The 108,351-nt window shown below is 40.9% G+C and overlaps 2 protein-coding genes and 4 long non-coding RNA genes across 15 annotated transcripts; 4 read left to right on the forward strand and 2 right to left on the reverse strand.

Annotated features, from left to right (window-relative positions):
- The first annotated feature begins 4,328 nt into the window (after positions 1–4,328).
- Positions 4,329–7,843, forward strand: LOC139081990 (uncharacterized). The gene is made up of 2 exons (XR_011537579.1): positions 4,329–4,453; positions 5,089–7,843. It is a non-coding gene; the product is annotated as an uncharacterized lncRNA (long non-coding RNA).
- Positions 7,844–32,555: 24,712 nt separating this feature from the next.
- ACTA2 (actin alpha 2, smooth muscle) lies at positions 32,556–49,258 on the forward strand. Its single transcript, XM_008530928.2, has 9 exons — positions 32,556–32,819; positions 36,547–36,701; positions 38,080–38,208; positions 40,927–41,037; positions 42,990–43,074; positions 43,453–43,614; positions 45,089–45,280; positions 46,492–46,673; positions 48,969–49,258. The coding sequence occupies exons 2-9, from the start codon at positions 36,573–36,575 to the stop codon at positions 49,110–49,112; spliced, it is 1,134 nt and encodes a 377-aa protein (XP_008529150.1). The 5' UTR covers positions 32,556–32,819; positions 36,547–36,572; the 3' UTR covers positions 49,113–49,258.
- On the reverse strand, positions 33,137–34,959 carry LOC139081985 (uncharacterized). Its single transcript, XR_011537574.1, has 2 exons — positions 34,764–34,959; positions 33,137–34,399 (listed from the first exon to the last, which is right to left on the reverse strand). It is a non-coding gene; the product is annotated as an uncharacterized lncRNA (long non-coding RNA).
- On the reverse strand, positions 41,729–108,095 carry STAMBPL1 (STAM binding protein like 1). 10 transcript variants are annotated; one of them, XM_070610693.1, is made up of 12 exons: positions 107,407–107,824; positions 106,926–107,066; positions 81,934–82,016; positions 77,578–77,795; positions 74,769–74,844; positions 72,688–72,783; positions 70,255–70,609; positions 69,045–69,169; positions 66,909–67,046; positions 62,884–62,996; positions 61,854–61,953; positions 41,914–42,075 (listed from the first exon to the last, which is right to left on the reverse strand). In XM_070610693.1, exons 3-12 carry the CDS (start codon positions 81,961–81,963, stop codon positions 42,058–42,060), a joined length of 1,269 nt encoding a protein of 422 aa, XP_070466794.1. In that variant the 5' UTR covers positions 81,964–82,016; positions 106,926–107,066; positions 107,407–107,824; the 3' UTR covers positions 41,914–42,057. The 10 variants fall into 10 exon arrangements, with proteins under 10 accessions (XP_070466787.1, XP_070466794.1, XP_070466803.1 ...); XM_008530930.2 differs by lacking the exon at positions 41,914–42,075 and adding an exon at positions 60,810–61,129; XM_070610686.1 differs by lacking the exon at positions 106,926–107,066 and having other exon boundaries at positions 41,729–42,075; positions 107,407–107,962.
- On the forward strand, positions 65,188–77,834 carry LOC139081984 (uncharacterized). The gene is made up of 4 exons (XR_011537569.1): positions 65,188–65,423; positions 74,577–74,704; positions 75,111–75,453; positions 77,556–77,834. It is a non-coding gene; the product is annotated as an uncharacterized lncRNA (long non-coding RNA).
- Positions 81,446–81,864, forward strand: LOC139081989 (uncharacterized). Its single transcript, XR_011537578.1, has 2 exons — positions 81,446–81,583; positions 81,687–81,864. It is a non-coding gene; the product is annotated as an uncharacterized lncRNA (long non-coding RNA).
- Positions 108,096–108,351: the final 256 nt, after the last annotated feature.

The following is a 108,351-nucleotide window of genomic DNA, read 5'->3' on the forward strand; positions in this document are numbered from 1 at the left end:
TTCTCAAGAAGAGAACAAAGCTAACCTCTCATGACAGATCACAGCTCCAGCTGTAGTATATGCTCACAATTACTTCCCCTCCTGTGACTCATTATTTCCTGGCCAATTGTCTTAAAAAAAAAAAAAAGACAATTCTTTACTGCTCTTTTTCACACTGCTTATGCTTAAAGTCACTATTGTTTTGGAAAAGTAGATATTTATTTAGATTTGCAACAATGTTACAAGAGCGAAGTTTGTATAATGACATCATTAATGATCCTGAAAGCAGTTCCTAGGGTGGGCGCCAGTGAAGTCGTTGATATTTCTTCGGAGGAGGTGGATGCTTCCTCCGCTAAGCTCTGCACCTCACTCTGTTGCCCCTCTTCCTTCCTCGCTCGCTTCATCCCATTAGGAAGGCTCACTGCTCCTCCCTTCACCCGGCACACTGCTCATCCATCAGGCTCCCTCTTTGTTGACATTTTCTTCTGGAAGCCCCTAAGTCAGGGTTAGGTCACCCTCCTAAGTGCGTGCTTTCACTCACCTTGTGTTTTGTACTGCACCATCGTCCTGTCTTGTGGGTGCTGATTTGCTTGTCTCTGCTTCACCTTCCAGCAGATTGTTAGAGAGCGTTGTGGAGAAGCCCCTAGCTGTGCCAGTCCTGTTCCCACCGTTCCTGGCACACAATAGAAAAAAAAGAAGTGAATAGGGGCAGGGGGGATGGTATATGGGGGTTCTGTGTATTATCTTTGCAACTTTTCTGTAAATCTAAAATAAAAAGTTCATTGAAATAAAAAAATAGCATAAAAAAGGGAAGGAATGCAGGAAGGGAAGAAGGGGAGGGGAGAGAGAGGATAATTGATAAAATCAGCATCTCTTGAGTGTGAATTATGAGCTAGCAACTTTCACAAATGGTTCTTCCTTACTTAATATTTATCATTTTAGCCCAGTGAGGTGGGAGATTATTGAATTTACTTTACAAATAAAGAATTGTAGCCAAAAAAGTTTAAGCAGTATTGACAAAGTTGGGTAGTTATTAAGTAGCAGATGCAGGAATTAAATCTAGATATTCTTGCTCCTGAGCCCTTGTTCTTTCCAACCTCCCCTCGCCCCCCAAACACCTAATTACCCTCAAGTTCAATGACATAGTAATAGGTGCTTTGTGGGGAGAAGTGTTTCATGGTCAAACGACTTTAGAAAATTCTGAGTTAATTTAATCAGATCTCTTAATCTGGGACTTCTTAGAGGCTTTAATATGCTAATATGCATTGTGAATATCTAAGAGGGGGCTGTGATATATACTGTTCCCCAAATTTCTTTGTCTTCTTTATGGAGTCCTTTGAACAACAACTATTTAATGAACACCTTATGAATGCTAGTGTTCTGGGGAAAACAGTTCAAACATCTCTAACGGTTATTTTTATTTTAACAACACATTCTTAAGAGTCTCTAACCTTCAAGGGCAAAGAAATACAATTTTTTTTTTTTTTGAGGAAGATTAGCCCTGAGCTAACATCTGCTGCCAATCCTCCTCTTTTTGCTGAGGAAGACTGGCCTTGGGTTAATATCTGTGCCCATCTTCCTCTACTTTATATGTGGGATGCCTACCACAGCATGGCTTGCCAAGAAGTGCCATGTCTGCACCTGGGATCCGAACGGGCGAACCCCGGGCCACTGAAATGGAACATGCACACTTAACCGGTGCGCCACCAGGCCAGCCCCAAAATACAATTTTAATAACAGAATTTCAGGCAGTCTACCAGATGGGGGAGGTATTTTGGACAACCACGCTGATTTTACTCAAACCATACCATATAAGTTAAAGCTTGTTACTTCTGCTTTAAAGATGTCCTTGCCTCTGAACATCTCATTCTGTATAACATTTAACCCTCCATCTGACTATGTAAAAAGCTGAGAGGAAAAAAACCTTCAATACATTTTTACCATCAAGACTACTTTTATTCCGTCTCCCCATGGACCTAATGTTTTAAAAATTCTTGTCAACCAAATTACTCTTGTTAAGTAGCAATAAATTGATTTTAATGTTTCCCAACCATACTGAGCATCCATAATTGTTTATCCTCCATTTTTTCTTCTTCTTGCGTGTAATAGCACTTCCAAGTTGCTTTTGGAAAAATTGCTCCTTTTCCCTCTTCTTAACTATTTGATGTGGGTGGCTATTAATACAGGTTCTCTAGAAAAACAGAACCAATAGAATATATGTAGATGTAGCTATATCTATCTATTATCTATCTATCTATCTATCTATCTAATCTATATCTAGAGAGAGAGATTTTAAGGAGTTAGTTTATCTGATTATGGAGGCTGGCAAATCCAAAATCTGCAGTGTAGGCTGGCAGGCTGGAGACCCAAGGAAGAATTGCAATTCAAGTCCAAAGGCAGTCTGCTGGCAGAATTCCTTTTCTCTCAGGAGAGGTCAATCTTATTCTTAAGGCCTTCAACTGATTTGATAAGACCCACCCACATTATAAAGGGCAACTGCTTTACTCACACTCTACTGATTTAAATGTTGATCCCATCCAAAAAATATCTTCACACAAACATCTAGAATAATGCCAAATATTTGGGTACTATGGTTTAGCCAAGTTGACATAAAATTAACCATCACAGTGGCATTGACACCAATCTCAGGGCCTATGTGTGTATGTATGTGGGAGGAGGAGGGAGATGAGGAACTCCACTTATTTAAGCCAATCAGCACATTACATTTAACTGAAGTACCTTGCAACCTTTACTGGAAACAGTGGGACACAAACTCGTTTTCTTCTCCAACTGGATTCGAAGTGGGAATATGTGAGGTATGGACTGATGTGGTCATAAAGAGAGCTTGTGGGCCTGCAAGACCCAAAGGCAGAATCAACCCAAGCTAGAGGAAATCATGCAGAGAGGCAGAGCCTGGTAGTGTCACTTGAGTCCTGGATTGATTTAGTCCTGAAATCTATTCCTGGACTACCCACAGTCGTCCAAATCAATAAATTCTCAATGTTTGCTTAAGGCAGATTCTTACAGTTAAAAGAGTCTTAACTAATATATGATCAGAGCTTATGATCAGCGTGAGAAATCCTCTGTTATCAAAATTAGTTGTTACAAATTAACTATTAAAGTTTCAGCCTCAAGTAAGGATAATCACTTAAACAAGCCTGTAGAGATGGCCCAAGACATAGACACATGACACCAAAGAATTTTTCTATCACTAGAGGGCACCAAATACCACATCAGCTAAGTGACAACACTGAATACGTCAATTAGAACAATATTTTGGGTTCTTGGGAAAGGGAAGAAAGAGGAGGGAGGGCTTTGATTTGGATAGATAATCTGTGAGCCTGACCAGATAGACATTTTTATCTCCCCGAGAACACGTTATTTCTTACAGGGTTAAAGAAATGAGGTATGCAAAGCAACCAGCACACTCAATAAATACTAGTTACTACTTGTGCATCACTGTCCCGGAATAAGGTGCCTTCACAGGACAGGTTGCTAATTTGAGGTCCCAGGTCAGGTGGAAAGAAAGCCAAGTTTAGTACCTTACAAATCCTTTCCTGTACTACTTCCCGTATGAATGTGTTCACGTGCCTGAAGTTCTAGCCTAAGGAAAATTGCTTGGAGCCTGGCTGAAGAAGGCCAGGAAGCTTGGCCGTGGAGATGTGGAACAAGTTATTCAATCTCTCAGTTTCTCCCACTGTGAAAACTGGTATACTAACCTACTCTTGAGCAAGAACTTGGAGAAGACAATGAACTAAAGTGCATGTAGACTGTAGCAGCTAGGAGGCAGAGACATTCTGGGCAGCAAGTGGCTGTAAAAAACAGCTCTTCTGTAGGCCCTGGTTTCATAATCCGACTGGGCACTCCTCCTCTGAGAGCCCTGAAAGCACAGATATTCTGTGAATCCACACATGAGAAGCATGTGCACCGCCGATGTTCAGCACTGACGCATGAAAAGATAGAGACCACTTTTCAAGAAGGGCTGATCTGGGGCAGATGAGATTTAAGCCTTAGTTAACGGCAATGTTTCTTAAGTCTCAGTCCCCCTTTTGCTGTTTCTGTGGTCCACTTGTATTTCATTTTAACTAATATGTATTTTTAAATCAACTTACTTTGTTTCTTAAGTAATTTTATTTTTAAAATAAAACATTACATTATAACCATGAATGGAAAATCAGCATTCCTTACCAAAGATAGAAGGTATTCATAAAAATAAAAATACACAACTATTGAAACAAACTATTTGCCTGCATACCACTAAAAACTGTTTTTCAGACCATCAGTGGTAAGGGTACTGAACTTCTGGAAAGGTTGACTTAAGGCATAGTAGCCCCTTCCCTCTGTGTTAGCCTTTCTCCCTGCCTGCAAATGACTGCCGGAGAAAAGACCAGCAAACCTGGGCCTCAGGCCCTCCGTGGGAGATTGGAAGGGAGTTGATGTGCAAGAGCAAGAGAAGATGTCAGACCAGCACCAGGTGAGGGGCAGTCATTGTCTCTCAAGCCCCATCTAGGGCCGGAGGACCGAGATTGAGGGGGACCCCCTGCCAGGGTTCCAGCCTTCCCCTATTAGGACAGACTGAGGCACAGCTCAAGGGAGAGGATGGACGGACGGGGAAGCAGGGAGGGCTGCAGTGAGTCCTGCAGAGCTGGAGAGAGAATGTGGAGTCGGGTATTGGAGGAGAGAGGGGAGGGGAGCCAGAGGCTAATTGAGAGCACAGAGCTCTTGGATAGAAAGGAGAAGTAGATGGTTTTCTGCAGAAGATGGCCTTAGTCAACTAATACAGAATAGGGAGAAGGATAGACCCTTGGATTTAAATCTTAGTTCAGTTACTTCACTAGCTATGAGAAGCTTTGCACAATGTTTAACCTCTCTCAGCCTCAATTTTCCCACCTGGTAAACGTAAGCCCTTTCAGCAATAATGATTTGCCTGGAAGTTGGTCTTGCAATTTGTAATTTTATTTTATTTAATTTTTGCAATTTGCAAATGGTCCCCTCAAGACCACATGAATCACTCATACCTTTCATAGGTGACAATTTATGTGGGCCCTGCCCATAGTTGCCAACATCAGTGCCCTTTTACTTATCTGTCTTGCTTTCCTCCTTCGCTAGGTTAGAGAGCGTAAGCGTTGCCTGCAGCCCATCGTCTTGGCTTCTCCACAAAGAAAGCAGTATTTTTAAAACTTACTGGAAAAGAATTAAAAGGAATCATTGGATCAGGCTATTCATTTCAGTGATCATCCGTTATTGCCTCTGATCAGGTCTGAAGGTGAAGAGATGTTTCTCTCTCTGTTTGTACATGAACTGGTTATTTAGACAGGCCCAAAGATTTCATGAGTAACTAAATGCAAACTGCCTGGCCAGTTTGTGCTATGTCTGTGGTTCATTTACCGGTTCAATTCCACCAAATGGATATTGACAAAGAAAAGAACAAAGGTCTTAAAAACCTGCTTTGGGATGTGCCTAAATGATTATAAAGTAGTTCAAAACCAAAATGAGAAATGCCAAAAAAAGGGAGGATGGCGTGGATATATGATTTTAAATTGTTTTAAATTTCTAAGCAGGAATCCTCTCTTCCCAGATACACACCGCCTTCTAGGAGACATTCCTAAGAGTCATGAGTGGGTATGAGTCTGCTGGTTTGGAGAGGCTGGGACTGAGCAAAACGGCTTTGCATATACGAAAGGGGTGGGAGATTTAGAGCCGGGGTGAGGATCTTTGGGTGCCATCAGAGCGAGTCAAGGCAGGAGCCGGGGAGGTGATGTCAATGTGGGGTCAGGAGGAACAACTTGAGGAAAGACCCATCTGATGGAATTTTTTTTTCCTGAAGAAATGCTCTGTGTTGTGCCCTGTTTGACGGATCCTCTTTTTGTGGACAATCACAATACGCTTGGTTGGATTGGATTTCTTGTGGAAGGGTGGAGAGGCCAAACAGAAGCTTTGAGTGAGGAGACTGTGGACCCCAAAGATTTATGTATACTTGCAGCAAGACCTGTCAGAGGTCAAGAGAGACTTGGCTCAGAGAACTTGGGCCACATCCACCTTTTGAAGGTTTTTTAGTACATTAAAGCCAAATGGAAATCAACATAAATATCAAATTGGGTTGGCAAAAACTATGAGATGTCCTAAGTGTTTTCATTTAGCAAATTGATACTTTTAACACTTAACACTTCAATGCAGAATCTCATGTGGGGCTGGTGTCAAAAATCGATATTTGAGGTCCTTCATGGATGTGAGGACTGGGCCATTTTGACCCACTACTCGTAGCCCCTGATGTACAGTACTGAATCTTAGGGTAGAAAAGACTTTGGGACCACTGAATTAACATCTCCCACTTTAAACCAGACTCTGCCTGCTCTCCAACAGCCCTAGGAGCCGAGCCCCAGCCTGAGATCGTCTTCCAGTGCGGGCTCCCACTACCTCCCAAAGTGGCTCATTCCATTTTAGAACACTTTCCATTGGTGAGAAGTTTTCCCTGATGTCACAACTTCCTGTAGTTTGACAAGTGTTTACTCAACATCCGCTATGCAAAGAACACTACTTATAAACAGAACTGGAAGAGTCCTGTGAATAATGGCCTATAGTAACGCTCTCCTCAACCCTAGGTTGGAAGACACATTTTTGCCATCGGAAACCCCACAAGCCCTTCACAAACCTGCATCTTAAGAGTTTTTTTTTTTTTAATCCAGGTGACAAGGATAACTAGTCAGCCTGACGCCCTGACCATAGTAAATTGGGGGACATTGAGACTTTCATAGCAGCCTCCACACTGAGGAGAGATACAAAGCAGGCATTTCTCGCCCCCTTGGCCATGAAATCTGCTTGGAATTTCCAAGTTATCCGAAGAGTGTATCAAAATTCTTTAAACATTTTCTTCAAATTTATTTTTATTTAAACCATGAAAATACGTTGTGAGGAATCATTTAAGGAGATAGAAATTGTGAAATCAGACAAAAATAAAGTATCAATAATAATCTCTAATGCTTATACAGTACTGGGGGAATTTGTGTGTTCTTTGCACACCTGTTAACTCAGCCAAGCCTCTTAGCTGCCCCATGAAGTAGGTCCTGTTACCATCCCATTTTAAAGACGAGAAACTTGTAGCCACTTGCCCAAAGTCAGGTGGTTACCAGGTGGCAGAGGTGAATTTCTGAAGTTCATGCTGAATCTGCTTCCTCTTCAAGAAAGTTACATCAATGGCCTTAGGATCAAAACATAAACTCCCTGAGGAAGCACAAAACCTGATTGTTTTGTCGTTCGGTTGAACACATGGTTTCCCATTGATGAATGTCATATTTTTTATCATTTTATTTTCTTAACTTTCCGGCTTTGTTTATTAAGATTTCTTGAGCTAAGGGAACTTTTTATTGCACTGAGTAATTCTATTAAGAAATTTTGCTGTGTTTATATCCATTCTCCCTTCTAGGAATCATGGCTCTTGCCCATGCAAATTGGATTGAAATAAAGACTGTAATAATTAAGATTGTGTGGCCATAACTCCACACTCTAACTCAGTACTTTCCAAACCTTAAAATGGAGATAAATCACCTAGAGGTATTGTTAAAATTCATATTCTGACTCAGTAGGTCTGAAGAGGAGCCTGAGATTCTGTATTTCTCACAATCTCCCAGGTGATGTCTACGGCACTGTCTGGAAAGGATGCTTGAGTTGGTAAGGGTCTAGCCAGCTCAAGGAAACCTCCATCAAACAAGTTTGATCTCGTGCAGATAAATACGAGCTGACTCTACTTTTAACATTTTGACCAGTTGTATTATTATTTGAATATCTCCTCTGTGGGTATTGAGTGGGAAATGTAAAAAAAATCAACAAACTAAAGAATGTCATAATAAATGTATTTCTATCCAGTTTCCATTTAGCTTAATATTATACTACTTAGGGCAAATTTTCACTTTGCAGAAACAAGCCTGCCTTGACTACATAAATAAATTCTTCCCATCAAGAAAAAGAAAAAGCAAACTTAGTTCATTTTCAAACACACTGAGCTTTTATTTCGGTGAACAGAAAGAAAACTGGCTAGAAGCCTGCTGATTCCCTCAGCCAATCAGAATAACGTGACCATAAATGTCCATGAATTCCCCCCTCAGTGAATCTCTGCCTTCTTTATTTCTGTCGTGGGGACACGTATCTTACAGTTCTGTGCTACATACTCTGCCTTTTCGGTCTGACTTTCTTCTTCTCAGGAAAAATTTAAGTTCAGTGGAATCGCTCATCTAAAAATCCATTGTCTTTTAGGTTAAAGACTATATTAACTGAATATACATGCAACTTTTGACTACCTTTTAATAATGATATCCAACACACTTAGAGTACTTAAGATGAGCTAGGTACTATTCTAAGGGCCTTAAAAATGTGATTTCAGGGCCAGCCCCAGTGGCCTAGTGGTTAAGTTCAGCACATTCCACTTCAGCAGCCTGGGTTCAGTTCCTGGGTGTGGACCTACACTGCTCTGTTAGTGGCCATGCTGTGCTGTGCTGGCAGCCCACATACTAAACAATAGAGGAAGATTGGCAAGGATGTTAGCTTGGGCCAAATCTTGCTCAGCAAAAAAAAAAAAAGAAAAGAAAAAACCCCGACAAAAAACATGATTTCATTGAGGCTCTTAAAAATCCTATGAGGTAAGTCTTCTTGTACCCACCATATACATACAAAAACTGAGGCCCCAAGTAGTTAAGGATCTTGGACTAGTCACACAGTGAGTAAGTTGTAGAGCTGATATTTGAACCAAACAATCGCTTCTTGCATTTAACAATGTGCCACCCTCTTCCTGAACCAGCATATACTAGCTAGTTGAGATTCATTATGTGTCAGACCCTTTTACATGTACAACCTCATTTAGTTCTCATACCCACATCTACGAGGAAAGAATAACTTTTCTTATTCACATAAACAGGTAACTGGATTAAGTTCCTGAGGCAAGTAATGGACCCAGCTCTGTCTGACCCTAAAGCCTGTGTTCTTTTCAATACCTTCATATCTCCTACCTTTTTAGCGAATGAGACATTATGCCTAGTGCTTTATTTTTATAGAGGGCCAATCTAAAACCTTTGTATACCCCAGAGCACACCCTACAACACATACCACCTGGGACTGCGACACTTTCTGGAAGGGTCTAAATACCTTGCCTAACTTTTTCCCCCCTTTCTCCCACCTTTCCTTCCCCCTGACTCACAGTTCCCTCTTCCTGTCTCCCACCCCTGCCCATCTACCTCTTTGTTGTGCTGTTAACAAAGTAGACATTACATCGAATTGGAAAATGTCCCTTTCTTGCCTTCCTTTGGTACTTCCTCATGCCCTAGGATCACATCTCTTCATTTAGCTTTCTTTTCCTTAGATGCTAGTCCAGCTCTCACCTCAAATGAAATTTATTATCTTTTCTTGTTATGAATATAGCAAAAGTCCATAAACCACAATGATGAAGGATAAAGTATTGGCCAATTCCTTCCAAAAAAAGCTATTCCTCTCCCAGCCCAATGATTAACACATTGCTAATATTTATCAAGGGTTTAACTGCACTGGAAAAGTGCTTTATGCACACCCAATCTCTTTTGACCCTCGTGTATCTTAATATTTAATGTTATCTTCATTTTACGGATGAAGAATGTTACGTTGGCTGAATTCAAGTAACTTTCCTGTGACCACAAACCCATGTGTGTGTGGTAGAGCTGGGTTTGGAACACAGGTCTCGAGACTCCTAACTTACCCCTCTGTCAAGTGACCCCACTCCCTCTTTGGTGGTGTCTTGTCTTTGGCCTTTGCCTGGGCTGACTTCCTTGCAGTCAGCCTTCCCGACACCCTGTCCCAAATCTCTCAGGGACCTAACTGCCCCTGTGAAAGGACCCTCTTCGTCCACTTTGACAATCCAAATCCCACTTTCCATATAAGGCAAAATCAAAAACTCAGAGCCTTCCCTGACTTGCTTCACCCCATCGCGACCTTTCCAAACTTACAACTGTCTCAGCACTTTTGAGGAGTGAGTGAGACTGATTTTGTTATTTGGAGTTTGTTAAAATTATCTCTCTTTTTAAAAATTTGCACTTCAGACAAATCTTTATTGACTTGGAATTGAACTACCCTACTCTTACTTAGCATTGCCTGCACTTGACTTTGTATGGCATGACACACATTCCTAACTGAAATGCAAGTTGTTTGAGAGAAGGACATTATTTTCCACTTTCATTCTCTTTTTTGAGGAAGATTAGCCCTGAGCTAACTACTACCAATCCTCTTCTTTTTGCTGAGGAAGATTGGCCCTGAGCTGACATCCGTGCCTATTTTCCTCTACTTTATACGTGGGACGCCTACCACAGCATGGCTTGACAAGCGGTGCCATGTCTGCACCCGGGATCCGAACCGGCGAATCCTGGGCCACCGAGAAGTTGAACTTGCGAACTTAACCGCTGCGCCACAAGGCCGGCCACTCCACTTTCTTTGAAAGAGGCCTTTGAACATAAGCCTGGATCCCCACAATCTTCCTTAATTAAGCGAGTATTTATGAGTACCTACTTTGTGCCACTGACTGTGGTAGGCCCTGGGAATACCAGAGAGCAGGATAAGCTCAGTCCCTGCCTTCATGGACTTTACAGACTGGCGGGGACAACACATTAGAGTGATTATAATAGTCAGCTCTGACCTCTCCTTGCCTCTAGAGTGCTTCCCTTCTTTGGTTCACCAGACACCACTATTCTGGTCTTTATACTGGTTATGCTCAGCATCCTGCAGCTTACTTAAGCACACCGCTCATCCTCTGTTTCCCTTACTTCTTCAGAGATGCCCTAAAACCTTGGCCATCACCTCTTCCCCAGTGATTTTTAAATCTCTACCTCATGCTCTGACTTAAGTTTACATTTCCAGTGCATTATTTTTAATTACCACTCATTTTCTACTTATCTCTTCAAACTCTTAATGTATCTGAAACTAAGCCCTTTAATTTCCAGCTAGGCCAGAAGGGGGAGGAAATTGGAAGCAGTGAACAAAATAAAATAAAATTTCAAGTGGAAAGAAGTCCATTTCAGTCTTCGGGCCCACCTGGCTATCTTCCAAACCCACAGGCTTCGCAACTGGGCTTTGCTTCTTCTGTATCTGCCAATCTCCATAATTAGGTTGGAAGCTCCTTAAAAATAGGAAGTGTGTTTTCTGCTATTCCATATTGCCAGGATCTACCTGGCGCTTTCTTACAGGCACTGAAGTCTTACAGACACTTTCTGCTGTATGAGGAGGTGTGTGAGGAGGGTGCAGACACTGGAATGGCCTTTGCTGTTGCTGTATGGACCCACCGGGCATTTGATTGTGGAGTCAGGACTAGATGTCTAGCAAATTATAAGGTCAAGCACCTTTAACCTTTTCTGATTGATTGGGGTTTGAATTTTGTCCTGATTTTTGATAGAAGGATGAGAACAATTATGTCCATGCTGTCCTTTCTCATCTCTCAGAATTTATAGATTCTAAAAAAAACAACAGTGTCATCATGAATGATAGAAAGGCAGAGAGAAATTAGCTTCAGTATGAGACCATCATGATCTCTTTCCTGTTCTTTATTAGAGTTACTACTGCCTACTCTAACCAGTGTTTAATATCATCCCAAATGAGTAGCCTACATTTTAAAGGTTCCTGACAGCTATTTGGCCAGACTTTCATCCTGCCTGAATGCTGGCATCTTCTCTCGGTGAGCATCTCTCTTTGAAGTCTGCAAGAATCTGGTCTGTGATGAATCACAAGGCCTGGCTTCCTTGGGAGCCGGGACTGCCAAGCACCCTGCTGCAGAGCCTGGAAACTCGCTGACCCCATTTTTTTTTCTTCTCTTTATCTCAGCTCTCATTTCCCTCCTTCTGCTCTCCTCCCCCCCGCCACATACACACCAGTGTAGCCCATTAGAACCCACTAAATGGCAGCTAAAGAATCTGCAATTTGAATTGCACTTGTATTTCTCTGTTTTTCAGTGTTTCAAGTAGTGAACCATGTGCCTAAACCTAAAACAACATGGTCTTGTTTTTTCTCACTAGTGCTCATTTTTTGATGCACAATTTATTCTTTACTAATCCTTTCCCTCTGCCTCTGGTCACCTTAATTTCTCCTCCAATAAACTGAGCAGACAGAGAGACAACTCGCTCAGGGTTGATGTAGATCCAGACCAGGAAGTCTTGCGTGTACACGTCTGCTCTGGGAGATTGTCAGCTGCCGGATCCCCCTAGAACTGAGCCTTCTGTCCATAGGAACCACTTTTGCCCTCACTTACTGCTTTCCAGGCTCACTTGTATTAAAGGGTCTTTTTCTGCTGTTGTCTTATGGAAGATGTTAGGATTCTGGGTGTACACAATGGGATGGCCAAGTGAAAACAGATTTGGTTTATTAAACAGGGTGAGGAAGACGAGGAACTTTCTAGGTTACCCTGAAAACCAACCATGGCTTGGCTTTCACTTGATTTATAACACTGAAGGTATATGGTTTACAGAGACAACTTTTTCATCCTCAATTCTGTACCCAAATAGCTCACACTGCTATGTGCTACTTTCCTCTCCCTCAGTGAGGAGGGAACAACAAGCCAGTCTGTCCTGGCCCAGGAGTGAACCTGAAGACAAATTCACTTCTGGGCTTTAATTGCAAAGATACTTATCGACAGAGCTGGCCTGGTGGTATAGTAGTTGAGTTCGTACACTCTGCTTCAGTGGCCTGGGGTTCACAGGTTTGGATCCTAGCACTGCTCCTCAAGCCATGCTGTGGCAGCATCCCACGTGAAGTAGTGGAAGATTGACAACAGACGTTAGCTCAGTGACAATCTTCCTCACAAAAAAATATTTATATATTTATTTAATTTTGGACAACTCACTATCTTTGCAGTGACAGGAGAAAAGGAATACTAATACGATCTGTAATAATAGTTAAATGTACTGAACACTAATTACATGCCAGACATTGCACTAAATGATTTGCATCATTATTCCATTTAATTGTCAAAATAACTGTATTTTATTCTCTCCACTTTAAGGATACAATTTTGAGAGGTGAAGTAATTGCCTGGGGTCATGAAGTCAGCAAGTCACTGATATGGGATTTGAACCCAGCTCACGTTACTCCAGAGACTGAGCTCGAGACCATTATAACCCTCTGCTGTTTGTCCCAGGAGGTTGCCTAGTTCGTGGCAACCTCTGAGAATATTATTTAAAAAAGGAGCCACATTCCACATATTTCTTGACCCTACAACATTAGAGCATTATTTAGGTTCCCCAAAATGCTTCCTAATTAGAAGGAAAGAGATTGATTCTATCGAACAAACTTTTAGGTAAGCTATACCAAGGTCAGAGGTCAGGTGGAATTCATGAAAACATTTTTATTACTTAACAACCATTAACTGATCCATCTGGCTACCAGAGGAATACATTTTGAAAAAAGACCACCAACGTTTAATAAAATACATACTATGGCCATTGCTTTTTCCATATTTTCAAATTAATTGGGTAGGGCTTTAGCTTCAATCTCACTTTTAATACATAAAGCACCTGATTTCAAGTGCAAACTCTTTGGGCATCTCTTTTGGGAAAAATGCCAAGGACGTTTTTCTGTTTGCTGATGGTTTCTTAAACAGAGGTCTTGAGAGCCTGGTTTCTTTACCAAAGACTCAAGCCAAATGAAATATCACTTTAGTCAGGTTACATTTACAGGTCATCTCAATTTCTGGGTTAGTCCCAGTTTTTAAATTTAACAGAAATTTATAGCTCTGAGGTACATGTTTATGTGAAAATGCAAAACACACAGTAAATATGCATGTATGTGTATATATACTTGTTTATATTTGGACTGACAGAAAATAGTTTGCCAGGTGACTTTGGTTCAGATGTAAAAATGAATATAGATTTTATTCAAATGTCTGTAAATTAATGAAGGCCATTTGGGGTTCATTCAGTTTAAGCTCTTTGTACCTGAAGGAGGAATGGCCCATGTTAAAGAGGCTTTGGGAGCATAAGGAATGAGAGATAAGCACAGCATTGCATGCCAAGCAGGGCCTACAGGGCACATGGCCTTCCATCCATGAATACTTGATAAATTGATTAATCAGGATGAAATGATGTATTTTTCTTCAAAAAGGGGGAGGAAGACACAGATTCTAATAAGAAAGTGTTCTCTTTATCGTGAACTCTTTGAGAAGATTTTACTATTTTCCCCCGGCGGTCTCTGGGACTGCCTTGTCACTCTTCCCGCTAGGACATTCCACTTCCTGTCTCTCTTAAAGCTGTTCAGATGGTGATGATGCCTGGAGGTCCTGAGAGTGGGAATCCATCAGGGCCAGGCAGGGAGCTCCAGGGTCAATATTCACGGGCTCTATCTCCAAAGCAGTGCCAGAAATTATCCCAATAAGGAATTTCTGATTCTGTGGGTCACCCAGAGGAAAGCACTGGGGGATGGAAGGGAAGGGACCAGCAAAATGAAAATAGAAAAATGAAGCACAGAAGTTAAACTTATTTTTGGAAAGACTAAGGACTTACAAGGTTAGCTTTTAAAATAAAACAACCACAAACTCCGTATGGGTTTAATCTGCTTTAGTATTCTGCAATAGCTCTTTTCAATAACTGAGCTCTCATAAACACACATACACATATACACACAAACACAATCTTTGTATCTGCCATCTAAAACACCTAGAATGCTACACAATGGCCTGTAGGATTCTCCGTTCAAATAGATATTAAGGAAACAGATCAGAAATAGATCAAAAGATAGATGGGGTGTTTACTTTGACAGCACATATACTAAAATAGAAATAATGCAGAGAATATTAAAGCAAAACTTATACTATTGTATGAGATTTATAAAATACATTGTAACAGGATGAAGGGGTAAATGTACTTATCCTCTTGTAAGGTTTCAACATTTTCCAGGAAGTGGTACAATGTTAACTCTAAGTGGACTGTGAATATTTAAGGATACATATTATAATCCGTAGAACAACTGCTTAAAAGTAATCCCAAAAGATATAGCTAAAAAGAAAACATATAAATTAAAATAACACTTAGAAGATATTCAAATAATACATAAAGGCAGGCAAGGAAAAAGAAAAGAACACAAAAAAACAAAAGAAACAAACAGAAATAAGCCATAAAATAGTAGATCTAAATCCAACCATATCAAATATTACATTAAATGTTAACGGACTAAAAATAAATGGGAACCAATGGTTTTCCTGAACTCTCTGTTCCCAAAATTCCTCTTGTGACATCAATCACTATTAACAATAACAGTAGCCAATTCTTTATTTTCCCACTGCCTGAAGACCAGCTGACAGCTAATTTAGACTCCTCTCCTCTTAATTGTTAGCAATTGAGAACTTTGTTTCATTTCATTAGAAATGGATAATTGATAAGTGGTTCCACTGGGCAGCAGTCTTCTAGTTCTCCAAAAACTGTAAGTCTGGCTTAAATAAACTGTTGCAGAAGGTACAGATTGATATGTCAGCTCACTGTCAGAGTACCACTCTTTAACACCCATTCTTGGCTGTTTTCTGGAGAAAAATTATGCAGCAAAGGCAAGAAGAGGGATATTGCATAAATTGCTGAAGCCACTACGTACTGTGGCTCCCGTCTGTATTATAGACCTGCTCTTACAAATGTCCTATTAGTAAAAACCAAAACCGAAAAAAAACAACAAAAAACTCTTGAAGTGGTTAGCATTTTTGCTTCTACTTCTGGCAAACCCATCAGAAAAAAATCAAACCCATACGGTCTAGAGAGGAAGGAGTTAGTCAAATAATGAGATTTGGACTTAAACTTGTAGCAGATGGCATTTTAGGAAATACATCTCACACTCATTCTTAGCTTATTCTCTTTACCCAAACACTCAGATCCTAACTTGAATTAAAATGGGCTGTGTTGACAAAGACTGAGACAGAATCATATGGCTCCATTCCGTTGATGCCCTTCACAACACATCCCACATGGGGTTTGCTCATTTTTTGTTTGTATTTGTCCTTAGCTTTACTTATTTCATCAAGTTAACAACTTGAGGATGAAAAACAAATACGTCATCTATTATTCTACACACTTGAAAGTGAGATACCCATTTAAGCAGCTGAAGTTTTGAACTTTAGTAAAGGTGGGAGTAAGAAAAATGTCTGCCTTCTCCAGTTTAGGTGTTCTGGAAAACCCTTTCCTGCCCAAATCCATAATCTTCTGAGAAGTGCTCGAAAATCAGACTCCATTATTCAGGAAGATGTCTATTATTTGTGCCTTTTATGGATAAGGGCAAGAGAAGACAAAGTTTGTCTTTGCATTTTGTTATCTTTGGGTGGTGAAATCCCAATGTCAGACACGAACTCAGACATATGTCTTTGTCAGATTTTGGATTCAGAAATATCAAATGGGGAAATTCCAGAGCTATGCAGACTGTCTAATTTCTAGACTATTCAAATGCAATTTTAGTATTCTGGTATGATGTCCTTCCTCCCACCCCCTAGCGCTTACTGCTCCTCTGAGTTGTGCTTAGCTAGAACTAGAACTATTCAGATGATCCCAACATTGCTAACTGAATGCCCTCTCTGTCGAGCACGGGCCTGAGGTCCAAAGAAATCTTGGGATAAAAGTGGTGATGGAAGACAGAGAGGGCTCACGCTGCCTTCAGAGGGAACTCAGTGGAGAGGACAATCAGGTCAACAAGACTTTACTGGGATTTGGGGCTGTTCCTGGAGAGTGGAATGGGAGGCAGAGATTGGAGGGAGGCCTCTTGGAGAAACAGATCTGCTTGAATGGAGTGGTGACTTTGCCTGTGAGTAAAGGAAGAGCTGGTAGGCCTGTTTATCCAGGTACATAAATGTAAACATTTTCCGTATGCATTTTAACATTAAACATAAGGGATTCATGGATTGTTTGAATATTGAGAACACTGTTCTATCCCTAAAAACTCATCTAAATTCATCTTTTTTCCAGTTAGTGTGGTTACATCTGGGGTCTCCTATCAGCATATTTTTCAAAAAGTGCCTATTTCCTGAAGGATTAAAGGCATTCATTCATCATAAAGGCTCAGGTGGAGTTTATAATTTACCAACATCTACATGAGAGACATTTACTGAGCACCTGCTGTGCCCTAGACATTGAAATAGACACTGGAGATCCAATGGTGAACAATCAGAGGTCCTGCCCTAGCCTAGTGAGAAAGGCAGATATTAATGACATAGCCATACATAAATATACCGTTACAAACTACGCTAAGTACTAGGAGGGAGAGGTTGAGTGCTATTAGAGGATATAACAAGCTCTAGTTATCCAGAAGGTGTCTGGTGGTCAGGGAAGGCTTCCTTGAGAAACTGATCATCTCAGAAATCTGAAAAATCGGAGTGGGAGTAAACCAGCCAACAAATAATCATGACAGATACACGTTAAAGCTCTGAAAATCTCTGTACAATGGACAATATGCCAATGGGGCATGTTTTTTCCTTCAAAATAGAGACATCAGAGGCACACTGAGGTGACTGCTCAGCTTACAGGGCGGGTTCAGGCACAGCCAATGCCCCAAGACATACCAGAATGTGAAAATATTCATTCTTCCAAAGCAGTTTTTTTTAAGACGGAATATTGATACTAAAGGCCTTTTTTGGGAGATGAGAGAATTGGCAAGGCAAGCAGGGCATTAGAGAAATCTATTTTAAATCTTATGGAAATAACAATGTGCTCCAAGTTCCCCCCACTCCCACCACTTAGGATTAAACTTCTTAGTTCAACAATCAAGATCCTACTTAAAAAATTGTCTTGAGTACTATTCAATGTGAAAAAAAAAAGTAAAGTCTTAATCCAACACAGATCATAGCTTTCCAAACCCTTAACACTTTATGTATTCTAGGATGTTTCTTTTTATTTAGAAGGATCTTCTACCCGGAGACATTTTCCATCTGTATGTAGTCCGGGAAAAAATTAAATAATGTAATGTTTTACCCAAAATACCAAACCTATACAAAGTTCTGACAAAAACTTTTCCTTCTCAAAGTCTGGGAAATCTTCCTTCCACATCCATTTTCCAAGAAGAAGGCTTTAAAAGGGCGAGTGACCTGCAGAATCTCCATAGCGCATACACATACTGTTACTAGAAAAGAGGACAGAAATTCCTAAATCAACAGTTGCTTGAAACATTTTTAGCAGAGCCTCATTCCAGGCCAGCCAGTGAGAATTTAGCAGGAAAAGACTTTCTGTGACTCAGAAGCTGCCTTCCCTTATAAAGTCAAGGTTCTCTGGAGTGGTATTTTGACTTCTTTTGGAGGAGGGGTTGCCTGCATCTGAAGAAGCCAGAATTTTTTGCTCCTCTCTACCAAAAAAGTACTCCATCGACAAGTACATGCGCAAAATGCAGACCTTGCCTGCATTCTTTCAGGTCGGTGGAGTGCCTATGTTACCAGCACCCACAGCTGATTTTTGGATAAATTCTTGTTGTCATGGTTTCAGGAAAACAAACATGTTTTCAGTTGTTCTATTATGAATGTTAAACCGAAGGTGACCAAAGACTGCAGGTAGATTTGCTGGGCTCCTGACCCCAAAAGAAATCACCTCTATTCCATAACCTTGCTGCAAAATAAGAAAGTTCATTAAATGGGTAGATGTGACCACACAAAACATGATTCAATATTGTGGTTAGTCAGATATTCTGGATAAATGAGTTGCTAAATCTAACATATCTGAGTTATCAGTTTTCAAAGACTTAAATACAAATTTAATAGCCAACATACAAGTTAAATACACATAATTATACATACAAAACTATCAAATTGAATACTTTACTTCTGAAGAAATGTCAGGACCATGACACACCTTAAGGTCCAACTGGAGAGTCTCAATTATTGTCATATGTTACAGCAAAAAAGCAGCTGTTATCTGGACACTACAGTTGTTTTAAATTCTAAATAATATATAAGCCTGTAGTATGATGATCATATCAACAAAATCCTGTGATATCACTCATTTTAAAAGCTCACATTTATATTTATCCCAAGTAGTGTCCCAAGGTTGGGGGGTGGGAGAAGAGAACCTTGTAAACCATTTTCCTACTTTTAATTTAGTGCTAGTTAAAATGGGTTCAGATGTGTGAACTTTCATTGCTTCTGGGCTGGCTGAAGTAAGTCACAGTGACTCAGCCTGTTTTTATTTTATTGGCCTTTACAAGATACAGCTTACAGTATGAAAATTATGAAACAATATGGTCTACATTATAAATTTATCTTTGGAAGTTTAAGAAACGTGTTCTTATGCTTATTTTTGTTTGTGTTTGAAGGGTGCCAGAGTGTGCTACATTTAGCAATTTGGGTTTAGACAACGTGGATTGTGATAAAATGCATGTAAGAATGCAACGATGCTGAGGAATACAGTATTGAAAGTCACCAGAAATCAGGATTACACTGTGTTCTCTCATCCGTCCTCATGACAACGTGATGAAGTAGATGCTGTGTCATTCCTGTTTCACAGGTGAGAAAACTAAGGAGCTGAGATGCTCGATGATTTGCCCCATGACTCAAATAAGTTGTTGGAAAACTGGCATTTGAATCCAACCCAAGTCCAAAGCCAATAGGTTTGCTCCTACTTTATGATGCCTTCCATCATAGAGAATAAGAGTCTTGGCCTGTTCCAACTATCTCAAATTCCAATCAGGTTTTAAAGAAGTGGGAGCTCCTCAGTATGAAATTACCCTATAGGGTCTCAATTTTGTTGGAAAAGGAAGTGAATGCCTTGAATTCCAAGTTGCAGCTTTTAGAATTCTTGAAGCATCCAAAGATAGCTCACAGGGCCCTTCCTGTTCACTTTCTTTTCTGGGGGTGAAAGTATGTCTGATGCTAAAATGAGTGTTGCGTAAACTCCCAGGCCAATCTTGGCACACAGCCTGCCATTTCTCAGCATCATTCAGGCCACATTACTCTTTATGGGATCTTCTCACTCGAGCCTGAGGATCTTCTAATGGAACCCTAAGTTCCTGGCGCTTCCCACATCACTCTGGACAACGAGCATTTAAGCATCTACTGACACCTGATACTCACCTGAATTAATCCGAACTTAGATGACAACTGATGATATGTTCCATTGATTGCCACTTTATAGTTTTCAAAACACTTGAGCAGTATGTGTCTTTCTATAAGTTCTAAAAGCTCAGGAACCCTGCGAAGTGGTTGAACAGGTGTCATTGTCATTTTACAAATGAGGAAACTGCGGATGCAAGTCACACACACAGCCATTCAGTGATAAGGTCTGGCTCCTGGGGCAGAACTTCAGCCACTGTATCTCAGTCACCTTTTCCTTTTATGAAAACTATCAATCTCTTTGGCCTATTACCTCATTGATGCTATCAGGAGACTTTATACTACATATTTATATTTTCAAATTTAATATTTCAATCATAGATTGGTAGCGGTAAAAAGAATATTGAGATATATAGGCCCACACACTTCTGGTTATGGATGACAAAAGCAACATGAGAGGATTTAGTGAACTGTTCAAAGCCATACAATCAGTGGCAGAGCCTAACACAGAACACAGGCCTCCTGTCTTGCCTTCCCTGTCTGTATATCTTGCTATCCACTCTGCTCTCTGAGGGCACGTGCTGGGACCATAATCTAACGAGAGATGATAATGATAATGATGAACTGACTCTCAGTATTTTTCTGCACTTTTGAGACTTCTCTGTAAGAGTATGCCCCCTACTCTCTGTTCCAGTGCTTCTGGGTGGCTCTTGTTTAAATGCACATCTCAGGCCCCACACCAGAGAATCTGGCTCAAGTGAGCCCAAGGAATGTACAGTTTGACAAACTGCCCAAGTGATTCCAATGACTGCGATTCTATGAGTTTAGGTCATGCTTTAAGAACTTTGCTCTAACTCTGTTTTCAAGGACTAGGGTGGGAAAAACATTGGTTAATTACATTTCAGGAGTGCTTTACAGTTTTGTAAGGCTGTCCCAGAGACCTGCCATAGTGGTGATCAGAAATTAGTTAGCAGCAAATCAGCCCAAACCAGTGGTATATCACAAAACAGAGACTCGTGCAATGGTCTGTGGCTCCTTTACTAAGGAGCTCCTTAGCTCAGCAATCCCCGGGAAAATCTGCCCTTTGTGGAAGTGCAAAGAGAAGCATGCTGGCCACACTTGGCTGCTTTGCCCAATGACCTGATCTCCCAAGGTGTGATCCAGCCTGCCTGGCGGAGGGCTCTGTACGTGCACTGGCTTTTGGCAGTTGATATATATTTATATACTTAATGTGCTTGACCTCCTAAGGCTGGGACACTGGTCAGCCACACTCTGTTTAAGGAAAAGAGAACAAAGCTGTCATGTTGTAATAATCCTGAAATGTGCTGAAGAAAGCCTAGAGCCAGAGAACTTCCTTATCGTATGCATCTTATCTGTTCTTTTCTTAAAATAAATTAGAAAAACTTTCTGAAAATAACAATGTCTGAGATGGTCATTGCAGCTCTTTTAAGGTTGGGGGAAATAGGAAGTTGCTTAACTGCATTCCTGAGTTCCTGCTCTGTGTAGAAGGCCAGTGTGCCCTGAGGAAATAACCAATGGCACTGGCTGCTTCCAAGTTTGTGACCTAAGGTTGAGTGTAGGGCAAACGTGGGAAAATATAAGAGCTTACAATGAGGGAATGTGCTGAGTGAATCACTGGAGTGACGAGAGCATTCTCCATGTGGAAAAATTAACCTAAGAACTTTCATTTGAGCAGGTTTTTAAAATGAGGCAGGAACACGATTTAACAGAATAAGAAGTAGGAAGGTATCTCAGGTTCTGGAAATGGACTGCCTGAGGGCTTAGAGGCTGGACTGTATGGATTTGTGTGCTGCAGGGGAAAAGGGAAACTGAGGACATTAAAAATGTTTGTGAAGCTTGGAGTGAAAATTGCGAGGGGGAAGCAAATGGGAGTGGTGAAAGGGAGCCCCCTTTGAATGTCCTTGTTCTCCTAATAGTTGAATTCTTGTAGCTACACAGAGGGAAAGAGGCCAGTCTGTACAAAATACACAGATACTATATGCAAAATACATAGATGCATAGTCTAGACTTAAGTGGGGCCTATTAGGAAAAAGAGAAATCAGAAATGAGATGGCAGAGTAAGAAAGAGGATTTTAATCTATCTAGAAGATCATTAGAGACTGTAGCATTGTAATAAAATATAGACATGCAGAAAAGAGGGATCTTTAAGAAAATCTGCAGGAACGTATGGCTAAATGTGTATTGTACTTCCTGGTTCTTTACAAGCCACAAAAGCATGTCAGTCTGGTTACTCCAGAACCTACTTCTGTTTTGACCAAAAATGGTAATACCCAAGCTTGCCCACTCATCTTCTTTGCCAGCCTTTGATAAGAATGACACTGGGCTGCAGACAAAAATCAAACCCATCCTCAAAGGACAGAGATTTGCCAACACTAGAGTGATCCAAAAGAATTTGCTACTGATTTGGTCCATAAATCCAGATGATCTGAGCAATGGTGGGCGTTGTTGAAGTAGTGTAACTTCCCAAGGTGACTTCCAGGAGAGGGGCAAAAATTACTTGGCTATTTAAACTCAGATGAGTATTAAAAAAATAGAAATTCTCATTCGTTTCCACCATTCCTCTCCTAGTAAATCAGACTTGCTGTTTAATCCCTTACTTCTGAAGGGTAAGAAGCTATTTCAATCATCTTATTATCCATGTAATAAGGACTATACTTGGGGACATTCCAGGCACTAAATTTAAGTTCTGTTCTTCCCCTGTCTATCTTTGGAATTAAATTCAGACTACCTAAGGCATTTTTGATATTTGCTCCAAATCCTGTGCTCCTCAAAATCTGCCCAGAGTATTGACACCTGGAAATTTCCCCAGATTTCCTTATGTAATTCATTCCACATCATGGTAATCACTTGCTGGTTAGATGGTCATTTTTCCTTATTTTAGACACTGAAATAGTGTGTGACACTTTTGTGTTCACACACTTAGTATATACACCTTCTGTGATATCATCAAACACACTGACCTGAGATATTTTGTTACCACTTCCTTCCATCTACAAATGAAAGTTGTAGAACCACATCTAAAAAACTGATAACAAAGCAGGCAGGAGGATGCATACCTGAAATATTGTTAATTGAGACTGCCCTCTTCGCTGAATTTGTTGCCCTTTTACCCCTTAATTCTGTTATATCACGTAACGCATTTTTGAAAACTAAGCCTTGATAGCATTTCATACTTCTGCTCCCTCTCTTTTAAAATTAATGATCCATTGAAATGCTGTAGGGTGGAGCGCCAGGGAGCACTGGAATTGTGATTGAATCAGTCATATCATCATTTGTACATCAGAGTTTACAAACTGAAGGCCCATGGAAAAGACTGATTTAGCCTCTTTCATTGCTTTTTTTTTTTAGCGTGTCTTAATCGCCAACAATGAGAGGATTACACATAAAAATCACAATGGCTGCCTTCTCTTAAAAAGCGGAAAATCTAGCAACACTAAACAAGTGTGTCAACGATGAATAGGCACATTGGCGGCTGACTCCTTTATGGGGTACCGAGGTCCCCTGCTCATTGGAGGTATCACTCTGCCTTTTCAGTCATTTCTGCATTTGGATAAGCGAAACTTGCCCTACATTTTGGGACATAGATGAGCAATGCACAGCAAAAATATCATATATAGGTTGTGCACACTTCAAGAAATTAAGAATTAGAAAGGTCAATCAATGCAATAATAATAATCCTGTTGTTTATATTTTCTGGAGCAACATCAGCAAACCATAGTCTTAAGGCTTCTGATTTTCATTGAATGATAATGCCTAATACTTTCTCATCGTGATTGAGTAAACACTGTTTCAAGATAAACACGAGGGGAAGATCACATAGAATGTCAGAACTGGAAGAAAACTGAGAAGTGCAAGAGCTCAAACTTCCATTTCAGAAATAAGTTGTGGAGATCCAGAGATGTAAAGATCTTGTCCCAAGTCACATTAGCTTCTTGTTGCCAGAGTCAGGACGGTGGGATTCCCATGCCAGGGGTCTTTCTGTTACTCTGCGGCTATTCTCTGCTTGCCTGTACTACATTTTCCTCTGATGTGTGTAAATCAGCCAGGTTGGGAAAAGCATAACACTGTTATAGCTGTATATTGCATATTTGTAACAGTTGATATTGATCTTTCTCATATTTTGGGGACTAGAGATGGGCAGTAACACTCATCAAAGACACTCAGTACAGTGTCATTCATACTCTATTAAAAGATTGGACAGTCAAACAGTTAAAAGGTACTTAAAGATCTCTTCAAACTTTGCACATAGTACAAGAATCCATTCTGTAACAGTCCTGAAACCATCTTGCTTCCAATTAATTAATTCAACAGACAAGGCGTGCTCTACCCTATAAGGTAAGTCGTCCTCTGTGTTATTGGGTTGGTAGAAACTTTCACCTGAGTTTCTAGGTGAAGGTAAGTGAAAACTGTTTCCTTGTAGACGTAACCCATGGGTGCAGGTATACTTTCACAAGGACCATGAAGACGCCAGCTCTCCTCCTCCACGTCACTCCAGTGCGTCAGGCAGCCCTCACGTCTCCCTCAGGTCCTGACTTCTGACTAAGCCTTCTCAGTTACTCAGAGCCATTTCTCTATGTGGCCAGGCTTCTGGGCCTCTCACAATCCTCATCACCTGATCATTTCCTTGATTATTAAAATGGAACACTTTGCTGATCAATGCCTTGCGAAACAAATAGGTTAAGTCTCCAACTGCAGCTTTGCTAAGCCAAACAGAGATCCACATTGCGGAGACTTTCTGTGGCTTATAAACAGCAATAACAAGACACTTCCCCCTTGGTGAGATGACTTTGTTAATAGCTCAAGGCTTCCATTAGTAACAAATGAATTTCTGAATTATCTTTTACCCCATAAAATCTCTCAACAGTTCATGCGCCAGAACCCTCCCTGCTGATTTCATCTTCAACTTGCCTTTCCTATATTGTTTCTCTGAAGTCGGTGACTTTGATAAGCTTCCATCCTTTTTCCACCTTCCTGAGCGGGAACTTGGTTGCTTCTCTCCTGTTGTGTGAGGTACATCCTTCTGATAGCTTTGGGAATGTCCTGTTTCTCTAAGAACACAGCTGGCCTAATCCTTTGCTTTAATCTCAGGTCCAAAGTCATACAGACCTGAGTTTGAATTCCAACCCCATTACTCAGAAATGGTATGACCTTGGGTAAGTTACTTAAACTCAGCTTCCGTTTCCTGGTTTAAAGAATGGATATATTAAGAGTACAGTTGATACCTGATCCATGCTAACTGGGTAATGAATGTTTGTTGTTGCTGTTAATAATGCTATTGTAGCTCTGAACTTCCTATACTGCTCATAAGCAATGTGATCCTCTTCACACAGCCTTGTTTATCCCAGGATAAGTTGCTCCACCACAACACCGTTTCTCTAATTGAAACAGCTGATATTTTGTCTTCTTTAGCTCACTCCTCAATGGTGTCTATGACTCCAGTCCGAAGCACTATATATATCCTCCTTGGTATGGCTTTTTTCTCCTCCAACATGCTGGGTTCCAATTCCAAAACACTGGTGGTAATATTAACAATTCTATATTTATTCACTGTTTTGTGTCTAGAGGATTCACAACTTGGTTTCTAGACTAAATAAGTGACTATCAGTTAGTCTCCACAGAAGTCCAGCAAATCCACCCATTCACCACGTCATCCACACTTAGAGAGTCAGAGAGTCATCGAGTTGATGGATGGAACCCAACTGGGGTTTCAAGTTGGAAAGAACCCCAGGACATCACGTGATTCTACCCTTTCAGCCCAGTGATTCCCAAATTCCAGTATGTATAAGAATCATTGAGGATCCTATCAAAAATAGATTCCATTCCTGATAATTTATGTGGATACATTGCCCTCAAGGAGGTGGAGTGTAACTCCCCATTCTTTAAGTGTAGACCTTGAATGGTGACTTCCAAAGAGTATAGTATGGAAGGGGGTGGGAGAAGAGTAACTTTACCATAGAGAAAGCTGTAAACCTCAGTCAGGTGATTAAGATTAACATCAATTGTGATAAGTCCTCTTGATAACATGTACACTTGATATGCAGTGATGAGAATGGCACTTTACCTCTGAGCTGTTCCTCCTCAAAACATATAACCTCAGTCTAATCATGAGAAAATCATTAGAAAATTCCCAATGATACCTGACCAGTACTCTTCAAAACTGTCAAGGTCATTAAAAATAAGGAAAGTCTAAGAAACCATCACAGCCAAGAGGAACCTAAGGAGACACGACAACTAAACGTAATGTGGTATTCTGGGTAGGATCCTGGAACAAAAAAGGGACATTAGGTAAAACTAAGGAAATCTGAATAAAGTATGCACTTCAGTTAATAAGGAAGTATCACTATTGGTTCAGTAATTGTGACAAATGTACCATGCTAATGTAAGATGTTAATAATAGAGGAAACTGGGTGTGGGGTATCAGGAACTATGTACTATCTTCATAAGTTTTCTGTAAACCTAAATCTATTCTGAAATGAAAAGTTTATTTTAAAAAATTTATTCAAAGATCTTCCCCAGGATTTTTATTTAGGAGGTGTGTTTGGGTGGGAGGGGGTTCAGCTTTGTGTATTATTAACACACAGTCTTGTTGATGCTGATATAATCAACCCAGATCATGCTTTGAGAACCCTGGTCTACTCTGAAGGTTCTCATCCTTGGCTGCACTTTGGATGTCTGTGCCCCATCCCAGATGCTCTGATTTAATTGATCTGGAGTGTGGCCTGGGCATTGGGATTTTTTTAAAGCCCCTTAGCTGATTTTATATGTAGTCAACTTTAAAAATAACCTCTGTTCCTGTGATGTCCAATATAGTGGCTACTAGCCACATATGGCATTTAAATTTAATTAAAATTAAATAAAATGAAAAATTCAATTCCTACCCACATTTCAGTGATCAATAGTCACATGTGGCTAGTGGCTACTGTACTGAATAGTGCAGATATTGAACATTTCCATCATTGTAGAAAGTTCTGTTGGACAGTGCTGATCCATATAATTGGTGTGAAGGGGACATTTGTGGTCTTCTCCAGGGGCCTCTGAGAGGAAGAATGCCTAAAGAGTCCCTGTGAGTAATACGTAGGACAGGCCACTCTTATCATTGGTGAAAATCAGGATAACCAACTTGTCCTGGTTTGCCCAAGACTATCTCAAGCACTAACAGTCCCACATCCTGAGAAATCTCTCAGTTATGGGCAAACCATGATAGTCACCCTAGAGATCCAAGGCTTTAGGGAAGAAGAGCTTTAACTAGTAGGAGGCTGGGAGATTCGAGTCTAGTCAGGGAAGGAGGGAGGAGCTGATGCTAGGGATGTTTTCGCTCACTTGAGCCAGCTGGTGCCTGAATTGTCCTGTGTGCCCAGGATTTCATGAGGCAGGGATGTTGAACAGTGAATTCACCTGCCTTTGCATGATGGTTAAACCCCTTGCTCCCTGCTCCCTTGGTAGATCCTGACACCCAGGCCCCTACCTAACTTCTGTGTATGTGCTTCAACTCAATCCCTGGTCAAACCAAGACGTGTCTGAGTCTGATTCCCTGCTCCACCGCTTACTAGCTATGACGCCTTTTGCAAGATATTTAGCTTATCTGAGCCTCTATTTCCTCACCTATAAAAGGGAATAACAGTATTGCTTATGGCTGCTGTGAAGATTAAATGAGCTCATGTATATAGAGAAAATAGCTCAAAGTACTATCTGATAAATATTAGTTGATGTTGTTATTATTTACCCTCTCCTCAGAATACCTTTGACCTTTATTGTTGAAAAATCACTTGCTAAGCATTTTCTGTGCTTGATTCAGTTCAGTTCAGGAAAAATTTACTGAATGTTCCAGGCTCTATGAATGCAAAGATGAAATCAATTTAGTCTTTGCCCTCAAACATGTTATAGTCTAGCCTGGAAGTTAGGTGTATTATTATGGAGCAATGTTGTGAGTCCTATGAGAGAGCTGAACATAGTGTGGTAGGGGCAAACAGAGAATGGGGTATGGAGGTGGGCAGGGAAGGCTTCCCCGGGGGTGGTGACACCTACCTGAGTTGAGGAGGATGAGTAGAGCATGCCAGAAGAAGAACTGGAGTGAGGGGCGAAGTTGGAAGGATAAATGGGGAAAGACTGTTCCAGGTAGAGGAACAGCATGAGCAAAGGTCCTAAACTGTAAGCTAGTCTGATTTGCTAGTGGAAAAGTCCATCATTCAGACTTTGCTGGATACCTACTACTTGGGGGGTGGGGGGGTGGGGGGTGTAAGGCAGAAGAAGCAGGCAAAAACTAAGTGCCTTGACAAAGGGACGATAGCTGGCGTCTTTCTCCTCCGGGAATTTAACTCAGCTTTTAAAGCTCTCTGTTCTTCACTGTTAAATCTAATTTCCCAAGTTATCTTTTGGTGACAACGAGAATGCTAAAAATTGTTCTGCCTCCCCTATCTAACAGGGTGCTATTCTGCAATCCAACATGCATTGCGTCCTTTTACAAATAAAATAAAATAAAGCACTTGAAAGTCTTCTTTCAATCTAGAAATACTTTACGTATTCTAAACCCTCTGAAAAGTTTAAAGGCGTAAACAAGCTTATTCTGCTTTCCCAGTTGGCCTTTATTGGATTATGGACAGACAGCTTTACAGTTTTTTGATCCCTTTCCTAAGATAGGACGCGGGCACTATCTCTTAAGTGTCTATTAAATGTTAGTAAGTATATCTAACATCAATGCCATTGGTTGAACAGGGCAGATATGATTTTTAAACTGAGAAACTGCTACAAATGCCTTGACGTGCAACAGGAAATACATTTGCGTGTGTGATGGGATGGACATATGTGGCATTCAGAATAATGGCCTCCTCAACATATCCCTATCCTCATCCCCAAAACCTGTGAAAAGGAACTTTGCAGATGTGATTAAGTTAATGTTGTTAAAATGGGGAGATTATCCTGGATTATTCAGCAGGGCCCAGTGTAGTGACAGGGCCATTCTAAGAAGGAGGCAGAATGGTCAAGATCAAAAAGAGAGATTTGAAGATGCTGCACTGCTAGCTTTGAAGATGGGAAAAAGGGGCTGTAAGCCAAGGAATGCAGGTGGCCTCTAGAAAGTACAAAAGGCGAGGAAACAGATTCTCCCCCAGAGCTTGCAAAAGAAAGACAGCCACCTTGATGTCAGCCCAGTGAACCCTGTTTCAAGAACTGTAACATAATAAATTTTTGTTGTTTGAAACCAGTAAGTTTGTTGTAATTTGTTCAAGCAGCAACAGGAAACAGGGTGTCACATTCTGGTTAAGAGTTTACCTCTGAACTTTTATCTGAGAAAGTATCTCTCTCGCCTCTAGATCTAACTTCCTCTTACAGAACACTTGGTGATAATAACAGCTAACAATTACATAGTCGTCTCTCCACAGGGCTAGTCAGTGCTCTAGGCACTTCTCATTTGTTAACTCTTCACATCTCATTACCACCTTGTGATAAGGTATGATTATTAACTCTATTTTTTTTTTTTTTTCTGAGGAAGATTAGCCCTGAGCTAACATCTGTTGCCAGTCTTCCTCCTTTTTTGCTTGAGGAAGATTAGCCCTGAGCTAACATCTGTGCCAATGTTCCTCCACTTTGCATGTGGGGTGTTGCCAAGGCATGGCTGATGAGTGGTGTAGGTCTGTGCCTGGGATCCAAACTTGCAAACCCAGGCCGCCTAAGTGGAGTATGCCAAGCTTAACCACTATGCCACTGAGCTGGGCCCTATTAACTCCATTTTTCACCTAAGAAAGCTAAAGCAGGGAGACGACACAGAACTGGGAAGTGGTAGATCTAGATCTTGAACTCTGACTTAAAATCCCTGCATATTGCTCCAAAATGTTTTGCCTTTATATAAAGTCAAGGTCTGAGGCCGGATTGTCACTGCATCCCTTCCTTATGTCGCATGTTGTTTCTCTCACATTTAGTGTGCCAAGGGTCTTCTCTTATGGGACATTCCTTTGAGCTTCTCAGATTTTGAAATAAATGGGAACACAATGAAAATAAACACCATCTACTGAGTATTAGCATATCTCCCAAATCCCTGCTCTTACACCCCCACGGGAGGCGTCAAATCAAATTTGCCATAAAGAATCCTGATTATGTTCAAGTAGAAAACAGAACAGAGCCTGGCAAATCCCTGCAGACGTGGTCAGAGTGGTCATCGTGCCACCATGGCCTTGATGAGTTTGTCTGCTTAGGCTGTCTTGGGAGAACTCAGCCTTTGGTTCTGAGAATTTCAGAACCTGGAGAATTCCAAGAAAGGGAGGTGGAAAGGATGGCTTGCTCTCACTGTGTCTTCTCAGATGAAATGAATTTTATGAGCTGAACAAAATAGCTAAGGAGTGTGATCAGTCTAGAGAAAACAATTCCTACAGCCCAAATTTTCAAGAGCAGAAGAAAATCATATTTCATACCAGAAATTCATATTATATGAATGTTTGCTTGTATTGACATGGCTTAATTTTTATTCAGCAAGGCACTGGGGATGAAGAATAATCAAGAAATTGTTAGGTAATTATTGAGCACTCACTGCTCACTCAGCTTTGGACTGGGCCCCAAAGAGGATTAAAATTATCCCGGGTCTCAAAGAATTTACAATAAATCATCACTGGATAATGTTACCAAGATGGTGTGTGATGTTTGCAGAACGACAGGTCTGGAGATGATTCTTGAATATGTGCTTAGACTTTGGAATTTATTTTATAGTTTTCCTGAACTGCAACCAAGTCATCAGGCACTATTGTTTTTCTAATTGCTCCATAACTCCTTGGATACGTGGCTGAGAGCCCTGGAAGATTTCCGGCCACTCAACTGGAGATTCTTCATACACACACGTACTCAGCCAGTGCTGCCTTCTCTCCCTGAAGAGACTTGGATGGGGCACAGGAGTATAAATCTCACCCAGACAATGAGGCCTTTTACTCACTAGTTCAGAAATTTGTTTTCAGTTACAGTTTCTCCCTGGTTAGTATCACAGATGAAACCAAGAAAGCAAGGAAGGAAGGAAGAAAGGAAGGAGGGAAGGGAGGAAGGAAGAAAGGAAAGAAGGAAGGAAGGAAAGAGGAAAGAAAGGAGGGAAGGAAGGAAGGAAGGAGGGGAGGAGGGAAGGAAGGAAGAAAGAAAAGAGGGAAGGAAGGAAAGAAAAAAAAAAAACTTGTAAAAAACCCCTAAATCTTGAGTTATCTCCTTGGATGTCTGTCTATGTCATGAAAATTGATTGCTGTCAGAGCTGTGGATGCACACTACTATACTCAAGAAATAAAATGACATGAGTCATAAAGATGAGTATCAAAACTCTTCTTCTGGTGTTTAAAGGAATATTCACTTCATAAAGTCACCAAGGATGAGAAAGACCCTGCTTGAGACAGAGCGGGAGATGGGGGAATCCCACCTCTACTCAAATTGCCCTCCTGATCAGGAAAATAAGGACTTTTTGTTTCACATGATCCCTGCGATAAGCACCATTGAATTAATCCCCAAAGCCCAACTTTATGTTGTACTCTATCGTCTTCCTATTTGAACATTCAGAAAGTTGTATTTTCTGGGTGACAAAAACTAGACACAGTTGACAAAATTCCTGAAAAATATAGAGAAACCTGCTATCATTTAATATTAAGCTATTTAAAATGTTCTAATAATCAATAGCGCAACTTCTCAAAGACAAATCTAAGCGTATGTGTGTGTACACCATAAATTAAACCGATCGGATACAGTAACATGAGTGAACAGCTGGCCACAGTTGTAAAATAAAGCCATTCATTCATTCTCACAAGTCAGTCCAGAAATACTCATAGTATCCATCAAAAATATTTCTATCATGAATTTAGTTAGAACCTTGGCTTGGAGAATGGGAGCAAATAAACGTAAAACCACTGAAGCTATCCATTGACACTTGGAAATGAATGCTTAAGGCCAGGTTTGTGTTCATTCACTACCTATCTTTGAGAAATGTCTGGGTCCCCTTGTCTCTCTATCACCTGTCAAACGAGTTAGCGGGGAGAGAGGAGGATGGGAAAGACTTCCCCTGAACACGCCCTTTTCTCTTTCAAACTGCTTCTGTGACAGAATGCCATATGGACTCTGATAAAAGGATGGTCCCTGATCATGCTGCTAAATTGCTCAGTGACCAATTAGTAGACATACCTAATGTACCAAAAGATTAAAGTGGTTATGGTAATGCTGACTTCCAAATTCCTCTGTGAAACATGAACCTGTCAACCCGGTCTCCACTGCAATTCCTATTTCCATTAACACTGCTCACAAACTTGATTTATAAACACAATATGACTAGGTAGAATCATTATTCCCTCTATATATTTATGGACAATTGAAACAATATCTTTCTTCATTGCAGGTGATCTTTGCAGGAGAATTTTTAAAAGTTCCTACTCCTCAGAAGCTACTCCTTTCTGAACTCGGTTCACTAGGAAATGCCCTGAAATGCCAGCATGACAGCAGGCTGGCATCTTCTGAGAAATGTGCAAACCATGCCTGCCTCGGCCCCATTACACTAGCTTAGTATCTTTGGCCATTTCAGCAGTTGTTCTGAAGGCTTGGGGTGTTTATCTCCCAAGGCAGCTGAGCTGCCTCCTGTTTCATGAGCAGAGCAGTGGAATGCAGTGGAAGAGACCCAGGCCTCCGGCCACCCAGATTAGAGAGTTTTGTGCTGAGGTCCCTATATGGTTGTGTTAGACTGAACGACGGGCTCAAGTCAGTCTTTGTTCCTTGTTTGGGAAGCAAGTGGGAGGGGAGCAGACCAAGGGGCTATATAACCCTTCAGAATTCAGCTTCCCTGAACACCACCCAGAGCGGAGAAGCCCAGCAGAGCACTGACAGGGTAAGTGGCACAGGCCCAGGGATGTGATTTACAGATCCAGCGGCTCTGATCTTACTCAGCGTAATACAGCGTCGTCTACGGGAATTTGGCTGGGCTCACGACTCTGAAATTTTTGAATGAAGATTATACTACTAAAACGATTGTACATATCAGCCCTAAATATTTAATATTAAAAACAAGGCTAAGATGCAGCTTGGTGTCGGGGAGGAAGGGGAGAGGAAGATGGGCTGAAATCTATGTCTGTTACCCGTAAAATCTGTTTATACTGAACCAACAGCCCAAATCTTGAAGCGCAGTTCAAGGAGGCAGCTTAGCTGTTTGTAGTAAGTTATACATTTATTTATATTTAGGCACTGAAAACTTCAGTATTTGTGGTTCTGATTTGATGTGGGGGTTTTAAATTGGACTGTACTTTTGGTGCAGCGAAGGTGTCTGGAAGCAGATTTTAGAAGCAACCAGAGGCGAGTTGCCTGGTTTTTGACACTGGCTATCTGTGTATTTGCATCGAGTTCCCTTGGCTCTAATTGGTAGTGTCTTCTGTGAGCTACACTTGAGGATGTGCATTGCAGTCGGTCGGTGGTTGATTGCTTGCAGCAGAGCGCAGCAGGAAACCAACTGAATCTTTCTCTGTGAATAGGAAGGAGGCAGCAGAGTGTGCATCTGACAGCTGTTTGTGTCTCAGCCTACGGGATGTCTGGTTTGCGTTTCTCTCAGCCTGGTGAGGCAGGCGGGACTGTGGACAGCCCTGCCACCCTAGGCTGATCTTTGCTGTAAATCAGGGCTTGGCAGCTTCAACTCGGACTAGAGTTTTCACACTGAGATTCTCCTTCGATTTGTGATTCATGACTAAATATGGTTTGTGTTTCAAGACCAAGGAGCTGGGAACTGCAATGTTCTCTCCCCGCTCCCCTCCCACTAACTAGTCATTTTTGGCACAAGATGCACTCGAGTGGTTGGAGCAAACCCCTTGACCCGGGTGCAGTTCCAAAAGCAGACATTTGAGTGTGTTTTACCTAATTAGGAAATGCTCTGCTCCAAACCGAGCTGCTCATTCAGGTTTGGTAAGAGTTGTAAACCACAGAGCCAGCTCCTTTCCGAGGGCATAGAGATTTCTTCTCTAATCACAGTGCTCGTTTTAAAGATTATAAAATTCCTCGTGGACATCTTTGCCAAATAAAAATACGTTCACTGAATTTTGAGATTTTTTCCTGCACGCGTGCTGATGCCGAGGGTCAGCCTACTTTTTCTGCAGTATATTCAAACACTCCACCCAAACACTCCCTCCCCAACAAAAGGGTTATTAAGGACATGTGTATTCATGATGACCACACTGTCGCCTCTTCAGAACGTTCTAATGCCAAATATTTTATCCTCTTTTCAGCTTTTACTTTTGGTTTGGACAGTCTGCTTGGCGCATCCACAGACAGCCTGCTGCTCTCGGTGCTGGCCGCCTCTGACACATGCCTCAGACTCTTACTGTTTCTTCTATCTTGTTTCCCTTACAGTTTTCACCTCTCTTCCAGCTTCAAATCTGCTAGGAAGGAAGCCAAATCACACGAATGCCAAACAGAATTCAGTGTCTGGAAGGGGAAGAGATGGGTGGGAAAGAAAAGAACAAGCATTTATAAGTCCCATTTTCCATTTCTACAAGTGGAATCCACAAGTTGAGGGTTTCTGTACTAAGCTTGGAGGCAGTGTGGAAAGGAAGCAAAGACCAGGAATAAAAAGATCTGGATAATGATAATCATCACATAATGATTTTAATAATAGTAATTTTAAAACTAGCATTTATTGAGAACTCATAACGTATACACCACTATAAATTATTTTAAATGCTTTTTAAAAAACCTAATGCTCATAAGAACTCTATGTGGTATGCACCAATATTATTACTTTTTTTAAATAAATAAGGAAACTGTGATTTAGAGATGTTAAATAACTTACTGAGTCACACAGCTTCTAAGTGGTGAAATTCAAACTGAAATCCAGGCAGTCTGACTCAAGAGTCCAAGCTTGTAGTCATTGTGCTCTGTGACCTTTGTTCCCTGACTTTCCCAGTGTCGGGATCTTGGACAAGTCACTTCAACTTCTTGAGTCTTGATTTCCTTGTTTGTCAGTTGCAGACAATAGTAGATGTCCTCTACAATAGTAGATGGATTTTAAACTCTATCATCTCAGCTGCGGTTCACGTTCTTTGGCAAGGCTTATGCTGCGGAGGCACTGCTAGGGAAGTTCTAGGCATCTGGAAAGATGCAGCATTGATTTCATGGGAACGGTCTGGCAGAACGCCAACTGTAATCGCTTTTATTCTTTTCTTACTTACCACAAATTTCCTTAAAAGTGTTTCCTTTTAAAAACAGGTCTGGGTGTACAAGGAATTCACCAGCTTAGAAGAATCTTCCTCAACGTGAAATCCTAAGATCTAAAGTCAGGCGGAAAACTATGGGTGGCCCTCTCTTTACCAGATATCTATTTCCACCTAATCCTGCTTGGAAAAATGGAAGGGAATCTGGATTGAAAGCCAAGGGGACCTGATTTCTGGTTCAACTCCGCCTCTAAGGCTATGCGACCTTGAGCAAATCGCTTCCCCTGGGTTTTCTCATTTACAAAAATGAGGGTGTTGGATCAAAATGTTCTTGACTAGGCCTTCAATTTCCCAAATCTGTAAGTTGTTGCTTTTGCTCCAGCCTTTCAAATTTTGTCATTGGACCCAAACTTAAGAGTGAGACATTTAAAATATTGTTTTATTTCTAAAAGAATACATGCTCAACTTAGGAAATTTAGAAAATAATACAGAAACCAGGTAGGATAATTAAAAACATCTACAACACCTACCACTTCAAAATAACCCCCATCAACATCTTGGTAAATATGATAAATCTTTTTGCATTGCATAAAAACACATTTTTAATGGGATCACACAATGTTACTTTCTCTCACCTATTATTCTTACATAAGAATATGCCTTTAGCTTATCCTTTTATTTATCTTTCTTGATGGCAGCAAAGTTTTCTACCTCATGATGTGTAATTTATTGGACTCACTCTGGCTTGTTGGACTTTCAAGTTGGCAGTGATTTTTATTAATGGAAAATAACAGCAGCCCCTAAATTTAAAGCACCTTCTTAGAAAGTTTTGATCTGTTCTAATGTTTTTCAAAGGGTAAAATAAAAGTTCTCAGGATCTAAAAGAGATTTTTCTTTTAAATATTTTATATTAAACTTTTCAACAGTTCCAAATTTTCACATGCTGCCCATCCCTCAAAATTTACCTTTTTGAAAAAATTTTAAAAAGTTATAACATATCTAGAAAAATGTGACTTTGGGTCAATACAGAGGGCAAATTCCAGAAACTTCTTTAACATATGACAAGTGACTTGTCCTTGTGAAGGTCTGGTCTCACAGTCTGATCTTCCTATCTTTGCTCTACAGCTCTTCATTCACTCACTTGCTTAGTCAATCTTTTAAGTCCTTAATGGTACAGGTGACGTGCCAGCTACTGTGGTAGAAGCCAGTTGTATGAACATGAAAGTCAGAGTTTTGGCTTATAAAAAGCTTACAGTCTAGTTCAAGTACTTTGAGATAAATGCTATATTAGATAAAGGTTAGTGGAGAGTGTTCTAGGAGTATAGAGGAGGGACCCAACTCAGCTTGGAAGGTGGAAGTGGTCGGGTAAATGCCATGAGTACTGAATTACAGTTGGGGCTGCTTCCTCCCTGTTCCCTGTAGGACCCTGTGAAGCTGCTCCAGCCAAGATGTGTGAAGAAGAGGACAGCACTGCCCTGGTGTGTGACAATGGCTCCGGGCTTTGTAAGGCTGGCTTTGCTGGGGACGATGCTCCCAGGGCTGTTTTCCCATCTATCGTGGGACGTCCCAGACATCAGGTGAGCAAAATTGTGATTGGAACAGAGAGAAATAGTGCTACAGATTAGGTCCCTCAATGTCTGTGTGTCCATGGGTATCCACAGATTATCTTTTGCTCTCTGCCCAGAAATTATATAAACTTGCTAAAAATACACCTCTGATGATTGATATCTAGAAGGAAGTGCCAATTTCATATATGATGTAGACAGACTATCTGGTGGGTATCTATCAGATATAAGTATGCCCCTTTTTCTTAAGTTCTGTTTTTCTAAATATAATCCTCCTCATTATCAGAAATACTTATGAGTTACCTGCTGTATACCATAGCTATTCTTTGGAAAGAAACTAAACAAAGAACCCAGGTCACTCGCTCTCATAGAACTCAATGTTCGATGAAACCAGCTCTGTTACCAAATGTAATTTTATGTAATGCTAGCTGTCAATGAAATACATCTGGAAAGCCCCATGGTAATTTTACGTAATGTTACATATAAACAAAATGTTGGTGGCAGCCACATAGCAAAAACTGAGAATTTCATCTCAGAAATTCTCCATCACATCAGAAATGTATTTCGCGCATTGAGCCTATGTGATTGATGTTTATGGCTCTCAATTTGGCATATATTCCCAAGAACAAATACTACAAGCTTCCTCCAGTGAACTTACTCTGTCTCCTTGTTGAACTGTATGCAATAGAAATAGTTTGCACAAGCCACTATCTTATGGATCTATTAGTAGCCACGACTGTTTTGCAATTCTAAAATTGTCACCCCGGTGCAATACAAAACCCAGGAATGAGAATTCTCCTTATTTTATTTTTTTAAGCTTCATCTTAATAATTAAAAAAAATACATCTGACTAGTTTGGGCAGATGTTTTAATGTTGACTGGTATTGATTTATCCATTAGAAATCAAGCACTGAGGGGTCATTTGTAAATATAATGCATTTGCTTATAATAGTTAGAAAACAACATACTCTTGCGTAGCTGACAACTTTAAAAGTGCAGGTTAAAGGATTTATAAGAGGCAAAATGCCATTTAACTAATAAGTCAAACTTCATACATCCATTCAACAAATAATTACCGAGTGCCAAATATGTGCCAGGCAATTTGTTATAGTGGGGAACAAGACAAACTCAATCTCTGCCCTAACAGAGCTCATCAAGGAAGACAGAAGATAAACACACAGTGTAAAGTTGCCTTACCCACAGGGTTCTGGGCTACTTGTAGACTCATTCAGGCCTGAGGGGTGTTGTTTAAGAGCATAGTGACTCAGCACATTGTTGCTGGTACCGAAAGAGGAACTTCCCAGCTCAGTGACTTAACCCTTTATGATAGGATTGAATGAATTCACGAATTCTGGGAAAGACTGACTCATTATGTCTTGAACCTTTTCAGGGGGTGATGGTGGGAATGGGACAAAAAGACAGCTATGTGGGTGATGAAGCACAAAGCAAAAGAGGAATCCTGACCTTGAAGTACCCGATAGAACATGGCATCATCACCAACTGGGATGACATGGAAAAGGTACCCGAAGGTTCCCTGAAGGTTGAGATGCATATGTCCTGTGGCCGCTGGTTCAAAACATCTAGCTCCTGCTGGGGAAAATAACTGGCTCACATTGCTCAATTTTACTTTGCCTAGCTAATGTTTATTCTAGACTATCACTAACTGAAAAAGAAATCCTGAAACCTTTCCTTAAAAAAACAAATCCCTTGCCTAATAAGGTTTATAAACCAATTAGAGGGAGACAGTTCTGGAGTTGAGAACAGTAGTCTTTTGCCAGTGGTTGGAATGAATATACTATGGCTCAGTCAATTGGATTACCCACCACCCCCCCACCAGGACAAACATTGTATGAGCCACAACCAGGAGAATAATCCCCCCTTTTGTTCTCATCAGAGGCTGCATGGTTGTCCCTCTCAGTGCCATATGGCTGAAGACTTGAAGGGCTGGGTGTTCCTTTATCTCACCCATTCTTGAAAGCTTTTCGTTAACCTATCCAGAATGTCAACAAAAACAAAAACAAAAAAAACCCTAGTTTCGCTATAGCAAAAGGGGCTGTGACATTGTGGATTTGGTACATTCTGGAATGTCCCTCAACATACTGAAGCACAAGCAACTGACAAAAGTTTTAGAATAAATGTTTTAAAGAAGGATGTCTCTGTGTTGCCTTAAGTGAAGTCTTTATCTCCCAGACTCATGTCAAAGAACTAATGAGAAGAGTTAAATCCTAGGATGTTGGCATCACAGAAACACAAATGATCAGACAAAAAGCAGAAGGGCTAATGAGAAAAATGGCATAAATTTTTAAAAATGCAGCAAAATGTACTGGAACAACATCTGGACTTTTAATTATCTATCAGCTCCCTACACACATGCACACACATGAGCAATATTACCAGTTTAAAAGAATATAGTTTTGCTGGAATTGGAATTTATCAGTAATGATGAAACATCTGCTTCTCTAAAAAAATTGCATTTCATTGGGTTTGCTTAGTTTAAGATTCTGGATTTGGTAAGACTGCAGTTTGCATTGAGGAGAAGTTTTTTTTTATCTTTTTTTTTTTGAGGAAGATTAGCCCTGAGCTAACTACTGCCAATCTTCCTCTTTTTGCTGAGGAAGACTGGCCCTGAGCTAACATCTATGCCCATCTTCCTCTATTTTATAGACTGGCCCTGAGCTAACATCTATGCCCATCTTCCTCTATTTTATACGTGGGATGCCTACCACAGCATGGCTTTTGCCAAGCGGTGCCATGTCCCCACCCGGGATCCGAACCCACGAACCCCGGGCCGGCAAGAAGTGGAACCTGCGAACTTAACTGCTGCGCCACCCGGCCGGTCTCAAGGAGACGATATTAATAGCAGTGAGAAAACGCTCTTTAAGAGTTTCTCCATGGAGCTGGCAGCACCTTGGAATGTATGTGCCTGGAGAAAGATCCTTGGAACGAATAAAGCATTTCATCATTTCTAAAATTTAAATTCCAAGTGTCTTCTGGAGAGATAGAGAAGAGAGAGAGAGAGAGAGAGAAATTGGCTGTTTTTCTAATGATGTTTCAGAGTAACCGCAGTCTATAATATGACTGGCAGAATCTCTTGAGCACTCTGCTGCTTTTACTCCATCAAAGGAGAACTTTCAGGAGTCTCATTTCCTTTCTAGAAACCACAAATTCAAAACCAAAGAAACTGGAACAAGATAAAGAGTCTTTAAAGTCCATCTTGCTTTTATTCATTTATAAACTTTCACCAGCAGTACTTGTTTTGTTTTAATTCTGGATGAATCTAATATTCCTGGTGCTAGTGGAGAATTTTCTTGCTTTTAAAAATAATCAATTAATTAGCGCTTTTTATAATCGATTGTTCTTTTTGGCATCCAGGGATGAAAGAGGACGCTCAACCATGAAGCAAACACACTTATGTCCAAAGTACATTCACACAATATGCTATAAATAGGCGCTGGCTTTTTTGAAACACCTGAAGGCCAAGTGTCTGCCCATGAATGGAAGGTCTAGAGGGTACCAGTGGAGGCAGGCTTATCCCAGCCTTGGAGAGCAAGGAGGAGGACTGAAGGGATGGAGGCAAGAGGCAGGGAGACCTGTCCTCTTAGCATACCCTGCAGAGGGAGAGTTCCCTAAAAGTATTAAAAATGGCAACTAGGTTTTCAGGTCCGCTTCATTCATCCATTCACGTATCATTCATTTGTCCTTTACCTGCTAAACGAAATCATTTCCCCATGAATACTAACTAAAATGGAAGTAAGGGGTAAAGAAGATACAGTGAATAATAATAACATTCACTCAGGCCAGGCATTGAGCTGGATAGTAACTCTAGGGTTACCTCATTTAATTCTCACAAAGATGTACTAGCTATTTTCATATTACTGATGGTGAGACTGGAGCTGAGAAGGGTTAAAATTTGCCTAAGCTCACACAACCAAGAAGTGGTTGAGCTGGGATTTGAAACCAGGTTTGACTCCCAGAGGCTGTGCCTTTAACCACTATACATACCATCCTGCCTCATAGATCTGGGTTTGGGTTTTTCCTCAGTCACTTACCAGATGTGAACCCTTGGGTAAATTATTCACTTGAGCTTCAATCTCAGCATCTGTAAAAATGTGAACACATCATGAGTACTTGTAACACTTTATGTGGTCCTGGTTTTATTTAGCTCATTCTGGTCCCTTTCTGGGGTCTGCAGTGCCCTCCCGTCATCACATCGTTTTTCTCCTTGGTTCCCCGATAGATCTGGCACCACTCTTTCTACAATGAGCTTCGTGTTGCCCCTGAAGAGCATCCAACCCTGCTCACCGAGGCACCCCTGAACCCCAAGGCCAACAGGGAGAAAATGACCCAGGTAAATACCCATTCCAGGACCCAGCACTTTTGGGTTTGGAAAAGTCCTGTTTGAAAGCGGCTATGAAGGACAGCAGAGAGAAGGCCCACCCTAGCAGTAGACTCACAGACTGACAACTTTCCAGAAACTTGGGGATTCCAAAGGACAAAGGATTCCAAAGGAATATCTTGATGGGATTCACATCCTTCCTGCGGGAACTGCCCCTTGGCTCCAAGAGCAATAGGAAATTTAAAAGATTTAGTTGAAAAGGTGACATATGTTTAGGTTAAAAACTTCTAAGGAGAAGTCATTTCAAAACGCAGGTAACACAGTGGGGAATTTGGGTTCTGGAGTCAGACAGATCTAGGTTTGAAAACTGGATCTGTCACTTCTCAGCCATGTGACCTGAAATCCACTTAATTTCTCAGAGCCTCAGTTTCTTTGTCTACACATCGGGAGTAATACTAGTACTGTTATTTTTCAAAGGATTGACGTGAAGATTAATGAGACAAAATGTTAAATGTATATCATGATGTCTGGTGTAATAAATATTCAACGAATCATAGTTATCCTTGTCATTACTGTGACTTGTCTGAAGCTCAAAGACCTATAGCAGGAGACCATCCATTCTACCTGCCAGACAAGGTTTCCAGTTTGGATGAGCTGTCAAATAAAAATATCTAATGTCAATTTCATGCTTGCTCTGGTTAAATCCTGGGCTAAGTATTTTACATGTATTGTCTCTTTAAATCTTAACAATGTGAAGCAGAAGCTATTATTATCCTGATTATATAAATGAAGAAATGGAGGCTCAAATACATTAGGTGTTGTCCCAAGGTCACACGGCTAGAAGTGGCAGAGCCTGGAATCGACCCAGGATGTTTTGGCCTTGGAAAAGGATAAATATACATACTGCAGCGCCTTTTCCTCAGAAGAGCTCTCGGTGCTTACACCAACACACTAGCTGTTATTCTCCACAGGGGAACATCCGTGTGCCTGGGAATCACTCCATGCAGCAAGAGATGCTGTTTCAGATGTGCCTTATTGTTCTTGTGAATACTGTGAAGGTAGAAAAATAGTTGGGAATTATGACTCTCTAGCAAATGATGTGGGGCATTCTGGTGAATAGACCAGGAAGGGTTCTGCAGATGGAGAAATGGAAGCCTGTGGGCATCTCAGTGTGCACAAACTTCTCCTGAGTCACCTGGAGGGGTTCTGGTTCTAGTCTTATCTCTGGACTGCCTGAGCTGGTGCACTGGCATTCATACGTGGTCCTGTTACCAGCAGGCAGTTCTTGTCTTCCGGGAATCAGGGCCCCTTCCACTGCACCCCAGGGTGGCCTCACATTCTAGGGCTGGCATTGACCCAGCAACTAAATAAAAAAGCAGAAAAGATTACGTGGAACCTCAGGCAAATCACAGAATTGGGTGAATCACAATCAATCAAAGCTTCAGGTTTAAAAGGTCTCTCTCTTTATAGCAGAGAAGTCAAAACGTGGGTGTTGCCTTTTCTTTTTCTTTTGGCTCTGATATTGTTAGTAAATCCTACACTGTTCACACTGGAAGAGCCCCAGAGCTCATCTAGTCCAAACTCCTCCTCCGTGTACAGTTGAGAGCCCTGGAATGAAGCCCGCATTAGTCAGCTAGTCGTTTGGTGAATTTCCCCAGGCCACATTCAAGTCAGAGCCAGGGCAAGAGCCAGAAGCTAGACCCCCTTATGCCTGGCCAGTCACGTGTGCACACTGCCCTTTCCTTTCCCCATGCTGTCAGGTCACCGGTACGTTGGTCTCTTCGCTCACACCTTCATTCTCCTCTTCCAGTGGCCAGGGCTGTCTGTCCTGGATCTACTTTGCCTTAGTCTCCTCTGCACAGAACCAGGCGAGCCCATTCGCGTTCATCCACAAGGCAAGCTCTCTTGAACATTCTTGGTAAAACTGGCAGATCACTAACTTAGCTCTTTGGATTGCTTTGCAGATTATGTTTGAGACTTTCAACGTCCCGGCCATGTATGTGGCTATTCAGGCGGTGCTGTCCCTCTACGCCTCTGGACGTACAACTGGTAGGTGTGTGGGAAGAAAGGGAAACTCTCCTGAATACACCATCAGTTACGGGAGTTGATGTTTATAAACATGTGGGTCGTGATGCACGGGGGTTAGTTAGAATTGACAGGGCTATTCCCAGCCCTAAAAGGTCTTCTCATCTTTAAAAACAAGCTCTTAAGTTCGTATTTCCAGCAAGGGTTTTTCCGTTCCTCCTCTCTTCCTGTTCTTTCCTTTTTTCATCTTTCCCAAACCCTGGCCCACCTCCCCTAGCCTATCAAATGCCTTCCTTCCTCCCTTTCAAGTAGGAGGCTTAGAAATTCCCCTTCTACTACACCAGCAAGTGACAACAGGCTGGCTGCCATGGATAAGTTTTGTCATGCCCAACTGTCCTCCAGGCATTGTGCTGGACTCTGGAGATGGTGTCACCCACAACGTGCCCATCTATGAAGGCTATGCCCTGCCCCACGCCATCATGCGTCTGGACCTGGCTGGCCGAGATCTCACTGACTACCTCATGAAGATCCTAACTGAGCGTGGCTACTCCTTTGTGACTACCGGTGAGGCCCATGGAAATAAAGGGAAGGGGGTTTAGGGACAGTGTGTTCTTCACAGTAATTTACAGGACCATAGCGACTATCCAAGGAAACTATGGGAGGGAGCCTTGCAGATGGCAAGGCCTGACTGTATTGCCCAGAGCGAAGCATAGCTTTTTTGCTATGTGAAATTGCAAAATGCTTATAATGTTTCCTTGAGAACATTATAACTGTCTGGTATTCTGAGCTAGTCACAGTTGTATTATTTGAAACTTTTTTAATCCTCTCCACTCACAAGAGAGAGTGCAGAGACTGAAGATAGAATGGCATGGTGATGGGCAGTATTTGGAGACATCTAGACAGGGCTTGGGTCCCAATTCTGCCACGTGATAGCCGTGTGGCCTTGGACAAGTTATCTAACCTCGTTAAGGCATAGTCTCTTCATCTGGAGAATGAGGGTAATCATAGTTCCTTTCTCAGATGATTGTTGTGAGTATTAAATGAGATAATGCACATGGAATAAGCAAAAAGTAAGCATCCAGTAAATGTTAGCTGTTACTGATACCATCCCAGCAGGCAGTGATACCTGTGTCTTCAGACTCCAAACTGATGCCTCCCAGTCTCCATCCACAAGAGGCAGAGTCAGACATCACTAGAGACATCGGGACATCCTCAGTGTCTGTGGCCCTAGCTGCCTACCCACACCTCACCAATTGGTCAAATGTTTAGGCTTCTGGACATGCCTGGGGCTTTCTAGCCTCCAAGTTTGAGCCCTGAAGATGTTAAAGGCTCCTTTTGGAGTAGGGAATTGAATTAATTCTGTTCCTCCTCTGCTCCCTACAAAGAATCCCAAGACACTTCCAAAAAATTCCCAGAGGCCCAGATGGAACTAATAGTTTAGAACTTAAGGGTACAGGATTTGAAAGGTATCTGCCTGCCCACTTCTTCCATGCATCACAAGAGCCTTCTAGACTAGGACTGGTCCTGAGCCAGGGCCTGCCTCTTTCTGGAAGGTGATAAATGTGCCAAGAGTTTGAGCTAGAATCTACCTGGGTTAATCAACATGGATCTCTGGAGCTTTTTGAAAACTGTGGCGACCCCTAAGGGGCTGCTTCAGCATAAGCCATCCTGAAAAACTGAAAAACCAATATAACAAACTGTTATAAAACAGTGATAAAGACAGTGATTAGTTAATTCTGCAAAAACAATTAATGTACAGAAGGATTTCCTGCTCTGTCCCTTTCTTTAGCTAGCTCATTTTACTCCTGTCATGCATTTTCCAGACAATGTTTACTAAAGGTGTTCCATGAGTGAGGCACTCTGTTAGGAACAGAGCGGTTCCCTAGTGGACCTATAACTTAATCCCCATCATGGATTTGGGGTCACAGAATAATGAATTTACACACTTTTTTGAAGGAGCTTGTATTGTGGGAGAGATTGGAGTAGGGCAGGTGGATTTTTACTGCTTGTGCAAACCCTAATGTTTGTATCTTGACAGCTGAGCGTGAGATTGTCCGGGACATCAAGGAGAAACTGTGCTATGTAGCTCTGGACTTTGAAAATGAGATGGCCACTGCCGCGTCCTCCTCCTCCCTGGAGAAGAGCTATGAGCTGCCTGATGGGCAGGTGATCACCATTGGGAACGAGCGCTTCCGATGCCCAGAGACCCTGTTCCAGCCATCTTTCATCGGTAGGCACCAACACCCCATTCCTGGGAAGGGGACACCACCCCATTCTCCCATATCCAACGAGCCCTTGGCAACCAGCACCCTTCTGCATGTGGGAATGTGCAACAGGGGCCACAAGACCAAATGCATTTCTAAACCAAGGCAAGGGAAAGAGTAAGAAGACTTAAGGAAGCCAAGAAAAGAGTTTTCCTTCTGAGAAAACACTATGTTGTAGCCAAGCCAAAAGCATTCTTGGCACGTGGTGCATGGTGAAAGATCAGATATCGTCTGTGCTTAGGACACAGTGGAGCCACTGGATGGATGCGAAGGTTGTGCTGAATGCTGAGAGTTTGGGAATGGTATGGGGAGAGAGAAATGGAAGAGCCTGTTCCTACATTAGCATTGATCTTGGGAGAGAGGTTAGCACAGTTGTTCACAGAGGGTAGGCTCTGGGAGGGGTGAGCCTGGGTTTTCACTGTCCTCACCTGTAAAATGAGGACTGTAAGAGTACCTGTGTCATAGGGTGGCTCTGAGAATTACCAGAGATATGTGTGGAGCACTTGGGCCAGTGCCTGGCCAAAATGAGCACTCTATAATTATCAGATATTGTTGATAATTAATAATTAGATATTATTATTGTTACTATTATTATTATATCACAGCACTGCAAAAGATGAAGGGCCACCTAGAAGTTCTTATCAAAAGATCCATATCGGAAATTAACAAAAAGTTCAGACAAAAAAAGTCTTATCAAGATTGAAGAAAAATGAGTCTTTGTCCAAATAGGATGAAGCGCTTTTCTGATGATTCAGCACCATCTCACTCTGAGGGGTGAGAACAAGGCAGCAGCTGAAGGGAGATTGGGAGAGTTCTGAGTGATGGCTGCGACACTGGCTCAGTTTTGGACCTTCTGCAGGGAGCCCAAAGGCTTTACCCCTTTTTTGGACCATACACACAGTAGTGAGTCTATTAAAAATCAGTGATGTGATGTCATAGACCCCCACTCCATGGAGATGTTGCAGCAGGGCTTCCTCACTGGACAAGAGGTGGGAGGACAGGGACCTTTACAAGCATTACAAGGAACTTTTGGTCTTTCAGATGGGAGGTTCCTAGATTACTATGCCCGCCTAGCCTCAGTCCAGTGTAAAATCTTCCACTTGCTCATGCAGGTCTTCTGTGTCTAACCTGGGTTTTACCCACTGCCCAAGGACCATGGCCCGTATCTCTTTTCCAGGGATGGAATCTGCTGGCATCCATGAAACCACCTACAACAGCATCATGAAGTGCGATATTGACATCAGGAAGGATCTCTATGCTAACAACGTCCTCTCCGGGGGCACCACCATGTACCCCGGCATTGCTGACCGCATGCAGAAGGAGATCACGGCCCTTGCGCCCAGCACCATGAAGATCAAGGTATGTTTCGGTGACAGACCCCGTGGCTAGGCTGCTGGCAGTGCCAACCTTACCACCAGATGTGACGTGAAGGACTCTTCCTTCAGAGGCCACATCTTAGTCATATCTGCTCACGGGTTCTAGGGCTAGGCGGTGGGCACCAGTCCACAGTTCCATACCTTATAGGATATAAGTCAATCCAGTTCATAAGAGAAGCTGAATTATTTTTGTAAAAGATTTAATCTACACATATCCCTGTCTATCAGCTATTTTCAGCAGCTGCAGTCAAGGTCAACAGAGCTCCCCATGTGCACATATCTTTTTATTTTTTAATTGAGATATAATTGACATATTAGTTTCAGATGTACAACACAATGATCCAATATTTGCATATAGTGCGAAATGATCCACTCAATAAATCCAATTAACCTTCATCATACCTTTTTAAAATATACATTTTGTTATTTTTCCTCATCACAAAAATAGAATGTCTAGTATAGATAGCATAGTATAGAACATTATATATAGTATAGGACGTTAAAAAAAATCAGACAAGTCAGGTATACTTCTGAAGAGGTTTAAACCCTGTAGATTCAATAGAATAGACTCTTCTTCCACTACTAAACGTGACCATGTCTCAGTAGCCAGGAATTAGAATGTTATCTTCATCTCTCTGTGTGGCACACCTTTTGACACAAGTGCTCAAAAGCACAGAATGACTCCAGGACGACCAAGCTCAGTCCCTAAACCACCCAAGACTCCTCTATTGTGTGAGTTTTGAGTCCCAATCCAGGGAACTCAGAGATTAAATGGAAATCACTCTTTGGCGGCAACTTACATGTGGCTGGTGACTTCTCAAAGGCTATTATCACTCTCTGACATCAGAAGGCCATGCAGGCACCCTCTGACCCATGTCACAGGGAGCCAGAAAAGGGGCAATCTGGGTGCAGATCACACACAGGAGAAGAGTTCAAACAAGTTCTCTGCTATTTGCACTCCCTTTTCTTTTTTGGAAGCGGTATGCAACATAAAAGAGCGCAAGCCTGAAGCACGCTCGCTCTCTGCAGCATAGACTCTCACAGTCTGCAGGTGAGAGGAGAGAGACCGGTTCTGAGGACCTCTGTTTCTTGGATGCCCCTCTGGTTGGCTCTTCCCCCTGCTTCCCCCCACACTGCAGGGAGAGAGATGAAACCAGCTGCTGGACTCCCCTACAAAGCCAACCTAGGTGGGGGGCATATTACAAAGAGAGGCTCTAGCTAAAGTTGGGTAGTTTCTAGTGCTCCAAACTAGACTCTTGATTAGAAATGAATGCGGAACTTTGGTTCCAGTGTGATGAGAGGAAACCATTAAAAACCTGGGACAGTAAGATGATGACATTAGGGGAAATTCAAACTGGATGAGGGGTCTACAGGAACTCTCTGCACGATCTTTACAACTTTTCTGTAAATCTAAAATTATCCCCAAATAAAAAGGTTACCTCTAAAACAAAACAAATGAAACAAACAAACAAAAAACACCTGGAAGAGATCCTGGTTTGAATAGTGGGTCTGACATGTACGCAAGCAGTGTGACCAAGGCCAGCTACCTAAATCTCTCAGTCTCTGTTTCCTTGTATGAAACACGGCAGTAATTTAATATTTACTCTTCAAAGTAGGTATGGGAGTTAAATGAGACAATACATGTAAAATGCTCAGCACAGTGTCTGGTACACTGTAAGTGTTCAGTAAGTGTCAGCTACTTGTATTAAAGATAAATGTGCAACCAGAGCTTGGGGAGTAAATAGAAATTAAACCCTTTCACCGTGGTTTCAGAAACACCTTGTCTGTGAGCTGAAGTGTTCATATTCATTTCTACACAATATCCAAGTCTGGAGTGGAATTTGGAATTGCTCAGCTGTAGTTATTTTGGGGGCTCTTAAGTGGAGGCCATGCAGGATTTGGGGCCAACTTTCAGTTTGCCCCATAGTAGACTGAACGCAGGAGAGGTGTTACACATGCTTTGGAATAGGTGGCGTAAAGGAAGCCAGAAAAACAAATATGCTCAGTGAAGAATCTCCAAATCCACAAGCTATTCACACCCTCTTGGGCTAGGGGTAGGAGTAGGGTGAGGGATAGGGTTAGGGGTAGGAGTAGGGTCAGGGATAGGGGTAGGGGTACGGGTAAGGTTAGGGGTACAGGTAGGGGTAGGCATCTAACAGCCAAGACTGACCCTGCTGTCCATGAGACTTCAACCAGGTCACCAAGTCTGGACCATGGCAGAACGCCCAGGCCCTGTCCTAGTGCACTAAAGGCCCTTCTTTCTCATCCTGACCCACAGATCATTGCCCCACCCGAGCGCAAATACTCTGTCTGGATTGGCGGCTCCATCCTGGCCTCTCTGTCCACCTTCCAGCAGATGTGGATCAGCAAACAGGAGTACGACGAAGCCGGGCCCTCCATTGTCCACCGCAAATGCTTCTAAAACACTTCCCCGCTCTCTGTCTCTAGCACGCAACTGTGAATGTTTTGTGGAATAATGCCTTCAGTTCTTTTCCAAACCATTGCTAGCCAAAGCTCTGACTCGTTACCCATGTGTTTTTTAATAAATCTGAACTATGTCACCGGTAACCTATAGCCTTGGCCTCTGATCAGCACCCGGCTGATCACGCATTTCTGTTAGGTTGACCTCACCCGTTACAGAGTGGCTCCCTCTAGTGGTGCAGCCGAGGACGGGCCACACAAGGATGTGCATGTTTCCCAGGTGGGGCTGGAATCACATTAACGCGGGAAGCTCAGCTAAATGCTGTAAGTGGGAAGAATTTGAAGATACACAGGAGATAAATATAAACATGGATTAAAGTGTATCGATAGGAATAATCCACACTGGCCTAGGACTTCATAACATGCCAGTCATTGTTTTACTTTGCTCTCACAACCTCAATACTGGTAGCCTGTACACACACACATACACACACACACATTTATTATACATACACACATATATGACTTTTTATACATAAACATATTAAACTTAATAAATGTATATTAAAAGAAGATATGACTTTTAAGTTAATCGGGGGAAACACAGAGTTTTAAAAATCATTAAGAAACACTGCTCTAAAATCTCATTACACATCTGGATCATCTGTTTCCCTTCTGATCAATATCTATCTTTCAAAAGGATCCTACAGATAAATTCACACCTGAAGGGATGGGAAAGATAACAATACTTTCCAAGGACCAGTGGTGTCGACTATCGTACTGAAGGTTTTAAACATATCCTCTCTCATTTGTTCTTCAGCACAATGTGGGGAAAGTAGTATTATCATGCCCATTCTATAGATGAAGAAACAGCAGTTGTTCTCTTAATACCATTATGTAGGGGAGCTGTCAACTCCACCTTCTCCTTTACCCATCTGGCCTGGGAGGTACGAAGATGTATAAAAACACTTTCCCTGCCTTTAAGGGCCTTAGTCTCAAAGCACTTTTCTGCCCAGGCTGTTTAGCATCCTTAGCAGCCCCCTGGCTGGGTGCTGCTTGTCCTCCTGTATGTAAAGCTCTGAGTGAGGTCCGCAGTTACTGGCCATCCTGGGGAGACAGGGGTCTCTATCCATGGCTGCATCTCACTGCGGAGAACTTGTGGCCCAGGATTTAATGCCTGTTTGGTCCAGAAAATCTAAGCTTCCTCTGGTCTTTTCTGGCCCTGCAACTTGCAGCTAATTAAGATTAACACTACCAATAATAAGAGTTGGCATGTGCTGGGTGCCTGTCATGACCAGATCCTGTACCACGCTGTTTATATTAGGATCTCATCTTATCCTACCCAATGGAGTCAGTATTCTTATTGCCTTTTTACAGATGGACGAGCTGAGGCAATGAGTGGTTAAGGAATATACCCAATGCCATACGACTGGCAGAGGGGGAACTTGAACTTGGTTCCAAGTCCATACTCCTAGCCATCAGACCAGCATTTCCCAAAGAACAGGCCACACAGGTCACCCTCACTGGGGGCTCGTTTTAAATGGGAGTATTCCTGGGCAGTATACAAAGCCTGCTGAACTAGAACTTCTGGAGCTGAGGCTGAGAATTTGAGTTTTAATCAAATTTCTCTGGTGATTCTTTTGCACATCAAAATTTGAAAATCCCTGTCACATGCTATGATTGAGGGACATTTTCCAGTTGCAAATTTATGCTTGCCAGGCAAGGACATTCTAGACTTAAACTTAAGGATTAGTGTATAGATATTTGCAAACAGATCACTTTCATAATTTAGGCAAAAATCGCCAACCATTCCCCATTATCAGTATTGAGTTTAAAATTAAAACAAGTCTGTTGTACTTCGCTTTTACCACCAGAGGGCGCAATCTCTCTGGTACAGGAATAGGTGCTTGAAATAGTCTCAAAGAATTCGAAACACGCATGGCCAGAGGCAAAAATCAGAAAAACCAGAACTACCCACGGAATGTTGCTTCCTTGTGAGCATCCAGCTGCAGCACCTAAGCACCTTCTTCCAGTCATAGATCATTAACTCCTCCCCTTGATTCCGCAAGGTGCCCAGGGACTTGAAGGGTTGGACAAGCGGCTGTCTCATTGATGAGCCTCACGTGAATCTCCAGAGGAGATAAAACCAGCAACATCCGGGTCTTGCTGCCTCCTGAATCCTCTTCTTTCCCCTAACAGCAAACCGAACTCTAATACTCTTCTTCCATGACACCAATTTTCCCACGATCGGCTTATGCAAGCCCTGAAGACAACATGGGTTTCTAATAACATTAATCCACACCATGCAGGCTTTGCTGTGAGCAGATGTGAGAGAGGAGGAAGCATTATCTACTTTTTAAACAAACAAACAATTCTCTGTTGTCAGTGTGGCATCATTTGTGCAGTCAGGCTGAGCTTCTGTCTCTTTAGTAGGATTTCCAACACAGAACAGCCTGCAGAAGAATTCGCAATTCCAGGGAGAGAGGAGGCTGTCTGGGCCAATGCACTCACGGTCTGACCAGAAGCCATCGCTGCAACTAAGCTTATTCAAGAAGATATGACCGAAAAAAGAGAAGGGAATGGGACAGCCAGGGACGTGGTTCTTCCACATCAGAAATATGAAACCAGATGTTTAAGCAAGGTTTATTCCTGGGAGAGCCAAGTCAATTCAGGTAACGTTTGAAGGGCACTTACTGATAAAAAGAGAACAAGCTTGCCCGAATAGAATTTACAGTCTAGCATGGAAGATGGAAGTAAACAAGGAGCCACGGTGCCTTGTGAGGACTACAAAAGTGGAAATATATGAGGTACGGGCTCTTATAGCTCAGAGGAGGCCTCTCTGAGGAGGTAGTGCTTAAGCAGAGGCTCAAAAAATGAGTTAACTAGGGAAAAAATGAAAAGGGACAGTGAGGCTGGAGAAGAGGAAGTGTACAGGGAATGTGCTCCAGGCAGAGGCCCAGCGATGGGAGAGTGCCCTGCACATGCAGAAAAGAGAATCCCAAAGAACTGGGCCACACACAGACTTTAGAAGTGTGGCTATGACTTGACCATTTTCCAAAGTAGAGTTCATAACATTCTCTCTGTGAAACATCTGTCTTGAAATCAGACACCAAATTACAAGCAATTAAGGCTATTTTCCATGAGAAATTTGATATCTGATTCATTTGCCATTCCTGAGCATTTCTTCTTGAAGGCTAATTAAATTCTTTATCCCCTTTTTAGAAATGCATCTGGGAAATGAACACCCCAAAGCTACCACCTCTCACTCTAATTTATTCCTGATGGCTAGAGCTATTCTAGAATGTTCTTCTTGTAGTAACTTCATGCCCCTTAAAAGTGAAAGGAATGTAAATGATTACAATTTGCCTGATTGGTTTTGAAGCAAATATTATCTTCAAAGGAAACCACTGATGAAACAGCTCTGACATGGTGTCGTCAATGACAGTTTTCCAGAGGCCTAGAGCTCAAGTGTCCTTAAGCAGATTCCTATCCTTGGAGAAAAATATGTGGCATTGTAGACACACCAAATCAAAACATCTTCTATTCATATTCTTCTTAGATCATGTCTTTTGTTTTCTTTCTCTCCACATTTAGTTTTGGACTTTATTTCTCTGTCCTTTCATTGGATTAATTATTTCCTCCCCTCTTTAGATCTCTGCATATACTACAACCCGAAACTCCTTAAGAAATGGCCAAAATGGCATCATCTACTTAGGCAAAAGTATATTAAGCAGGTGAATCGTATCCTTCAAATTTGTAACTGCTACTACTTCTTAAAAAAAAAGTTTGTGATTTCAGATAGATGTTCTGATGCACCATTCTCCCTTAAGAATGCATAAACCATTGAGTTGAATGAAAGCAAAAGTAATATTTTGAGTGCTATTGCTGGTGGCTCTCATTGGTTGTTCTCGCTCCTGTATTTCTAATCCTACCCAGTCAAAAGAGTTGACCCCCTTGATAAAATAAAATTCTGCTTCTGAACATGGTTCCAATGAACTTGACAGAGGCCCGGGACTGGTGTCCCACAACAATAAGAGATTGATGGGCGTGGGTTCTAGAACCCTCAGGCGTCTTCACTGTCCACTCTGATTTTATTATTAAAAGTTGACTTTTAAAGAATTAACTTAATAACATATTGCTGTCAAAACCATAATGAGATACCACTTCACACAGACTAGGATGGCTATAATAATGAAAAATAATAAGTGTTGGCAAGGATGTGGAGGAATCGGAACCCTTGCACATTGCTGGTGGGAAGGTCAAATGGTTCAGCTGCTGTGGAAAACAGTTTGACAGTTCCTCAAAAAGTTAAACACAGAATTACCATGTGACCCTGCAATTCCACTGCTAAATATATATCCAAAAGAATTGAAAACAGATACTCAAACAAGTACATGTACATGCATGTTCCTAGCAACACTATTCACAATAACCAAAAGGTGAAAACAGCCCACATGTCTAGCATGGGATGAATGGATGAACAAATTGTGGTAAATATATATAATGAAATATTAGTCAGCCATGAAAAGGAATGGCATACTCATACATGGTACAATGTGGACAAACTTTTAAAAAATGTTCTAATAAGTGAAAGAAGCCACACACAAACATTTACATATTTTATAATTCTATGAAATATCCAGAATAGATAAACTATAGAGACAGAATGCAGATTGATGGTTGCCAGGGGAGGGGGATGAGGAAAAATGGCTTAATGGGTAAAGGTTTTCACTTTGGAGTAAGGGGAATGTTTTGGAACTAGATAGAAATGGTAGTTGCACAACATTGTGAATGTACTAAATGTCACCAAATTGTTCACTTTAAAATGGTTAATTTTATGTTATGTAAATTTCACCTCAATAAATTATTCTTTAAAAGTAAAATTAGGGGCTAGACCCGTGGCATGGTGGTTAAGCTTGGTGCACTCCGCTTCAGCAGCCCAGGTTTGTGGTTTGGATGCTGGGCACAGACCTGCACCACTTGTCAGCCATGCTGTGGTGGTAACCCACATAAAAAGTAGAGGAAGACTGGCACAGACGTTAGCTCAGGGCGACTCTTCCTCAGCAAAAAAAATAAAAATATAATAAATAATAAATTAAACAATTAAAAATAATATAGTGCTCTGGAAAAAACTTCGATAAGTACACAGTTTATCCCTGCAAGGAACCTGCTAAATCAGTTAATTCACACCCCTCATTTCTGTAGTTACGGAAACTTTGCCCAAAGTCAGGAATAGAGCAAATGTCTTCGAACTGTTCATTTTGCTTTCCTTGTTCTTCAGCCTTTATTTTAGGACGAAAGATAATGGACCTTATGTTTTGAACAACCTATAAACGCTTTCTCTCCTGGAAAAACTGCAGAGAGGAAGTTTCAACGTCCTCTTCAGACTTAAGAATACAGATTCACCACTCACTCCGTCAGTTCATCAGGGACTCACCCGAAAGTGACTAATTTGAGTCAACAGTTTTAATGTTTCACAGTCAACTCTTCTTTACTGATGCAGATGTTTAGGTGATCCTCCTTGATGGAGGTAAAACAACAATAACAAAACGAATTATCTCCATTTGGTTTCAGAATGTCTTTTGGTCTAGATAATGCCCAAGGCATTTACTTCAAACAAACAAATAAAGCCAGTCCACAATACTCTCCCTCGACCCTCCCTCCCCCAGAGTCCTTCTCTGGTTTTCCGTTCTCTCTCCCTCATCCTCTGCCTCCCTCAACCCCACCCTGAATTCTGGGAAGCCACAGTGACAGATCTGAAGAGTGTAACTAGTTTCCTTTCTAAACAATGTTCTTTTTCTTGGATTTTCTTCATCTTTTCCATTTCTCTAGCTCTTCATTGATTATTCAAACATATCCATGAACATGGATTTTATTAAATTCCTTTAATCATAAAAGCATTATAAAATTAAAAGCATAATTATAAAACAGTATAAAGATAAAAATATATTTCTTTAATTTAAAAAAAAACCAACCCTTTCTTTTCAAGAAGTTTGTTCTTCCATAAGTTGGAATCTAATACCGAGTGTGACTTAATCAATTGGCAATTCTTTTTGAAAACTATCCTCTTAATGAGTAATTCCTTAAATCTATTTGAAGGCATTTTAACACCAGGTCAGAGGGAATCTAATAACAGTTATTCACATTCTCACTTGAGTGGTACTTTTTAATATGGTACCTATGGGATCTCAGGAGATGTACAACAGAGCTTCCACACAGCACTGCAAATGCACAAAAAAGTTAGCTTGGGGGCACTCGCTTTCCTATGCATTGAATATTTGTGTCTCCCCCAAGATTTCTATGTTGCAGCCTAATCCCCAATGTGATGGTATTTGGAGGTGAGGCTTTGGGAGATGATTAGGTCATGAGAGAGGGGCCCTGATGACAAGATTGGTGCCCTTAGAACGAGAGACACTAGAGATGATCTCTCTCTCCACCGCGTGAAGACACAGCAAGAAGGCAGCTGTCTGCAAACCAGGAAGAGAGTTCTCGCCCCAAACCCAACCATGCTGGTACCCTGGTCTCGGGCTTCCAGCCTCCAGAACTGTAAGAAATAAATGTTTCTTGTTTAAGCCATCCAGTTTATGGTATTTTTGTCATAGCAGCCCAAACTGACTAAGACACGCCTTTTGAAAATTTTTTTTAAAAAGTCTTCTTTAACCCCAGTATGATGAATCTCTAAGAGCTACTAAATAAAGTTTTTGTCAGCTGTCCCCAAGGAATATTTTTGCCTCATGAAGAGCCAAGACACTAGAAAAGGAAACAAGTTTCTTAAAGGAACAGAGAAGAGTTCTTTGCATACTTGTTGTCTTCACAATAACAAGTAAAATTCTTCTAAGAAGAACGAGGAGCTGAAAGTTTACTTTTCTTCCTTGATCCTTGCCAAAAACATGACATTTCTCAAGCATCCTCTTCACAGAGACATTCTCTTGTTAGATAATTATGCAAGATATGCCAGAAAAGAAACATCTGCTTTCCACATTTGGGCCCACTGTAGCTGGTTTCGCAACATAAACCTCAATCTAAGGCCAAATTGTTGTAATAATACAGTCCCCGGAACAACCCACGTGGCTGCAGCATTGAATGAATTGGGGGGGAAAAATACTGAAACAATTCTAGGATGTAGCCTTAAGTGACATTATATATCAAACAAAGAAAAAAAGCCAATTTTTCCACAAGCAAGATTCTACTCAAAAGAAACCAGGAACAATTTCAGAAGCTGAGAATAATCCACAGACATCCTGGTTTACTCTACTATAATTGACAAGGTCTGTGGAAAAGAGAATGATTACGCGTGACAACAAAGAACTTGATTTTTATTCAGTCTGTAAGAGAAAAAACAAACAACAACTTTAATAAATATTAATTGAGAATTGTATTAGTCTTCTAGAGTTGCCCAACAAAACACTGCAGATTGGGTGGCTTAAACAACAGAAATTTATTTTCTCACAGTTGTGGAGGCTGCAAGTCAGAGATCAAGGTGTCAGGAGGTTTGGGTTCTTCTGAGATTTCTTTCCTTGTAGATGGCCATCTTCTCCCTGTGTCTTCTCAGGGCTTCCCTCTATGTCTGTGTCCTAACCTCTTCTTCTTATAAAGATATCAGTTGGGTTAGAGCCCACTCTAATGGTCTCATTTTAACTTGATTAACTCTTTAAAGTTCTATCTCCAAATACAGTCACATTCTGAGGTACTGGAGGTTAGAACTTTAACATATGAATTTTGGGGGAAGACAATTCAGCCCATGAGATGTACTACGAGGTGCCAGGCACTGAGTACAAACTGACTAGCATTAAAGAACAGGAAGCTCAGTCTTAATTGGTTCATTTTCTACAGAAACACCAATCTGAAAAGAAATGAAGAACTATCTTTGCCTTAGGAGAAAGGAAGTGGCAAATGGGGCTCTGGAATATTCAAAAGAGGGAGCTGTTCTGCCTGCTGTGAATGAGATCTTCCAAAGGAAGCTCATTCAAGGAACACCAGTGGTCATGCACTCAGCCACACATGCACACACACACTCACACAGGCCTCCAGGGTGGCTGGCATGGGCTCTCCCTCCTGGCCAGCCCATCCCTCAACGGTGTGGCTACATTTCCAATATTCTTCTTTCAGATAGAGCCTCAGGACTCATTCTGCCAGGCAAGGGCATGTCGCTGGTTTGCTGATTCCAAGGGTCCTTCAGCACTGTGACAAGGTCCTTCTGGGAAATCTGGTTAATTGGGTTTGTACTTGGCAATAAGGAAGTCACGTCCCCTTCAAGAACACCTTCTCAAACTTCACCTCAGGCCTGAGATTGTGCTTCTCCTTGCAAGGAAATGAAAGTGTCGAAAATGCCCCACTCTTTTAGGGGATACAATATATCTTTTTAATGAAAAATTAGTTCTCTTCTAATTTGCAACTCAGAAGGCATATAATTGGGTTTACATACTCATAGCCGCTCTTTCTATTCTTTACAGAAATCTAAGAAGCTAAATGTTCTAGGCTTTCAAATGAGTCCTTTCTATCTGTAGGCACCATTCAATAGCCACAGTTTTTTCATCAGATACCTCTCATTTTATATCCTCTTGGTCCTCTACTGTATCTTTGATTTCTCTGTTGAGAATATCACTCATTTCTCAACTATTCTAGTACCACTTGTCATTTTTACTTGGATAAATTATATAATCTTTTCCTTTGATCAAGTATGTCAGAATATCATGGTGTCCTTACATACTAAGAAGCTGAGGACAGCATCACTCAGAGAAAAGTGGGTTGTCTGTGGAGCCAGCCTTGTAAGGTTAGTTTGCCTTTAGCTGGTGGTGGTTGTAGAACCAGGTCCCCATGCCTAAGGCAAGCCAAGCTCTACTTCTGGAGTCTTGGATCTGAATTTTCCAAGCCTATAAGTTGTCATAAGGCAGAGACAAGTGATGGAGCGGCCCACAGGGTGGTGCTTCAAGAATGAGAAGTGGAGCAGGCTCTGGGTGGCACGATGTCAGTATTAGAGAATAGGGGAGGGATGTTATCTCATTCAAGCTCAGAGAACAGGGAACAGCCCTTCTTGGAATACAAAAATCAGTGAACTTAAAAATGGATGCTAGCACATGCAGACAAGGTCATTTTGGCAACTCAGATATAATGCCAGGAGGAAAGCAAAGTCTGGGAAAGCTGTGGTTGGCATACACAAGAGATTGGAAAGAGAGAAGGTTAGATCGGGTTAGCTTGATCCTGTCAGGGAAGAAACTGAAGATTCAGGGGAAGACGGCTGGAGATGGAAATTTAAATGTTGGAAAGGAGAGCAAAGCTAAGCTAGAGTAAGGAAAGACCCATATCCTAGGAATTGCCCTGCTACTAGCTTCTTGTATTCTGGTTTTCATGCTGTCATAAAGCATTGTCTTGTACATGGCAGAGCAGGAACTTGGACCCAAGTTTCTCTGACTGCAGAACGTAAGACTCTGCTGTCCTGCTTCTAAGCATACCTGCACCATCTTTCTGATCTGCAGAGTAATACACCTACCTATTAATAAAATAGAAATATGAGCTATGAATTGTTCCCAGAGAAGCTATGTTAATTCTGATAAAGTTAATTCATATGTCGGGACCCACAAAATGGAAGCTGCCCCAGTGGCCTGGCCCACATCACAAATGGCAACCTAATGGTATCCTGCAGTTATGGTAAACACCTGTCAATGAAACCTAACGTACACCAATCACAATCTCCAACTCAGTTTTAGCTCACCTTACCCTAGAAACCTGCTAACCTTATAAGAAAATCCCCGATCTTCTTGTTTCCGTGTTGCCTCTTCTAAGGCTCTATAAAACTAGCTTTTGCCCAAACATCCTGAGGAAGAGTGCTTGCTGCCTGGGAGGCTCTGTACACCCCCAGTTCATGGATTGTTTTCCCTTGAAAAAAAGGACATCAAACTCATTACTAAATTGTTTTATTTTTGTCATCTGACAATTCCTAGTCAATCTTCTGTTATTTTTTAGTTGCTAATTTTTATCCATTTCTCAGAATTGCTTTTGGACTTAGTGCCTGCATTCCAGCTTTTACACAGGCTCCTTTGAAACCTGGGCAAACCAGCGAGCTTGCTGGGATGCCAGGCTGTTTTTTCTAATGCCTTCCTGTGCCCACCTCACTGGCAATGTCTAGGGTGGCAGAGCATGCATTTGATTTCCTAGGGACTTCCCTATACGTTTCAGTCTTTACCTCCTTTGAAAGTACCCACTATAGGATCATTGGAAATGTCCCAATGTTTCTGTCAACTCAAAATCTATTTGTTTAACCTTATTGATTAGCATTTAAATTGTCTACAGAGAAATTAAACAATCAGTTAGTCAAGTCCAGGGTTTATTATGATCTGCTTTTAGCTGAACATGATGTTCACTTGATGATAAGATCGTTTGAAGCCTAACCACTGTTTCTTGTGCCTCCCTGTTAGTCTTGTGTAAATGCTCAGAAAGAAGGCATCCATATCCTTCTGCCATGGTTGGACTTTGCTCCTCAAAAATGTCACTTCCATTCTTCTCTCCTCATATTTGCAGCTAAATTTTCTCCATAATGTTTCTACCCTCAGGTTTTTCCTACCAATTCAACTTGCCAACATAGTCCATAAGTCTCCCATTCCTTCTATTTAATCTGTATCTGTTGATCAAGGTAAATGCTTTTATTACCTAGGTACCAGTCACAAGTCCCATTCCAAGCCTTAATAATACCATAGCAGTGTATTTACGATATCCTCTTCAGTTTAAATGTATTTTTCTTCCTATTCCCTCTGCATAGATTTATATAGAGATACTTTTAATTATGACTGCTCTTTCCAAATTATTTTTCCCCCTCAGCAGGGCACTGTTCATTCACTGTAACTGAAAAGCCTTGGGCCAATGTTGAGAGTCTCTTCAGGTAGCAATTTAAGTTGTAATAGCCACAGGCCTGAGGAGGCATCTCCCTGGCCCTTCCACCTCAAATCACTCCTGTCATCACGTGTCCCCGGAGACTTCCTAACCCTTCCCTGGTGTGTCTCAACACCTCCAAAGGGTCACAACCTACAGCCTTTTGACAAGTCGTGGAGTGTAAGGAAAGGCAACGCTACTGGAAAAGCAATGATCTCTGTGAAGGGAGCAACTCAGCAAATCCACAACCTTTCTTCCCCCGGCTTTGTCTGGACCAGCCTCAGAAAGGCTCAGGCCTCAACTACCTCCAAATTATTTTCTTATTCATTCTTTTGGTTGAAAATTATCAGCATTTCCTATGCCTCATTTCTTCTCCCTGTCACCCCTGTTGACTTCCACAGTAACAGGCTTTATACTTTTATCTGAGTCTTTTTTCATTCCTCTCTCCAGCATCTCCACTTTTAGTCCTCTAAATCAAGATGATGAATCGTCTGCTGCCCGGAGCCCTCTGATACCCGACCCGCAAGTAGAAGCTCACTGTTCTGGTATCCTACACTGTCTGCCTGCGGACATCTGTGAGCCTGGGATGTGATGACACTGAAAACACAGGATGGGCTCCACCATCTGCAGCCATGTTTCTTCTCACAGGCGTAAACTGTTCACCTTCTACCACCCACAGGAAAAGTCGCAGACACAGACGGCCTGTCTTGGAGAACACCTGATACTCAGAATTTCTTATCTGGAATTATATTTTACAGGAATGAAAAAAAATACAGTGAAACACCTAAAGCTCTGAAAATGTATGCAGAGACCTCTATAAATACCAGACATGTTGTTTGCAGCACAATTTATTGTCTGGTCATAGTATTTGGGCACAATAATAAGTACTGATTGAACACCATGGTGACCTCTCTTGAGACAGAACCACCCAAAAAGAAAACTTCAGATGTGCAAGAGCAATAAATATCAAACTTCCTGATCTAAAATGTATAAATATAAAATATCAGTCATTTCTGAAAACATCTTAAGAAAATCTGTCAACCACATGTCCATAGGTAGGTGTCTGGTGTTGACGATGCTAATCTTCGGAACATGTCACCTCAGATCCAGCACGGTTATTTTTATGTCTTTTACCAACACATGTTTGCATATCTAGAAAAGAAAAAATTGGCTTTACACCACAACGTTTAACATGATTCTCTTTAGGAAGAAGGTACGAATTTCCCAATTTAAAAAGCTTCCGTATTTAAAAAAATATTTCCCATCAGAACAAATACAATCGGGTTTATTCATTTTCAACAGGAAAATATTTACAGAGGTTGCCAGGAAATTTTCATTTTAAATAAATTCTCACTTCAAAATAATGTTTCTCTGATGTGAAAGCCAGAGAACCACAAAGCAAGCAGTAAGAAAGAAAAGATGTAGTCAAATAATGTTTCTTTGGGGGCTACATGAAGCCGATCAAGACGTATGATTATAGTTTTCATTGAATTGTTATGAAAAAATTAATGTGGGCACATCAAGCAGAAATAATTCATGAAACATTTAATATAATTTTATTTAATAACTGTCTGCTTACTTGGAGTCTGCAGAAAACTGTGTTTCTTCAAGTATCACACAGATACAGAAATGGAAAGGTAATTTTATGCAGAATCAACTTTGCTACAGAAATACCGGTATTCCCTTATAAACAAAATAATAGTGAGAATAAATCAGAAGACTGATTAATTTTCTGGATAAGAAAACTCCAAACAAAGCAGCACAGTGTTTTAGTGTTTATCCCATATGACACCGCTAATAGTTCTCTCCTTAAAAAAAAAAAAAGAGGAAGTGAAATATAAATACCTGCAAAAAATAACCAACACTGTCTACTCACACTAAACAGCCTGGGGTCCTTGGTGTGCGGATGAAAGCCCTTCTTTTTACAAGCGGAAACCTCAAGCATGCCAGCATTGGTGAGCCTGAAGATGCCAGTGCTAAATTTCAGGGTGAAAAAGGTACAAAAAAAATTAAGGATCATTTGGACTTTCCAGATGCTTTATTAGAATGGTGCAAGCATACGTGTTCCTCAAACGGGATGGAGAAAGAAACCACAAACTAGGAACTCCACAGTGATTTTTTAGCCAATCTTTTGAGGATTGGCCTCAAAAAGAGAAACCCCAAGGAGCCAATGCTACCGCCAAGCACCTGCAGGACTGTAATGGGGAAGAAGCAACTGAACTGTTGCATGAGACCACAGAGGAAAAGCCGAGACCCCGTGGGAGGAAATTACAGGTGGCAGATATTTCTAATTTTTCTAATCATGCTAATACTGTTCACAGCAACAGCAAATATTTATCGAGTGCTGGCAGTGGTGCCAGGCACTATGCTAAGCTCTTTACATAGACTCTTATCTAGTTCCACCCTCACATCAGTCTGTGATGGGCAGGTATCAGGGACGAAGAGACTGAGGCTCACAGTGGTCAGGGGTCCTGCTCAACACTCCACTGGAGGCTGGGGTTGAGATTCCAACATCAGTTTGTCTATCTCCTTTGCTTGTAATCATGCTACGATAATCATTGTCTCCCAAACCTGGAAAGGTTTTGGAGGTAATTAAGCTAAGGCTGGAAATTTTCTCACAATGGGAAATAATATGGTAGAACTAAGATCTCAAATGGCAAACTGCTATAACATACAATTTATCCACTTGAAGGTCATGCTAACTGAAGAAAGAGAACCCGAAATCCTAACACTGAAAGGGTCTTAAAAAGCAAGACAGGTATATGGGAGCCGGCTGTCACTAATCTCTTTTCCCCAAGGGCATGGTGTGTCTGCCTTTCCATGTGCCACAACCTGGTATGTGGACACACTTGAACTCAGCAGCCCCAGACAAAGCCTCACCCGGGCCCCTCCACGGTTTCACTTACTCTTTATGCTTTGGTGAACAAACAATGGCAATGGCCTCTGGCAACATGAGCTGATAGGAACAGTGAGTGTGAAGATCAACACTGGATAAGAACGCAGTTTGGGTTGGATGTGTCTATAAAAAGAAAAGCGGACAATCTTATTCGGGTAGCTGTCTTAGCCAAGACCACAGCCCATTCTAAGGGAAAACTCTAGTTAGTTGCTTTTTCTTTCTCACCATCATTAATACAGATTTTTAAAAATGTCTTGCTAACATAATCCTTCCCTTTGTGCATCTTTGGAATAACTACGATTTTGAGAAGAGGCTTGTGAGAGTATTCATGTAACTTCTGCTTTTTGGGAAAGACTGAACTGGAAATTTGCCAGAGGCTTTAAACAGATTCACATTTAATCATCATAACTCATTGAGCAGATACTTAGTACCTCAATTTTACATACAAGGATTCTGAGTCTCCTTTAAGTACTTGCCTGTGGTCACACAGCTGGTAAGGAGCAGAGTTGTAATTGGAAACCCAGAGATACTTTATATAAAACCATGGACACAAAAGCAAAGTTTCCACTAAATTTACCACACGTGTATCCTTTCATGGATTGCCATTCCCTATAAACGGGAGAATGGAACTCTCCAAATTGTTGAAGGTATTTTGAACTCATCTTTCACAGCAAGTAAATACCCACATCATGAGAAGGAAGGGGAGATTATAAATTAAAAGAAGTATTTTCCAGGTTTTTGGCTGTATACAAACTTGTGTTAATGAGTGACAAATCAGTGATTCACATTTGAATACGAAAACTACATGCACCCATAATGATTTTAAAATTTACAGTAAAACCCAATTATACTTGAAAACGGAATGTGACCATTTTAATCATGAAATCAAGGTCCTTGGGATGTCCTATGTGGGTCCTGGCTCTATCACTCACTAGGTGTATGACACTGCGAAGATTCTATAACCTCCTCATGCCCATTTCATCAACTGTAAAATAGGGACAATCATTTCTTCATGGGATTGTTATGAAAACGAAATGAGACAATCCGTGTAAAAGTCTTAGAAGAGTGCCTAGCCCAGAGAAAGGAATCAAAATCATAAGCTGCTATTATTACTGCTGCTGTCGTTATTTTAACGTTGTCATTGTTAACTAGAGGGCATAGGCCCATAGAAATAGCTTCATGACTTTACACATAACCATGGGCTATTAAAGAAATGCAAGATTTTAAAACTCCTTTCTACTTCATTTAACAGGATGAAGGTAAAATCTGTTGATACCTATTTACAGAAAGATACATGTTCTACAAGGAAAAAAATAACTCTTGGTCTGCAAAGACCTAGATCAACTGAGGAATGGAAATTATCGTAATTGTTAAAACCCAAATCTTTAGCGAGGGTATGAGTGGGAGATCTGACTGCCTGCTATTTGATTCAGTGCAAACCTTCGACTACTACACAGAGCCTTCTCCGCCTTGGTGAGAAGGGAAGTGTTCAGTGAAACTCTAGTGCTGTGGAGGCAGCAAGCAGAACATCAAACAGACAAATCTCTCTGCGTGTTAATTTATTTCCAGACTGAACACACACCAGAAGACATTCTGAGTCCTTCATTTCTGCCAAGAGGAATCACTTCTACTCCGATAAGGACAGCTCTCCCTTGGGAGAATGGTGCTCCCACCCCACCACCCACTCTATGGAAATAGAAATGATCATGCCAATGATGATGACAATAGCAGCACATGCCATTTATTGCAACTGAATAATGCGCCAGACTGAACTAATCAGTTTCCATGAATTATCTCATTGAATTCTTGCAAAAACAAGATGAGATAAGTGCTATTATCATCTCCATTTTACGGATGAGGAAAGTGAGCTTAACAGAAGAGTAAATAACATGCTGACGGTCACAGAGCTAGTTAAGCTGAGAAGTCTAAATTCAAATCCAGATCTGTCTGATTCTGATTCAGCCTGTCTTTCCTATGACTAATTTATACCTGGAAAAAAGTTAGCTCTGGAATTTGTTGCTATTATTATGCCAATAAAAATCATCACAAAAAGTCATTACAACCACTGAAGTTTAGAAATATAACATTTTAGTGTTTTCATTGAATCACAACAATTTGATATGGTAAAATAAATTAAACAAAAAGCAAAGTCCTGGAATTCTAGAATTATGCCAAATCCATTATTTGAATGATTTAACTTCATTATTGCATACAGTATATACACAGGTCATAGGGAAAAACTTTTGTTTCTAATTTGGGAAACATTTTGTAAGATAAACCAACATTGATTTTTCTTTTTCTTTTTCTTTTTTAGGAAGATTAGCCTGAGCTAACTCTGCCAATTCCCCCCTTTTTGCTGAGGAAGACTGGCCTTGAGCTAACATCCATGCCCATCTTCCTCTGCTTTATATGTGGGACACCTATCACAGCATGGCTTGCCAAGTGGTGCATGTCCACACCCAGGATCCAAACCGGCAAACCCCAGGCCACTGAAGTGGAATGTGCGCACTTAACCGCTGCGTCACCGGGCCAGTCCCGTGACTTTTCAATGTAAGTGTAATTTAATGGACTGTCTTTCTTCCTCAATTTATGATACAATTTCTTTTGCTTTAAAATGCATTCTTGTTACAGAAAATCACATTAAACTAAATAATGCCTTTAAAATCCAGTAATTTCTAAGTAAACAGTAAGGCGCATTACTTACTGTTAAGTAAAACAAATAGACCTAAGGAAAGTTTGGAAAACTCATCATTATAAATAATTTCTGGCACTTGAGAGGTGGTTTATACTTTTCAAAGGGCTTTCACACTTAGTATCTTGTTTATGGCTCAGAGAAATTCAGTGAAGGAGAAAAGGTGTTCATTAGCCCCACCTTGGTCAGTGAAGGAACCTGAGACAAGGAGGTTAGGAGTTTGACCAGGGGCACATGGGAATTAACAGGTGGAGCTGGGACTAAACGCTCCCCTACCATCCTAAATTACACAACACCAGATGCTTGATTTTGTGTGAGGGGCATGGGTGTGTCCTGCTCCTACTCAATACTTCTCTATAAAGTAAAATAAAAATGATCACTTATCACTCTTCGGGGCTCTTGGAGGTCCCCAGGATGTGCCCTGGAAATCTTGGGCAGTATCCCATGACAGCAGGATGACTTGTCCCTACCCCAGGCCCAGATGTGTGAGACTGAATGGAAAAATGTCCCTCAGATGGATTAAACCATGGATACGAAAAGTAGAGTAACATCATCAATAAAAATAGGTACGATTTTCTGAGTCCCAAGAAAAATGTGCTAAGAAATTCACTGACATTATCTCATTTAAAACTCACCATCACATGAAGGCCATTATTATGATCCCCATTTTTATGGATGATAAAGCTGATGCTCAGATTGCTTAAATAATTTGCCAACATTCCTAGAGAGAATTCTTGGCAAAGCCGAGCTTTAAACTCATGTCTTTTGATTGGAAGCCCTTTCCTGCCCTATGATAGCCTGGTGGATGCTGGAACCCAATGTTTTTGGCCCCGTTCTTTTGGCCCCACTCCATGGCTGTTTATACAACGATACATACATCCTTGGTCTGCAGGGGAGGTGCAGTGGAGCATATGGTCCCTATTTGATATGTACAAACACCTGTTTAAAACGAACTTTTTCAGAAATTTTCTTGAAATAATCTACTTTAGATCCACAGCAAAGCAAAAGAGAATATTAATAACCATCTAGTCAAATTAGTTAAAAATCTAACTAGGCCTCCATTAAACTATGTAAAATCACTGAAACAAGTCACCTAACTCCCAAATGTTTCTCTCTCTTCTAACTTTGGATGATAGAGAAAAGCATAATATACCCCTCTCCAAATCCAGATCTGACAGATTTAGACATGGCCTAACAGTGAAGAAAATGTTTTCATATGATGACATTTATTACACTTGAAAAAAATTTTAAAATAAGCAATTATTTAAATTAGGTTGCATTTCCTCAAGGAGGACAATGGCACACCACAAAAAATAAACTGAGACCCAAAAGGTCAAACGTACATGGATCCATCCCAGAGTGAGGAGATTGTATTGATCCTGAACACTGAATAATTCTTCTACATTCTCCACGTCACAATAGTCTGGTCCCGCAGACTGCTTTGGCACGATGACATGAGTAATAGTAAATTCATTATGAGTCTAAAAAACAATTAGCAGAAAAAGAATAATGAGAATTTGACAGGAAGAACAACAACTCTGAATAGAAGTACAGTGTTTTGCTACAAGTGCAATGTTTTACTACAAGACTGCCCCACCACTTGCATCAGGATCCTCCCACCTGATCACAATTCAAAAACAAAGCCCCAAACTTGAAAATGGATTATTTGCCAAAAATCTGAGCCAGTTGTTTGGACCTTGAAACTCATTTTCACAACAGAAAATGTACATAAATAGGAATTAGCATCCCAGGCTGGTCCACAGAAGTTTAGTTAATAAATAATGTCTTGATATATTGTATCTGTAATGGAAAAATCAGGAAAAACACAACAGCAGGCTTATTTGGAGGGGGAGATACTCATTAAAAAATTTTGTGGTTTTACTGAAGGACACCTCTAAGGTTTGTTGATGGTCTTGTTTTTATTTTATTAATTATATTTAATTTCATTTCAAGACTTAGGACTTTCTTCTACTGGGGGGACTCACTGGGAGTTTTCATAATTAGGGTAATGTTTTGGATTTGCAATTAGATAAAGAGAAAGCATAAACAAATTACTCTCCTCGCATAAAAGATAAGAGTTGAAAGGAAGAAGGTTGTGAAGTGCTGGTAGGATCCTCAGGTAAGAGATGTCTGTGCTATGAGTGGCTGTCTATCCCTCCACAGCACCATGTTCTCTAGTCTGAGGGCTTTCCTGCAAACTGGGCACTCTTTCTCCAGCCTTGATTACAACTCTTCCCTCCATCCTACCTCCTCCTTTCATGGCTGACTTTACGTATTCTTCAGGCCTAGCATAAACACCACTTCTCAGGTAAGCCCTTCTTGACCCTGCCAGACAAGGCTTTCCCAGTTTCACATTCCCATGACATCTTGTGCTCCATTGACAGCACCCAGCCCCATTTATAATTAATCATCTGTCTGGTTCTTCACAAGCATCATGTAAGCATCATGTGGCAGGAACCCATGGCTGTTGTAGGTTACCGAATGTCAACACCTAGCACAGCGCCAGGCACAGACAGGTACTCTGTAAATGTCTGATGAAGGAATGAATGAATGAACAAATCAAACTAAGTACAACATATGGTCTTGGGGAAGAGGCATTGATAGCATACTGCCCCCTGAAGGGCAACTAAGGTGGTTGTGGGGAGGAGCGGGGAGATGGCAGGTCATTCTCCTATGCTTGTTATCCGAGCTTCCTCTCTCCTGGAGGAAAAGTGATGACGCCATACCAAAATACAATAGGTGAATGTGTGTTGAATGAAACATATTATTCAATTAACAGTTCTCGAGCTAAATAGTCAGGACTGAAAATGTGCCTAGACCCAGAAATATATAAACTGATACCCAAAAGAGACTATGAAAGGGCACTTTCAAAGAAACATTGTTCCTCTTTCTTGCAAGTCCGATTAAATGTATCCTCTCTGTTTTATCTCCCTCTATTTTGACATTGTCTTTCAACACATATTTCTGATAAAAATCTTCATACTTAAATATGACCCGGACTATAAGATTTCAGTTTGTTAAATTACTGCCTTAAACTAAAGAAAACAACAAAACTGTAGTTTTACTCCACGTGTACCTGAAAAAAGATGGCAAGATGATACCTGTCACTGATAAAAAAGGGTAGAATTAATTACATGAATATATGTGAAACTATCAGTTGCAATGGAAATTGATTCAGAAAATTAGATGGTTTTGGAAATCTGAAGACCTGTACTCCACTGTTTTTTAAACAAAGATTTAATATATGGTTAGATTAATTCTTTACAATAAGCTTTTACAGTATCCTTGAAACTTTGCAATCCATTTTCTAGAAGGATAATTCCGTAATAATAACAGTAGTTTTGTAAACTTAATCTATGTAAAGATAATTTCATAATATTTATAACTTTTAAGATGCTTTTATTCTGTTCTGCTTATTACTAGAAAGCCATTACTACTGAAAGTATCCTGTGCAGAGAGACATGAAGCAAAGATCATACCAGTTTTCCGCAAAGTATTCCACAGGTTTCTATGCCTCTCATTGTATTAGATTCTGCCAGCAGTAGAAATCTGTGGCAAAGATCTCTTGATAAAACTACACAGCGCAGTCCTTCAACCACTAAATCTAAGAAAGGGAAAAGAGAGAAAAACTCAAAAAACAAATCTTACATTCCATCCATCAAAGCTGTTTTTGGCAAGCAACTGCAGGTCAATATAAGTATGAAAAATAAAATTATTATCTGGTGCTCCATCTTCCATATTTTAAAATCCTAAAAGCAAACACTAACTAGAAAGAAGATAAAATTACACTTTGCATATAAATTATTTTATAAGCAAGTGGGAAGGCGCAAGCATTTTTATATCTTTGTGCCCTAGATCAACTATTTACATGTATGCGCGTTTTCTTTTGGCACAAAGCAAACACACTCTTAAAGCGTGCAGCCTGCATACACTACATCTCATAGCCTGTAAGATACAGGAAAAATACTCTTTATTATGTTTCCCATATGGTACTTTCATCTTTATGAAAGTTGATGATCATTAAGCAAAACCATTATGTTTTCAGAAATAATTAGCAGTAAAGTAATTTATAAAATGGTTCCCCATCATAACTCTTTTAAAATAAATGGAAACACAAACTCCATCTGACAGTGTCTGCCGGGAAGACTTTCCCATTGGCTCTGGAAACTTGCCAGGACTGATGCAGCAGTACGAAGCAGCACTAATTGTTGGCAAAAACACATAATCCATTTGGAGCTTAACTACCTGTGTGTACCAGATCCTCCTGAGCAGCGAAATGCTAAATATTTACATTTAAATTTTTGAGCAAAGGTCTGGACAAACAATTTTCTCAACATCTTCTTTCCTCTTCAGTATGTGTTTACCTTGAAGATTCATGTGTTTCTCAGTTAAATTACATGAAAAAAAATGATTGGAATTCTTCTCTTAAAATCTCTGTAGCATGACCAAATATAGCCTTGTTAATTAGAGAGTCTCTACTCTATCAGGGTACAAATCAGGTTTCCTGAATTTTAAGGTTACACATAGTAAAGCCAGATGGTACTGAAAGACTAGCTCTATCACTCACACCACATCACGTAGGGTCCTACGACAACTGATAACAAAATGAGAAGAACCCTCCCAGACGTACAGAAATACGGTTCCATGAGAAGAGATTCAATGTCTCGCTGGGTGCATTTCATCACTTACTCTGAACAGCACTTAGAGTAGCAGCTGGCTTTAAGGCCCTGTTTACGGGAGGAGAATGGCTAGCGTAATTGGTTGCATCACTTCTATTAGGTTGATCTGCAAATACATTCAGCAAGGAGTCATTCTGGTGTGCGGAAAAGCAGGACAAAGCGCTCCCATCAATCTGCTCCGATGGCGCTGGGGCTTCCTGGCTGCGCTGACCCCGGGCTAACTCTTGTTTCTTGAGCTGATCTTCAAAAAACAGAAACTGCTCCGATTCTATCTGCTGCTGGCGCATCTGAGCGATCCGCTTCCTTTCCGCCTCTATCAATCTCTGATGCTCCAGTTTTTTGAGAATTTCAGCTCTATATTTGTTCTAAAAAATGCAGTGGCCAGAATAAAAGGTTAGCTTCCAAGGCAAAAATATCAAACTTTCAATCTTCTAGCAGACAGAGAGAGACAGCTAGATACTGCGATATGCCCACCAGTACACTCGTGACAGTAAGGAAAATATACATCATGGCAAAAGCCCCTTAATCTGATTAAGGCAGCATCTAAATCCACTCAGATTTTACCGGAGACAGGCCATGACAACCAAGTTCCCATCATTATCCCTGTGCTGTTAAATAGTGGAAAATCAAGGTCAATATTAGAACAAAATATCTCAGAAATGGTTATATCACCCTAGACTGCACTGTCCGCTAGCCCCATGTGGCTATTTAAATTTAAAATCAAACAAAATTAAATAAAATTAGAAATTCAGTTCCTCAGTTGTGCTAGCAACATTTCAGGTACCCACTGGCCACATGTGGCTAACGACTCCCATATCAGAGAGCATCAAACAGAACATTTCCATCATTATAAGAAGTTCTCTTGGACAGTGCTGCCCTAGAACCTTTGGCATTTGTCTCTAGAACTCATACTGCTGGAATTTTATGGAGAAGGGGGAATCGCTAAGAAATTGTTCTCAAAATGTGGTCTAATCATCTCTCTCAGAACAACCAGGAGTTTTGTTAAAAATGAAGATTCTCAAGCTCCCCAGTCTTAACGAAAATATCCAGGCATTATTAGATCAGAGAATATAAACCTTTAATAAGCTCCCCAAATGATTTTGATGAAAACTAGACTTGAGGAGCTACTCCAAGGTAGGGGTGGGGCTGAGGACACAGCTCACAGCAGCACTTCGATATGCACACGAATCGCCCTGTCTTGTCAAAGGGCAGATTCGGATTTAGCAGGTCTGGGGGGCCTGAGACTCTGCATTTCTAATAAGCTCCCAGATGATCCTGGTGCTGGCTGTAGCCGAGGGCTTACGGGTGTGTCTGTTCATCTCTTCTAGGCATAAAGGCTGCCATTCTATTCCCCCAGAGATCTCTGCATGTCATATACGTGGGATACTATTGTGGACTACGAAGTAACTGGTATCACCAAAGGCAAGCTGTGCAATAGCGGCTGAGGCCATTCCTCCCAGGGAGATCCAGAGGGAGTGACCATGCACATCGCTAAGAGCGGAAGGGAGACTTAACTGGGCTTTTCCCTCCCTTACTGTTGCTTTGTCTGAGCCTCCAGGATCATTTTTCTCTTTCACAGTTCAAATCAAATCATCAAGATCCACACTTGAGGGAATCTTCTGATTTCAACATTCCTTCTGTCACTTAGTCAAAACACCTCACTCACACCTGACTTCTAGCTACGCCCATGGAAAGTACAGAAGTTCTCTGACCATGTTCAGAGTTAATGAGACTAAACTGAAATGAGAGTCAGTAAAGGTGACAACTTCCAAAGCACATAAACACACAATCAAACAAAAAAAGCAAAACAAACTTTAAAAGAATGCTACAAACATTAAGAATTCAAGTTTTGAACTTGAGGTCCTATAGACTAACTTGGTCGATTTCTTCTTTCAATGCTTTTCAGTCTGTTAGACATCATTATCATTTTCACTCTTCATTTAATAATCTAGGAACCACCACTTATTGGTGATATGATTACATTTCACTCATATGGTTAGCTATTATTCCATCTCAAAGTAATATTGACCATAATATTTAAGAATCAAATTCACATTTCCAAGGCCTACATAATTAGATACATCAGAAACCATATGCCACTCTCCTCCCTACCTCCTACTGCCTTTGTTCATCAGCAAAAAGCAGTCATCTGGCTCAAGGTCACATTGGCAAGAGTTGGTCAAAAAGCTCTTCTTAAACCACTGTAGGAAATCTATTTTCTAATGCATCACACTATTAGACAGTATAGGGAAATAAAAATACCACATCTTTGGTGCAAGTGCTTAACCTGGACATCAACATGAATTTTTAATTGGTTTACATCACTGCATCTTTAATTTTTAATTTAAATGCATATGACATTTGAAAAATTCATATGAAAATGAAATTTAAAAAATATTTGCACAGAAAACAGTCATGAAATAAATGTACCAGTTGAACTTACTTTGCTTTGCAAATATTCTTGGTATTCTACGTTATATTTCTTTAAAAGCTCCTTTTTCAATTCATCTGTCCTTGGGAATGCAATCTCCTTCAGTTTCTTTTAAAAATATATATATACATATTGATTAGTGGGATTTTCAGTATAGTCTTTCAGATCATCAGCTGAGAAAGAAAAACAGCTGGTACGTGTATTAGAAATCAAGACACAAGTAACCAAGGATGATGGTGGAAAAATAAATCTCTCTTTTCTAGGGCTCTAAAATATAACTTCGCAGTTAGGGAAGGGAAAAAATATCCCCTTTGTAAGACCTTTATTGACTCCACTGGTGACATAAGAGTTTCGTTTAGGTAGGTACCCCATTTTTAGGTAGTGAGTTTCTACCTGCACCTTCCACAGCATGTAAATGATACGCATCATAGTTAGAAGGAAGATCAGACAACATGGTAGGCAGGGACTCCTAGGCCTGACAGACTGTGAAAAGCACTGAGGGACTTCTTATAAAAATATAGATTCCCAGATCTACTGAATCAACATATTTAGAGAAGAGATTGGGGAATCTGGATCTCAAAACAACTTCTCAGTGATTCTTTTTTTTTTTTGGTGAGAAAAATTGTCCCTGAGCTAACATCCATGGCCAATCTTCCTCTATTTTGTATGTGGGATGCTGCCACAGCATGGCTTGATAAGTGGTGCACAGGTCTGTGCCCAGCATCTGAACCTGCAAAGCCTGGGCTGCCAAAGTGGAGTGCGTGAACTTAACCACTACACCACTGGGCCAACCACCCCAGTGATTCTTAACGGCTGGGAAATCTGAGATAGTCCAAGGACCACCCACCTTTTTAGAGATGAGGAAACAGGCCTAGAAAAATTAGAATGCATGTCCGGCATCATACAACTAGCCAGTGACCCAGTTAGGACTAGAATCCAAGTCTCCTGACTCTAGGCAGGCTCTTCCGATAAAATTTCTGTTTTCTTAATCTTTTGTCATTCATTCATTCACCCTTGCATGCATGCATGCATCCATCTATCCATCCATCCGTTTATTCAATAAGCATAAACAAAGAAAATGTATATACCTTTGGAGAATTTTTTCCTACAACTAAAAATGTGAATAACCCTAAATTACAGTAAAAAAGTCACATTGGCAGCCTGGGACCTTTGGTTTCCATACAGAACTCGCTGAGGTTGAATAAACAAGAGAATTGAGTGGAAATGCTACACAAAGGCATGATAATGAAGGACAGTTCTGATTAAGTTGTAGAAAAATTAGAAAATGCAGATGATCATTTCACAAAATAAGTTCTACTTACAGGCCGCTGCAGGCGTGATATAACTGGTAAGAGAGTCTTTACTCCATTATATGGTTAATAATCTTTTGAGAGTTATTTAAAATTTCATGCTGTGATTGGCTTGTATATATAGTGTTTTCTCTTCCTTCATATAAGATTAACCCAAACTATTTAAGACAAATAAATTGGAAATATTTTTAAAATGTTATTTAAAAGGATATATTCTGAGCTAAAGATATTTTGTAACTATATATCCTGCAAATGTTGATGATGAATCAATACAATTCAACAATCTTCCTTCTCCTTGAGAATATTTCAGGCCGCCCCCTAAACACTTTATTATCTATCAGGCTAGTACCATAAGAAGAAAATTAGAGCTTTGTGGTTGCCTTAATAATCAATGCTCATTTTCAAATAGTTTTCGGGTTCAAGACTTTACGGAATAATCAAAACCAGCCCAAATGACTGTCTCACGTAAGTATGGGGAAATAGACAACCATTCCCTCCGTCTCTGGGAGGAATTGTGAAATAATTCCTTTTTCAAGCCTTAAGGTGATTGAGCACATTGTTGATCTTTTTATTCTCTTTTTTTCCCCCTAGTTTCAATAAGACATCCTACACTGGCTCAGTAATGATGATTAAAAGTCTAAGAAGAGATTGAAACATCATGGCTAATGGAATGAATTTTCTGTGCTTAAACTCTCAAGAGGATGAGACAGTGGAAAGGGGTGAATCAATAATGGATACTTGTGGAGCATTTGATCCCACAGGGGAGAATTGATCCCACAATACCTTCATAATATCCTGCTTTTCGGGTACCGCACATTGCTGGTAATCTCGGTGGCTGGGAAGCTTTTCTACAAACAAACTAGAGAAAGAGAAAACATGTCCTTAGCATCATATCACAGAAAAAGTTCAATGATGGGTTCTAATATGAGAATGAGCCTCCTTTCCAAAAGGGCATGTTTAATAATTTATTGAACCTGTATTCTTTCATCTGCCTTTCTATCAAAGGTTGGCACGAGTATGATTTTGGCATTACAGGGTAGTGAAGCTCAGCAAACTAAGCACTGAGGTTAAAGGGTTATGGTCAGGATGCTCCCTAAATAGACTACGTCGCTTTGGTCTTTCCAGGTCCTGGGCGCTTCACCCCACCAGAGCACCACCTTACTTATGAATCCTGCCGGCAACACAGAGGATCATGTAAAAATCTAAGAGTTTGGAGTGATCGATGTAACCCGTTCTCATCACTGAAAAGGACTCAAAGGATCACTGATGAATGAGTAGTGCCGTAGTGTATATATCAAAAACTCAAGTGAAAATTCATCACTAAGAGAAGAGAAACATAGCCAGAATCCCTACTGGATTAGGAGATAATTATTTTTCATCACCTTTTTGAGGAACAAAGGACAGCAGAAGAAAAGGGATATCCCTATAGCAAATCAGGTGTCCAGCCTGCAGAATAAGTGCTCAATAGGTATTTGTTAAATGAATGAATAGCCCTTCCTTGATAGATCATGACAGGCTGTAAATACTATTTTTGATCAACTAATATGCAATACCTTATAATTACTGATGTTCTGTTGTTTACAAATCACACATACATTCATCATCTCACCTACAGGGTACAGTGGAATGGCATCATAACGCGTTTCTCAAATTAGAAAATTAAGGCTTAAAGAGGCTACATAAGTTGTTAGTTACCTAAGGCTTTACAAATAGAATAAAGTCACAGACATTTAGAGTTGAAGAGACCTCGGATATTTTCATCCACAGTCTTTCATTTGTAGATGAGGAACTGAGGTCCATGGAGAATAAGTGAATTATAAATTATCACATTGATAATGACAGAAGAGAATTCAAATATTCTGATTACACAGTAACTGAGAGGGTATGGTGGCCTTTCCCTTTTACACTTTTGATTCCACGGGAGTGTTTGCAAAACTCAAGCAGAAGGTGAAAAAGCACTATTATCAAGCGGTAACTTATAGTTCAGAAACTAAAATGGAAAATGTGTCCTATCAACGACAATTGATATCCTCTGATTTCATATTTATTGCTTAACTTTCTAGAAACAACTCATTTTCCCCACAAAGGATGTTTTCAACTATTCTTTCAATTTCCAAGAAGTTACTTTTAACTTGAACAAAATGCAGAACCCAATTTGTGTACCACGTAAACTGTTTTTAATTTCACCCTTGGTAGAATCAGGGGACGCAGTTTCTAAAATAGTTTGTCTTTTCAATTTCTCAAATGTTCTCAGGTTAAGACCTCAACTAACGAATGATGTTAATCAACACACAGCTTTCAATTAAAACAAAAATAAGAGGTTTACCTCAGATTAAATAATTATTGGTAACAGGAGAGCCTCCCAACCAGTAAGACAGCAAATTGGCAAGGAAAATCTAAATCCCATTTCTCTTAACTCTTAAACTAGGATTATGTTATTAATAAATATCTATCTAATGTGAAGTGCATTTTCACATGGCTGTTTTGATATAGTAGCTGCTTTCACTCAATATTTTAAAAGCTCTTTCACACATAGCATTCTTCCACAGCTAGATAAATGTCTTTTTTTAAAAAAATACTAACTACAATGTGAAACTGACTCCTACACCCTATCCCCAAATCAGATCCTTGCTGTGATTCTCTACATGTCCCCCAGTCTCAGCCCATCAAGTCAAATTTTAAAAATGTTCATGGCATGTTCCAGGTGCTATAGATGTGATCCCGACCCTGATATCAGTTTCCCTACATTAAACCCAGCATACATGGGATTAAAACCAAAACACTCATTCCCTGCTTACTCCCTGGCTTCCTGGTTCCAGAATCCACTATCCTCCATGGAGACAGACACGGCCAAGGACAAGCACCTGGATTCACTATGTCCTCCCGGCAAAGAGATACAGGCTGGTGGGAAAGCTGCTGACCAGCAAGGTCACGGGCTCCCTCCTCTCTGCAAGTAGTCTCAAGGGCAAAGACAGGTTGGTGGGAAAGCTCCCACCAGCAACGCCATATATTCCCCCTCCCCTACCTAAAACCCCAAATAAAAACTCTTCCTTTTAGCTTTTCAGAGAGTTTGGGATTTCAGTGTTAGCTACCCTCTCTCCTTGCTCAGCTCTGTGCAATAATAAAATTCTTACTTTCTTCCACTACCCCTGGTGTTAGAGATTGGCTTGCTGCACAGTGGGTGAGCGAACTCACTTCAGGTTCGATAACAGATGGAGCTGCAATAAGGCTCCTGCTCTCGTACAGCTTACATTCCTGTGCTGGGAGAATGACATGAAGCAAGAAATTTTATTTGTGAAGAATGTTAAAGGGACATGTAGGTTACTGTATTGGCCTATTGAGAAGTTATCTGATCCTCCTGGTCATCACCCCATCCCTGACCTTCTTCCCATCATCCCTAAGCCTCAGAGATGGTGTGGGGATGCCTTTGAGTACACACTTGGTAATTTAAAAACCTAGACATCTAATGCTTTGGGACACTGTAAAATTAGTCTGAACGTGAAAACATTCTTGTCATCCTATCTTACTGAAATACCATGTAAATATTTTTCCAATTTTCTCATTTCTCAGATCTCCAAAACAAAAGACTTACGTTATAAATTTATTATAAAGAACAAAGGCGTTTTCCAAGTTTCCTTCTTGAAGATACACCGAAGCCATCCTCTCCATTTCTACTCCGGACCTGAAGTAGCGGCGCGGAGTGATATCTTCGCTGATTGTAATATTACAACCAAGCTTGCTTAGGGCACGGACTCGCTCTTCTGGGCTGAGGGAAACATCCGTATGGTCTGGCATAGCAGCTAACTTTTTCTGCAAAGTAAAATTTGAATCTCTGATTATAATAAGAAATGAATATGACTGAAATGACCTGACACCAATACTTAAGGAAAGCTTTTCACAAGAGTTTATATGATAAAAGTGAAGTCTTTTTGCAAAAACACATGATCTACACACCAAAGAGATACACATCTCCAGGTAAATATGGATTTTTATTGAGGTAAGATCTCTTTTAGGTCTCAGTGTACAATTATCTAGCAGTTCCTGGGTTTGAAAACGTTTTTGCAAATGTTTTAGGTGATTTTAGGTAAAATATCATTGACCCTTATGTCCTCATGGATGTTTCCATCCTGGGCCATGTGAAGCTGGCCCAGAGAAGGATTCCTGCCAGGCTAGAGCTCATGTCATTCTACTCTGCACGGTCTCCAAGAGATAGCTTGGATTCAGAGTTACTGTAAGGATTCTATTCTATTCCAGAATACATCTAGTTTAATAAGAAACTTTCAGGACCTCCCTGTATCTTCACCAAGTGAATAAAACTCTACCAATAAGCCCTGGAGAAGCCTTTCCAAGCATATGGACACCTATCTCTTTTTTTTTTTTTAACATAAAAAGACTCTCAGACCTCCACATAATATAAACTGCACTGTTAATTCATCCCCGAGTGAAAAAATGATAATAATTACTAAGAAAAAAATCAGTGATATTAATTAATATATTTGTATTTTCTTAATAAAAACAGCATCTGTAGGGGCTGGCTCCATGGCCAAGTGGCTAGGTTCGCACACTCTGCTTTAGACGCCCAGGATTTCGCTGTTTTGGAACCTGGGTGTGGACATGGCACCGCTCATCAGGCCATGCTGGGGCGGCCTCCCACATGCCACAACTAGAAGGACCCACAACTAGAGTGTGCACCTACGTACTGGGGGGCTTTGGGGAGAAAGAAAAAAAAGAAGATTGGCAACAGACGTTAGCTCAGGTGCCAATCTTTAAAAAAACCAAACAGCCAGCATCTATACATATTTGGAGAAACACAGAACATAAACATTCAGGATAATTATTCAATTATTCAGTAAAAAGTTGGTGCTTCAAAAAGGCAAAAAAGGCAACAAATATTTTTTGGTTAAAGGCCCTATAGCAAATATTTCAGGCTTTGCAGGCCACACAGTCTTGGTTGCAGCTATTCAGCTCTGCGAGCGTGAAAGCTGCCATATAAACAATATGTAAACAAACGATCCTGACCGTGGTCCAAAACTTTCTATTTACAAAAACAAGCAGTTGAATTTGGCCCTCAGACCACAGTTTGCTGATTCCTGCTTTAGACCAGTGCTTCTCAAAGTATGGTCACTGTACCAGCAGCATCGGCATCAACTGGGGATCTCTTAAAAATACAAATTCCTAACAGGCCCCACCTTAGATCTACAGGCTCAGAATCTCTGGAGGTGGGCTGGGAATTTTAACTGGTTTCCTAAAGGGACTTAACCCACGTTATAGTTTGGGAAGCACTGCTTGAGACCACTCTACCATCCTCTGATGCTCCAGGAACAGAAAAGTTAGCCCAGAGCAGATTTAGCTTCCCAAGTCCCCTTGAGTCACTGAGGGTAGATCGCAAGGCTGACTACAATGTGGGCAGAGCTTAATTTGATTACGGTCTACAGAAGGTTAAAGAAGAAATCAAGGTAGACATAGTTTTAGTCTGGCCATGAATTACCGCACCAACCGTCATGGGCAGGGTGGGGTGAATTAGATAGCTGCGGTTTTTCCAAAGCTATCTGGTCTACTTTGGTGGTAATTTTATACCAGATAGAACCCTAGCGACCTGGAATGATTCCTGCTTCTTAAAGTTTAATATATAACCAGAGAGCCATAAACGTGCTTCTCAAGGCCCCATTAAGTCAGAAGCAGGCCATGCCTCTTTACCTTCTATTACCCCTTTGACCCGGCCTGCAGCAATTGGGCAAGTCCTCCTCCCTGTTTCTTTCTCCCCAAGGAAGCTCTCAGGCCTGGGCTTCCTCGCCTTGAAGGTCTCCAGCTACCTCCTGTGATGGGGTAGGCAAGCCAGTTCAATTTAGAGCAGAAGGGACAAGAAGACTCATCAATCTCCCACTTTCTCCAGGTCCAACTTACAAAGAATAAAGGGCACACTTGATTCTGATCCTCACCTGGTGCCTTAAACCTATTTTCACTTGGTCCAGAATTGTGAGATCAGACAGATGTGACCGGCAGCAACACTAACACTCAGACCCTTCCTAAGTGACTCTATCATAAAGGAAAGCACTCTTCCTTCTATCCAAACCGTGTTGTGCTGCTCTCCCAATTCTCTGAAAGCCTTTCTAAATTCAGAGAAGCTGTTGGAGGCTTCCCCGCAACAGAGCAGGAATGGGACCTCGTGAACTCTGAGCCTCGGGCCTGAGTACACTCTGTCTTTTCCAACTGAGAAGTCTCAGACACCACAGCAACACATCCACTTCTCCCCGTCGCACTCGCCTGTGGAGCTCAACAGCTCTAAGGGAAAATATTGTTACTCGACCACACACACATGCTTCAATGACATCAGAAAATGACTGGGAAAAAAAAATTCTATGGAAATTAGGGCATTTTCTAAAGGGGGCTTCCAGTCTCCTGTATGCACAAAAGTAATCTGTCCATTTTTTATGACACTACACTACACCCTGAATTATATTTGTGTACAAGTGTTTTCAATTCCTCGTGAACTCCTGAGGGAAAGGAACAATCTTCCATTCATTCCTGTTCTCTAGGATGTAGCATATTCCCTGCAACACAGATGATAATCAATAAATGCACCAAATAGAGGAGGAAGAGAGAAAAGGGAGCAACATGATTATAATTAGGTTATTTTTTTATCTGAAGATAAAAATAAGATTTATTTTTCCTTTACTGAATGATCCTATCCTTCCCAAATTTATAAATGATTTCAGAGATAAACTGGGAAATAGCCTAAAGTCTTCAGCAATCTCTAATGTTTCATTTGCATGTGAGGTTCTCAGATGAAAATACAAAATTTCCAGATGAAAAAGCCTTAGTGTTCCTTTTTACATTGACATGTCCACTAAAATTTTAATTATTCCTAAATAATGTTCCAGAAAAACACACAGGACACTCCCTAAGGATAATTCTTTCCTCTGCAGAGGTGGAAATGGGGCAGCCTTTATTATTCCACAGGTATTATCCCAACAACATGGGGTCAGAAAGTGAAGAGGTTCCCACAATCCTCTGCTCTTCAAACATCCTCTCAAAGCAACTGAGCTTCAGTGAAGGACTTTCTTGGTAGACAGAGAACATTGGGTCAGAACTTCTTCAGAGCAAGAACCAGGCCCCTATGTCTTTGTGTTCTGGTGCTAAGCTTTGTGTGTAGAGGGTATTCAGTATACTGCTGCTCTCAGGGTTTCCCTCAGGGTTGCAGTGACTGGGTTGGGGAGGGCTGCCAGCAGGAGGGTAATGGTAATGGCAGCTTCCATTTCTCAAGCCCCCGTGACAGGCTAGGAATGTTAAAAAATATTGTTTCCAATTATCATAAGGTACAAAGTACACAAACAGGGCCATGGAGATTACTAATGTGCCTACATTCACACTCAAAGACTGATCTGGGACACAAAATAAGCCCACGTGACCCCAAGACCTCTGTTATTTCCTCTCCAGCATCTTATAAGATGTCACTAGAGAAAGCGTGCACCACGTTGGGCTGAAAGGGAAAAAGTGAGAAGAACCAGAGTTTCAAATATGCAGACATTTCCACAGGATCTCAAAGCAACATTTAGGTGTTAAATAGAAAATATTTTCCTTGGTCATTGTCACACAAGGTAAGTCTCCCATTTTTATCTGTAAACAAGCTGAAGCACAAAGAATTTGAAGCACCTGCAACAATGTCAACTCTGAAATTCTTCTCTCCATGTTCTGCTAAAGGACTACACTCCTGGAATCTACCCAGATAAATTAAAGTTTCACACTTTGTGGAAAAAAATTATTTTTAATTCTAGCAAAGATGGCTTTATTAGTCACTTCCTCATAGAAGAGGACCACACAGATGGATGAAAAAACGACAAGTGCTAACCCTCTTGAAGTAAATGTGACTCATTTCACATTTGGTGTGTTTCTGTTCTTCTTTTTGGGTTTTCCGACCATATGTAAAATATCAGTTGGTGCCACCTACCAGAGAATTCAGAGTAAAAGGCTGATCCATGGTGTCCTGTCTACAAAATGAAGATGTTCACTGTTTCTTCTCAATCACTTCATCTGTTTCAAAGACAAAAAGCAGAACTAGTGTTATTTTTTGAGAACTCGAGTCTCAAATCCCAAACCCCAGGGTTATTTCTACCTTAGAGAAACATGAACAAATTGAAATAACTTATGTAATCTGAGGTTTTAGAGAGACTGTTGGAAATCTCTTCATGAAAATACAAAACTGCAGGTGGCTATGGTTTCTTGAAGCAGCCCTTTAGAAGTGGAAGTTTGAAGAGAATTAATTATTGCTGAGCACCCAGGATGAGCCTGCTGGGTGTTATCTTACTTAGATATCTATGCCAGGTTATTAGGTGGGTTTGCTTTCTTCAGAGGGAGAAAGAGCACAGCAGTTAGGAGCATGGACTTTGAGACCTAGAATCAATCTGAGCTTAAACTCAGCCCTACTAGCTGTGGGAGGCAGAACTCTAAAATGGCTCTGTGTTTCCTGCCCCTTAGTATCCACAGGTTTGTGTAATCCCCTCCCCTTGAGTGTTGATGAGACCTGTAGCCGGCTTCTAATCAATAGAACACAGCAAAGGCAATGGGACATTACTCTCATGTTTATGTTACGTCATATGGCAAGAGTGAAGAGATCTGGGAGACATATTCAGACCTCTAATCAGTTGACATTAAATGAATCAAAAGGAAGCTTATCCCAGGTGGGCCTGACCTAAGCAGGAGAGACCTTTCAAGGAGGGAGACACTCCCCTGCTGGCCTTGGAGACTCAGCCACCATGAGCTCCACAGCTGCAGGGAAATGAATTCTGCCAATAATCATGTGTGCTTGGAAGAGGACCCTGAGCCTCCCGTGAGACTCTTACCCTGGTCGACACCTCCATTGCTGCCTTGCGGGACCCTGAGCAGAGAACCTGGTTATGCTGTGCCCAGACTCCTGACCCGAAAAATGTGAGATAATAAACGTAGCTTGTCTTTAGGCATGAAGCTCGGGGTGATTTGTAAAGCAGCAACAGAAAACTGAAACGCTAGCTGTGTGACTGCCGGTAAGTTATACAGTCTTTCTGTGCGTCTGGAAAATGGGGGAAATAATAGTACCTGTGTCATGCAGTTTGGTAAGGATTAAATAGTTAGCAGATAAAGTGCTTAGAATAGTTCCTAGTACTAGTCATTAGGTAAATGTTAGCTATTATTAGAATCTTTATTTTGCAGTTGAAGAAACTGAGGCTTGGAGATGTTAAGTGAATGTACTCAAGTCCCAATAGTCACTCAACAAACGTTAGCCTCTTTCCTTTTATGCTAGTTGAGGTCAAGCTCGGTATCACCACTTCCCACTTCTTCTAAATTTATTTTGGCCTTTATATTCTACTAATCACTGATGTGGTGTTGGACACATATCTTCTCAGTTCCTCATTTATGAAGTGAGAGGGTTAAGCTACATTCTTTTGAGTTATAACATTTTATGATTCTAGAAATCTCAGAAGTAGACCATTCAACCCTTCCATGCTATCTTCTGGCCTGCATCCATGGCTGAGAGCCCCTTCAAGGAAAGTCACTCGGCGTGTTCCAGTATTTCCCCTTCGTCCTCCCCAGTGATCCTTCGAGTAAACACAGAACTAAGCTCGCAGGTTGCAGAAACGCCCACGAAAGCCATGACCTTGAGAGAGCCACAGTCACGGTGTAGTTCAAAACCCAAATTAATTCTGGAGCCCCTGAATGTAGGCAATCCCCTCTGGGGAATTACCACTTCTCAGTGAGAAGAAAAAACCCCAGAAAATAAAAAGACATTTGAAGAGTTAAAGAGACAGAACAAAGAAGCTTATGGGGGAATTTGTGGCAAGAGGGAGAGAAGGGGAACAAGGAAATACTGGTTAGTCATTGATTAGGGTATCATAAAAGCCTATAATTATTTCTTTTTGGGGTTGCTCAGATCCTTAAATAGAGAAGAAATAATTTAAAAAGTTGGAAATATTAGAACAGCAGTTCTTAAATTTTACTGTACCTGAGAATCATATAAACCTGACACTTGTCTAAAATGCTGATTCCTGGAACTCACCCACAAGGATTCTAAATCCATCAGTTTTAAGCCCTCCAATGGGCATTAATTGTTAGGCTGTGGCCCAGGTGATTCTGATACATGAGAGACACCGCATTTGAGAACGTGTCAAGCAGGATTCTTAGTTGCAAGCAAAGGCACTGATTCTTAAATTCATAGAATAATGGAAGGATCATGTTTCCAGGAAGGCCAGAGAAATTGGTCTCAGAGGTTATGTATCCAGGATCATCACCCAAATCACACAGAAGCACTAATTTGCCGGGCAGAGGAGCTGGCAGTTTCCACCCCTAACCAGCTGCTGCCCTGGAATCCACGTGGAACTGCCACATATTTCTTCTTGTCACTAGTTTCTATTTCAAAGTATCAGACGGTGGTGTCTGACTAGGTCACACGCCTGCAGCCTGGCTGCAAAGGTGGCTGAAAAGGCAAATATCCAGCCCTTTGACACTTCCATAGGAGGCAGTGGGATATGCCAAGTGAGAAAAGGTAGATTCAGGGCTGGGGGGCCAAAAACAATGGTAAGTGTGCACAAAAATCAAACAAACTTCTCTGTAATGAGCTTCTAAATGTATAAAATGTTTAATTCAATACATCTTAAACACCAGAATTTATTAAATTGCTATAGATGAAAACCAATCACTGTTAACTCCCACATGTAAACTTATTTATAATTCAGAAAGAGAAAGCAACTCTCCTCAAATATAGGATGAAAGAAGCTTACAGATTGGTTGACTTATTTTTTGGACCATTAACTACTCAATGGCAGTGGTCCTCAGTTAATTCCTTTATTTGTTAATCCTCAGTCCTAGCACTTACCAGCTGTGATATAAACAATTACCAAAGGCAACATAAACAGGTTATGTTCTCTAGATTGGTGGTTGTCAAAGTATGGTCCAGGGTCCCCAAGATCCTTTAAATGGGTCTGTGAGGTCAACATTATTTTCATAATATTACTAAAACATTATTTGCTTTTTTACCATCAATCTCTCAAAAATGTAGAGTGGAGATTTCCAGAGGGTGCAGGTTAATGGAATGTTTACTTGCATATTCTTGTAAATGCCTGGTTTAACTTTTTTTTTTTTTTTTTTTAGATTTTTTATTTTTTCCTTTTTCTCCCCAAAGCCCCCCTGGTACATAGTTGTATATTCTTCGTTGTGGGTCCTTCTAGTTGTGGTATGTGGGACGCTGCCTCAGCGTGGTTTGATGAGCAGTGTCATGTCCGCGCCCAGGATTCGAACCAACGAAACACTGGGCCGCCTGCAGTGGAGCGCGCGAACTTAACCACTCGGCCACGGGGCCAGCCCCAGAGTGGTTTTTTTTTTGTTTGTTTTTTTTTTTTTTTTTTGGAGGAAGATTAGCCCTCAGCTAACTACTGCCAGTCCTCCTCTTTTTGCTGAGGAAGCCTGGCTCTGAGCTAACATCCGTGCCCATCTTCCTCTAGTTTATACGTGGGACGCCTACCACAGCATGGCTGCCAAGCAGTGCCATGTCCGCACCCGGGATCCGAACCAGCGAACCCCGGGCCGCCGAGAAGCGGAACGTGCGAACTTAACCGCTGCGCCACCGGGCCGGCCCCTGCCTGGTTTAACTTTTAATAGGTAAATATAAATAAATATAACCCACATAAACAAAGCTTTTTAGTGTCCTAAATTTTTTTTTTTTTTTTTTTTTGGTGAGGAAGATTGGCCCTGAGCTAACATCTGTCACCAAGCCTCCTCTTTTTGCTTGAGGAAGATTGTCACTGAGCTAACATCTGTGCCCATCTTCCTCTATTTTGTATGTGGGACACTGCCACAGCATGGCTTCATGAGTAGTGTATAGGTCCATGCTCAGGATCTGAACCCCAGGCCGCCAAAGCGGAGTGTGTGAACTTAACCACTACGCCACTGGGCCAGCCCCCTTAGTAATTTTTAAGAGTGTAAAGGGGTCCTAAGACCAAACAGTTTGACAACCACAGCTCTAGATCAACTCTGCGAACAAATAAAACAACATAGAAACTCACTAAGCTATTTCACACTAACCAGAAATATCATAGGCCATGTCAAGTACCACTTTCCATTTGTGCTACTAGGCTCTTGCTAAAATAATTAGAAAACTGAGGGTACAGTGAGACGTACCCCACCTCACAGAACCTGAGCCCCACGAGAGCAAATGCAGCAGACTATGATATATTCTGCAATACCCATTCTCTTTTTCTAATATAGAAACAGAATTTTCAGCTGATATAGAGTCACCAAAAAAGCCCCTACATTTTCCAGCCTTTCTTGGAGCTAGATGTGGCTATGTCACCAAGCTCTGGCCAATGGGGTGAGAACAGAAGTACTGTGATCAAAGTCTGGATCCTGCCCTTTAAAGGCAGGGACACAGTCTTCTCGGCCCAGCCCTTCCCTTCCTGCCAACTGGAATGAGGGCGCACAGGTGTGCCATCTTCAGTCATGAGGATGAGCCACGCATGGCAAAGCAGGAAGAGAAAAGGAGCGCTCTAGTTTGCTCAGACCATTTTGACAGTGACAAATTTCTATCTCATCTGATCCTGTGTCTTTGTTTAGGCAGCTGGGCCTGTTGTATCCTGACAGCTGCAATGCGTTTAACCTAGAAAGGATGACTCAGTGTGGTCCAGGAGAGACTACTGTCGGCACTGATAAGAAAACAGATATCCTCCATCACCTCCACACCCCTCAGCACCCTGCCTGTCCTGCCTCCACACCTCCGCCCCAGTACAAGGAGTAACAGAAACATCCTCCTCCCTCCTTTCCTCCCCACAGCTCGCCCAAATCCTGCCCAGCCTGGGAGATCCTGCTTACCCATCTAGAAGTTTCAGACTTCTTCAGAATCAATACCACATACTTCAAACTAGCAGGTAATATAAGCTACAGCCCCAAAGGCAACATTTGGTTGTTACAAATGTTTAGTTTGGTTGTTATAGTAAATTTAAAATTTTTAAGTTAGTTACCAACATTTGAAAATTGGGAGATTTCATATAAAAATTCAAATTTCTGCTTCTCTTAAAAAAAAAATCATCACTCATATGTGGAACATAAACACATAAAGAGAACAGATTAGAGGTTACCAGAGGGGAAAGGGGTTGGGGGTGGGTGAAAGGGGTAAAGGGGCACACATATATGGTGATGGATGAAAATTAGACTGTTGGTGGTGAGCACGATGCAGTCTGTACAGAAACTGATATATAATAATGTGCACCTGAAATTACACAATATTATAAACCATTATGACCTCAATAAAATAACTGAAAAGAAAAAAAAGTCAGAGGGTCTGGCACACGGGGCCCAGTACCTGGAACATTTATTTGCCATTATTTATCTTTTATCCTGAGTTTAGAGCAGTGTCTGCTATAGAATAAGGACTCAATATGTATTTGTTGAATGAATGAATGAAGAAGCGTTTCTCTTAAAGTCTATAGTATACTTCCCATCACATTCCCAGACAAATACAGAAGCTTAGTAAATACTTGGCTCTAGATCAGTGCTAAAATATGTCCCCCAAATGCACAGGCCTTCAAGAACTCACAGGTAGCTCGTTTAATTCTCTTAATACAGATCTAGTCATTAATTCAATCATATAGTCATTCAACAAACATCAGTTGAACACCTAGGATGTGCCAGGCATTGTTCTAGGTATGTGGGATATGAATAAAATTGGCAAAGGTTCCTGCCCTTGTGGAATTTACATTTTAGTGGGGAGAGACAGATACACAATAAAGCTTTTAAATAAATAAATTACATAGTAAGTTAGAAAGTAATATGTGCTCTTAAGAAAGAGCAAAGTACAGGAACCAGGAGTGCTGCAGACGGGGTAGTCTAGGTAGCACATTACAGTGGTAAACGGAGTTTTCAAGTTAGGTCTCATTTTGAACCCTAAAATGAAACAAGGGCTCGAAGGAGGTGAGCGATTAGGAAAGCGCTGGTGCGGAAGCCCCAGGGTGGAAATGCCTCTGATGTTTGAGAAAAAGCAAGAAGGGCAGTGTGGCTGGAGCGGGCTGAGTGCAGGGAAATGAAATCAGAGAGGCGAGGAAGGTCAGGAGGCCGCATAGATCACCATACGGACTTCCGCTTTTACTTGGAGTGAAATGGGGAGCTGTTGAGGGTGTTGAGCAAAGGAGTGACATAAATGGCATTACGATTTAAAATGAGCCCTTCCGGCACGCTGTTGAGATAAGCCATGGCGAGCAAGGGGGGAGGTGAGCGAACAGTGAGGAGGTTACTGCAGGAATCCAGGGGAGAGGTGATAGTGTCTTGGGTGGTCCAGGGAGGTGGTGGACAGTGGATCAAGCAAATAGAATGTTTAGGCCCTACTGAGGAAATTGAAGCCATTTTCACGTAAGTTCTCCATTTCCAGCCGGAGGAAAGGCAAATGACCTAAGTGCCCCGATTATAAGCAGTTGGTGCTTCAGGGAAGGAAGGAATCCATGTAACAGCACCGGAGAGCAGGCACGACACTGGCAGGCTGTCTTCACCGGCTCCTCACACTTCAGCCATTATCCTGGGAAGACAAGTGGAGCTTGACTTCAAGTGCTAAAGCTCAGATAGACACTGCAACTTGGAGGATCGGAAATATACCGAAACAAGCTACCGGAGCATGCCAAGGGCAGATGGAAAGTACTCAACATCACGCACGGATGAAATATGAATTCCCTTTTCAGAGTGGAGGCTCTGTGTGCTCTGGGGCACACAGTGCAAAGGCAGCCTTTGGAGTCAGCCTGGCTGGGAGTCCTGATCTGTTTGCTAGTCAACCTTACTGGACCCTCCCAGGCTCACTTTCTTCATTCACAATCAGGCCCATCAAGGCCCTACTTTATTGCTTCCGAGTGGCATACGACTAATTGAAAACATTGTCATCAAGCATGCCTGGTTTCACTTCAACCTGCCCCCTGCCCTCCACTCGCACTACAGCCCACATTCCTGTGGCTTGATAACATCTCAGCTACAGCCTGGTGACACATTTAACCTGTAATATACCTCTTGAGCGTTCTTTTTGCTTTAGAGCTCCTGTCTTCTTGCCTTTATCTCTAGTCCCTTTCCCTCATGGCAGCCTACAAAGACACACTCGTTTTCCCCTTTAGATGACCTTTTAAAGAGGAGTAGGGAAGTGTCTGCTTTCTGTTAGTCCTGGCACACAGGGGCTTGGGGAACCGGGCACAGAAGAGGTATGAAAACCATATATTCACAAGGAGCACACGGAGGTCAGCCCTTGTCCCAGTGGCTCAGCTAACAAGCAGCTCCTGGAGCCAACTGAGCAGCTCCCGACAGCACAGAGCGGAATGTGGCAAAAACGGCGGCGTCTCACCCACGAGCGGCCTGGGAGGGGACACGAACCCTCCCCAGATGGAGATTTCACAGCTCTGAGTTTACAGGAGTTTACTATTCCTATTCTTTCCCAGTCTGACGGCCCAATGGCAGAATCCTTTTGGTTTTTGGGTCCCAATTCAATATCTCCAAGTCTCAACTCCTCCCAAGGACGTGGAGAAGCACTCTATGATTCTGCCTTTTAAAGCCAGAAGTAAACAATGCCTAGAATGAAGAGAGGGAAATATCTCACCTGGCACACTGTTTATTTTGTGACCTTTTTAGCCTTAATTCCCTTAACTTTCCTTTTCTTTTCTTTTTTTTAATACTTTTTTTGCAGCTAAGCTCAGAATCCTGACCCACTTTCATACACAAAGCCATGTTTTCCAGTATACAGAGAGGAGACTACCAGACAGGGAACAATCTCCTTCAAGACTAAGCACACAGAGAAGAGCCAGCGAGACCATCATCCAAACATGTCATGTTCTCCCTGGCACGCCTTCAACCCGCATGCTGTACTGAACTGAGTAGGCATGAGCAGATGAAGGCACGTCAGAGAGGCCGGAACACCCCACGCCGCCTCGTGGAGTCTCATTTCTAATTGGCCAAACCAGCAGCCTTTCTTTTCCCCAGTGGGTTAGTTCATGTTTTCCAGGAAGGACATGGTGCGATCTACTTAGAGATAAACAAAGGAAATGATCAAAACCTAGGCTGTGGGCTGCAGTGACCTAATCTGATTAAGACACAGGTAGGTGAAGGGTCATTCCCACGCCTTAAATGACAGCGGCCTAAAGGAGGATTTCCTGAGTCTCACTCTTACAGTTTGGAACCTACTTTAGGAAAAAAATGAGCTAGGCCCACCCTTGCTGTTCATTTTGAAAGATTTAAAATTTCACACACTAAAACCATAGGTTTTTTTATACTCATCTGTAACATCTGCAAATCAGAAATATGCTGGGGCCCAAATGATACCTTATTTGTGCTAAAATATTGATAAAACAAGTACAACACTTAATCAGATTAGAAATAGCTTTCAGCCACAACTAGAAGGACGAACAACTAAAATATGCATCTGTGTACTGGGGGAAGTTGGGGAGAAAAAGCAGAAGAAAAAAAAAGATTGGCAACAGTTGTTAGCTCAGGTGCTAATCTTTAAAAAAAAAAAAGACATAGCTTTCATTGTGTTTTTCTATACTTGTAAGTACTACATGTGAGTACCCACTACATGTCAGGTGCTTCTCTCTTACCCTAGAGGGATATTCCAGGTTAAACATACCAAGGCAGTGTGGTTTGGATTAGGTCAATCCACAAGAATGCAGTTGCTACTGGAAAGATTATTAAAAAAATCACCCCCTCAATGTATGTTTTAAATTAGTTTCAAGCTAAGTCTATGCCACCTTAAGGGCAATCAAGTTGCACTTTTGGCCATAAATAGTTATTTCTCATAGTTCAACATGATTTTTCTCCTGAAGCCAGGATGAATTGGTTGGGCACCCTTAGCATCAACAGCTCCAGCTTAGGGGCCATATACACCTGTAGGGGAATCCAGTTTCCACCCCATAGGAGTTGGGAGTGCTACGGCATCCTATTTAACCTTTTTGTGCACTTTATCTTCATCTATTAAATTGCGGGGTGGGGGGGGGGGGTGGAATAACACCTTTCCAGAAGAACTCAGTTGAAGCTTAAATGAGGTAAGACATAAACCTATTCTATTACAGTTCCAAGAATGCAGAAGGAAACTCAAAAAAAATTGGTCTCTACTCACCTCCAATGGTTAGAGAAGTGAGGCCATGTAGACTTTATCAGAGAGGATTGATGTTTAACTACTTGCTTCATTGCAATTAGTTTCTGACAGACACGGTCAGTTGTCTCTCCAGCAGCCGCCTACTCCTCCCACCCCGACTTCTTCCTTGCCAGCAGGGTCCAATCTCCCCAGAGATATTCCCTTTTCCAGGCTCCTTTACCCTCAGGACTTGCCTAGTTGGCAAATGAGCAAATCTTGGACAATGGGACCAGAAGGGGGACATCTCTTAGGAGGATTCTGTGAGAAAATTTCACCTCTAAGACAAAGACATATTCTGGAGAATATGTGCCTTTTCATCAGCTGGACATGTGTCTTCATGTAAGACTTGAAAGGCAGCAGCCATCTTGCAACTGGAAGGGTCAAGCCCAAGAAGCAGCTGGTGTGCAGAGGATGGTGGAGGCAAAGGGTGGAATGAGCCTGGCTCCTTGCTGACACTGTTGAACTGCCGAACTGATCCTGCCACCATCTGAATTGTCATTATGTAAGATATAAACGCTATTGTTTAGGGCACTCTTAGGATTCTGTAACATGCTGCCTAATTGATATTGGGTTCCTCCAGCAATATAAGGAAATCTTTAGCTATGTGAATCTGATGACGAAAGTGGTGATTCTGAATAGTTAAAATAATAATAAATAATAATAATAATAGAATTTTGTGAGATTTAACAATTTTCAAAGGAAATGTTCCTAAGATAATATTACATTCTTCTTTGATTGAAATATAAATATTATTTAACTCTTTCTTGATGATTCAGTCTTATTTCAATGTATCTGCCAACAGCAATGCTTCCCTCCGTTTCTAATTTGCTCGCATTTAGAAAATCAATTAAAAAGTAACTTCTTTACTAAACTGCTCTGACTTCGGTCTCTCCCTACTTTTAGTTTACCTTAGATCGCTGATAAAATAATTTAAATTTATCTCTGGAATTAAAGTGTAGACTGGACATGGATCGGAAGGGATGTCCTGTGAGAAAACTATAAACTGATTACAGTGAATGTGCTACACGATTTCTAATCTGGCTGCTCAAAAAGCATTTTGCTTACCTTTTTTCCTCCACTGTCTTCGAGATAAGAGCAAGCTGACTTCTGGACAGGTGAGGTATTATTATAGGCGACATATCACCTTTAATGCAGCAAAAGAGTTATCATCATGATAATAGGTAGTAGGAACAGAAAGCTTCCCTTCCCTGGTTGATTGAAATAATGCATTAACACACATGATTTCAACTCTCACAACAGCCTTATCAAGTAGGAGGCAGTGGAGCCTAGAGACAACACATGTCACCTCCAGGGTCAGACCACCTGGGTTCAAATTCTGACTCCAACCACTAACTGCAGAATCACCTCTTCTCAAACTGCAAAGTGGGGTTGATAATAGTGACTAAGGAAAGAGCTGTTGAGAGGGTGAAGTGAGATAATGCCTGTCAAACATATAGCACAATGCTGGAGTCGGTACGCACTCCACAAATGATGGCTCCTATTATCTCCACTTTACAGATGAGGAAACTAGAGCCTAGAATATGTAGGTAGGTAATTTGAGCAAATGGTGAAGCAGGAACTCAAAACTAGGTGCATAGGATTCCAGAGTTCATCCTCAGTCACAGTGATACTGGTCTTTATCATTTAACAGTCAATGGGGAAATCAGAGGAAGGCCAAATCCTTGGGCCGTGGACAAGAATGACAGGATTTACTGCAGAAATAAAATTTCAGTTCAGCATTACAAATACCAGATTCACAATCTTCTCCCTGCCAAAGAAATAAAACAGCATTCACTCCCTTCACTTGTTTCTTAGGAAGAATGATTCAATGTCTGCAGACTGACCACCTGGAATATGTAGTTAAGAAATTCAAATGCATAATTATTCCACCAAGACACTGTTCAGTTCAAAATATTTGCAGGTTTTTATTAAAAAATCTAAATTGTGGTATTCAAAAGGCATTTCATATGCTCATAAACATGCTAATTTAGCATTCTGTTGTATTTACAACGAGATGATTCAACTAATATGCATCATAAAACATTTGGAAAATAAATTTGAGGTGTCAGGGAGAAATTCATATGTGTATATAATTATTTAGTCATTATAAATCCATATGAGCATGTTAATTTTGTTATCTTGCTGTTGAAATACTAAAATTTCCTGGAAATTATGCATTCTAAAAGATAAGCCACTCCTAAGCCACAAAATTCTAATGTATGTTGAAATGTTTTTATTGCAATTTGCTTTTAAGAAAATACTATCCAGAAGTTATCTAATTCAATGAAGCATAATGAGTCAGAAATAAATTTAAAAAATAATATCATTTTCTTTCTGCCAGTTGCCTGAAGCTCAGAGATGAGGTCAGTCCTTGGGCATTATAAATCAATTTTGCTTAATTTTCATGAATTTCCTAGGGATAGCACTTCAACAAAAATGAATTTAGTCCATCACTACTATTCAAAAGCAAAAGCTATCCTAGAATACATCTCATCAACTGCTTCTCCAATGTCCCCAACTACAGGAATCTTAGCTTTCAATATCTTCCAGTAGACAGCTACAGTCACATTTTTGGTTTTGCAGTAGACAATCTCTTCAAAGCAGTGGACGAAAGCAAAATAGGCTGCGTCCTTCCATAACTTCCCCTGGCAGTCCATTTCGGAATGCTCAAAGAGCCCCTTCTACCGCCAAAGCTGTCAGCAAGTGTCCATCTGCTATTCCTCTTTGCCTACCACTCACTCCCTTCCTGTTTTCCTTCCCTGTAGCTGACATCCCCTTACTTTGTTGCAAAGTTCCTCGGAGTGTGGTTCCTGGGCCACCTGCACTGTAATCATTTGGTGGAGGAGGAAGGTGGTTGCTACAAGAAACAGATTTCTAGGCCCTACCAAGTCAGAATTTCTGGGAAGGGTGCCCCATGGATCTCTATTTTTATCAAGCAGCCCAGGAGATCTTTCTGTACCTTAAAACTTGAGATTCACTGCATCAGAAAAAAACTGCTCTAAGATAGTTACAAATAACCCCCTAAACGCCTGGCCTTGATCAGCTGAATATTCCCTGAATATTTAGAATAAACTCCTGCCGTGGCCTCTATGAAGTAGAGGATTTTCTTTCTTTCTTCCGCTTCCCTCACTCTGCAGCTCAACTATTAATTTTCCGTCTTTTCTCTTAAACCTTTATTCCACAGGACACATTTCTTTCATGGTTCAACTAAAGCTTAATCTGAGCTTTAGCTCTGTATCTTCAAACGTCCTCCATCCACTTCCACCAAGACATCCAACTGTGATTTCTCACTCAATATGTTCCAAGGCTAAATACATCTTTCCCACAAATGAGGCTAGCTCCAAATAAATTCATTCATTCATTCATTTATTCAATATTATTTACCACGCTCCTACTCTGTGCTAGGAGCTAGTGATGCAATGGTGCGCAAAGACACAGACAATATTGAGCTTATGAAACTTAACATTCTGCTAGGGGCAGGAGGTTGAGCAGAGAGGTTTAACGATACTCAACAATTATCTACACAATTACACCATTAAAACTGTGGTAACTGCCACAAAGATGAAACATAGGAAACAGACAGTTATGCATTTTTGGCAAAAATACCTCAGAAGTGATAGTGTGTCCTTCTCAGTGCATCAGGAGACACTGATTTGCACCATTATCGGTAATGGTAACTTTGATCACTTAAGTATGTCTCCAGGTTTCTCCTCTGTAAAGATACTACTTTTTCCTTTATAAATACAAAGTATCTTGTAGGGAGTTACTTTGAGAACACGCAAATATACTTTTGCCCACTAATTTTAGCATCCAAAGACGATTCTTGCCTGAAATAATTATTACTGTGATATTTGAAAATTATGAATTTTCTACTTTCATCCTTCCTTCTACATTTACTAGTTTAGTTGAAGTTTTTGAATGAAAGTTGTTTAACTTTTGCACAAAATTTTAGGCTGTCAAATGGATATATCTTTCACAATATCGGGGTTTTTCATGATTCTTTAGAAGTTCTTCAAACTCACTGATGAGAAAATGTTTAAGTATGTCCACCAATCTTTTATTACAGTAACTTTATGGTTAGATATTTTTGGATAAATACCTTTGATTTGTGTGGAATTTATTTGTAAGTAAGGAGTAAGACAAAGATACAGTTTCTCTTTACCACTAGGCAACATGGCCCTGAGCCTCCTCAACTAGGCTTAGCTTCCCTTCTAATTCTCAATTCTACTTAACAAGGTGATCTGCCCAAACCAGGCTCTTAGGACATATTATTAAATTGAAATAGTCTTTGTCATTTATACCTCAATATAGCTAAAAGGAAAAAAAAGCCTCACAGTGATGGATAAAGTTACAGAGAGAAAGAGAAGAAGAATTGGCAACCCAGAAAGGAGGCAGGCATGCAATTGTGGATGAAGTACCCCAGGTCTGGACTGAGAGCAGTAAAAAGAATGGAGAGGATAAATAGTCACTGGGGGAGATTTTGAGGAAAAAACATAGAACTTGGAAGTTCAGTGGACATATTGGGATACAGGAGCATAAGCAGGCAAAGATATTGTAAATGTTGGTATCTAAGGGCATGGAGATGGCGATGCTTCTGACTTCAAAAGAGAAAACTTCTCCATTTCAATGAATGGTACCAACATTCAATCAACTACACAAAACCTGGCAAATCCTGGAAATAGCCACACTGGATTGGGTCCCTCCCTCAACTCCAGATCCATTCTACCACTTACATCTGCAAATTCATCCTCCAAAATCTCTCTCAAATCTGCATTTTCTCACCATCTTTCCTCACAGCACTCTAATCTCTGCCACCCCTTTTTCTGTCTGTATTGCTGGAATAGCCTTTTAATTGGTCTATTTGTTTTCATCATGCTCCCCTTTGATTAATTCTATACACAACAGGTATGTCATTCAGATACCGTCATTCCTTCACTTAAAACCCTTTAATAGCCTTCCATCACTATTAATATCACATATCCTTAATAGGTCCCACAATGCCGGGTCTGACCCAGCTGCCAACTCACCAGACTTCTTTCGCACCCCCTCCTCCACACACTGGCATCTTTCAGTTGCAGAGATGCACTATGCAAGGTCTATGTAAATGTGCCCCACTCTCATTTCACACTTCCACTACTTCTGCATCTTTCCAGTGTTAGTTTAAGCATCTCTCCTTCAAACAAAATATTTTTGACCACTTCCAGACTAAGTCACACTCTTAATTATATACTCATGAAGAAACATCAGACGTACCCAAATTGAGGTATTTTCTACAAAACAACTGGCCAGTGCTCTTAAAAAATGTCAAGATGATGAAAAACTGAGGAATTGTTTCAGAGTAAAAGAGACTAAGGAGACATGACAACTAAAAGCAATGTGTGATCCTGGGTGGGATCCTGGACCAGAAGAAAGACATCGGTGGAGGTGATTAAAATCTGTAGTTAAAACAAGAGTACTATAACAGTGTTAAGTTCCTGATTTTGATAACTACTGTGATTATGTAAGGTGCTAATACTTGGGAAAAATGGGTAAAGGATATATAGAAATTCTATATACTGTTTTTGCAACTTTTTGGAAGTTTGAAATTATTTTAAAATAAAATATTTTTTAAAAAGTTCAATGAGTACCTTAAAAATCCCTTCAACAAGTAAAAGGACAATAAAAGGAAAAAAAATTGCATCACTTGCGACAGCTATAATATTTATTACCTCTACACTATAGGGAGCATTTGCAGAACAGAAAGAAAGAGATAAAGGGTTGAATAAAAATGGACAAATGGAATGAACAAGTCATAAGAGAAATATAAAAGGGTAGTAACGTGAAAAATGTTTAATCTCATCAGTAATTAACAAACTATGAATTTGAACAGGGTATTTTCATTTATTGGATTTATAAAATTTACATGATTGATCATACTCAATATTAATGAGGATTGGAAGAAAAACTGGCAAGTTTTTTTTATAATATTCATTCCTGTTGACCAAGCAATTCCAAGATTTCCCCATAGACTTTCCTGGCCAAATAATACATACACACAGTCACTGCAGTATGGTTTAAAAGTATTAAAATTTTGGAAACAAAAATAAATAGCCATCAAGAGAGAATTACTTAAAATAAAGAATCTCCTATACATAAAAAACCCTAAGAAATCCACCAGAAAACTATTAGAAATAACAACTACAGCAAAGTTTCAGGGTACAAAACCAACATACAAAAATCAGTTGCATTTCTATACACTAATAACAAACTAGCAAAAAGAGCACTCAAGAATATAATCCCATTTACAATCACAACAGAAAGATTAAAATATCTAAGAATAAATTTAATCGAGGAGGTGAAAGACCTATCTACTGAAAACTATGACGTTATTGAAAGAAACTGAAGAAGACATAAAGTTATGGAAAGATAGTCCATGCTCATGGATTGGAAGAATAAACATAGATAAAATGTCCACATTACCTATTGCAATCTACAAATTCAATGCAATCCCAATCAGAATCCCAATGACATTCTTCACAGAAATAGAACAAAGAATCCCCTATATGGAACAACAAAAGACCCCGAATAGCCAAAGCAATCCTGAGAAAAAAAGAACAAAGCTGGAGGTATCACACTCCCTAAATTCAAAATATATTACAAAGCTATAGTAATCAAAACAGCATGGTACTTGCAGAAAAACAGACACACAGATCACTGGAACAGAATTGAGAGCCCAGAAATAAAACCACACATCTATGGACAGCTAATCTTTGACAAAGGAACCAAGAACACACAATGGAGAAAGGAAATTCTCTTCAATACGTGGTGTTGGGAAAACTGGACAGCCACATGCAAAAGTGTGAAAGTAGACCATTATCTTACATCATACAGAAAAATCAACTCAAAATGGATTAAGGACTTGAATGTAAGACCTGAAACCATAAAATTCCTAGAAGATGGGTCAGCCCAGGTGGCCTACTGGTTAAGTTCAGCACACCGCGTTTCAGCCACCTGGGTTTAGTTCTTGGATGTGGAACTACACTGCTCTATTAGTGGCCATGGTGTGCTGGCAGCCCACATACTAAAAAATAGAGGAAGACTGGCATGGGTGTGGGCTCAAAGCAAATCTTCCTCAGCAAAAAAGAAAAACTCCTTGAAGAAAATATAGGCAGTATACTCTTTGCCACTGGTCTTAGCAGTATGTTTTTGAATACCACGTCACTCAGACAAGGGAAACAAAAGACAAAATAAACAAGTGGGACTACATTAGACTAAAAAGCTTCTGCAAGGCAATGGAAATCATCAACAAAATGAAAAGACAACCCACAAACTGGGAGAAAATATTTGCAAATCATATATCTGACAAGGTGTTAATTTCTAAAATATATAAAGAACTCATACAATTCAACAACAAAAAAATGAACAACTATATCAAAAAATGGGCAGAGGATATGAACAGACATCTTTCCACAGAAGAAGTACAAATGGCTAACAGGCACATGGAAAGATGTTCAACATCACTAATTATTAGGAAAATGCAAATCAAAATTACAATGAGATATCACCTTACACCTGTCAGAATGACTATAAATAACAAGAAAAGAAATACATGTAGGAGAGGATGTGGAGAAAAGGGAACCCTCATACACAGCTGGGGGGAATGCAAACTGGTACGGCCACTATGTAAAACAGTATGGAAATTTCTCAAAAATTAAAAATAGAAATACCATACAATCCAGCAATCCCACTATTAGGTATTTACCCAAAGAACATGAAATCAACAATTCAAAGAGATTCATTGCAGCGTTATTCACAATAGTCAAGACATGAAAGCAACCCAAGTGTCCATCTACAGATGAATGGATAAAGAAAATTTAGTGTGTGTGTGTGTATACATATACATGTATACACACACACACACACACACACACACACACACACACCTGGAATACTACTCAGCCATAAAAAAGACAAAATTGTGTCTTTTGTGACAGCATGGATGGACCTTAAGGGTATTATACTTGGCGACGTAAGTCAGATAGAGAAAGACAAACACCGTATGATTTCACTCACATGCGGAAGATAAATAAACACACATATAGGGAGAACTGATTAGTGGTTACCAGAGGGGAAGTGGCTAGGGGAGGGCAAAAGGGGTAGAGGGCACATGTGTATGTTGACAGATAAAATCTAGACTATTGGCAGTAAACACGATATAGTCTATACATAAACTGATATATAATAATGTACCCCTGAAACTTACACAACATTATAAGCCAATATGCCCTCAATAAAATAATTAAAAAATAAATAAATTGCATAAATAAAATCAAACAAAGAATCTCTATAGTGGATGAAGCCATTAGAAAGGACTTACATCTATATATACTGAACCAGGAAGTTGTTCAAGTTACAGCATTAAATCAAAAAAAAGCAAGTTGCAGAATAACGTATGAAGTATGACTCCATCCTTGTAATACTAACACAAATGTATTTAATGCATATTGACATTTGCACGAAAAACATCTGAAAAACATACACTGAATTTTTCCCAGCTGTTCTCTCAAGGATGGAGTCATGAAGGATTTCACATTCAATTCATTCCTTTCTGTACAATTCATTACAAGTATGTATCATTTCATAATCATATAAATTATACTTTTTTCAAGCCTATAAGTTTTGAGTAGGTAGCTCCAGAGTTGAGTCTTAGCCCTGATAGTTTCCAGATGTGTGAATTTTGATAAATTACTCAGTCTGTTTCTCCGGTCTAAAGTGAGAAATAATTGTGCTCTCCTTGCCTCAAAATATCATGAAGGAAGTGGTAGGTGTCGTAGTTATTCAAGGGCTTTCTAAACCCAGAGGGGCTGGTCTAGTCTGATGGCTGAGCTGGGTAGCCTTAGTGTTACACACTATGACATGCAGTTGCTGGAAAGAGCAATTTTCTGGCTACAGACCTTCAGGAACACAGAGCCAGCGAACTCTACTGCAATAACCCTTTCAAAGTCAGCCCAGCCAAATTCAAGGCCCCAAGGGCTCACTCTTGCTCCCTTCCGCCTTTATGGTGACATACCAGTCGGCTTCACCCACCTGTTCCTTAATCCTCTGTTCTGGACCAGGTGCAGTGCGGCCCTAGCTCGGGTCCCTGCATCAGGTTAGTCCCCTTCTCACAAACGCACACTGGTAACCTAGTGCCTACCAGAAGAAGTCTAAACACCCCTGCCAGCCCTCCAGTGCCCAAGGTCCGACCGCTTTTCCCTTCTCCTGCATTGTTAGACTTTGTTTCCCTCTGCTTCCCAACATGTTTTCCTCTACTTCCCTTTGATCAAACCCTCTCTGCCCTACCCCAACATCTGCCATTCAGAAGGATGAGTGACATTCTCTCTCAAAATTCTCGCCAACCCTGTGGTTTTCTGATTCCATCCGAAAACAAGCATTAATAAGAAAATGAAACACAGTATCGAGTGCCATTATAAAAACTCCAAGGCAGCCTTGATGTATATGTTATTACATGAAAATGTCTATGGAAATCAGGAGGAAAAAACATACAAAACTTAAAAATAGAAGCATGGATCTAAATATAGCATTAGACTTAGCTCTTAAATAGGTTTTTCTGAGTATGGTTTATTGACCAACTGCATCGGAATCCCCCGGGGAAGATATTAAAATGAAGGCTCGTGGGCCCTGCCCAAACCTGCTGAATAATAATGGATGGGGGTGGGATGGAGGACATTTTGGCTGTTTGAGACTATTTTGAGAAGCACTGCCCTCATTACCTTTCTACATCTTTCAATAATATTATAGTTGACAAAAGAAAAATAACCTTTATCCATAGAATGTGATGGTCATTGACATTCCTTTCAAAGTCTATATTTTAATTCCTTGAATTTTTCATTAATTAGAAAAACAAAGTTCCACACCCACTAATAATTCCAAGTGATTTGGGTTGGTTTTTTTTTTTTTCTCTTAAAGTACTATATTGATTTAGTAAGCAGTTTCTCTGTTCTGTTGAACAAAAACAGAAACATAAGAAGGGCTTATTCCAGGCCTCTCCTTTCTAATATCATTCCATCCACCATCTCCATTTGTTGCCCCTGTTAAAGAAAACTTATCTTGTGGAACAGTTCATAAACCAACCTTTCAAGGACAAAACAGATTAGAAAAAGAACTAGAGTCATCCACCAGAAGACTGAAGCATGAGCCCACAGGCATAAAGGCCTGTCTCTATTTCTTCTCGGTGGTTGAAATGCACATTTCCAGTGTTAAAAGTTATGGCTCTAGCAGCAGGATAAACAAAATCACACAGTCCTTAGATGAGCTGAAGTTCTGATTACAGTTTTCTTTCCACCTTTAATTAAAAAGTACACAGATGACTGGTGCCCCAGCCATTCAAGTCTGAAATGTAACAGTCTGAAAAGGGACCACACTGGAGTTTCTCTCTGAGTACCGGCAAAGGCAAAACAGCAGGCAGTGTCCACCAGAGTCAGACAGGGTTAAAAATGAGTCATCACTGGCCTCTTCTTTCCAAGTTAACCCAGAGAGTCATCAAGTCAAACAAGCAAAATGAATAACTCGTGATGGGTCCCTGCACGTCATCTCTTGTATGAGCCCATGGTGAATCTTTGGTTCACTTACTGTGTTACCACTGAAACATAAGCATAGCAAAAGTTTAAAAAACAAAACACCAAATTCACCAAACTCAAATTCTTTCATCTTCAATCAAGTTTGAACTCATAAAATTTAAAAGCAGTTCCTTCAAAAGGAACTGAACTTTAGTTAAATAATAATGCATAACTTACACAAAAGTATAAATCAAAGGATGCAATCTAATATTTTTAAAGACGAGATTTTAAAAATTTTCCTCAACTAAACAGTACCCAAGAACTTTACACAAGACCAAGAAAAGCTTTTGCCTCCTTAGAAAAAACAACACTAGTTACAGATTTCTGAAAGTTATTTATGAGAACAAAGAATTATAAGGGCTAACCTAACGTTAAAATATTGAAATCAGCGATGACATATTCCATCCTAAAGAAGCTCTGGAAGAATTAAGAATTTTTGATTCTTTGTTGCTATAGCAATCTTCCTACCTATAATTAAAATGCGGCCTCTTATAATTAGACATAATTACTTCAACAAGTCAAAAAATAGCTAAAATTTACTCTGCTGTTACTCTATAAAATAATCTAACAAAAATGGTTAGGAAACATCATCCTAACTCCACCAGGGCTCAGGAATGGGCGATATATGAGACTCTGGTTGTGTGAAGAAGGGTGGTTAGCATAGAAGATTTTCAGAATACTAATATCTGCCCAATAATATAATGAGTACATATACTCATTTGTAACATCTCTCCTTATACCCAGTGACTCTTTATATACAATGTAAATGTCTCCCTAATATAAGGTATTATATAGTATATAATATACACATTATAATGTATATAATGCATATGTCATATGATATATATACTATGTACATTGTCTAAAATGCATATAATATATATTATATAATTATGTAATATTACATTATACATTATATGTATGATGTATATGTTATACATTATATTAGGGAGACATAGCCTACCCGGCTCCAGGAAAGAATCACCGGGTATAAGGAGAGATGTTATAAATGAATATGTATTACATTTGTCAACTGTTAGACAAAAACAAAAAGTAATCAATGTTTTTTTTTTGAGCAAGATTAGCCCTGAGCTAACAACTGCCACCAATCCTCCTCTTTTTGCTAAGACTGGCCCTGAGCTAAAATCCATGCCCATCTTCCTCTATCTCATATGTGGGACACCTGCCACAGCATGGCTTGATAAGTGGTGCCTAGGTCTGCACCTGGGATCCGGGCTGGTGAAGCTCAGGCCACTGAAGTGGAACTTGAGAACTTAACTGCTGCACCGCTGGGCTGGCCCCCAAAATAATCAACTTTTAAAGCATATGTGAAACACAAATTGGAACACTTCTTAATAAAGAACTTAATGAAAAATGCCATTTATAAGAAACCGAAACATCAAGGAAAAACAGCAAAAATTTTGCGCAACAATCTGGGTACTAATTCTTTACTGAAGACGGCAAATTCTACAATGGAAATTATTGGAGCCCTGGATCTCCAGGAGGACAAGCCCCAACTTTTCTTGCTCCAACCAGTATCCCCAGCACCTGGCATGCAGTACGGGAGACAGTGATAAATACAAGTTAGGACAGCAGGCATTGGAGTCAGTTGTCTCAGTTTGACTCCCAGCTCTATTACCTACCAGCCTATGATACTAAGCAATTTACCTAGCCTCTTTGTGCCTCAATTTTTTAATCTGCAAAACAGTACCTATTGCATAAGATTGTTTTATGAATTAACAATAACAATAACAACACATACAGTACTTAACTTTGTGCCAGACACTTCTAAGTACTCATTTATACTTATTTATTTAATCCTCCCCAAATCTTATGAAATAGAAACTAATATCCCAATTGAAAGATGAAGAAACTGAGGCTCAGAGAAGTTAGTAACTTGTCCAAGGACACACAACCAGTAAATGGCAAAAAGAATTCATGTTCCTAACCACTCCATCATCCTTGACATAACATGTGTTAAAGATTAGTACAGTGCCTGGAATCTAGGACAAGATCAATAACTAATGTTTATTAATAAATATTTGTCAAATGTGTGCAAGATTCTGAGGTTACGCCAGGGCTCAGCAGGAAACAATGCTGTGAGCAACTGATGATGTGCCCCAGGGATGTGGAATGTGTGGGTGATCACGCTTGGTCCATGGGTTTACTATCCCTCTTTCACATGAAACAAAGAATCCTAATGTCTGACTGCCTGAAGTTTTCCTGCCTCCACCTCAGTGCGCTTGGATCTTATGTCAGGCTGTCATTAGCTCACACCAGATTACCACCTTCACTCTGCTAATCCACTCCCCATCCAACCGCCAAAATACTCCTCCGAAAAGATGCTTTCATCACTTCCTCCTTTCAAGGAACCTGCCTTGAATTGGCTACCTCATCAAATCAAAATGCCATCCTCTGGCTTTCAAGGGCGGTAATAAGACATGGAAGGAACATGGCTTTAACTCTAGTTCAAGTGCTTAAGTGCCTACTTATCAAATAAATACTTGATAAGAATGGCCATGGTTCATTACACAGAGAATAGCAGTGTTAGTGTTACTTCAAAACAGTAACAAGCAATTTTTTATTTTATGTTCTTATTTTGGACATAGTCCAATAGGAAAAAATTTTAAATGCTTAAGGATCTCATTTGATTTTTATTCAGAGTGAAACAAGCTTGATTGGAGGAGATAAAGAAAATGTGAATTATTAATAGGCACTATAATATTAATATCCAGGCAAATTCCAGACAGCTTTCTAACCTTTCATCCTGAAATTAGACCATGAATCATAGACTAAACCTCTAATGACTGGGGGTGAAGTCAGAACTATTAAAAAAAAAAAAAAAGGAAGGCATAACATCCTTAATATTCAAGATCATACCATGCACCTATTTCTAAGAGTACCTTGAAAAGTTAACTAGAGCAAATCAAAACTTGTGAATTACTGGTGCTTATATCAAAAGAATGCTTTTAATAAACACAGTTACTAAGTAACCGCAGTCTGAATTAATGCCTCTAAGCCAATCGCATCAAGGGACAAACACAACATGGATTTAATTTAAAATTTAGAAAGAAAATCAAGTAACGTATGCTTTGAAGACTTAGCAATTTGCCAAATGTTTAATTGGCTTTTCCCCTTAGCATGAGGGGATGTAGGATTGTACTAGAAGTTCATCTGATTTGCTTAGAAATGCAAATAACTTCTGACAAAAGGTACATCCAGATGTAGCTACATCCAGATTATTCCTTAGTTGAACATTCTGATGTCAACTCAGGATTTCTGAATGTACATTCACACATCCAATCAGACAATCCACATGTTCAGAGAGCTGGAATAAGCAAGTCCACAGGTCCCAATTCAGTGTTTTTTGTTTGTTTTTGTTTTGTTTGGGAGGGATTGCCATTGTTCCTTCAGTTGAAGAAGCTGGTCTTCTTATCTGAATATATCAACCAGGCTTCAATTTGATGAAATGTTTGGTGATTCATGTAAAGTCATAGTTAAAAAAATCAATAGTAGGGAAGGTAATGTAGTTAGGTTGGGAAAATTAAGACATTCTAGAATTGTTAGTCATTTAACAAATATTTATTGGGCAGCTGCGATCCATTAGCTCTAAAGGACAGAAAGCTTATTCTAATATTTTCAGTGATGACCAGGAGTCATTTCTCCTTGTTTCAACTGAAGTTACTTATAAATCTTTAACAGGGTCAAGAAAAAACACCAGCCTTAGACAGAATCACAAATCCAGTGGTTTAAAAAGTGTATAATTGGTAAATCCATCCTCCAGGAAGGCACGTAGCATTTCCTGGGCAGCATCCACATATTTTTTCTACCCCTCATATTTTGAGCAAGAATTATCAAGCTTTTCTTCTCTGCAAAATGTAACCTCACTCCCTGGAGTGTAGCTGTAAGAGGGCTTGGAAAGAGTCCTTGAAGGAGGTATATGATCAAATTGTGTTTAGTGAAGTCCTCTGTGCTGAAAGTAAAAAAGAGGTAACTATTATTGATAATTCTTTATTTTTATCAGTCCTTCTCAGGAGCCAACCCCAGAGACACTCCCCTCTCCAGGAGCAAATCTCTCTGCTGACGACACCCTTGGGACAATGGTCCTCTCATTTCTCCCTCCAAACCTCTCACTGGCAATGAGTCCTATGAAATAGGGCAAAAGTAGGCAAGCAAAGAAAGGCCCCCTCTGCCTGATCACTTAAATGGTGTTATTTTACAAAAGAGTGTAAGAAAACAAGTTTCTTCTTAAAATTCCCAAGAACCAGTTGATACATAAATTACAGTTTAAGTATATTCAAAAGCAGATTCCCAAGAGGCAAAGAATTTGCCATATACACGCTCGAACAGAAAACAAGCAGCCAGTTCATTTTCCAGGGAGATCCCAGTCACACATCATGCCTTTGAATGAAGATGCGGGAACGGAGCAAATGGTAAACAAGAGGAGCCTATTTCTCGAAGACATTAACTTGCATGAAAAACAACCATAGATATTTACAGTGTAGCTACAAAATGCCAACATGATAGTTGCAGAGCACATTTTGAAGTTCGATTTACCATCCATCTCACAAACATAAGATTGCCAATTGGATAAGGGCTGGAAAAAAACAGAACACAGTGGCTTAACCTCTGGGGAACCAACCATAGAAAACTACTCCCCAAAACTTGAAAGAGGAAATCAAACATTCAGGAGTAATTTATCTACCGGAACAAATTTGCCATACTGACCTTGACAGGGCCTTCAATCATGAGATCATAAATCAGCATCCCAGTGATTTCCATGATAATTTTGGAAACTCCTTCAAACCTAGGACTTCATTTTATTCTCAGTGATTAGTAGGGTGATTAGAAAACAGTGCACTCGCTAGAGCTTACTTTGAAAGATGTCTGTTTTACTTACTACCAAAAGCTAATTTCCAGAAAGCCACCCCCACCCCCAGGCCATCCAAACACACAAGATTTTTTCCAATCCTCTAGATCAGGTTCTGTTTCCTGAATTATTTATCACTCATGTAATTTTTTTTTTTTTAATTTTAGCAATTATAGCACTTTAGGCTCGTGGCTATCAGAAGGGTGGGCTGTTTTAGAGAGTTCTGGAAAATTGTTTTAGTGACATTTCACTTTGTGAATTTCATTAAAGCCTTTCGGCTCGGACCTAAATTATTCAGGTGAGGGAAAATGTCTTAAGAGTCGCTCAAAAAAAGTATACATAAAAGTAAACATCACCTAGAAAGGCGTGCCACACGTCCTGCAGGTGTAAAGGTCTATTTTTCCAATCCTCGGCCCTCTCTTCCTCACATCACGCACTCTCAGCCAGTGTATGACCTCTCTCAATGCCAGCACCATCTCCCAGGCTGCATCCCAAGTCTGAACCAGAAACACACGCGTATAGGTCACTGCCAGAGTCCCGCCTGGCCCCTAGGAGCGACAGCTTCCTGCCTTCCCCACAGAGGTGAAACTAACCCCTTAGGGTCTGGCTGCCGGGCGCACAGCAGCAGCGCAGGCGGCGGAAGCCGATCGTAGGACTTGCAGGAAGGAAGTGAGCAGCCAGCAAAGCGCATTTTCTAACCGCAGAGCAAGCCCGGGACTGGACGTCGCCAGGGGAAGAGGGGCCGGCACGCGCCAGGCCACCAGACACACGCACCCGGCGTGCACACTCGCCTGTGCGGGGACGCGCTCACACTCGCGCGCGCGCGCGCCTACTCACCAGCAACCTCTAATGTCCGGAGCCCGCGTGGGACGGCGATTGCAGCGGCTGTCCCCGCGCCTGCCGTGTGTCCTTGGCATCCGTCTGGCAGCTGCAGCCTGGGCCGCGGTGGCTTTTTACTAGAAGGCACTGCAGCCGGGTGATATGGCACCCAACCGCGAGGCGCCGGGTCGCTTGCCCCAGCCGTGCCTCCTCCGCTTCCCCTCTGCAGACCGATGGAGCTTTGCTAGTTCCAGTTGCTCGGGCTCTGGTGCGTTGTTCTCCTCCTCGTCCTCCTCCCCTTCGTGGCCGTGGCTCCTCAGCGCCGGGGGCGCACAGCTCCCTCGAAAACCCACACGCAGGCCGGTCGATCACAAGCCTGCAGCAGCCGTCCCTGCTGCCGCCGCTGCAGGAAAAGAAACTGTCACTGCGATGGTCCCGGCCTCCCCTGCCCCGGCCCCTAGGTGCCGCCTCCGCTTCTGCCTCCGCCCCCTTCTCCGCGGCTGCGGCCTCCAGCTTTCTGCGGAAAAAGCTCGCAGGTGGAAGCAGGTCACTGCGGCTGGCCTAGAGCGAGAGTAAAACGAAGTGCGACTTTCTCATGTGAAACCCTGCACGTCCACTCCTCAGCCCAGAACCACCCGGAGTCTCATTTTGCTCCACCATCAATTTCATCGAGGTGGACCGGAGTGGATGCCTTTTAAGACTGAAGTGCACGCATGCCGTGATGCAGCTGGGTTTGACGGTGAAACTCGCTTTGGAGTTGCAGGAAGGATAAGGTTTTGGTGAAAATCCGCTTTATCCTTCATATTAGGAATTCTACCTTGAAATTTATTTATAACCTGCCCCCACCATGAAACACTTTAGTGTACTCGGGTAATGCAAACTGTTATCATATCTGCTGGATATTATATTATTCTCATGTGCCATGTTTTCAGTATGGTTCTGGCACTGTGCCGGGCACTCAAT

The sequence above is a fragment of the Equus przewalskii genome, chromosome 1 (genome assembly GCF_037783145.1).
Source record: "Equus przewalskii isolate Varuska chromosome 1, EquPr2, whole genome shotgun sequence".
NCBI lineage: Eukaryota > Metazoa > Chordata > Mammalia > Perissodactyla > Equidae > Equus > Equus przewalskii.

What these genes read in the sequence shown, in the direction of transcription:
- ACTA2 (XM_008530928.2), top strand. Translation starts at nt 36,573, where the DNA reads ATGTGTGAAGAAGAGGACAGCACTGCCCTGGTGTGTGACAATGGCTCC. An exon ending in CGCCTCTGGACGTACAACTG is followed by an intron (nt 43,075 to 43,452) that starts GTAGGTGTGTGG and finishes ACTGTCCTCCAG; the next exon opens with GCATTGTGCTGGACTCTGGA. An exon ending in CCAGCACCATGAAGATCAAG is followed by an intron (nt 46,674 to 48,968) that starts GTATGTTTCGGT and finishes CCTGACCCACAG; the next exon opens with ATCATTGCCCCACCCGAGCG.
- STAMBPL1 (XM_008530929.2), bottom strand. Translation starts at nt 81,963, where the DNA reads ATGGATCAGCCTTTTACTCTGAATTCTCTG. An exon ending in CTTTTACTCTGAATTCTCTG is followed by an intron (nt 77,796 to 81,933) that starts GTAGGTGGCACC and finishes TTTACTTTGCAG; the next exon opens with AAAAAGTTAGCTGCTATGCC. An exon ending in TACTCTAAGTGCTGTTCAGA is followed by an intron (nt 69,170 to 70,254) that starts GTAAGTGATGAA and finishes TCCCTTTCTTAG; the next exon opens with ATTTAGTGGTTGAAGGACTG.